Source organism: Panthera leo, chromosome B2, assembly GCF_018350215.1.
Source record: "Panthera leo isolate Ple1 chromosome B2, P.leo_Ple1_pat1.1, whole genome shotgun sequence".
NCBI classification, from domain to species: Eukaryota; Metazoa; Chordata; class Mammalia; order Carnivora; family Felidae; genus Panthera; species Panthera leo.
The window spans coordinates 119,149,686-119,279,302 of NC_056683.1; the positions used below are offsets into that span (position 1 = coordinate 119,149,686).

The 129,617-nt window shown below is 38.9% G+C and overlaps 3 protein-coding genes across 3 annotated transcripts; all 3 read right to left on the minus strand.

The window, feature by feature from the left end:
* Positions 1-14,968: 14,968 nt before the first annotated feature.
* TAAR1 (trace amine associated receptor 1) lies at positions 14,969-16,027 on the minus strand. Its single transcript, XM_042937414.1, has one exon. It carries the CDS (start codon positions 15,985-15,987, stop codon positions 14,983-14,985), a length of 1,005 nt encoding a protein of 334 aa, XP_042793348.1. The 5' UTR covers positions 15,988-16,027; the 3' UTR covers positions 14,969-14,982.
* Positions 16,028-40,403: 24,376 nt separating this feature from the next.
* On the minus strand, positions 40,404-100,269 carry LOC122220392 (pantetheinase). Its single transcript, XM_042939858.1, has 10 exons — positions 100,118-100,269; positions 79,332-79,475; positions 70,169-70,418; positions 68,719-68,849; positions 54,951-55,143; positions 53,983-54,274; positions 53,177-53,538; positions 45,292-45,462; positions 44,019-44,197; positions 40,404-41,342 (listed from the first exon to the last, which is right to left on the minus strand). Exons 3-10 carry the CDS (start codon positions 70,379-70,381, stop codon positions 41,327-41,329), a joined length of 1,557 nt encoding a protein of 518 aa, XP_042795792.1. The 5' UTR covers positions 70,382-70,418; positions 79,332-79,475; positions 100,118-100,269; the 3' UTR covers positions 40,404-41,326.
* Positions 100,270-100,280: 11 nt separating this feature from the next.
* LOC122220393 (vascular non-inflammatory molecule 3-like) lies at positions 100,281-111,405 on the minus strand. Its single transcript, XM_042939859.1, has 7 exons — positions 111,140-111,405; positions 110,895-111,025; positions 106,630-106,822; positions 105,127-105,418; positions 103,947-104,320; positions 102,511-102,684; positions 100,281-101,837 (listed from the first exon to the last, which is right to left on the minus strand). The coding sequence occupies exons 1-7, from the start codon at positions 111,350-111,352 to the stop codon at positions 101,709-101,711; spliced, it is 1,506 nt and encodes a 501-aa protein (XP_042795793.1). The 5' UTR covers positions 111,353-111,405; the 3' UTR covers positions 100,281-101,708.
* Positions 111,406-129,617: the final 18,212 nt, after the last annotated feature.

Below are 129,617 nucleotides of genomic sequence, written 5' to 3' on the forward strand. Positions count from 1 at the left end.
AGTCTGATAATGACTTCTCACTACTCTGAATTAGTAAAGCTCTCATTGCGGCAACTTGTCACTCACATGCTTTGTATTGAAAGTGTCAGTGTATATTGCACTGCTGTACTCTGTTTCCAGTTTATTCCTTATCCTTCCCCAACCCAAACATGTGCCAGCAAAGTAGATTTTAAACAAATAATTTTTTATACGACAAAAGAGAAAGGAATTAAAGGAAGGAAGAAAGGAAGGAAGGAAGGAAAGAAGGAAGGAGGAAGGAAGGAGGAAGGAAGGAAGGAAGGAAGGGAGGAAGGAAGGGAGGAAGGAAGGAAAGAAGGAAGGAAAGAAGGAGGAAGGAAGGGAGGAAGGAAGGAAAGAAGGAAGGAAAGAAGGAGGAAGGAAGGGAGGAAGGAAGGAAGGAAGGAGGAGGAAAAGAAATGAGAGAGGCATGAAAGGAGAAAGACACCCATGATACACTCATGCTCAAAACTCCCCAGCGGTTTCCTTTCTTAGAATAACATTCAAAGACCTAATTTTAGCTTAAAAGGTCAGCCATTCTGGCCATCTATTTGGTCTCATCTTCTGTAACTTTCCTTCTTAAAAAAAAAAGGATCAGATATTTGAGAAACAAATCCAACTATGAGCTGTTTTTGAAGAGATGCATTGAAAACATACGGATAGAGACATTTTGAAATTAAAACAAAAATTAGAAAAAAATATTCCAAACAAATATAAATCAAAATAAAACTTGTGTAAAACAGATGAACATAAGGGAAGGGAAACAAAAATAATATAAAAACAGGGAGGGGGACAAAACAAAAGAGACTTATAAACATGGAGAACAAACTGAGGGTTCCTGGAGGGCTTGTGGGATGGGGGATGGGCTAAATGGGTAAGCGGCATTAAGGAATCTACTGAAATCATTTCTTCACTATATACTAATTTGGATGTAAATTTTAAAAAATAAAAAATAAAGTTAAATCAAAAAAAAACTTGTGTAGTTATATTAATATGAGACAATATATATGTTAAGGGCAAAAGCATTACTAATGAAAAGGATACATAACAAAAAAGAGTTCCGTTTACCAAGATGATGTAATGCATGTAAATTCAATCAGTCTACAAATCCATAAAGAAAAAAAACTAACCAAACTACAAAGAAAAATAGACAAAATCCACAATCTTTGTGGGATCTTTTAACACATGTCTATCAATAAATGAAAGGATAAGTACCAGGAGCACCTGGCTGGCTCAGTTGGTCCAGCACGTGACTCTTGATCTCAGGGTCAGGAGTGTGAACCAAGCGTTGAGCATGGAGCCTACTTAGAAAAAGAAAAAGAAAAAAACATTGTAAGGAGAAAAAGGATAAATACAAATATCAGTAAGATTTTAAATAAGTAAATAAGTACAATACAACAAAACAACTGCAGAACACATGGTCTTCTCAGGCATACACAAAACATTTATAAAAATTGATAAAATACTGGGATATAACATGAAGTCTCAACTAATTTCAAGGGACTGACATTGTATGTGCCAAGTTGTCAAAACACAGAGCAATTAAGCCAGAAACAAGCAACTAAGGAAACCCCTTGTCTTAGGATATTAAAAACATACTTCTAAATCACACATTGACTAAAAAGGAATCAAACATTGAAATTGGAACTTATTTTGAGCTAATCAATGAAAACAATGTATTAAGGCTTGAAAGAGTCATCTAAAAATAAAACTGAATGGGATAAATTTTCCCTTAATTGCTAATATAAAAGAAGAGAGACTGAAAATTAGCTAAATAATCATCCATATTAAGAAGTTAGAAAAAGAGCAGCAGAGAGGCTCAGTTGGTTAAGCGTCTGCGTCTTGATTTGGGCTCAGGTCATGATCTCACGGTCTGTGAGTTCAAGCCCTGTGTTGGGCTCCGTGCTGTCAGCGTGGAGCCTGCTTGGGATTCTCTTTCTCTCTCTCTCTTTCTCCCCCTCTCTCTCTCTCTGTCCCTCCTTTGCTCATACTCTCTCTCTCAAAAGGAATAAATAAAAACTTAAAAAGAAAGAAAAAGAGCAGTGGAATACAGAGAGAAAAGGAAGGAAAACATAATAAAATAACAGCAGCAATTGATACAGGAAACCAACATACAATAATAGAAAGGCTAAATAAAGCCTAGCTATTTTTGAGAAAGAAAAAGAGAAAATAAATAATATCAGAAATAAAAGGCATATGAATATGTGTAACTATATATTCAGCAAATATTTAAAAAGGTCATAGGACATCATGAACAACTTTACACCAAAAATCTGAAAACCCTTGTGAAACAAACTCCTGGAAAAATATGGCTCATAAAAACTGACTCAAGGAGAAAAGGAAGACAGTCTGTTCTACAGTGTGTGTTTCCAGAATACACATGAGCTCATATCCGGCTGATCCATAGTAAGATGATGTCAGCATAATTCAGAATTATATTTTGATTCTTATGTGATCTTTCCCAACACATGAAAGTTTTGAAATAATTATGACAGGCTTCCTTGCAACTAGAAAAAAAAAGTCTTAGCAATATATAGAGGTCTTAGGGATCTTCCTGAAGCGAGAGGTAGCGGTTTTGGTGGTTTTGAAAACGGCTCTTAGCCACAGCTCTAATCCCTCTGGGGAAGCCGAGGGTACATATGAAAAGGCAGCAGTTATTTCCTCTGATGTTAACTTTTTTTTTTTTCTAATTAATGATCCATAGCATGCCCAAGGTTAGATTTTTAATTTTATTTTGTTATTAAACGGATCTCTATTGGAAACAAATGCGCTCACGGATCCAGAATTCAAAGGAGCGAGCAGAAGCCCCGTCAGAGAAGTTCACTGTGAAGCTGAGTGCAGATTCCAGTGGAAATTTACTCTACTGATGTTTTTGTTAGGATTATATTTGCTTTTGTTAGGGCCCCAGTTCCAGTGCTACATGGGACTTGGGTGGTCTGCCAGTAATCCTATTTTTCCCATTAGCTCTATTATTCACAGAGCACAATTTTAATAACATTGGTTTCTCAGGTACCCACACATTGCATTAAAACAGAAACATCTGTGACTAAACAGTCTGTGACCATTAAAATGAATAGTTGGAAATGTTCTCATAAAGAATGTTTCAGGTCCAGATGGTTTTAATAGCAAGCTCTACTGAACATTCAAGGACCCAATAATTCCTGTCTTACACAAACTATCTAGAATACAGAAAACAGTCAGTTTGCGAGTTGATTTTATGAGGTTAGCATAAACTTCATATGAGGGTGCCAAATCCTCACAAGGATATGCTGGATAGGAAAATCAAAGCTTATTCTTACTCGTAAACACAAATGTAACAGTCTATAGAGTTCTGAGTTATTTTTTTAAATTTTAATGTTTATTTATTTTTGAGAGAGAGAGAGAGCACAAGCAGGGGAGAGACAGACAGAGAGGGAGACACAGAATCTGAAGCAGGCTCCAGGCTCCGAGCTATCAGCACAGAGCCCAACGTGGGGCCTGATGCAGGGCTCGAATTCACAAACTGCAAGATCATGACCTGAGCCAAAATCGGACCATGTAAGCATGGTTTGACGTTTTGACATTAGACATGACTTGCAGTCATTCACTACCATGTCAGAATAAGAGTGGATGATCCTTTTGTTATCTTAATAGACACATGATAAAATTAAAATCTACTTATTATTTTAAAAAATAACTTGCAGCAGACCAGGCGGAAAAGTGATTTCCTTAACCCAATTAAGAATATCTCTGCAAAAAATGAAAAGTTTTCAAGAGACATCTTACTGATGAGACATGATTCTCTTGAGGATGAGGCAAACCTCCTGAAAACACTCCAAAATCATTTCATTTCCTTCTTTTGCTGAAGGCTTTGGCCATGCAGAAAAGCAGAGGAAAAACATATAAAGATTAGAAACAGGAAAAACTGTTATTATTGACAAATGATACAAATATCTCTGTAAAATATTCAAAATATATGTTTACATTTTTACAATCAATAAAAGAGGTTAACAAAGTTTGCTATATTTTTTAAAAAACCAGTGTACAGAAATATTGCATCAAAAAAGGAGTAAAAATCATAACTTTTTATAAGTTTACCTTTACAACATAATCAAAAAATATATATAAAATACCTTGAGAAATAGATGTGAAAGTTCTTTATGGAAAAAGTTTTCAATTTTATTTAAAGGCATAAATGAAGCCCTAAATAAATGAAGAACCATACCGTATTCTGGGATTAGAAGAATTATTGTAATAAAGGTACTAATTTTCCACAAAATGATCTATAGAGTTAATACATTCTCTATTAAAATCTCAGAGGGTGTGCAAGTGCGTGTGTGTGTGTGTATGCAACTTGACAAGTTGTCTCAATAATGTATAAGAAATTATGAAGGTCCTCATAAACCTAAAGTCTCCAGATGAAGAAAAAGAAAAAGCAAGAAGAGAAGGAGGAAAAAAATGGGATGAAGGGAATTTTCCTTTATCTCATTCAAAGACTTAATATAAAGTTATAGTAATTAAGACAATGTGGTGTTGGTATAGGTAAATGAAGGCTTCAAAGAGCCCAAAAACATATGGCTTCCTATATATATATATATATATATATATATATATATATATATATGGAAATGTGAGTTATGATACTGCTCACAACAGATTAATGGAGAATGGTTAGAGGTGCTAGGACAATTAGTTACACAGAAAAGATAAATGAGTGGTGCCTGGGTGGCTCAGTTTGTTGAGCCACTGACTTCGGCTCAGGTCATGATCTCACGGTTGGTGGGTTTGAGTCCTACATTTGGCTCTGTGCTGACAGCTCGGAGCCTGGAGTCTGCTTCCGATTCTGTGTCTTCCTCCCCCCACCGCCTTTCTCAAACATAAATAAACATTAAAAAAATTTTTTTTTAATTTCCCAGACTTTGAAAAAGAAAAGATGAATGAAATTGGGCCTTGTCTCAACCACACACAGCAATCAATTCCAGAATTAAGGTGAATTAAAAACCTAAGTATGAAAGACAAAGCTACAAAACTCTTAGAAGGCAGAGGGGCTCAGGTGTCTTAGTTGAGGGTCCAATTCTTGATTTCAGCTCAGGTAATGATCCCAGGGTCGTGGGGTAGAGCCCCACGGCAGACTCCATGCTGAATGTGGAGTCTGCTTAAGACTCTTTCTCTCTCCCTCTGCCCCCCTCCACCACCCATGCTCTCTCTCTCTCTCTCTCAAATTAAAAAAAAAAATGCTTAGAAGACATATAGGAAAATGTCTTTATGCTTTCATTGTATAAAAGGATTACCGCTGTCACCAAAAAAGGACAAAAAATAAATGCTTAATGAATCTGACTATATGAGGATAAAGAATTTGTTCAATACGTCATCAGAAAAAAAGCTGAAAAAATAAGCTAATAATTGGGGGAAGACATTTGTCACACGTGTACCTGGCAAAGAGTTAGCAACAAGAATATGCAAAAAACTACAAATCAATGGAATTTTTAAAAATAATGTTATTTTTCCTAAAGTGAGAATTAAGCTGTGTGCATGCTCTTAGTGATTTTTATGCCTAATATTTGTACCTTACATATACTGTGTCAAATATTCTGCGCAATATTGATTAAAAACTAATTTGCTTATACAGACAGATCATTACACTGCAATGCGTTACATGTCGTAATAGAACTATGCCTGAGTGTCTTTTGGAGATCAGAGAAGAAAGTAGCACCTGGGTCTGAGGTGTTATCAGTTGAGCTTTAGCAAAAAAGTTCTGCTGTGGGAAGGCCTTGAGAATGAGGACATAAACAATTTGATGAAGGGCATTCTGAATAGCAGAAATCGAGTGTTCAAAGCCTGGGTTTTGAAAAGACTGGTTCCAAAAAGACACAGAATTTTCAGGAAATGTAGGTAGCCTGGTGTGGCTGAAATATAATATGCTTATAAGAGGGGTAGGAAATACAGATAGAAAAGTAGGCGGGACAGACAACAGACGGTCTTTTATGTTAGCCAGGAACTTGGGCGTTGTGGGGCAAATAATATAAAAAGTACTACAAAACACTTAAAGATGTTCAACAGCAGAAAGACATTTCGACAAGGGGCCAAACATGGGTTTTAGAGGAATCGGTGGCTGCTGCGCTGAGAGGCTACTGGACTAGAGAGGTCAAGACTTGAGGAATGAAACCAGTTGTGGGATTTATCCAGAGTCCATGGAGAGAAAGTTGCGTCCGGAATTACAATGCGTGGCCCATACTTGACAGGAAGTGGGGTGTAAGGATGAGGAAGAGCCAAGGATTCCTCCCAGACTCTCAGCTTGAGCAATTGCAAGGATAGCGGGTGTCTTTCAATGGAGAACATAGGAGAAGATGGGATAATGGAACAACTTAGTTTAATTAGGCACATACAGGATTTTGGCACCTGCTGAAGGGGAGCTTCCCAATAGACAAAGACACCAGTGTGTTTTATGTAAGTTGGCCAGACAAGAACAGAAACGAGGAGGGGGCAGCGAGAGTATGATCACAATGACTTTGAGGATTTGTTATATCAGCTAAACAGAAAGAGATCTGAGCTCAAAATGGATAGTCGGGGATATATTTTTAAATTCTCTCTGCAGCATGGACGAGGCTGACAATGCCTAAGTGAATTGGAAATCATAATCATAATCATAATAACCAACTTGTTGACTGTGTGATATGAACCATGTACTGTACGTCGTGCCAATGTGTGATAAAATACAATCTCATTTCATTTCCAAAACCTGCATTTTATCTCCACAAAGATTCCAGAGGGACAGGGAACGTGTTGGCCTTGTTCCCGTCTGTACCCTTAGCAGGCAGCTAACACAATGGGCTCTAACAGGTGCTTAATAATTCATACTTGTTATATGAATGGATATATATAACAGGTGCTCAATAATTGGATATATATAAAACAGGAGCTCAATAATTCATACTGTTATATGAATGGATAAGAGATTTAAAATGAAAAAAATCTTCACAATACACTGAAAGTTACATACTACCCCTTTGTCAATAACAAAAATGAAATTTAAAGAGGTTTAGCAAATTGCTCTCTGCTGTTGAACATTGCTAAACAGTTGATAATCAACAGTATTTGAATATAAACTGAGGCTAATATGTTTCCAGTGACATCACAAACCATGATTCTGGTCTCTTTTGGTTATGGTTTTATTTGATGATGCAAACAGGAACCAGGAAGAAGAGTTTAGGGGACTCACCTACCCAGGTCATGACTACCATTTTTCACTTCATCTTTTTCTATAGAACTAACTTGTCACATTGCTGTCCATGATCAAATGTAGCCTTGTGGTAATTCCGTATCTAGTCTACTACCTGGTAGTAAAATAGGGGTGACTGCCCTGTTTTGTTTTGTTGTGTTTTATTTTATTATTCCTTGTAATATGAACCGTGGAAGGAAAACCAATGGATGTTTTATGGGCTTTTCCTTATTCCCCAAACTTTCATAGTTTTCCATGCTTAGGACAATATACAGACAAGATGAAACCCTAAACCATTTAAAAAATAAAGCTAACGTATTTCAAGCGTATGATATCACTGTTTGGAAACTCTTCTGTTTGTTCAAAGTCTTATGAGAATTGCTAATAATAGTAATTAAATGTGTTGATTGGATACTTACCAATGCCCACCGCAATTCATTTACAGTTTGACACTCTAAAGGTGCAATCTGAGTCCACAGTCCAAAGAGACAAGTATAAGCAGCATCTCTTTTACTTTGTTTTCCTTTGCCAAACTTCCAGGTAAATAGAGACCAGAGGGCATCATTAACACATCTGCTGTTCTGCCTTGGTCATGATGGGAAATAATTTCACACTGTAAGTCATTAGGGAAGCAGTTGTACTTAGTAGAGATAGGAAAACATTTATCAGAGAACTTCATTTGAGGAACCAAATGTTTGGGGAATTCTCAGACTATTAAGCAAAGGCAAAGTGTAAATCTGAGGAAGAAAACTTTAGTCGATGCAAGAAAGCAAAACAGTGACTTCTACCTTAGTCTATTTTCTTATTTGATGTAAATATGTTTACAGAGCTGGCGTAATGAGCAAAAAAAAAAAAAAAAAACCCAAAAAACAAAGAATCACCGTCTGGAAGATTTCACAAGTCTCAGGAAAACCATTCAACTAACATCACACCTCAGCCAACCAGAGCTGAGGTGGGGTTAGTAACCGGGCAGAATAGTGGGTTTGGAAATTTCATAAATAAAAAGTTTTAAAAACATGGGGGTAATTGTCAGGTTGTCAAATAGTCATTTTAAAAACCTCCATCTATTATTATCATATTTTCATAAAAGAAAAGAAACATCTTAATCCTGAACATTTAGCAAGGCCATGATCTTAGATGAAAGAAAATCTATTAAGTTGAATAAGCATTCCAAAATGAAAAACTCACTACCTTGTTATTTTCTTATTTCACAATGATCTGTAAAATGTTTGTCATATCCAGCACTAATCCACAGACTGAGAGGACTTGGGAAGTCCTGAGTCAGACTGCCAAGGCACCGTTACTTTGAGAAAATGACATTAAAATGCCTAAATTTGGGGGCACCTGGGTGGCTCAGTCGATTAAACGTCCGACTTCAGCTCAGGTCATGATCTCGCGGTCTGTACTGACAGCTCAGAGCCTGATACCTGCTTTGAATTCTGTCTTCCTCTCTCTCTCTGCCCCTCCTTTGCTCTTGCTCTGTCCCCCCCCCCCTCAAAAAATAAATAAACATTAAAAAATAATAAATAAATAAATAAAATAAAATTCCTAAATTTCAAAAGATAACTTGAGAAATAATCTTTCTTGCTGCTTTAAAAATGCCACATTCTAATCACTTATCTTTCTTCTCTCCTGTCCTTGAACAAACTTTCCTGGGGCAACCACCCTGTACCAAGGCCCTGTGGCAGGTGCTGGAGATGAACACACCAGGGTTTCTGAGCTCCTTTTAAAACATGGTATAGTATTTATTATCTCTCTAAGTTTTCACTGTACTATATGAACTGAAAAATTCAGAATACCTTTATCTTAAGGATCCAAGTCCATGGTTGTTAGAAGAAATGTAGCTCAAAGGACCTAGGTTGCTAGTTGAAACTAAAGATTTCTCAGTCTCAGTCCAAACATGCCCCAAAACTTCCAGGGTGGTTAGGGCTTCAAACATTGCCTTAGGTAGTAGCTGTAAGCTAAACGTAGTTAGTCTCAGAATACAAGTTTTAATAACTTAACTCTTCAAATCATTTCTATTCACAATGAATATGCATTTATTACCCAAATTAAACCCATCTAGGCACATCTGCTTAGAGTTGACTGGAGATAAAACTATGAGTCCTTGGGGGCTCCTGGGTGGCTCAGTCGGTTAAGCGTCTGGCTTTGGCTCAGGTCATGATCTTGCGGTCTGTGGGTTCGAGCCCCGCGTGGGGCTCTGTGCTGACACCTGAGAGCCTGTTTCGGATTCTCTGTCTCCCTCTCTCTCTGCCCCTCCCCTGTTCACGCTCTGTCTCTCTCTGTCTCAAAAATAAATAAAACATTAAAAAAAATTAAAAAAAATAAATAAATGTTAAAAAAAATTTTTTTTTTAAAAACTATGAGTCCTTATAGTTTCCCTATAGTTGGCTCCACTTTCTGAAATAGGTTTCCTGGAAGGTGGAGTTTGTAGCCAGACAGACTGGGGCTCAAATCTGTCTCTAACTTTTATAAGCTTGATCCCCTTGGATACCTAATCATCCCGTCTACATTTACTCCCTCTTAAAAACATGCATAGAGTGGCTTGTCTGTGCCAGGCACTGTGCTAAGCACAGGGTACAACGATGACTAAAACATACTCTCTTACTTCAGCAATTCAAAGTTCTCTGGGGCAAAGGACATCTTAACACAAGTAATAAGTGCACCAACAAGGAAGTGCGTAGGGTATTTGGGAGTTCAGGGAAAAACACTTACCTGATCTGGAAGGATTAAAGATGGCTTCCTGGAGAGGTTCCCCTCAAGAGGAGTCCTTTAAAATGAGTAAATGTCAGCCAGTAAAGGGAGGTGGAGTTAGGGAGGAGGCATTCCAGGCATCAGGGGCTGCAGAAGCAAAGGCACAAAGGAGAGAAAGCACAGGGACTACGAAGAGAGCTAGGATTTGAACCCAGGTTTGCCCGATTCCAGAGCCTGAAGACACCCCCATGTGTGGGGTGCTGTAGGACTCTGTTTTACGCCAATGTGCACCAGGGCTTACACAAAGTATCCATTCAAACTTATTAGATAGGCAGATAATAGTTATTTTGCAAATATCAGTATCATATATGTATATATAAATACATAGGTATGATACACACACACATTTTTATATAAATTATTTTCTAAAGAAATAAAAATCCCCATAGCCTCTCAAACATACTGTATGCCAAACATCGACACGCCACAGACCAGCAATCTAAAAATGTAAACACCAGGTTCAACTTCCTTCTGTGTATAGACCTGGAAATAAATCTTCTGCTATTCTGTGGCATAATTGTAATTTTGAAATTTATTAGGAACGAGGATGATGTAATTCTGCACTACCTTAAAAAAAAAAACCCACAAAACAACCTGCTATGGACTGTTTGCCTGTGTCAACTTCTCTGTGTACATTGCCTGAGCATATTCTGAGCGAGCATCACCGTAGCGTATGCCAATAAAATGACAAGGATAATACTAATAATGTATGTTTGCTGAGCATTTTCGTGAAAGGCCCCATGTTCACCCAGTAATCAACAGTCAGTGGGGTGGGTGCTATCACTGGCCTCCTTTTGTAGGTGAGTGAACTAAAGCTTAGAGTTTTTAAATAACTTTGTCCAAATAATAACTGATAAATAAGGCTCCAGAATATAAACCCACAGTGGTTGGCTTCTAAGCTTTCCCTTTCCACTGCAGATTGTTTTCTTGGCATAGGACCCGAGTATCCACACTACTTATTCTACATTATTGCTCCCTGAGCAGCAGCCAGGGTTGAGAGGCTCTACTTTTTAACACATCGCATAGTGAAGACATTGACCAATAAACAAATCTTAGAGTTTATCATCTATCTATCATTGTTTATCTGACTTGTATATTTAGGAAGAAGACAGTTTACCATTGATAAACCATTGTGAGTGGCTTCACTTCAAGCTTCAAAGTCACATAAGTTGATATATACGCTAAGAACTTTTAATTTGTATGAGTCAAGGATTTCTCTCTCCCAGGAAAAATCAAAGACAGAAACAAATTACATGCTGATATTTGTTATGACTTCACAGGAGAACCAGCCTCAACCAAGTTAAAATGTTGTATAAAATCACTGGGGGTGTAATGACTTGGGAAAGGGGTTTCAGGAGAAGGAGTGATGCAGAAAAGATGGTCGGGACCTGGCAAAGATAAATTTATGTCCTTTGAATACTTTTTACTGCTGACCATATACTCAATAACCTGTGTTGGAAAATGCACATATACCTTATCTTAAAAAAAAAAAAAACACTTCGATCTGATTCTTATGTCATCTAGATTATTTGAGTGCAGCATTCAAAATATCTCTTTGGAGAGTTATTTTATTAGTACACTTAATAGTCTGCTAAATTTAAAAACAAATCATTCTTCATACATCTTTACACACTGAAGTTAAAGTTCAAGTTCTTGTTGACAATGTTCAACTAAACAGAAACTATGACTCACCAGAATCTGCAATGGGTTAGAGTTCATATGGTTTGCCTTATGTTTTTGGCAAGTATTTATGACGCTCCAAAGACTGGATTATTGAGTTTAAGAATCAAGTTTAAATGGGAATGGGTCTTCTAGTCTATTGATCTCTTAAGATGGCTTTATTATTATCAATAATAAATAAGTTCCAACACACTTCCTTGCTAGTGTGTCTATTTTTATCTCTTCCTTCGTGGTACTTTATAAAAATTCTCCTCTTTGAGAGGAGAGTGGAAAAGGAGACTGTTTTGATTGGAAATTGGCTGGACTTGAAGAAAGGAATGTTATGCCATTGTAGTCATTTTCTTGGCCTTTACCATAACACAGTATATCAAGTTAAGGTTCTTTCCGTGGATGCAACCAAGAATTATTCTCAAAGAGGATTTATCAGAAGATTATCTGGGATTCATGGAATACACAAGAGACTGGAGAAGTTAATTTGGAAATGGACAGTGAGGCAGCTCCAGGGTCTGGTAAGCAAGAGCCCCAGCAAGACCAAGAGCAGTCTGATCATGATTTTACCATGTAGATGTCATGGAAATCCACATGTTTTCACTGTTTTCTACTAACGATTCTGCTAAAGATCACTGTCTTTCTCACTCTGGTAAAGGTCCAAATTCCAAAGAAAGGCTTTCTGAAAATCTTAGCTTGGTTTACCAACCTGTCTATTTAGCTAGGGGGAACAGCAGGGGTCTATCTTTTCCCTATAGTTCCCACAAACTATATCCAGAACTATAGATCCCCATAACAATGTCGGAATGCGACATTTCTCAAAAGCTAATTGAATGCCAGTTGGGAAATGGATTCTGGACAGCTAAAAGACAAAAATGCTTTCTTCATGACAGAGTGAAAGCTGGAATAAAGCTGGAAATATGGAAAGACAAAATGAGTCTTCTTGTTTCACTGAGAGGGTGGGTTATGGGCTATCTCTTATTATGAGTATTAAAAACATAGGCTATGAGGCCATAACGTTGAGTAAAAAAGGTAGAATTATCTGAGTCATGAACTTGTCCCAAGAAAAATGTGGAATCAATATTAAAACCTGAGTATTAATTTAAAATAGATGTAAGACAAGGATGACTCTTATTACCACTATCAGTATTTCTTCGGAAATTCTGACTAATAAAGTATAACAAAGAATATAAATAAAAATCATAACTATTGGACAGGAGATAAAATTTAGCATTGTTTGAGGATAATATGACTATAGTGTAGAAGCCCAAACAAATCAACAGAAAAGCTAAAATCAAATTTACTGCATGCCAGCAATATTGGGTACCAAAAAACATAGTGGCTTAAAAAAAGATTTATTCACAATAGGCAAAACACACATACACAAAAGTACAAAATGTCTAGGAATAATTTTAAGAGGATTGTGTGGGAGCAAATGGAGAACACCACAGAAACTTGCTATAATGTACAGAAAGCCATCTAAATGCTTTTGTTCCCTTTTTAGAATCTAACAGAATCGTCTCAGCTAAAAAAAAGTCAAGGTAATTTTTGACACTAGGAGTAAATAATGACAATTTGTCTTATCATACACTCAATGAAAAGGTAACTTGTGTTTTTTAAATGTACCAGAACAAAACTCTAGTGAGATCAATGAAACAGAACATGTAGTCTTGAAACAGACTGTGAGAGCTAGAAGGATTTAACATATCCTCGGAGATCATCAAGTTTGTGAACACACATTTGCATGCAAGAAGGTGTGTTTTAATTTCATTTAAAATTAGCTGCCTTACCCTAACGTACTCATGAGCATAAGTCACTTTTATTAAATAAATAAATCCGAATCCCTAAGGTTACTCCCCATGCAACAGACTACTTGAAGCCTGTATGAGAAACAGTTCAACTGGAAATCAGTGCTTATAATTTAGAATGGTTGCCCACTCCTGTTAGGGAATCTTATTTGAAACTATCATTTGTTCTTTTTTTCTCTTTTTTTCTCTTTTTCTTTTTTTTTTTTTTTAACATTTATTTATTTTTGAGACAGAGAGAGACAGAGCACGAACGGGGGAGGGGCAGAAAGAGAGGGAGACACAGAATCGGAAGCAGGCTCCAGCCTCTGAGCCATCAGCCCAGAGCCCGACGCGGGACTCGAACTCACAGACTGCGAGATCGTGACCTGAGCTGAAGTCGGACGCTCAACCGACTGAGCCACCCAGGCGCCCCTTTCTTTTTTTTTTTTTAATGTTTATTCCTGAGAGAGAAAGAGGCAGAGCATGAGTTGGGGAAGAGAGAGAGGGAAGAGAGAGAGAGGGAGACACAGAGCCCGACGCGGGGCTCAAACTCACAAGCTGTGAGATCATGACCTGAGCCGAAGCCGGAGGCTCAACCGACTGAGCCACCCAGGCGCCCCTGTTCCTTTTTTCCTTCGTGTGGATGCCATCTGTTTCTCTTTCGACGCAGCCTGGAACCCAACAAATGGATTTGTCTTACTTCCTAGAGCTTGTATTTTGAGTCCTGCCATACCAGGCACAACCTTGAAATACAGTGAAATCCTTTCAGACACTTTCCTAACTTTCAGTAGCAGGTGACAGACAGAAACTTGGTTTCATTTCCATTATTAAAAAACAAAACAAAAAAAAGAAACTGAAGTCTAAGCGGTCAACAGAGAAATGGTCTAAAAAAATCTTTGTGCATCCATACAATGTAACAGTATAGAGTTACCAAAAAATTATGTTGTCAAGAATTTTAAGTTTTTTCAGGAGGTGAACTATGAGTGATATCTTTATTTTCATTTTGTTTCTATACGATATTTTATTTTTATTTTTTCCTAATTTTCAAATTTCTGCAAGTATGAGAATCAAGAAAGCATATTATAAAAAGATGAAAATCAAAATATTTTAAAAGTGGAATATATATTAATAAGAATTCATGATAAATAGCAAATTATGTATAAAAAGTATTTAATATCATTTAATGTGTACTTTATTTGATTTCACAAAAAGACATATATATTCGAGCAAATGGATGACAAAGTAATTCTAATTTGCATATCCAATTGCGGCCCCATAATTTCCAGCATTGAACAATTGTCAATTCATGGCAGTTCAGCTAAGGACAAGAAAGGCTCTTAACGTAGGGCCTTAAATTCTGGACTTGCAAAGCTTCTATGTAATAGTAAGCATGGCAAGGATTACACCCACTGTGTCCCAAAAAGGAAGTGAAATAAAAGCATTATATGTCACTATCCATTCTCTGGCTCAAACATTTGATGAAAGACCCCGCAATTGGTGCATGTGGTTAATTATGTTGTGTTCAAAATTATGATCACCAGCTGTTTTGCAAAGCAGTAAACAGTAAATATAATAATTCTATGGATGTGACTCTAAAAATAGTTTATGCCTACAAGAGTCTTTTTGGAAAATTTTACCACATAGAATCATCTTCAGTGCTTTTCTGAACCAGGGGTAGAAAAATGCATAAACCATTGGATTGAAAGTAGAGTTCAGGTAGCCACACCAGACCAATGCATCATTTAAGGTGGGTGGAATAGCATAGTCCAGGAAAGGGTCCATGACCATGCAGACAAAGAAAGGACACCAGCATATTAGGAAAACTCCCACCACAATCCCTAAAGTCTTTGCAGCTTTCCTTTCTTTGTTTTGTGACATTCCATTTTTCTCTTCCAATCCAACTGCATCATTAATTGATCTGGCCTGTCCTTGAGCTATGAAGTATATTCTGGAATAGACACACAACATAATAGATCCAGGTATATAGAAAGAAGTCATAAAGGCCAGTACCCCAGATGTTTTGCTAAAGAAGACAGAGCAACCTCCTATGCAGTGAATGTACTTGTAATATACCTCTTCAGCTCCTTTGAAGTTGAGCTCCAGAAAGATCATTCCAAATGCAAAAAGAGCGGGGACACTCCAACTAATGAAGATCATCACAAAAATAACCAAGATACTGATCTTGGCTTTGTATCTCAGTGGGTCACACACGGCATAGTAGCGGTCAATGGAAATGAAGGACAAGTGGAAAATGGACGCCGAGCTCAGCATAATGTCAGTGCTGGTGTGAATTTTACAAAAGACTTCTCCAAAGTACCAGCCATGCTCAACAGATCTCACCATACTATAAGGCATGACCAGGCACCCCAGCAGAAAATCCGCGGTCGCCATGGAATGAATGAGCCAATTCGTTGGGGTATGAAGTTGCCTGAAGTGTGATATGGAAATAATGACTATCAGATTGCCAATGAGTGTGGTCAGAATTATGAGCACCATTAAGCTGTACAGGGAAGCACGGACATCATTTGACCAGCTGCTTTTCACACAAGAAATATTAATGACATTGTGGCAAAAGGACATCATTTCTGAGGGCTATCCACCAGCTTATTTCCTCCTTTGCATGTTGAGGAATCTTTCTTCAAAATCCATACTCAGGTTAGAGTTTCTTCTTTGCTTTCCGTAAACCTATTCCAGAAACCTGGGAGGGGAAAAAAAAAAAGAGAGAGCGAATCATTGGCAATTTGATTCTTTTAACTTCTAACACATTTACCTATTACTTCTTGCTAAAAAACTAATTCTTTTTTTAAAATTTGTTTATTGTTTATTATTTTTGAGAGAGACAGAGAGACAGAAAGCAAGCAGGGAAGGGGCAGAGAGAGAGGGAGACACAGAATCCGAAGCAGGCTCCAGGCTCTGAGCTCTCAGGACAGAGCCCAACGCAGGACTCGAACTCACAGACCGTGAGATCATGACCTGAGCTGTAGATGGCTGCCCAACCGACTGAACCACCCAGGTGCCCCCCCACCAAAATAGTTATTTTATTTATTTTTTTTAACGTTTATTTATTTTTGAGACAGAGAGAGACAGAGCATGAACAGGGGAGGGTCAGAGAGAGAGAGGGAGACACAGAATCTGAAATAGGCTCCAGGCTCCGAGCTGTCAGCACAGAGCCCGAAGCGGGGCTTGAACTCACGAACTGTGAGATCATGACCTGAGCCAAAGTCGGACGCTTAACCAACTGAGCCACCCAGGCGCCCCGCCAAAATAGTTATTTTAGAAAGAGGTTTCATTTCTAAGCTTAATTCAATGGTTCAGTTCAATAATTTTTTTTAAACATCTACTTGATGTCGGATACTGTGCTAGAAATGAAAAGTTGAATTATTAGGTTAAAGTATATGAAACGGCACCTTTTTGAGGCCAGAGAAGGTCAAATGATGAATTCTTTATATGCTTAATCTATGGAAATAGTCTTTGTTCAAAAGACAGTCTTGAGGGAGATTTTTATATTCTAAAGGGTAGATACAAGTTCCCAGAAATTTTAGAATTAAAATTTTAGAAATTTTAGAAGAAAAAGTGAAATATTTTACGTGTGCCTCTTGTACACAGGTAATATCCCCTAGTGCCTCCTTTTGCACTTGATAATATATAAGTTCTTTCTTTTTTTTTTAATGTTTTTTTTTTTTTTTAATTTTTGAGAGAGAGACAGAGCATGAATGGGGGAGGGGCACAGAGAGAGAGGGAGACACAGAATCTGAAGCAAGATCCAGGCTCTGAACTGTCAGCACAGAGCCCGATGCAGGGCTCGAACCCACCACCTGTGAGATCATGACCTGTGCTGAAGCTGGACGCTTAACCGACTGAGCCACCCAGGTGCCCCATATAAGTCATTTCAAATTACAGAATGAATTGCAATGGAAAGAAGCTTACATACCTTTACTTCCAGTTTGCAAAGCACTGAGATATAATATTCCAAGTGTTACTTCATTTAACATTTCACATCTACAGTGTAAACACTGTTCCTTATAAGGAGGACATGACACGTTTTGTAAGTGTAATTATACTGGCAAGAAATCGAGGCTTAGTTCACGAAACCATTAAAGCTGGAATATGATCTGAGGTCTCAATTACTTGTACAGTTTCATCGTTACCAATCCATATTTTCTTTCCACGGCAGAAAGCACCAACACAGATGAATTATTTTCAAGAATATTAAGCTTTTAGTTTTCATGTGAGGACATAGGCTGTCTTGAAAAGTGGTACCCGCCAGTGAAGTACTATACTGTGGTCCAAAGTATTAAGGATTTTAAGTATACGGACCAAAGTTATGGTAAGAAATGATGTGGCCCAGAGAAAAGACGGCTGAGGTGAGAAACCCAGGGAAACTGAGCTTCGGTGTGGGCTGTGGGCACAGCACTGGAGCCTGTTTTGGTTTTTTCTTTAAAGCTCTGAAACTGATTAAAACAAAATTTTTTTCATGCAATCCCAATTTATAAAACAAATAAAAGTAAAATCTTGTTAAAACAGAGATGGCACTTCCTTCTTCCTCATGCCTCATTAAAAACCCAAGTCTCCATGAGACCGAGTTTAAAAATGTCCCCTCTGTTTCTATATGATTCTGCAATTCTCAGCTAAATTCTGGAATTTTCAATATATTTTGAAAATATATGTATATATGTAGTATATATATACACAAATATGTGTGTGTGTGTGTATATGTATACACACACATACATATACACAGAGAGAGGGAGAGAGAGAGAGAGGGAGAAGAATGTGAATTTCTGCTGTCAATGAACAAACTGTCACTAGGTTGAAATGCTAGAAAACAGCAACAAGCCTTAGAATTCCAGGAGTCTGTCATCGTTTCCATCTCCTGCATTTCCCTCTGGGCTGACAGTTTAGATCAAGACTACATAGAAATCTAAATGCATCCAGGGGTGCCTGGGTGGCTCAGTTGGTTAAGCACCTGACTTTGGTTCGGTTCAGATCATGATCTCGCAGTTTGCAGGTTTGAGCCCTGTGCCAAGCTCTGTGCTGACAGCTCAGAGCCTGAAGCCTGTTTCAGATTCTGTGTCTCCCTCTCTCTCTGCCCCTCCTCTCCTTGTGCGCACTTTGTCTCTCTCTCTGTCTCTGTCTCTCTCTCTCTCTCAAAACGAAATAAAAAAACCTAAATGTATCCAGAACTAGAATTGGAGGAATAAAATATTTAGGTACTAAAATGCATATTTTAATAAATTTGAAACACCTCTCCCCAATTCCTTCCTGCTCTCTATTCCCGGAAAGAAACATATTTATGCCAAATGAATCTGTAAGATGCATTTCCACAGACACCCAGGCCTCTTCCATGACAGAACAAATAGCAAGTTACAACTAGTTAGGTTATTTGAACTCAGTAACATTTGAATTATAATTCAGATTTCACGAAAAGAATGGTGGGTTTTTTACTATGTAATTTAAATGTGCACCCAAATATACCCTATCACTTAAGTTATAAATCTTCTACATAGACTTTTTGTCTATTTCCCCCTTTTCCTTCCTTCTTTTACGTATGCTTTTGACATATTAAAGGAATCAAGCAACACACGCTAATCACTGTTTAGGAATGTTTGCTAATTAATTTCTGTCAGTCAAAATCACATCCTTACCTGGTATGCTAAATACGGATTCAGAGTCCAAAAAGAAGTAAGGGGAGGTGGGGGGGGGGCGCAGGGGGAACAAACTTGCTGTTCAGTTTTTGAATATGAAATTCATAGAGGATGGGAAAGTCATCTGACAACTCTGTATACTTTGTTCTTTGTGAATCAAAATATTCGGTTCCTAGATAAAAAACAAAGGACTCAGAGGCTTTCTTCTCATAGTTGTACATACTGGTTTCAGAGAAATAGTGTTAAGCACAATATCTTGGAAATTGTTGATAAATTAATGACACTTGAATAGAAAAATTTTCCTGTGGGGCGCCTGGGTGGCTCAGTCAACGGTTAGGCGTCTTACTCTTGGTTTGGGCACAGGTCAGGATCTCACAGTTCGTGAGTTCAGGCCCCACATCAGGCTTTGCGCTGACAGTACAGATTCTCTCTCTCCCTCTCTCTGCCCTTCACCCACTCGTGCTGTCTCTGTCTGTCTCCAAATAAATGAAAAATAAAAAAATAAAAGAGCTGTGCTGACAGTTCGGAGCCTGGAGCCTGCTTCAGATTCTGTGTCTCCCTCTCCCTCTGCCCCTCCCCCACTCGTGCCCCCTCTCTCTCTCTCACTCTCTCTCTCTCAAAAATAAATAAACATTGAAAAACACTTAAAACTTTTCCTGCTTATCTTAAAGAATATTACACATAATTTATAGCAAGTATTGATTAAAGTGTTATAATTTGCTTTTAAACAGATTTAATTGCTTAAATAAATGGCGTATGATGATACTATGCGTTAAATGCTTACCTAAGAACATGACATAATAGTCCTTTTGTTTCTTTTCTTCCAGCTCTGAGAATTTAGCTAACTAGAAATAATCATTACTTGTATATATAAATAATGCAAGATTGTAATATGGAAAGTTAATGAATCTCTTTGATCAGCTCGCTAAACAACCGATTCTGTACAAACGATCTGATCACCTAATGTTTGAAAATGGCATATGAATTAAAAATATACTGATAGGAGTTGTAGTTTAAAATAGATCTGTCTGACATGATAGGAACTCAGTGGTCGAGTGTTCCCACTTCCCGGTAAAAGACCATCAGCACTAATCTCACCATGCCCTTGGTCCCTGGTTCCACCTCTAACGGCTCAGTCTCTGTTCTGTACAACTCCCTAATCTGCACCTATCTGCCATTACTCGCAAAACCCTTCCAAGTGTGCCTTCTGGAGCTTGGGTCATCACCCTACTCCTCAAACTCCTCAAACTCCTCCCAAATATTTCCCTCACGTTGTTCTAACCAAAACCATCTCTCCCCTGAGTACACCTCATCACCTGGAGCCTTGTCAAAGGTGGCTGTTCTCTCTCCTGCATCCTTACTCCCCTTTGTACCATACAGCTTAGAGGAAAAGTAGATTCCCCTTGTATCGACTGCCACTGCAGATCGTTGTGCCGCCATCCTTCCTAACCAATACCCCTTGAAAGTTTGACGTTCTGTGTTCAAACTACACCTCCTTCATTTGTAGACATCTACAGACTCCCAAGTCATTTCTCTTTATTTCTTGCAAAGGTTAGCTCCTGACCTACCGCCACTCTCTCCAAGTTTACTCCTGCCAAAACTCTTGATAATTTTAATGTCACATAATGATCCAGGAATGAGCTTTCAGCCCCTTGACCCTTTGTCTTCCAATAAGTATGACCCCCATTCTATTTTATCTCAAACTCCCATGGCCATGCCCTGGAATTTGTCTTCATCAGTAATGCAGTCATTTCAAAATATTAACTTCAAGCTCCACACTTTGTCTTCCTAATCTATGCCACTAGTGCTCTTCTTTTAACACTTTTCAACCCCCTTGAAGCCCTTCATTCATTTATTTTATCATCTTTTCACTATTCCTCATTCCCTCAGGCTCATTTCGTTTTTTTTTTTTTTAATTTTGTTTTAACGTTTATTCATTTTTTGATAGAGAGAGACAGAACCTGAGTGCGGGAGGGGCAGAGAGAGAAGGAGACACAGAATCCGAAGCAGGGTCCAGGCTCTGAACTGACAGCACAGAGCCTGACGTGGGGCTCGAACTCACAGACCGTGGGATCGTGACCTGAGCTGAAGTCAGACGCTCAACCGACTGAGCCACCCAGGCACCCCTGTTTACCCAGTTAGATTCCAATAGTTTTTGACATTATCTTACAACTCCTCATTAACAAACTTTCCTAGCAAAACCTGAACCTTTGTCCAATCCAGTTCTCCTCTTGCTCTCCTCCTGCATTCATGCAGCTGAGTGTGGTGGAGAAAAACACACAAGGGGCCTCCTGTTAAATTCATGACAAGTATTGGCCACTAGAACTGCTCAAGGATCCTACCCCTCCTTCTATTACTTTTGTTCTCCTACTCTCTGAGATGACTGTTTCACACCTGCTCCCTCTTTCTATCTCAGATACCTTCTCTCTCATCTTCATTCTCTGATGGCCTTGATCCTGTTTCACTGAAAAAACACACCCGATCAGAAGAAAATGTCCACACTGTATCTCTTCACTTACCTCCCAGCCTACATCTGTTTGTATACTTAATCCTCTGTCTTATTAATGCAAATAACCAACCATGTCTCATTGCACATGCCCAGTAAATATCTCTTCATACCTGTTCAAGGACATAACCTACAATTCTCCTCTCTTCCCTGGCTCTTTAGTATTTCCCTTGTAAATAATTACCTGCAGTACCCAAATATGTAGTATTCTTCCATAAAAAGAATAAATTCCACAAAAAGCAATTATTTTTAAATTCACTTCGAAAAACAAAACTTCTTCAAAAGAGTAATTTTCACTCCCTGTCTTCCTTTCTTCTCCTACTAACCTGTTTTTATTATTATTTGAGAGAAAGCCGGGTGGGGAGAGGGGCAGAGGGAGAGACAGAGAATGTTAAGCAGGCTCCATACTCAGTGCAGAGCCCCTGACGCTGGGATCATGACCTGAGCCGAAAATCAAGAGTCTAAAACTCAAGTAAATGAACCACCCGGGTGCCCCTCTTACTAACCCTTTGAATACACTCCAAAGAGACTTTTATTGTCAGCACTTCATTAAAAGCTTTTTTTCTTCAGCTAAGACAGCAGAAGAGATGATTTATTTTACATGTGTTACATTCAGCCACAGATGAAAACAGAATGAGTCCTGGAAGTCAAGGCTCCTTGGCAAAGGATCAAAAGGGACTGTTTTGGTATGAGAAAGGTGGGTTTCTCAAAGGTGGTCATTATGATCAAATGATGATGGATGTCTAGATCCACTGGATCAAGTTCTAGAAAGGAGGCGTGCAGTCCAACAATTTGTACAAACATCCCTGACCTCTGGCTTTCTTTATTTCTGTTCCTGTGACTTCCGTGGGTGCACAAGCTGGCAGTTTACTTGGATCTCTGCCTCATCTTTCTTCTTTTTCGCTTCAGCCTGTTCATCCACTGCTTCTTCCACTTGGCTCTGTGGCGCAGAGGTTTCCCAGAAGATGGCACTGATGCTGAGAGTGCAAAACAATTTTTAATCATGTTGTCCTCTGTTCTAAACCCAGTGATAAATGCTCAGACTTCATCTACTCACCATGCTCCGTATCTCAAGGTACTTCTTGAAATGATTTCTTTTCTTGGCTCCCAGGTCACCACTCTTAAAGCTCTGATACCTCACTGGTTACTCTTTTCAGTCTTCGTTGCTAGTTCGTCCTTAAGTCACTTGCCCTAAGGCAAGTCTTTGATTCTCTTCTCTACTTAGAACAGCTCCCTACGTGATTTCTTAGTCTCCTGGCTTTAGGCTAATCTGTACGCTGATGGGTCTCAAATAAATACCTCCAGCCATGGCTTCCTGCTTGTACTCTGGACAAACATCTCCTGCTGCCTAGAGGATATAACCACTGACCATGTTTAAAGCCTCAAATCTTCACAACATGTGTCCAGCTCCTCTTCCTTCCTACACATCTAGAAAATGGCAACTCATTCTTGAAAATCCTCAGTCCTAGTCCTTGAAGTAATCATTGACTACTCTTTCTTACACTCAACAATATAGCCAACCCATCAGTAGATATTTTGACACTTCATTGAAAATATATCCATAATGGACCAGTTCTCATGGTCCGAGCCACCAAACACTGTCAAATTAGTAGCTCCTAGCTGGCTTCCCTGATTCTTTTCTTTTTTCCCTTCCTTTCTGTTTTACTTGAATACATAGCTTCTAAGCCAAGGAGTGGATTGGTTTCTTCCTCACCACTCTTTCGTAAAAGGTAAAGAATATAAGTGAATTATGTGAAAGGAATGGAAAGTATGTCTGACAGACAATGTTAAGCAGAAGAGAAATTCATTCTGTTTGCCATCAGTCGTAATAATTAGTTATAAAGTGAAAGGAAAGGAGGCCCACTGTGCCCCTTCAAAAGATAATCACGGAGAATAGAGTGGAAAAGTCATAGCTTTTAAAAATAAAACTGTTGGGGAGCCTGGGTGGCTCAGTTGGCTAAGGATCCAACTTCAGCTCAGGTCATGATCTCATGGTTCGTGGGTTTGAGCCCCACATTGGGCTCTGTGCTAATAGCTCAGAGCCTGGAGCCTGCTTCAGATTCTGTGTCTCCCTCTCTCTCTGCCCCTTCCCCACTTGCACTCTGTCTCTCTCTCAAAGATATATAACAAACGTTAAAAAAATTCTTTTAATAAAGCTGCAATCACTGGTGAACAGAACCAGGGAGAAGCAGAAGTTACACAAGCTTAGATAAGGAATTTCTCAGCACTCCCAAACACTACAGGAAAAAGTCACCTGATTCCAAGGCACATTTAGAGAGATATCAAGACCTTTTGCCCCAAGGGAACTGGCAGCTATTCAAGGAAACAATAGTAAAATGAATGGCCTGGAGTTACAACAGTGCAGAATCTTCTGGTATGTCCTTAGCAAAATGCACAAATGTAGAAATGTACAAAATGTAGAAATACAAAAGCAGTTTCCAAGGAGGAAATGTAGAGCAGTTAAATTACCAGGGAATTCAAGGCAAGGACTGCTTGATACCTTAAAGGAAACTAAGAATAAATAGCTGTCCTTGGCCTAGATAGAAGCCAGTCTCAATGCTTTGTTGGCTTCTTTGGATTCATTTAAGTGACTTCCCATTTCTTCTAGATGGTGACTTTGTAGTTAATACATAATGCAAAATTCGGAATAGAGATATAAAACCTTGTAACCCAGGATTTCATTTTTTGTTCTAGAACTATCCATGGCTATTTATAAGAGAAACTTTGAGGTATATAGTACTCTGACTAATGTGAGGGAGGGAATTTTTAAAAAGTAATACGGACCAGGGGCATCTGGGTGGATCAGTAGGTTAAGCATCCGACTCTTGATTTTGGCTCAGATCCTGATCTCATAGTTTGTGAGTTTGAGCCCCACGTTGGGCTGCATGCTGACAGTGCAGAGCCTGCTTGGGATCCTCTTTCTCCCTCTCTCTCTGTCCCTCTCACGCTTGCTCTCTCTCTCTCTCTCTCTCTTTCTCCATAAATAAATAAACATTTGAATTAAAAAAGAAAAGAAAAGAAAAAACTACTCTAGAGGCAGAAAAATGAGAGCTTTAAACAAAATTTAGCAAAAGCACCCAAGAAGATCAAATTAGAGCACGGAAAAAGGTTCTGAAAGCAAAAGAAATTATCTCGGGTATTTTTAAAATCCGTAAAGAAGTTATAAAAGAGAATAGTCACAACTGAAGACCAAATCACTGACCTTGTGAATCAAGTGGAAGAACATGACATACATTAAGCTAAAATACAAAGAAATAGAAATTCACACATCCTTTTTCATAAATATTGGGTAAATGCCTTCCCTCTGTCAGATACCAGGTACTAGGGTGAAAAGACATAACAAAACTTCCTGCCCTTCAGGAACTTACATTCAGGTGTGGGTTGGGGGACACTTCATGTTCTCAATAAACATGAAATTAGATTGCAATAGTTACTAAGGAGAAAAAAAATAAAGCAAAGAAGAGAGAACTGCAAGGTTTGGGGAGAGGATTGAGCTTCAGGATAAGGTAGCCATGGAAAACTTAAATAAAAAGCTGACTGAATAATATATATATATCTGAAGGAACCGAGAAGCTAACCACATGGATATGTAGGGGAAGCACAATCCAGGGAGGGGATATAGCAGACTCCAAAGTCTTGAGATGGGAACATGCTCAGTGTGTTTGCAAAATTAGCAGATGTCAATGGGGATAGCACAGAGCCAGCAACACAGAGAAAAAATAGATGGGGAAGCCACGGAAGCTGTACAGAGCTACACTGAATAGGGCCTTTCGGGTCACAGTAAGAACTTTAGCTTTGTTTGCCCTTGAGTGAAAAAAGGAAGTCACTGGAGGGTTTTGAACCCAGCAACATGAGTTGACAGGTTCTGACAGATCCACCCTGGCTACTGTGCTGAGAACAGAGGCAGAGGGTAAGGACAAAGATGAGATGATTAGGACGTTGTCACTATAACCTGATGAGGGAAGATGATGGTTTGGACATAGCAGGGGCAGTGAGTGTGGAGAGTAGTGGTCAAGTTTGGAAATGTTCTAAAGATACAGCAGGCAGAACTTGCACATCGACTGAGTGTGGGCTGGGAGGAAGTTATCAAGGGAAATAGCAAGGCTTTTGTTTTGAGCAGCTTGAAGGTGGAGGGTCCCGTTTAAGGAGATGAAAAAGATGGTGATTGGAGAAGGGCAAGAAACAGGAAGAAATCAGGAGTTGGGTTTTGAATTTATGAGGTTGGAGCTGTGTGCTGAAGAGTGTGGCCTTTCAAGTCCAGGCAGGTCTGACCATTCACCTATTCTGTGCCCTTGGACAGGCTACCCAAACTCTTGGGCCTATAGTTTTCTTATGCAATAAATAAATAAATAAATAAATAAATAAATAAAAAATCTATTTCTTGAGGTTTTATGAGGCTGGAATGAGTTAACATTTGTAAAGTGTTTACTTACAATAGTATCCTGTGCATAGTTTATCAAATAAGTAAACATCCAAGAAGAATGTTATAGACATGTTAAGGGAATATATAAAAAAGCGTCAGGAAACTCTTACAAGAATACACATATATTTAAATCAACATTAAAAAGGTACATTCTAAAAGGTCACTATAGGGGCGCCTGGGTGGCTCAGTCGGTTAAGCGGCCGACTTCAGCTCAGGTCACGATCTCACGGTCCGTGAGTTCGAGTCCCGCGTCAGGGTCTGGGCTGACAGCTCAGAGCCTGGAGCCTGCTTCAGATTCTGTGTCTCCCTCTCTCTCTGCTCCTCCCCTGTTCATGCTCTGTCTCTCTCTGTCTCAAAAATAAATAAAACGTTAAAAAAAAAATTTTAAAGGTCACTATAGGCAGAGGGAAAGCAATGAGAAAAGGGGGATGAACAGGGAAAAATCAAGATGAAATGAATCAGAGAAGGGAGTATGTCATAAGGGAATGGGCTGTTTTATTCATTGCTATAGCCCCAGGGCCTGGGAAATGTCTAGAACATTGAGCACAAAAATGAATAAAGGATTGAATGAATGAACAAATGAACTAAGGAGTTCATTAGTTCATTTCTATGCCCCCTGGGGCCATTATAAAGTAGGGCATGTACACTTAGCTTGGTTCTGATTTCAAAGATAAAGAAGAAAATCTTCTAGCCATCCAGTTAGAAATTCCTTCATTGTACATGTTAAATGTGTATGGTTCTTTGCATATCAATTATATCTCAACAATGCTGCTTAAACACACACACACACACACACACACACACATTTGTATAGGCATGGAAAATAGGTATGGAATGGTATACTCTAAATGCTTAATATCATTAACTCAGAGGTGGTGAGATTGAAACTCAAAAAAAAAAAAAAAATTAAACAACAGCAAATAAGAAAAATAATACCAAATTTTACCAACAAAATTTCCTGGGTGGTGAAAGAATAGGAAGGTTTACTTTCTTCTCTATGTTTTCTACATATTCCAAGTTTTCTACTATAAGAATGTTTTACTTTCATAACCAGAAAAAAGTATTTAATAAAATTAAATGTATTGTCTATGAATTGCTTCAAACAAAACTTTAACCATACTTTAAAAAAAAAACTTCTTGGTGAGTAATTATTAAGAAATTATACAATTTGTGCTTTTTGTGCTTATATAATTCTTTACATGAGTTATTTATCCACATTAGTCTTATATTAAAATTAAAGTTTTGCTAAATGCCCTAAAGTTTCTGAAATGCCCTCATATCCTGTTTTTGTTCTATACAGATTTAGAAATAAAACTAGAAATAAACTTGATAATAATTTTATTCTAAAAATAGGTTTGCAGCTCTCTAATTTATCCACTATTCTTTATTACAATACCAAAAGTGTTTTGTAAAACACTTATTTTATTTTTATTTTTTTCAATATATGAAGTTTATTGTCAAATTGGTTTCCATACAACACCCAGTGCTCATCCCAAAAGGTGCCCTCCTCAATACCTATCACCCACCCTCCCCTCCCTCCCACCCCCCATCAACCCTCAGTTTGTTCTCAGTTTTTAAGAGTCTCTTATGCTTTGGCTCTCTTCCACTCTAACCTCTTTTTTTTTTCCTTCCCCTCCCCCCATGGATTTCTGTTAAGTTTCTCAGGATCCACATAAGAGTGAAACCATATGGTATCTGTCTTTCTCTGTATGGCTTATTTCACTTAGCATCACACTCTCCAGTTCCATCCATGTTGCTACAAAGGGCCATATTTCATTCTTTCTCATTGCCACGTAGTACTCCATTGTGTATATAAACCACAATTTCTTTTTTTTTTTTTTAATTTTTACTGTTTATTTGTTTTTGACAGAGAGAGGCAGAGCATGAGCGGGGGAGGGGCAGAGAGAGAGGGAGACACAGAATCCGAAACAGGCTCCATTCTTTATCCATTCGTCAGTTGATGGACATTTAGGCTCTTTCCATAATTTGGTTATTGTTGAGAGTGCTGCTATAAACATTGGGGTACAAGTGCCCCTATGCATCAGTACTCCTGTATCCCTTGGGTAAATTCCTAGCAGTGCTATTGCTGGGTCGTAGGGTAGGTCTATTTTTAATTTTTTGAGGAACCTCCACACTTTTCCAGAGTGGCTGCACCAGTTTGCATTCCCACCAACAGTGTGAGAGGGTTCCCGTTTCTCCACATCCTCTCCAGCATCTATAGTCTCCTGATTTGTTCATTTTGGCCACTCTGACTGGTGTGAGGTGATATCTGAGTGTGGTTTTGATTTGTATTTCCCTGATGAGGAGTGACGTTGAGCATCTTTTCATGTGCCTGTTGGCCATCTGGATGTCTTCTTTAGAGAAATGTCTATTCATGTTTTCTGCCCATTTCTTCACTGGGTTATTTGTTTTTTGGGTGTGGAGTTTGGTGAGCTCTTTATATATTTTGGATACTAGCCCTTTGTCCGATATGTCATTTGCAAAGATCTTTTCCCATTCCGTTGGTTGCCTTTTAGTTTTGTTGGTTGTTTCCTTTGCTGTGCAGAAGCTTTTTATCTTAAGGTCCCAGTAGTTCATTTTTGCTTTTAATTCCCTTGCCTTTGGGGATGTGTCAAGTAAGAAATTGCTACAGCTGAGGTCAGAGAGGTCTTTTCCTGCTTTCTCCTCTAGGGTAAAACACTTATTTTAAAAAAGAGAAAGAAAGAAGGGGTAGGAGAAACAACTTTTTCAAATATTTAAGTCATGAGTCTTGAGAAGGTGATATCACTGGAAGCAATCTTTTCCATCTTAAAGAAACAGGAAGCATGGCAAATTCCATTCGTTTGCTTATCCATCAACCCATTCCAATTGAAAAGAGAAAAAAGAATCTTCAGCAATATTATGAGCAGGTAAATCAACTATACTGGAAAATTTTTCTGGTATGTAGACTTGCATAAGATGATATGTATCAAATTTAGGTCATCATAACTAAAAACTTCCTAATCTAATCAATCTAATATATGGCACGTAAACACACACACACACACACACACACGCGCGCGCTAAAGAGTGAAGTCATTTGGCAAAGGGCCAGGATTTTTCCCACCAAATAATACTTGTGCAAATAAGATTTTAGTTTTGTAATTGAGCAAATAGTAACAATAACATGCGATTTAATTTTAAAATGTATAAAAATCTCTGTGGGGATCGTTTTTATAATGCTAACACTAGCCAACATACACAGAAGGAATTTCCTTCATTTACGAGAAATGGAGATAAAAAATCATGTTTCAACTTTTCAGGTTTCCTAGGTCCTCATAGGTGAATTTTTAATAAACGTGAAACATTTTAAAAGCACAGGTAAAGCATGCTATTTAAAAATATGTCACTATTTTTTACCTTCTCTTACTAACTCAGGTTTTATGAAACTAAATTACAGAAACCTTGTTAACTTTTCTATTAAATAATCCTAAATTTTAATGTATTAGTAAGTACCAAACCATTGATAACTTTCCTGGCTGTCAGCATTTTCTCAGTGAAAGATTACCTAGGCCCTCAGGCTAGTCCCTATGAGCATTCAGACCTACCTTCTCAGGTAAGAGTGACCAGAGAGGGGACAAGCCGGCTGCAGAAACACTGCCTTTGGGGAGGAGGCCCCCTCCGCATGTGTCCCCTGGACAGCTACTGACTAGAGCCACTGCTGTGTTACCATAGGCCACAGTTCACCTAGACAGATGACGCAAATATTGAAATCTGGAAAAGATAAGCTGATAATAAATCTTTCTGAAGCAAGGTAACAGTATTATTATTGATACATATAACTGGGAAGTGCTTTTATTCTAAACCAGCATCAGGAAGCTGGCAATGAGCAAGCTAAATAGAGAAGGTAAATATTACCATTACTTTTAAAATAATCTCAAACATGGGCCACCAGTAACCACAGTCATGGGTGTTACCAGCATATATATAAAAACACGTGTCCATTAAAACGGCCTTAATTGTTGATTGATTTGAAAGAAAAGTACTCCTGTATTAGATATCTTTACAAAGGAAAAAACGAGCACTGAAAAAACGGTTCAATTTCAAAACAGATGACACGCCTGCCCAAGGACTATTTTGAAAAATTAGAATGTACTTAAACCCAATAACATCTTACAGATAGAAAATAAGTTAGAACAACGGCTTTCCCAAGCTTTGTTTTAACCACAATAGGAAGAAACGTATTTTGTATCATGACTCAGTACACATGTAAGTATGCCTCCATAACAGAAGCAAACGTTTTCATTAAACAAAATGCTTACTTCATTCAACCCACTCTGATATTTTCTATTTTATCTCTTTGTTTAATTAGTAGGATTTATCCCCCCAATAATGTTACTAATCGCAATTACAGAAACACCGGTTTTGAGGGTAGGTGGTCACATACGTTCGGTCCATCAATTTTTTAATTCCTCTGTATAAAACTCCCAAAATGGAGCCAGATCCTTCAGTAGAGCAAAATGACTATCTTAAGTACAATTTCTCATCCATTTCTGTTTGTTACTCAGCCATAGTAAATCATAGGATTATTGTGATAGGCTACTGTTGGTCCCAGTTCTCCACTCTCCTGGCATCTACACTTGTGTCTTTTCTTCTCTGAGAATGGAAGCTACTACCCTGTCCTTAGAACTTGAGCTTTGCTACTTTACTTGTTTTAGCCAAAAAAATATGGACAGAAATAAAAGTGTGCCAGTTCTAAGCCGTGTCATTAGGAGAACTCTATATTTATGAATGTCCTCCATGCTTTCCCATGAGAAGGCCAAGCCCCAGTGAAGCCCATTGGTCCAATGAGTTTCAGGGTGGTTTGCTATACAGAATTTTCATGGCAATAAATTACTGTGTTAATTGTTTTTCTGAAAGAAGCCACTGAGATCTATTACCCCATTCCCCCACCTTGCAGAAACACTGACACAGAGAAACACTGATACCACATGATGGGTCACTTGTGATCTAAATAGTCACTAACAAAAACTGTGATAGCAAAAACAGAAACAGCATAAAATGAAAATTATGTTTTACATAAGTGAAGTTGACATTTTACTAGGCGATTATAACTCCTGCTTCAGAAATTTCTAGATATTAAAGGATGGTTCAAGAAATAACATCCAAGTTCACGGCTTACAACAGTGAATAGAAAATATCATTCATCTTTCCAAACATGAGTTCAGAGTTTGCCTCAATAACACATACATCTGTCATTTTGTGAGTGAGTTTTCTTTGCAAGCAAGCACAATGCCTCATGTATGGGAGTTTATGATGCTCTAGGAAATCAGAGATCTTACCTGCTTTGTTCATTACTGTCTCCCCATCACCTAAAATAGTGCCTGCAAATCATTTGCTCAATAAATATTTGTTGGTTGAATGATGTTAAATTACTAATTGACTTCATTTTTCATTTTTAAAGGTTTTTAAATCAGAATATTGCATGAATATGGGATTCTCATAATTTCACTTGTGTTAATTATAAAACTGCACTGAAAAGCCTTCTTTCCATTTTATGTGTGTCACGTTCTTTCTTTTAACCTGAACATTTATTTAACTGACTGACAATCACTGCGTGGTAAGTGTGCAGGATAAAATATAATTATGATTCTTCTTTCCAGGAATATGTAGCTAATGGTGAGTTAGACATGCAAACAGATAAAGTACAATATAGAAAGTGCTAAAGAAAAACAGAAAGGTTAAGTTATGGGAGCACATAAGACAGATCTGGAACCCACACACGGTAGCTAGGAAAGGATTGCCTGCAGGTCGCATATAAACTGAAACAGAAAAGAAGGACTCAGAGCACTTCACAAACAGGCTAAATTTAGAATAGGGAAACATATGCAAAAACTTCATATTTAATCCTAAGAAAATAATTTCATAGCAGACAATTAAAATCTGTTAATCAGTAACAATCATGTTTTACATTTTTATTATCTTATTCCAGCACCTTTTTTTTTTTTATCAACAGAAGTGTTTTGACTGTGTACTGTAGGCATTCAAGTTAGTTTCTAATTCCTTCTTGTTACACACACACACACACACACACACACACACACTTAAAAAATAGAAATTAACAAATGTCTTCATTCTCACTATCAAAGCTCAATGAACTCCAAGTTAATGATTAGCTTTATCCCTCTTGTTTTATTTGCAAAGAACAAAACTAAGGTATCTTTGTTTGTATTGGGAATTACTTAGTATCATTTTTATAAATGGCATGTTTCTGTGGGTATGTTGATATTTTCAAAATATGTTTTTAAAGTTACTTCTATTATATGTAAATAAAACGCACTGAGCACTCATTATGAGTGGAATTATGCTAAGTGCTAAAGTAATATTTTCACTTAACCCTCACAGTAACCAAATGGAGTAGATCTCATTATTCCACTTTACAGGTTATGATGAGTCTGGGAGAACTTAAGTAGCTTTTCCAATGTCATATTACTAGCAAATGGCAAAGCCAGAAATCAAACTAATATTTCTTTTTTCATCAGGGAAGAATGTAGTTGGCGCAAATACTCTTTTCCAATATGATGGAAAAAGATGAGTACTAAGGCCAGCTAGCACCATAAATGAATCAAATTTTTAGAAAAGATGATAAGTCATGAAATGTATAGGCAAGGAGTAAAGTGTCTGCTTTTAGATTCATAGAGGTTTTCCTTACCATGTAGGTGAGGAATGAGCAAATTGTTTCTGTAAAAGGCTAGATAGTAAATGCTATACGATTTGAAGGCCATAGGTACGTGGCAACTATTCAATTCTGTCATTGTTAACATGAAAGTAGTCATAGATGATACATAAATGAATGGGTGTATCAGTGTCCAATAAAATTATATTTACAGGAAATAGTTTACTGACCCCTGATATGGACTATAGAAGAGATATTATGGGGGTTCATATCATCAATCAAAGCAAAATAATGGGAATTCAAATCCATTTTACTGGTAAGATCCTTTTCTCCATTCTGCTAAAAATACAGAAGATAACTAGGGTAGAGATATCACTTGCAATGGGGAAAAAATCAGTCTATGGAGGCAAAAATAAGGAAAAGGAAAGACTTTATAATTCCATTTGAGTTTTACATTTGGGGATGTTTTCTACTGACATAAAAAGAAAGCAAGGTTGTTACAGCAAGAAACTGTAATATAAGCCTCTTTATAAAGTTACCATAGGCATGATTGGTTATTACTTGGAAACTATTTCAGAATGGCTTAGACTTAAGGAGAAATCTCTGATATGCAGAGCCTTCCCCTTTCCTAAGCACCCCTAAATTTTTTACTGTAAATGTAGCAAAGATTTTTTTCTGATGGTTTCATTATTCTCAGATGCCCTCCCTCTTCTTTCCATTTTAGAACCCATCTTTCCAGTGAATGGTCATCAATGACCCCAACTTTTCAACAGCAAAACAAATATGGCTATGCCCAGAGATGCTTCCATTGAAAGAACTTAAACAAACCAGGTCTTCAATGCATAAAAGAATGTCTCAACTTATGGAATTTGGGGCAGATGGGACAAAGATCTTGGTATAAAGAATGTGGCTTCAAGCCCCTGAAATCACAGGATAGCCCTGGCATTGTCTAGGACGAAGCCTTTCCTTACATGGGACATGTATATGGTCAGGTAGGCAGTACTCCTTCTATTGTGAAAGAAAACTGACCCAGCAAACTATCATGGCCTCCTGAAAAATATTCCACATGAATATAAATGTCTTTTACTATAATTTTTAATTGATTTTTAGCAAGCAAACCTATATGTATTACAGTTGACTCTTGAACAATGCAGGTGTTACGGGTGCTGACCTCTCATACAGTTGAAAATCTGTGTATAACTTTTGAGTCTCCAGAAACTTAACTATTAATAGCCTATGGTGACTGGAAGCCTTATTGATAACACAATTAACATATATTTTGCATGTTACATGTATTACATATTGTGTTCTCAAAATAAGCCAGAGAAAAGAAAATCTTATTAAGAAAATTTTGGAGAATAGAAAATACATTTACAGTTCTGTACTGTATTTATTTAAAAAATATGAGTATAAGTGGACCCACACAGTTCAAACTTGTGTTGTTCAACGATCAATTGTATTTGGGTTTCCCAAGCAAGCTTTATATCATGAAAGATGCTGCTGTTCTGACATGAGTATCCAACTGGTTTGGTAAGACGCAGTCAATGATTTATGGAGTGCTTCCTGGATGCCAGACACGTACTGTCCTATTGCCTTTAAAAAGACTGATGCTCAAGGCAACTAAGGAATTTGGTCTCATAGCAGAAAGTGGTAAAGCCAGGAATCAAAGGAAGGTCTAACTCTGAAGTTCCATTTCTCTCTGCTGTCATTTTATTTCTCCCATTTTACAGACAACTAGACACACTCCGATTTATAAATTGTCTTTGGTGAGTTTAGTTAAAGTGGTTCAGTTTCCCAGAGGCTGATCATTTCTGGTGACACTGAGACTGAGTTTTAGAGCTTACAGTATAGAGAACAGACAGGGAATAGAACCGTCTCCCTTCCAAAAAAGGGCAACTTTGTACAATATCAATCTCTTGACTATATTTTCAGACAGTATATAAGTACAGGATATGACCATGATACCTTGTGAAAGCATGAGGCCATCCAAGGGCATGGAATCCAGTAGCTACTGAAGCAAGTGACTCTACAGAAAATTCCATGCAAATCTCTACATTAGGGCTGAATATTCTATCTGAGGCCACTTCTATCTAAATACCTTAGTGTATCTGCATCATTTATATATTTTTTTAATGTTTATTTTTGAGTGAGAGAGAGAAAGAGAAGGAGAGGATGTGAGTGGGGGAGGGGCAGAGAGAGAAAGGGAGACACACAATAGAAAGCAGGCTCCAGACTCTGAGCTGTCAGCACAGAGCCCCACGTGTGACTTGAACTCGTGAACCACTTGTGAACTGGGAGATCATGACCTGAGCCGAAGTCCCACATTTAACCTACTGAGCCACCCAGGTGCCCCTGAAGCATTTATATCTTAAGGGCCTAGTACAGCCTCTGGGGTCTAGAAACCCAGTAAGTAATAGTTCTGGAAACTAATAATAATAAGGAGGCTAAATAGCAAGTGATGCTTCAAAAACTGTGTTCAGTTCGGAGTCCTGAGGATAGACCAAATGCTAGCAAGTCTCATAAATCTCTTAAAACCGCTTTCAGAAAATAGGTTGACAGATAAATAAAATCATCCTGATGCCATAAACCCTGAATATTTTCATGAGTTTTAGAGGATTGTCTGTATATCTATTCTTTGGCCACTACAAAGAGAAGAATGGAATGTAAGGGGCATTCAGCTTATATATTTTAGGAAGGATATTTTCTCTTTTTGAACCTATCCTAAGACATGTCACCTTGAATGTTAGTTTCTTATTTATATATTTTAGGAAGGATATTTTCTCTTTTTGAACCTACCCTAAGACATGTCACCTTGAATGTTAGTTTCTTATTGAACTTGAATCTCTGAGCCAGATATTATATTCACTTGAACCTATAGAAGGCAGCCTTTGGGTTTTTATACCAGATCTCTACTCCTCAGGGCCCCAGAATGGAGAGACCCAGTATAAAGTAACTTCATCTCTTTCACCTTTTTTGTTTGTTTTCCTCATTGGAGGCGAGAGGAGGAATAAACCAGGGCAGCAATTTAAAATAGCGAATTCCCCCACAGTGTGCTGCTCAGAACCTTTTCTCACATTTTAGGATCTTGAAGACAGAACCTGAACATACTGCTCGTGTGGGCACAGCCAATGCTTGGTTCATGTCAATAGTAATAAAGAGAAATTATAAGGAGGATGAGAAGGGTAAAGAGCAGTGGTGAAGGAGGAAGAGAAAGAAGAGGAGGGAACATAGGAGGAGGAGGAAAAAAAGAGAAAGAGGAAGAGAAGAGAAAGGGAGGGGGAAAAACTTACTGAACTTAGACCAGTCACTGGGCAAAAGGCATTACATGAAATCTCTCTGGTTTATTCCCAATACCCTCCAAATAGCTGGATAGGGAAAACTGAGATAATTACTACCTTAATGAAAATTTCAGCTAACATCCATCTATGGATCGGTGGGTTGGGGAATCTTATTAATTACAAGCTAAGCAAGGTGAAGTTATAACAAACTAAATAGTAGTATCAGAACATTTTCAAAATAGTATTTGTAATTGTCTTAATAACATCATTGTAATATATTTTTATCAACAGTCTCTGAAGATAATGCTCACATCTTTATTTCAGTTAAAATTAAATTATATATGTACTTAAGGAATAATTTCAGTGTTTAGATTTTATTTTATTTTTTTGCCATAGTGCTTTCATAATCTACCTCTAGAACAACTACTTTCCTATAACTAGGTACACAGTGGCAGGCAGGCTTTTCAATCAATTTTTATTCATATTGCAACAGCAAATAAACCCTCAGTAATTGTCTTTGATAGAACAAGATGAAATTTTATCATAGACAGAAAGAAAAAAATCAGCTGGTTCACAATGAATTTCAGTTAAGTCAACATTGCAATCTGTTAAAAGAGTATTTTGTTTTACTAATATTTTCACAACTCAATTCAAAGTTTATCCAATAAACATGTCTACAAAGCACATTGCCCAAACATTAACTTTTTATTAGGTAATCTACCACCATACTGACAGGTGGGCCTTATTTGCCTTGGCAGGAGTTCAAAGTTTCTAGAAGGTATTGATAGCTGAATAGCTGCTAACACTGATAAGAGCTCTTGCCATATTTCTGTGGCTAGACCACCATATGCAACTAATTTCAAAATAGAAAGATTAAAAGAGCTCACTCTACTGTTAACACCTAGTCATTGATGCTTCTAAACTTACCTCTCAAGACTGAAAAATTCCCACTCTTCATTTTGATAATCTTCTCCTAATTTTTCAAGGCAAATTTTTACTCTCCATGCCACGTCAACAAATATGACCAACTAAGTTCAATCTTTGTTCCAGGAGATATATATGCTTTAATATTAATCGTGTACTTTCACCTTAGCTCTCATCCTGCATTCTGTCAAAGTCTGAGCTATTAAAGCTATGAGACTATGTAGAATGTGGCATATCTTTCCTGTAAAGGTAAGGATGCAATTAAAATCTGGCTTTAATAATCACTAAGCAAAGGGGTGCCTGGGTGGCTTAGTTGGTTAAGCTTCCAACTCTTGATTTTGACTCAGGTCATGATCTCACAATTCGTGAATTTGAACCCACATCAGGCTCTATGCTGACAGCATGGAACCTGCTTGGGATTCTCTCTCTCCCTCTCTCCTTGTCCCTCTCCTGCTCTCTCTCTCTCTCTCTCTCTCTCTCTCAAAAGTAAGTAAACATTAAAAAATTTAAAAAAATATTCTTAAAAATATAATAATAATCCTAAGCAAATAATCAGTGTCCAGCTCACTAAGCAAATAATCAGTATCCAGCATTTGAATCAACAAGATTAACACTGAGTCTTTCAGAAAGCCACAGTCTAGTGTGTAAGAAACCATTAGTAACCTGTAATACTAGAAAAAGCATTGGACATAAAATTAAAAGATTCCCCTTTGAGGATCTGATACACCTAAGTAAGAAGAGCAGAAAACAACACTTTGCTCTCTAAGGTAAAAAATGGAAGAAGAAAAAAAAGTACCTACTTTGTGAAATAATAGAAAATGTATCTGAAAATGTTTTGTAAACTATGAAACACTATATGTAAGACATTAGTGATGTCTTTGCATACTCTGGGTAAGAAGACACAGGCGAAGTTGCCTTCAGATTAATGGGAAGGGCAAGTAAAGTCTGAAGGAAGTGGTCATCTTGGTTTGCAACTGGCAGGCACATGGGGCTGTCAACAAAGTATGGGGTAGGAGGCAAGGATTATAGTCTCACTATACATTGGAAAATAAATGATAAATAGCAGTGCTGGTGACTCATGGCAGACATTTATTGGGTGGAAATAAATGGAAGTGGAAAAAGAACGTAAGATGCATGCCTTTGAAGACTTTCATTAAATGATAGATATTACTAGTGCTAACCAATATTTATGAATCCCTTCCCTTTCCTGGACACACGGGGAAATTATGCTTTCCGTGCATTTCAATTTGGCAAGTCCATAGGACTTGCTTTGGCCAAGAAAATGCAAATGGGAATGACAAGTATCACTAGATGAAAGCATTTTTTTTAAATGTTTATTCATTTTTGAGAGAGAGAAACAGCACACATAGCAGGGGAAGGGCAGGGTAGGGGGTACAGAAGATCTTAAGTGGGCTCCACACTGACAGCACAGAGCCCAATGTGGGGCTCAAACTCACAAAGCACAAGATCATGACCTGAGCTGGGGTCAGATGCCCAACCAACTGAGCCACCCGGTCGCTCCTAGATGAAAGCATTTAAAAGACAGTGTGCAATTTCTCCATATTCTTCTGTCATGCTCCAGAAATTATGGGAGCATTGGTAATAAGGAAACAACACATAATGAAAAAGCCTGAGGTTCTGAGCTTTGACACAGAGGCTAGCTGCCCTGGAGTAGCCTTTGAGTGAGAAATGAATTTTCATCTTATTTAGCCAGGAGATTTTTGGTTTTATTTGTTACTACGCCACAAGCTAGCCTATCCTGACTAATACACACGATAAAGAAAAAGTATAGCAGAGTGAAAGAAATTTGGTTTTGTAGTGTCTGTACTTAAAACACTAAACTTATCGATTATGGCAGCATGCTACAGTATTACTCGTGGATATAGGTATTTTCCCCATCCAAGACTCGGTGATTACAAAAGCAAAATTAAGGTAATGCATTTGGAATACACTCAAGACATCCAGAATAGAGAATTGGAAGAATGTGGGGAATGCAAGGTTAATTTTCGATGTAAGAGCCAAGTGATAGATTTCAGTGCAGCTTTTGACATTGATAATGACTTTCTAGTTGATTGTTGCCATATTCAGAACACTTCAATTGTTATTTTCCATTTGTTTTATATTTTTATAGATTAGTAGAAAAAAATCCTTGCTGATTCAAAAAAAAAAAAAAAACAGTTAATATGTTGATGTTCTTAAAGACCCTTTTTCCTAGTAGTGTCATTTCATGAATTAATGATTCTGGAACTTATGCTGTTTATTCTATATTACTTTTTTTTTTTAAGCTTTATTTTTGAGAGACAGAGAGAGAGACAGAGAGAGAAAGAGAGAGAGAGCATGAGTGAGGGAGGAGCAGAGAGAGGGAGACACAGAATCCGAAGCAGGCTCCAGGCTCTGAGCTGTCAGCACAGAGCCCAATTCGGGGCTCGAACTCATGAACCGCGTGATCATGACCTGAGCCGAAGTCGGACGCCCAACCGACTGAGCCACCCAGGCACCCCTATTCTATGTTACTTTTTAATGTGTATTCTTTTATAAAGTAGACTTCTAAGAAGTGAATGTAAAAGTCACAGGTGTGTATCAGGAGAAGATGATGTCACCACAAATGAGTTAATCCAACCAATTTAAATTTACCAAGAGCAGAAATCATTAAATTATTTAATCTTTAGCATAGAAAATAATTGTAGAAAGTGCTTTGGCACAATACTTTTCATATGTAAATATTGGGAGTATATTTTGAAAGACATATTACATATATAGCAAAAAGAAAAGGAAACGGTCCTATGTTTTAAAATTATATAGAAATACATATAAATATAAATACATACTTATCATAATAGCCAGCATCCCAATTGATCTGCAAAGATCCTTATCTCTTGATATTCTTACCTTTGTGTGATTCTCTCCCACATTGTACCACTGTTGGTCTGTGTGACAAATAGCGTATGGCAGAAGTGACGTCACTTCCAAAATTAGGCTATAAAAGACTGAAATATCCACACCCTTCTATATATAGATATAGATATAGATGATATAGATATCAATGATATAGATAGATATAGATATAGATGTAAATATAGATATAGATACAGATAGAGATAGATATATTTGTCTATCTCATCACTCACTCTTGGAGACGCCAGTTGCTTTTTTGTGAAAAATTTCAGGTAGCCCATGCATAAGGAAAAAGGCCACAGCCAGCTTCCAGCAAGGAGCTGAGGACCATCAACAACCATGTGAGTGATCTTAGCAGTGGAGTCTTCAGGCCCAGAGGAACTTAAGATGATTGTAACCCTGGGGACAGGTTTATTACAACGTTAAGGGAGACCTTAAGCCAGAAAACCCATTTAAGCCATTCCCAGATCCTGACTCCTAGAAACTGTGTCAGATAATAAATGTTTGCCGTTTTAAGCTGTTACATTACCAGTAATTTGCTGTGCTACAATGGATATGTGATATATTTGCCAAAATAGAATAGCAAAGAAGCCCTTAGGGTTTATTGAAGGCTTTAATATTTTAAACTTAACACTGTTACAACAATTTTCTTCTTTAAATTAAAATTGTATGAAGTATTGAGGCTTGCCATGATGATTGCAGTCCCTAAATACATAGGGGGTTATTTTCTAATGGGCCCTTTTTAAAAGGTAGTTAATATCACCCAAAAGTATAAGATGAATTTTACTCAAATATTATTGGATGAGATAGTATTTTTTTTAAAGTATCTACCACAAAAATGTTTATTTCAAAATGATATATTACTGGTATGGATCATGCTCTCCTTTGCAGAAGGGCATGCTTCGTATAGTGTGGGGCTGATCTCAGGGCTATGTGGATAGTCTACCGGTTGAGAGATGTTTTTGACTTAAACGATGTCCTTTGTTTCACTAAGTTGTATCAACAGATTCTTTTGTTACTAAAAAAGAATATTTAAGGACAGATCAATTACATGATTTCATCTGTGTGACTTTCTGCTTTCCCAGCATCCAGATGGTCTGATGGTTTCAGCATCAATTCATCAGCAATGCTTCTCTGAGAGTATCTAGTTGAGTCTCACGGAACCAGGCTAGCTGGATCTTCTTAACTAGGTAACCATTCTGTTTAAGCTTCAATTTATGGTAGAAATGGAGAGGAGAGGGGATTAGAATTTGTACCGGTTTTCTAGGGCTGCCATTATAAAGTACCACGGATTAGTTTAAACAACAGAAATTTATTTTCTCAAGATTCGGGAGGCCAGAAATCCAAATCAAACTGTCAACAGGGTTGATTTCTTCTGAGGGCCTTTCTCCTTGGCTTGTAGATGGCCATCTTCCTTTGTGTCTTCACATAGTTTCACATAGTTTCCATAGTGTCTATGTCCTAATCTTCTCTTCTTATAAGAATACCAGTCATATTGGATTAGGGCCCACCCTAATGTCATCATTTTACCTCTTAAAAGACTTTATCTTCAAATGCAATCACATTCTGAGGTATGGAATTCAGACTTCAATATGTGAATTTGAGGGGGGACATAATTCAACCTATAGGAGACCTGAAATAGATTGTTTTGATAAAAAAACTAAAAGACCAAATAAGTAAAATCAATAGAACACTTAAGCAGAGCTGAATAACAGATATGTTATAACACAAGTAAGAATGAATTCATATTTATTATAAGTGACAAGGCTCAGAAGCCATATAAAAATTAATATAAGAATCAGTAACAACAAAACAATTAATCGTGGAGAATTTCTCCATGGAGCCTGGGTGGGAATCACTGGGGACCAGCTTGGAAAAAGGCTACTACAGTGAGAGAGGAAGTGGTTACATCATCATCATGAAGTTGATAACAAATGATATTTTTAAATGAGGAAGTATCAAAAATTGCTCTCTGGACCATTCAGAGGAGATCGGGTGCGTTCAGGGTGGTATGGCCATAGACAGGACCATTCAAATTGATCCAGGTATAAAGAGATTAAGGAACATATATTTGAGCATTGGTCTTTTTTGGAATTGGGTTGTTTGTATTAAAAGAGTATTACAAATGTTTTACGCAGAAGAAAAAAAAATCACAGTTAAAAAGCACATCAAAACTATTGTAAAATACGTACGTATGTGTTAAAGAAATGCAGAGCGAAAAAGTAATCAGATCTGGGTATGGCTGTTGTAAATACCATTTTTAAAAAAGTAAATTCATTGCCTGTAATGTTTAATTTTAAGAAAAATCATTCTAAGACAAGCTGGTGGGTTTGCTGAAGTTAAAATACCAGATAGTGTATTCATATGAATAGTTCTTAGTTGATCTCCAGGAAAAATTTGAAAATAAAAACTAATGTGCTTTCTCCCAGGAATTTGAGAACATACCAAATCCATCAAAAGGCTTTGTGATGTGGTATCTTACAGTGAATGGATATCAACCATGTTTATAAAAATGATCTTATTTGGGGTATTAATCTACTTAGCACATTTGGCCATACGTTAATCAAGGTAATCTTTGCACATGTGTGTGTGTGATGGTATATAATACAAAGCAAATAAAGATATTCTATTTCTCTTTTTTATGAAAGACAGAGGCAATTTGCCCACTGAATTTCTTTAAAGGCTTTTAATACTAACATCTGTAGTTATTTAATACTTCAGAGCAGGAGTTAACAAACTTTTTGTGGAAAGGGCCAAGCAGTAAATATTTGCAGCTTTTCTGGCCATCACTGGCCATAACTGGCCATAACAGCTTTTCTGTGTCATAACTACCCAACTTTGTCACCATAGCATAAAAACAGTCATCAGCAGGGGCGCCTGGGTGGCTCAGTTGGTTAAGCGTCCGACTTCAGCTCAGGTCACGATCTCACGGTCCGTGAGTTCGAGCCCCGCGTCAGGCTCTGGGCTGATGGCTCAGAGCCTGGAGCCTGCTTTCGATTCTGTGTCTCCCTCTCTCTCTGCCCCTCCCCCCATTCATGCTCTGTCTCTCTCTGTCTCAAAAATAAATAAACGTTAAAAAAAAATTTTTTTTTTTAAATTAAAAACAGTCATCAGCAATACTGCCCCTCCCCCATTCATGCTCTGTCTCTCTCTGTCTCAAAAATAAATAAACGTTAAAAAAAAAATTTTTTTTTTAAATTAAAAACAGTCATCAGCAATACTTAAACAAACGTGGCTGTGTTCAATAAAACTTTAGGTATTAAGACTAAAATTTGAACTTCAGATCGTTTTCATGTATCACAAAATATTCTTCTTCTTGGGATTCTTCCTCTTTTTCAACCATTTAGAAACATAAAACCCTTTCTTAGCTAATGGGCTATGCAAAAATAGATCACAGGCCAGATTTGGTAAATGTCTTAGAGCCTCCTTATTACTATACTTATAAGCTGACAAGGTAGACAAAACACTAAAGAGACGCTGAAAACCACAAAAAACATGAAGGCCTTCTAACAAGTTCCTAGGTGGAAGCCCAGCTGCCTTCTAGAATACCTCATTGCTAGGTACGAAGCCAAAGCCAATTAGCTGATGTTGAATTCATTGAGAGACACGCTCTGAGAGACAGAGCATGAGTGGGGAAGGGGCAGAGAGAGAGAGGGAGACACAGAATCTGAAGCAGGCTCCAGGCTCTGAGCTGTCAGCACAGAGTGCAGTAACGGGGCTTGAACTCATGGACTTTGAGATCATGACCTGAGCTCAAGTCAGATGCTTAACCGACTAAGCCACCCAGGCACCCCGAATTCACTGATTTTCTAACTGAAATATGCAGGGTGACTGAACCATTGGAAAATGTTTGCACTTTAGACAATTAGAGTGATACAGTTTTAGCAGTCAATGTATCGTGCATGGTTTTCCTGTGACAGCCATTCACAGTTGTGATAGTTAGCACACGTGCAGTCCTTTCCATGATCCAGTAACTGGTCTAAGGACTTTAAGTGTATTTTTTTTTTCCTCACCAAAAATCCCTAAAATGTAGGTATAATTGTTATTTTCATTTTATGGATTTTTACCTTTCCAAATTATGTCACTGTGTATCTGGCTTCTATTATCTGGTGTCTCTGTGTGTGTGTGTGTGTGTGTGTGTGTGTGTGTGTATGCGTCTAAAAACAGAGAAATATATATGTATAAATAATTGTATTCACTTGTACAAAAGACCATGACCACTCTTATCAAAAGCCCACATCCATGCTTCTGTTGTCACCCATCATTTTTTAAATCATGCAAAATAAAAAGGGAAATAGAACTATTTTACCAACTGAATGAGCACACAGTCAGTGCTATAACTACGAGCATTACTCCCGGTGCTTGTGCCCTGAGGTCGGATGAAGCCTTTAATATCCAGTCCTTCTCATACAACCTCCCAAACAGAGTTACGGTCAAGACAGGTCCAGATGGCGGCTTCATGCTAAACAAGCGTCCATCACGTAACACCTAATGAAAGCACAGAGAAGTTAACCGGGTCTCCCTGGAAGTTCTACAACCCCACCACACACTTTTAAAATTCAGTGCAACTGGATGAAGAAACAGTAAAAACAATGGCTACCTTCTGTCAGAAATTTTGAAATGGTACAGATCACGGGAAAAATTGGAGGTGTGGAATTGGCATGGATTCATTTATTATTGAAATGGCTATAATCGATATCTTATAATTGACTTATCTGAGGAAGCATTCCATGAGGAAACAAGCATAAAGCAATGGGTTTGGGAAATCTAATGCTCTCAGACAAAATAGGCTCTTCCAAGTGGACAGAAGGGACTGACTGAGGGGGTTGAGCTGAGCCTCCGTCAACCCTGTCACTCGCTCACCACAGCCCCCCAACATGTTCATTGACCCAATGCCCCACAGTAGCTGTTCCTACAAGGAATACAGAGTAAGAGCAGAACCTGCAGGAAAGCCAGGGGAAGAATGTGGCTGGGCAGAGCTTATACAGTAAGGAACTATTTCCGGCCTTTAAAAAAAAAAAAAAAAAGTGTTTTGTGTCTTGACAATTTCAGCTACCATCAGATTCTCTCTCCTTAGCTTTTCCTTCCTTCTTTTTCCTCCTGTGATCACAGAAGTTCTTTACACAACAATGAAAGGAATTCCCTTTAATTTTGCTAGGCTATCACTGCTCTTGATGTGAAGGGGTTCCCTCTGGTGGGACTGGTCCTAAAACCCTTCTGGAGTCTTCTTCCTACTCAGGGGATCCGAAACAGCCAGCCTCCTCCCAGTAGTCTCCATAATATATATATGTATATATGTATACATAATATATATACATATATATATTATGTACATAATATATATATGTATATACATATATATATATATATATATACTATTCTCAAGGACACTAATTATTATAGTAAGAATTTCCAGACAAAAAATTCAACCTGCTCAGTGCGCTTCCTGATTCCTAAGAACAATTTTATCCTTTCCAAATGGAGATTTTTGTGATATTTGTAAACACTTGAGTCGGTTTCATACTCAAAAAGTGCTCCCTCTTACATGAAATGAATTGTCAATATTCAGCAAAGATTCTTACCTGAAATTCCCCAGGTGCAAGCTGACTGTCACTCAGCAACACCTCAGGGAAGACATATTGGGTTCCAAAAGTGCCACTGAGGGAAAACATTTCAAACCTGGTGGAAGCAGATTCAACCGCATCACCACAAGTGCGTAAGTCTGGTGTTTTACACTTCAGCAGAGTACAAATCTAGGAAAGTAAATGCAAACCAGTGAGTCCTAAGAAAGCCAACTGATGCACCCTTCTGACCTACAAATATTGCCTCTGCTATGCCTAGTCTCTTTTGTTTGATAAAATAATGTTATTTTTCCATTCGATTAATTCAATTCATTGATGGATAGCTAATTCAACTAGTAATAAAAATAAACGACTTCAGACCCTAATGCTTTCTGCCATTCACGGTCAAACAGATTAAATCTCATGAAGAAACAATCAGACCCTTGGTCTATAGCGATGAACAACTATACCCTCATTGTTCTCAAGCTGGCAATGCTTTTAATCATTGACTTCCATTTTTTTTTCAAAAGGTTAAATCTAGTTTCATCTCTGCATTTTTGCCTATTTCCCGCAATAAAAGAAATTTAAAGTTGTAATGAACCCCAGAGTTGATCTAGAGGCAATCCCTGTGAATGGGAAAAGTCACACACTTTATATCTGAGCAAGAACTGAAATAGTTCTCACTGTACTACACAGTTATATTCTACTCTACTCTACTACATAATAATGTAAATGTAATGTACATGTAAATGTAAATGTAAAATCTAAGTATAGGAATCATCTCACTATGCAGATGCAAAGTCCCCAAAAGGAAGATCCATATTCATTGAACCTGTACTGCATCTTCCAAACCTTATTTCAAGCCACCTTACCTCCTGCCTGACTAAAACAACAGCTTTAACTGGTCTCCCTGTTTCTACTTTTGAAGTCAGAGAGTAAGAGCTTTAGAGCAAGTATGTTAAGATGGGATACAAATAGCTTTCAGATAAAGGAACAATGAATACATGTGTCTGTTTTATTCCCTATATCTTACCTAAGCCAAACTTAGTTTGTTTAAGACATGAACCCATAAGGATAGGAAAACAGGAGGCTAGAGCATGGCTTAATGTTGGAAGTTGGGACGGTTGATGCAAAAGTAGTGGCTGATTTCCCAAGCCTAAGGAAAGCCAAGTCTTAATCTGGCAATAAGAGAGCCACAAATCAACCCTATCTACACGGCAGAATACTCAGAAGATTCCACCCCTGGGAGCACCAGGTACCTCAGGAACTGGTAAAGTTGTGCTGGCTAATGTAAGGAAAATTGGTAGGAATTTGTTAAGGATGCCTCAGATTCTGAGTCCCCCACCACGGATGGGCAACTCTCTTCCTCTATTCCAGTAAAAGATGGGGCATTTATTCCCAGAGAGGGTAAGGCAGACGATTTTTAGTAAAGGTTTGAAAAAACCTGGTTGAAGGGGATTACATGAATGAAATTTTGTTGAGATCATCCCCCTCCACCATGGATGCATCCAGCAAGGTCATTGCTCCCACCTGGTTCTCTAAACGCTGTCAGCAATGAATTTACTCTTCAGAAATAAAATTACCAGATAAATATAGGACAGGAGCCCAATTTAAATTTGAAGTTTAAATATACTAATAGTATCAAAAATGGTTTTTAGTGTGTAAGTATGTCTCAAATATTGAATGGGACAATCTTACATTTTTTAAATATTTGTTGTTTATCCAAACTTTGAATTTACTAGGGCACCCTGTATTTCAATTTGCTAAATTAGATAACATTATTCAGGAAGAGAATTAGAAGAATTTTAAAGACTGAGAAACCTGACCCATCCCAAGAGGAAGTCTCCAAATATACTTACTCAGGGTTTCCCCTAACAAAATGCCTGGTTAGATCACCCTACTTTGGAGTTTAAATGGGCAAATATCACTCATGCTCAGCCTTTCACTTAGTTTTTGGTAAGGTTAAAGGGTTGCTATATTTATGAGGAAAGCTTCTAACATGAAAGAGAGAGCAGAACAGGTAGATAAAAGAAACTTTAGGGAAAAAGAGACTATTTAAGGAGAAGAAGCTTCAAGAAAAAAATTTTCTGTGGGGCACCTGGGTGACTCAGTCAGTTAAGTCTCTAAATCTTGATTTTGACTCAAGTTGTGATCTCACAGCTCTGGAGATTGAGCCCCCTTTCAAACTCTGCACTGACAGTGCAGCGTCCGCTTGGAATTCTCTCTCTCCCGTCTCTCTGTGCCTCCCCCACTCATCCTTATTCTCTCTCTCTCTCTCTCTCTCAAAATAAATTAATAAACATTTAAAAGAAAGAAAAAAAGAAAAAAATTCCTTATTAGTCTCAGAGAGATAAAATACTGGATCCACAAAACAACATCAACAGAAAAAAATTCATAAAGCAAAAAAAAATAGTTCTTGAAAAATAAAAACATGTCAACAAAAATAAGTGACTCAATGTAAGGCTTGAAAGATCAAGAGGAGTAAATGAAAAAAGAGAGAAGGAAAAAAAAGAAAGAAAGAAAGAAAGAGAAAGCAAGAAAGAAAGAAAGAAAGAAAGAAAGAAAGAAAGAAAAGAAGAAAAGAAAGAAAGAAAGAAAGAAAGAAAGAAAGAAAGAAAGAAAGAAAACAAAGAAAAGATACAAAAATATTAGAGGACAAACCCAAAAAACACATGATTCCAAAAATAAGAGTTCCAAAAGAGGAAACCATGGAGGGGAGGAAATTCTATAAGGTTTCTGAGCAAACAGTAGGAAGAGGGATACACATACAAAGCAGAAGGAATCAAAATAACTCAAGAATTCTCAGTAGCAATACAATGACCTTGAATTTTATACCTAGGGAAATCCTCCAACAAATATGAAAGGAAAGGCATTTTCAGACTTTATATATATATAAGAAATATATATATATGTGTATGTATATATATATATATATATATATATATATATATATATGTATGTATATATATATGAAATATATATTTGGTCTTTTTCTAGTGCCTGGCAAGAAGAGCTCTAAAATTCTTGGAATTTCCTTAGTGATGAGAGGTGAAATGTGAAAAGAGGGGCTTTTGTTACTAATAACAAGCCTCTTTCAACCACGACTGAGTTCATGTTAATGAGGAGATTTTTGGAGAGCCTTAAATAACCACAGGATGGAAACTGGTGACCAGGGAAACCAACCACCTGGTTAGAGAGTTGGAATTTTCAGCGTCGCCATCCCCACCCCTATATCTGCGGAGGGAAGAGGAGCTGGAGGCTAAATTAAGCACCAATGGTCAATAACTTGAATCAACCATGTCCATGAAATTAAGCCTCCATGAAAATCCCTAAAGTATGGAGTTCAGAGAGAATCCAGGTTGGTGAACAAGAATGCCGTATCTACATGATGGGAAGGTGGCATACCGCAAACTCCATGGGACAGAAACTCCTATGCTTGGGATACTCCCAGACCTTGCCATATGTGTCTCTTCATCTGGCTGTTCATTTGTATTCTGTGAAATGTCCTCTGTAATAAATTGTTAGTAGTACATAAAGCACTTTCCTAGGTTCTATGAGCCATTCCAGAAAATTAGCAAACCCAAGGCAGAGATCGCGGGAGCCCCTGATTTACTGTCAGTCAGGTCAGAAGCATGGGTGACAACCTGGACTTGTGATTGGAGTCTCAAATGGGGAGGGGACCAGTCTTGTGGGACTGAGCCCTGAGTCTGTGGACTCCGCATTAGCTCCTGGTAGATGATGTCAGACGAGTAAATTTCAGAAGAAACAGTTAAAAGATTCAAAAGTGTTTGCCTTCAGAAAGAAGGACAGGATGGATTAGGGAAGAAACCAGTGTTTCACAAGATTTTAGTGCTGTCTTCTTAGGTGTGCCCATGCATTACTTTTATTAAAATGAAGAAAGACGTGATAGAGGCAATCCAGGTGGTAGGAAGGGAGAGAACATCTGGCATATGACAAGGACTCAAGAAACAATGGAGTTGACTCAGGAGCTGCTTGCAATGCAGCCAGTGTTCACGTGAGCAAACCTGGTCGTATAGGTCTGACAGTTAAAAGAAAAGTTTATGTTACTTTTTTTAGCAGCAGCAACAACAACAATAAAAGTTAACATTCATTGAGGACTTTTTATGTGTAGGCACGGTGCTGAATTCTTTACATTTATTTGTTAGTTTATATATTTACTTATTTTTAATGTTTATTTCTTTACTTTGATCGGGGGGGGGGGGCAGGGAGAGAGAGAGATTGAGCACGAGCAGGGGAGAGGTAGAGAGAAAGGAAGGCAGTGCGGAGCCAGACGTGGGGCTCAAATTCACAAACTATGAAAACATGACCTGAGCCAAAATGAAGAGTTAGACGCTTAACTGACTGAGCCACCCGGGTGTCCCTGTTTACATTTATTTATGAAATCAATGTTCCCCCAAATGCCATAAATAATAATAATAGCTATTATTATTATTATTGTCATCATTCTTCTCTCCTAGGATTAAGTTAGGTCCTCCAGTTGTATGGTTTAATTGTCCGTGGTACTTTCCTTTGGTAACATTTGTCCCAGCTAAAATCAACTAGTGATTTCCTTAGTTTTCTCTTCAATGCCTGTGTCCCCACCAGCATTAAGCTCTATGAAGACAGTGACAGTATCTGTCTTGCTCATCTTAATATCCTCAGGCTGTACCAAGTGCTTGCACACAGAAAGCATTACATAAATATTTGGTGAATGAAAATGAATCCACATGTTACAGATGAGGAACGAGGGATTTAAAGAGGTTGGCTCAGGGCCAGGTGGCCACTATACAGTTAAGAAGCGATTTACCCAGAATTTCTGACTCCAGAATCTATGTTCTCACCATGTCATATCCCTAATTTCTTACCCTGTTGGGAAATAGTTTTACATTCTAGAAGAGACAGGCTGGTGATTTGGATGACTCTTACCTTGGTGGGAGGAAATGGAGAGGACAAAGGGTACAGAAAATAATCTCAAGAGGAAGATCTCCCAGGTTACATGGGGTAAAGGGAATGAACTTTTGTTTAGTTTATTCCTTCTTTATTAATTGATTTACTCAATGATTCTTTAAAATATGTAGGCTGCTTCTCCCACTCTCCTATAACCACTGCTATAAATTTTTACCCAATCTTTTACCATCCTCTACTCTAGAAAATGCTACAAGCACCTTCTTTCCCTATGTCCTTAAAATTCACTATAGAACATTTGGAAAATCTCCGTGGCAAGATGCAGAGTTATTGTACCCTTATTTCCTTTTTTTTTTTTTTTTGTCTTCTCAGTTAAGAACTAGATGTTGGTGTTATAGAGATTTTTCTGGCATTAATTATCGTCACAGACTATGAAAGATTATGAATATAATCCAATTCCCAAATCCCTCATTCTTAATTCCAAGGCCAAACTTCTCTGAAAATAAAGGATTTTGTAGCACATTGGACATTGAAACCTAACTTGAACTAACATAAAGCTATCCTGTTTTTATTTAAGTTATTTAGGGTGCATAATCCCACGTTTTCCAGCAGACACATGAACACGTTTTATCTGGGGTGCTGCTCCAGACTCTGCTGGTGATGTCAGGTACCAGGGCTCCAGCTGAATGTCCCATAAATACTTTGAAACCAGAATATCCAAAGCTGAACTGAGCATCTCTCCACTGCCAGCCTGCTCCCCTCCTAACATCCTGAAACATACATTCACCCAGCTACTCTTGTCGGAAACCTGGCATTCTAGCCCCTTCATTCTGCTTTCCTGTTCTGTATCCAATTAGCTACTAAGTTTAGTCTTCTACATATTGCCAGGCTCCACACCCTGCTCTTACTCCTACTGACATAATCTTGATACAGGTTTTAATAGGACTATTTTTAAAATCTAACCAGTCTTTGTGCCCTCGCTCCCCCCTCCACAGTGCTGCCACAGCGATCTAACTCAACAGCAGATCTGATCACGTCATTCCCTGGCTGAACACCTTCCCACGGAAGACTGGCACCCAGAGAATAAAGCCCAAACCTTAGGAATGACGGGTAAGATCCTGCCAAACGTGATCCTGCCTCTAAGCCCATCTTCCACCAATCCTTGCTTCTTACGTTATGCCTTAGTGACACTGACCCGTATACCCTACTTCTTGACATGTCCTCACCCTTGCTCACACTCTCCACTCCACCTAGAATTTCCTCCCACTCTTTTTCATCTGGAGAATAGCATAAGCATTAGCTCATACATCATGTCTCCAGAAACCTCCCTGAATCCCCAAATCAGGCTAGGTATAGCTCCTTAGTATTTCCTACAACAAAACGTGCACTCTATGTTCTATCACATGCCGATTTGTACTGACATTACCTGGTCCTATGTCTTTCCCCCCTGCTAAATTCTTCAAGAGGAGGGGCTTGGCTTATTCGTCTTCATATAATTAGCACTGAATATATACACCTACTATGCAGTAGGCACTCAACAAGTGTCCAGGTAAAGATGCATTAAGACGGTGCTTATCACACAGCAAACAACATTTTGCACATTGGGTACAGTTCCAGCACTTATGCACAAGTATGTGCATCATTTCACATAATATGTCCTTAATAAAGCTGAGCGTAGGATGCCTGAGGTACCTAGCTCGGGTGGGGAGGTGGGCTTGGTGCTACAGGAAGTGTCAGGGCAGCCCTCGGGGTGAAGATAACACCCGAAAAGCACCATGAATGGTGAGGAGGTGGGGCCATCATAGATAAAGGAGACAACCTGTGCAAACATCCAGAGGTTCTGCAGATGCCGGCACATTGGGGATGAAGAAATGCCTCAACATGAGAGGAGCCCAGGGCACATGTGGGTAGAAGTGAGAGAAGAGAACAGAGAGTAGGAAGAGGTACATGTCAAGCATTTCTGAGTAGCTTTTTGGTGAGGAAGTTGATTTGCCAATGAGAAGACAGTGAGGCCTTTTAAGCAAGGCAGGGAAATAATCAGAAATGGCTTTTAGTAATTGGTATAATTAGAGTATGGGAAGTGGATGGGATGGAGCTGAAACTGTCAACAGGAAGCCCTGTTCAGATGTTGCACAGTGTGGGTGACATAGGATAGGAGCCAGATCAAGGAAGAGGAGAGCAGAATGAGAGGAACATGAAAGTTGCTTGTTGCAACTCACCATAGCTCTTCCTCTGATGTTGAGGGCTGCGAGATACCAAGTCTCTGCACCAGTAAACTACTCTACTGCATGTCTCAGAGGTCAACCCTAGATGTCTCCAGGACATACTTAGTGTCAAGTTCTTAAGTAAAAAAAAAAAGAGGGGGGGCAGGGGGCTGGGTGGCTCAGTCAGTTGAGCGTCCGACTTCGGCTCGGGTCATGATCTCGCACTTTGTGAGTTTGAGCCCCGTGTTGGGCTCTGTGCTGACAGCCTAGAGCTTGGAGCCTGCTTCAGATTCTGTGTGTCTCTCTCTCCCTCTCTCTCTCTCTGCCCCTCCCCACTCACGCTCTGTCTCTCATGCTCTCGAAAATAAATATTGAAAAAAATTAAAAATAAAAATAAAAAGCTTTAGTGAACATATCAAGAAAATGGGTATGTTTGTTCAGGGAAGAACTATCACAGGTTAATCATCCTTTAAAATCATCTGTAATTTGATTACTGTATCATTTTAAATGCGGGTACTGTAAATAAATCTTCTGCCTTTTTCCAGCCAGTTTAAAATTGGACATCTAGGATTGCAAGTTTTGGCAAATAAGAATTCAGGATGCCCAACTAAGTTTGAATTTCAGGTAAATAACAAAATTTTTAGCGTGCATATATCCTCAAAAGTGGGACCCATTTTTTTTTCTTGAAGTGGGACACACTTACAATGAAACAATTCATTGTTTATCTGAGAGTCAAATTCAACTGGGTGTCTTATATTTTGCCTGGTTAATGCCCCTGCCAGCAAAACAAGCATTACCTGTAGATAATAACTCCCTTCGACAATATGTAGTCCATCAAATGCCCCTAGGGCATAAACTTCATCTGGTTTCTTCTCAGACATCTTGTAGCTTAGATGGCAGCAGAGTTCTTTCTGACAAACTGTGTAATTTCCTGTGACTCTTGTGAGCTCCAAGAAGGTGAATTCATCAAAAAACACAGTACTTTTAAATTCCTGATTTCCTGTGGAGAATGCTTTTATACTACTGGCATAAGAAGCCCAATTTACCACTCCAGGGTCGTATGAAGAAGAATTCAGTCGTGAGATGAGGAGTTTTCCCTCCTTTGTCTTCATGTCATAATGAAATGCTCTTGGAGAGTCAGGTGCATAGATGCCGCTTCCTGAAAGTGATGTTGGAAATGGCATTTGAAATAGAGAAGTGAAAAGGGATTGCATGATTGCTACTGCTATTTTAAAGTCACATTAACATTTAGTCTGGCTAAGCTAACTATTTCAGTAATTTCAGTAAAATATACTGACAAGGAAACAGGTGAGAGGAAATCCAACAGGGTTTGCTACTGAGAAGCCAATAAGAGAAACTTTCGGGTCAGAAGTGGTCAATCTTGAGGGGGGAAAAAAAGTGTGCCTGTAAGTTGAATAGAACTAAATAAATCTACAAAACAATTTAGATTGAGATGGCTTCTACGGTATGTCACCAGCCAGAGGTGCAAAAAATAAGAGTTGGAAAACATTATATTAAGGAGTACACGTTAGCTAGAAGAAATCATTATTTTGCTTTTTTGGTTACGGCATAAAGTTTGTACATCTTAGAGATTACACATTACCTGTCATCCTCTTGTGGGGGTGGTGTATGTTGGCTGCAAGGAAGTTAACCCCCATGCCCACTGCCCACGCCGAGTGGAATTCAATAGCTGATAAATGTGGCAAGACGTTCATCCACGCTGTTGGGAAAACTATGGTATCCACATGGAAATCTTTCACCAGAGTAACAGCGGGATCATGGAAAAGTATATCGAAGCATGTGAAAATGCCAAATCTTCCAAAGATGGTGTCGAAAGTCACAACCTCAGGCTTCTTTGGTACATTGAATTGATTCTCACCCATGAAAAGGTTGTACTGCAATAAACAGAAGATGAAGTGGGTAAAAGTCTCTTTTCAGAAGTTGGCCTGGGTGTCAATGTGTCTGAAAAAGTGCAAGCCAACATCTCTTAGTGCCAATTTCATCCATAACCACCGTCCTCACAGGGAAAAAGTGTTAGAGAATCAGAGATTACTATGGCTGATAGGAGCCTTTGGTTCAATCTCTACATTTTAGAGATCTGTAGAAGGGAATCCTTATGTATTAAGACCCTACTGAATCTTACAAGACCTAAGAGTGAAATAGGTAACTTCTATTTGCCAAGAACACCTAAATATTTTCTGTAGACAAAATTGCTCCTTTCTCTTCAAAACCAAGTCTATCTGGTAGGTAGTTTTTTTGTTCTAGTCTTGACCCATTGCCAGGGCATGTCCTTAAAAAGACAAAGTCTAAAAGGCAACATTATATTTCAGTGCAGGTACCTCCTGCTGATTCTCACATACTTCCAAAGATACATTCCTGTGCTCCTAAATGCATAGAAAACCTCTTGAGCCTCTTTATAGGAGCTTACCACGCCTAATCATCGTTTTCTATGCTTTGTCTCTACTCTGCTTCTAAAGTATGCTTCTTATAAACATTAATGTTTTTTCCCCTTTTTTCCCACTTTATTTTGTAAAACATTCAGTATCTGAACTGTGTGCAAATTAATTTTACCTTATGGTAGCGTGCCACCAGTTTTCCCTGAGAATCAAACACCACATCAGTGTTGTACTGGTAACGGCCATCGGGGGGACACTGAGGGTCACTGGCATTGCATGGCTTCTTGTCCCCAATATTTGCCACAACGTAGATAGAGTTGTGCTTGGCCAGGCAGCTGAGTCTTTCTTGCACTGGGGTGTGGCCAAACCTAATATGTGTTCATTGGAAGAGGAAAACAAAAATCAAGCTTACCTCTTAATAAAATTTAGCGTTATATTGCCTGAAGCTATTATGTGACATACACAAAACTAAATTCTAAATAACATAATAGAAGGGAAGGATTAAAACAAGAATAGACTGGAGGAAGTACACACTTGTGGGAATTTGGTTGTAGAAAACTGTTCTAGGATAAGATTCTAGGTCATGTATCTTTTTTCTTCACAGCATTTATCATCATCTATAATCAGTATTCCTTATGTATTTATCTTATGATCCGTGTCATATCTCATAGATATTTTGGGCAAAGATATACATCTTCTGTTCATTAACCCTGGCAGAAAAGAAGCATTAAAAAAAATATTTCAATTGAAATAAGAACAACTTGGAATTAAGAGAATTTGGGGAAGATGGCTGAGTACAAAGCACCAGGAATCCATCCTTCCACGTAAATGATATTTGTGTTGGCAGAATCTAACTGAAATTTTGGAGTCTATTCCAAGGGTTGTGAGTTCCAGGGGAAGGCTTGGAAGGTGCATAGATGCCGCTTCCTGAAAGTGATGTTGGAAATGGCATTTGAAATAGAGAAGTGAAAAGGGATTGCATGATTGCTATTGCTATTTTAAACTCACATTAACATTTAGTCTGTCTAAGCTAACTATTTCAGTAATTTCACTAAATTTCACTAAATTTCAGTTAGTTTCAGTCAATTTCAGCTCTTATCTCAGTAGTGGCTACCCATGCTCTACCCCACCCCAAGCCCCACGGCAGGCAGCCATGCAAGTGTTCCTGCAATACTGTGTAGGTAGTTTATGGGATCAGGTTAGACAATAGAAACCCTGTCCTCTAAATATCAGGAAACTATATTCTGATCACTGATAACTGCTTCTTATCCTGGAGGTGCAGACACAGGGACAGGTAGCCATTGTTGCATCTCCACCACTATAATGTTGTCAGTCCTTCCCCCACTAACTGAAGTAATTTCTAGAGGATTTAAAAAGCCAGAGTCTTCTTCTCTCCCCCTTCCTTAATTTTGCTTTTTTTTTTTCTTTCTTTTGGGAACCAGACATTGAAGGACTAGGATATACAAAAGCAATCATATATATAGGAGATTTTAAAAAGTCGCCACATATGCTCAGGGTAAAATAAAGGCTAAGACAAGGCTTCAAAAGATTTTATACCTCAAGCTTATGCCTAGCACAGAAACACCTACAGCAATCAAAACAGATAAACAAACAAAAGGCAGTAAACCCTGGGGAAGGGGGAAAATTTGATTTCCAAAATTATCACATTTTAAGATTCAAATACCAACTTGTCAACAAAAAAATCATAAGGTATACAAATAAAGAGGAAAGTGTGTCCCCATTCCAAGGAAAATAAGAATAAACCTACAGAAACTATCCTTGAGTACGACCAGATGGCAAACTTCCTGGACAAAGACAAAAACAACGGTTTTAAAAATGCTCAAAGAACTAAAAGCAAATGCAGAGGAAGTCAAGAAAATGATGTATGAACAAAAAGGAAATATCAATAAAAAAGATGGAAAACCTAAAATAAACCAAAAAGAAATTCTGGAGCTGAAAATTACAATGTTTAAAATAAGAAAATTTACTAAAGGGATTCAGAGATGGATTTGAGTTGGCAGAAGAAAGAATCAATAAACTTAAAGGTAATGCAATTGAAATGATCGAGTTGAAAGAATGAAAAGAGAAAAAGACTGATGTGAACAAGGCCTAAGGGAGCTGTAGGACACCACCAAGTGGACGAATATACACATTCTAGGAGTTCAAGAAGAGTGAGATAAAGGAACAGAGAGATTATTTGAAGAAATAATGTCCAAAAACTTTCCAAATTTGAATAAAGACATGACTATAAAGATCCAAGAAGTTAAATGATCTCCAAGAAGGATGAACTCAAAGACACCCATATCAACACACATTCTAATCAAATTATCAAAAGCCAAAGACAAAATAAGAATGTTGAAGGCCACAAGAGATAAGTGATTGATAACATACAACCAATCCTCAGTAAGATTATCACAGTTTTTAATCAGATACTTTAGAGGCCAGAAAGCAGGGGGCCAATATATTTAAAGCACTGAAAGAAAAAAACTTTCAACTAAAAATCCTATATTCAGCAACACTGTCCTTCAAATGTGAGGGGGAAATTAAGATATTCTATGCTAATATCTGACATAATTGACTTTAAATTAAAAAAAAGATTATAAGAGACAGAGAAGAGCATTGTATATTAATATTCACAATACAACAGAGAACTCTTAAAATTCAACAACAAAAACCCTGATTTAAAAATGGGCAAAAGACTGGAATAGACTTTTCTCAAAAAAAAAAAAAAAAAAAAAAAAAAAAGGCCATACAAATGGCCAATATTACTGGTAGGTCAGTTCTTTTTTTGATAAAAACCCTCAAGAAAGTAGGGATAGAAGGACCATACCTCAAGATCTTAAAACCATATATGAAAGACCCACAGCTAGTATCATCTTCAATGAGGAAAAATTGAGAGCTTTCCCCTTAACATCCGGAACACGACAGGGATGTCCACTCTCACTACTGTTATTCAACGTAGTGTTGGAAGTCCTGGCCTCAGCAATCAGACAACACAAAGGAATAAAAGGCATCCAAATCGGCAAAGAGGAAGTCAGACTTTTACTCTTTGCAGCTAACATGATACTCTACCTGAAAAACCCAAAAGATTCCACCAAAAAACTGCTAGAACTGATCCATGAATTCAGCAAAGTCACAGGACATAAAATCAATGCACAGAAATCAGTTGCATTCCTATAAACCAATAATGAAGCAACAGAAAGAGAAATCAAGGATTCGATCCCATTTACAATTGCACCAAAACCATAAAATACCTAGGAATAAACCTAACCAAAGAGGTGAAAAATCTATACACTGAGAACTATAGAAACTTTATGAAAGAAATTGAAGAAGACACACACAAAAAAAGGAAAAATATTCCGTGCTCATGGATTGGAAGAACAAATATTGTTAAAGTGTTGATACTACGCAAAGCAATGTATATATTCAATGCAATCCCTATCAAAATAACACCAGCATTCTTCACAGAGCTAGAACAAACAATCTTAAAATTTGTATGGAACCAGAAAAGACCCTGTATAGCCAAAGCAATCCTGAAAAAGAAAACGAAAGATGGAGGCATCACAATCCTGGACTTCAAGCTGTATTCCAAAGCTGTAATCATCAAGACAGTATGGTACTGGAACAAAAACAGATACATAGATCAATGGAACATAATAGAGAACCCAGAAATGGACCCACAAACGTATGGCCATCTAATCTTTGACAAAGCAGGAAACAACAGTCAATGGAATATAGACAGTCTCTTCAGTAAATGTTACTGGGAAAACTGGATAGAGACATGCAGAAGAATGAACCTGGGCCACTTTCTTACACCATATACAAAAATAAACTCAAAATGGATGAAAGACCTAAACTTGAGACAGGAAGCCATCAAAATCCTAGAGGAGAAAGCAGGCAAAAACCTCTGACCTCGACCGCAGCAACTTCTTACACAACATGTCTCCAGAGGCAAGAGAAACAAAAGAAAACATGAACTATTGGGACCTCATCAAGATAAAAAGCTTCTGCACCTTGAAGGAAACAATCAACAAAACTAAAAGGCAACCAATGGAATGGGAGAAGATATTTGCAAATGACATATCAGATAAAGCATTAGTATCCAAAATCTATAAAGAACTTATCAAACTCAACACCCAAAAACAAATAGTCCAATGAAGAAATGGGCAAAAGATGTGAATAGACACTTTTCCAAAGAAGGCATCCAGATAGCTAACAGACACATGAAAATATGCTCAACATCATTCATCATTAGGGAAATACAAATTAAAACCTCACATCTGTCAGAATGACTAAAATTAACAACGCAGGCAACTACAATGTTGGTGAGGATGTGGAGAAAGAGGATCTCTTTTGCACTGCTGATGGTGCAGCCACTCTCAAAAACAGTGTGGAGGTTCCTCAAAAAATTAAAACTAGAACTACCCTACGATCCAGCAATTGCACTACTAGGTATTTATCCAAGGGATACAGGTGTGTGTTTCGAAGGGGCACATGCACCCCAATGTTTATAGCAACACTATCGACAATAGCTGAATTATGGAAAGTGCCCAAATGTCCATTGACTGACGAATGGATAAAGAAGATGTGGTATATACAATGGAGTATTACTTGGCAATCAAAAAGAATGAAATCTTGCCATTTGCAACTACATGGATGGAACCAGAGGGTTTTATGCTAAGCGAAATTAGAGAAAGACAAATATCATATGAGTTCACTCAGATGTGGAGTTTAAGAAACAAAACAGATGAACATAAGAGAAGGGAAGCAAAAATAATATAACAACAGAGAGGGAGACAAACCATAAGAGACTCTTAGAGAACAAACTGACGGTTGCTGGCAGGGTGTTGGGTAGGGGGTTAAATGGGCCAAATGGGTAAGGGACATTAAGGAAGACCCTTGGGATGGGCACTGGGTGTTACACATAGAGGGTGGATCACTGGAATCTACTCCTGAAATCATTATTGCACTATATTCTAACTAACTTGGATGTAAATTAAACAATCAATCAATCAATAAAAAAATTTTTAAAGGAATAAAAAAAGGATGTTATATTTCGTCAAAAGCTTTTTTCCGCATCTATTGAGAGGATAATGTGGTTCTTATCCTTTCTTTTATTAATGTGATGTATCACATTGATTGATTTGCAGATATTGAACCAGCCCTGCATCCCATAAATAAATCCCACCAGATCGTGGTGAATAATTCTTTTAGTGTATTGTTTGATTTGGTTTGCTAGGACCTTATTGAGAATTTTTGCATACGTGTTCATGCAAAAATGTTGGTGGGGTCTTTGTCTGGTTTTGGAATCAAGGTAATGCTGGCCTTGTAGAAACAGTTTGGAAGTTTTCCTTCTGTTTCTATTTTTTGGGACAGCTTCAAAAGAATAGGTGTTAACTCTTTAGATGTTTGATAGAATTCCCCTGGAAAGCCTTCCGGCTCTGGACTCTTGTTTCTTGGGAGATTTTTGATTACCAATTCACTTTCTTTACTGGTTAAGGATCTGTTCAAATTTTCTATTTTTCCCTGTTTCAGTTTGTCAGTTTATGTTTCTAGGAATTTGTACATTTCTTCCAGATTGTCCAATTTGTTGGCATATAATTGTTCATGACATTCTATTATTGTTTGCATTTCTGTGGTGTTGGTTGTGATCTCTCCTCTTTCATTCATGATTTTTAAAAAACTTTTAATGTTTATTTACTTTTGAGAGAGAGAGACAGAGCACAAGCAGGGAAGAGGCAGAGAGAGAGGGAGACACAGAATCTGAAGCAGGCTCCAGGCTCTGGGCTGTCAGCACGGAGCCCGATGCGAGGCTTGAACTCACAAGCCGTGAGATCATAACCTGAGCTGAAGTTGGACGCTTAACTGAGTGAGACACCCAGGCACCCACATTCGTGATTTTATGAATTTGGGTCCTTTCCTTTTTCTTTTTGATCAATCTGGCTAGGGGGTTATCAATTTATTAATTCTTTCTAATAATCAGCTCCTGGTTTCATTGATCTGTTCTACTGTTGTTGCTTTTCCTCGATATCATTGATGTCTGCTCTATGCTTTACTATTTCCCTTCTACTGCTGGTTTTGGGCTTAATTTGCTCTTCTTTTTCCAAATGTTCTAGGTGTAAGGTTAGGTTGTGTATTTGAGACCTTTCTTCCTTCTTTAGAAAGGCCTCGGTTGCTATATACTTCCCTCTTATAACCATCTTTGCTGCATTCCAGAGGTTTTGGACTGTCATGTTTTCATTTTCATTGGCTTCCATGTACTTTTTAATTTCCTCTTTAATTTCTTGGTTAACTCATTCATTCTTTAGTAGGATGTTCTTTAATCTCCAAGTATTCAGGGTCTTTCCAAATTTTTTCTTGTGGTTGATTTCAAGTTTCATAGTGTTGTGGTTTGAAAATATGCAAGGTATGATCCCAGTTTTTTTATACTTGTTGAGGGCTGATTTGTGTCCCAGTAAGTGATCTATACTGGAGAATGTTCCATGTGCACTTGAGATGAATGTGTATTCTTCTGCTTTAGGATGAAATGTTCCAAATATATCTGTTAAGTCCATCTGGTTGAGTGTGTCATTCAAAGCCATTGTTTCCTTGTTGATTTTCTGTCTATATGGTCTGTCCATTGCTGTAAGTGAGGTGTTGAAGTCCCCTACCATTATGGTATTATTATCAATGAGTTTCTTTATGTTTGTGATTAACTGATTTATATATTTGGGTGGCTGCATATTGGAGGCATAAATATTTACAATCATTATATCTTATTGGTGGATAGACCCCTTAATTATAATATAATGCCCTTCTTTATCTCTTGTTACAGTCTTTATTTTAAAATCTAGTTTGTCTGATATAAGTATGGCTACCCCAGCTTTCTTTTGATGACCATTAGCATGATAGATGGTTCTCCATCCCCTTACTTCCACTCTGCAGGTGTCTTTAGGTCTATAATGAGTCTTTTGTAGGCAACATATAGATGGGTCTTGTTTTCTTATGCATTCTGATACCCTATGTCTTTTGATTGGAGAATTTAGTCCATTGACATTTACAGCGAGTACTGCAAGATGTGAATTTAGTGCCATTGTGTTCCCTGTAGCATTGGTGTTTCTGGTAATGTTCTCTGGTCCTTTCTAGTCTTTGTTGCTTTTGGTAATTTTTGTTTTGTTTGGTCTTTTCTCCACTTACAGAGTCCCCCTTAAAATTTCTTGCAAGGCTGGTTTAGTGGTAAAAAAACTCCTTTAGTTTTTGTTTGTCTGGGAAACTCTTTATCTCTCCTATTTTGAATGACAGCCTTGCTGGATAAAGAATTCTTGGCTGCGTATATCCTGCAACACATTGAATATATCCTGTCACTCCTTTCTGGACTGCCAAGTTTCTGTGGATAGGTCTGCTGTGCACCTGATCTGTCTTCCTTTATAGGTTAAGGACGTTTTTTTCCCTGGCCACTTTCATAATTCTTTCCTTGTCTATGTATTTTGTGAATTTGACTGTGATAGGTCTTGGTGATGGTTGGTTTTTGTTGAATCTAATGGGAGTTCTCTGTGCTTCTTGGATTTTGATGTCTGTGAACTTCCTCAGATTAAGGAAAGTTTTCCACTATAATTTGCTCACATAAATCTTCTGCTTCTTTTTCTCTCTATTCATCTTCTGGGACTCCTATGATTTGGATGCTATTCCTTGTTGACAAGTCACTGAGTTCTCTAATTGTATCATGATCTTTTGTCTTTGTTTCCCTCCTTTTTTTCTGCTTCATTATCCTCCATAATTTTATCTTCTCTACCATGGATTTGCTGCTCTGCTCTGCCCATCCTTGCCATCGTGGCATCATTCAAGATTGCATCTTGGTTATAGCATTTTTAATCTCATCCCGACTAGATTTTATTTTTTATCTCCACAGAGAGGGACTCTATGCTTTCTTTAAAAGCAGCTAATATTCCTATTATTGTGGCTATAAATCCTAGTTCAGACATCTTTCTTATATCTGTATTGACTAAGCCCCTGGCTGTCATTTCCTCCTGTTCTTTATTTTGGGGTAAATTCCTTCATTTTTTCATTTTGGAGGAAGAAAAAAATTAATAAGATTAAAAATTAAAATTAAAAAATTAAACACAAAACAAAAAATCAAATAAAGGAAGCTAGATCCTAGCTGTTTTGTGTGTTTTAGTCTGCTTGTTGAAAGAAGCTTGATATAATAGAGTAAAAAAAGGAAAGAAAAAAAAGGTAAGAAAAAATTTTAAATAAAATATTTTATATAATAAAATAAAATGAAATAGAATAAAAATTTTTTAAATAAAAAATAATGTAAAAAAGAAATAAAAATAAATGTTTCTCTTTCTGTATCCAAGAAAGAGGATGGAAAGAAAGAAAAAAGAAAACAATTTAAGCAAAAACAGATGGAAAGAAAAGGAACAAACAAATGAATCAGCAGAGTGAACTCTGGATGAAGTTACATCCAGTTTCCTCTAGAACTGAAACTATGAAGCCTTCTATAGTCCATACACTAAACAGGTGGAGTGGTTTGTGCTGGTCTTCTAGGGGATGTGCTTGGAGGGTGCAGTTGGGCAGGGCTTGGTGTAATAGTTCCATTCGTCACTAGGTGGTGCTGCTTAGCTTACTGGGGTGGATCAGTGTGGCATGCATGTGCATGTGCACTTGCATGTGTGTGGGAAAGTGGAAATGGCTTCACCCAGCTCCCTAATCTCTAAAACAGGAACTCTGTGCTCTTACCGACTTACAATCAAGCACCACTCCTTTGTCTGAGGCCTCTGTCCACTCCCCACCTCTACCTTGTCTGTGTCCAAGCTGTCCACCTGCCAGGTGACATCTCTTTCCAGAGTTTTATCTCAGATGGGGTTGTGTTTCAAAATCCCACACTTCAGAGACCCCCGTGGGTTGGACCCATCTGACTCTCTGGGGAAGGGTCTCGCTGAGCAATGGCCAGGTGTTGGCTTGCCCCAGAAAACATTTGTGCAATCGTTCAATAGCACAGATTCAGAGATTATGGCAAATTACAACACACAGCCAGTGCCAGATTTCACTGCACTCTGGAGTCTTTGTCCCAATACCAGCAAACATGGCCACTCTCCAGCGTCTGCTGGGACCTTTGTCTATGGGGAGAATGTATGGCCTTTACCAAATGCTTTCCAAGCAAGGGAACTGCTTCCTCTGTGTGGCACATGGACCCCTCAGACCCCACTGCCTGCTCCTGGGAATTCACACTACTTCCTCACCAGAGTACCACCAGGCATTGAGCTCAGAAACTTCACACTCTGCACTCCAGTGTTTATAGAATCCTGGTGGTAATCCTCTCCTTTCTTCCCATCAACGGTTTTGGGGAACAGATTTCTTGATCAGGCCCCTGCAAGTATTTTCACTCTTTCCCTCTCTTTCTCTCCAGCTATTTTTGGGGGAGTACTTTTCTTGCACAATCTGATGTGCTGCACTCTCCCCCTTTCTCTTTGTCCTCTCTCTGCAAAAACAGCTCCCTAGCCTCTGTGGCTTTTCTCTCCCCCTGTTCACCTTTCCATGCCATGTACCTGCTGAGTTTTGTGGCTCAAGTTATGCAGATTGTTGTGTTAATCCTCAGATCAGTTTCTTCGGTGTTCAAAATGGTTTGGAGCTGATCTACCTGTGTTTCAGAAGTGAAACAAGCTCAGGGTCTCGATGCTGCTCCTGTGATTTGATTTCCTCTCTTTCTTTCTTTTTTTTAAGTTTATTTATTTTTGAGACAGAGAGAGACAGAGCGTGAACGGGGGAGGGTCAGAGAGAGATGGAGACACAGAATCCAAAGCAGGCTCCAGGCTCTGAGCTGTCAGCACAGAGCCCGACGTGGGGCTCGAACTCACGGACTGTGAGATCATGACCTGAGCCAAAGTCGGATGCTTAACCGACTGAGCCACCCAGGTGCCCCTCCTGTGATTTGATTTTCATCAGAGGTGCTTGGCCAGATTATTATTTCCCTTTGTATTTCAGAGACTTGTTACAAGATGCAGAGCTTCTACTTGTTTCAAGGATGAGAACCTAGTTATGGCCAACAGGACCTGTCCTTTTATGGGCCTGCCTGGTCTTCACTGAGCTTTTTCTCTCAGGAAGTTTCTGCCCCTGGCAATACCAATTTCAAGGAGATTATCCCCCCTGTTTTCTTCTAGGATTTTTATTGTTTAGGTCTTATATTTAAGTCTTTAACCCCTTTTGAGTTAATTTTTGTGAATGGTGTAAGATAAAGGTTCAATTTTACTCTTTTGCATGTGAATATACAGTTTTCCCAACACCATTTATTGAACAGACTGTCCTCTCCCCATTGAGTATTCCTGGCTCTTTAGTCAAATGTTCATTGACCATATACACATGGTTTATTTCTGGGCTCTCGAGTCTGTTCAACTGGTCTATGTGTTTCTTTTTCTTGCCTAATTGCTCTAGCTAAGACTTCCAGTACTAATTAAATAGAGTACTGATACTGTCTTTTCTTGATCTTAGAGAGAAAATCTTCAAATTTCATCACTGAATATGATGTTAGCTGTGGGCTTGCTATTTATGGCCTTCATTATGTTGAGGTATGTTCCTTTTATACCCATTTTGTTGAAAGTTTCTAAAATGAAAGGATGTTGAATTTCGTCAAATGATTTTTCTGTATCTATTGAAATGATATGATTTTTATATTTCATTCTATTAATGTGGTGTATCATATGCTTCGATTACATGCGTTGAAACATTCTTGCATCCCAGGGACAAACTCCACTTAACCATGGTCTATGATCCTTTTAATATGCTGTTGAATTTGGTTTGCTAGTATTTTGGTAAGAATTTTTACATCTATATTCATCAGAGATATTGGGCTGTAGTTTTATTTTATTGTGGTATCCTTACCTAACTCTGGCATTAAGGTAATGTTGGCCTCATAAAATAAGTTTGGGACTATTCTCTCCTCTTAAATTTTTTGGATGAGTTTGAGATGAACTGGAATTAATTATTCTTTAAAAGTTTGATAGAATTTATCTGTGAACCACCTGGTTCTGGGCTTTCCTTTGTTGAGAGTTTTTTGATTACTGATCCAATATCCTTACTCATTATCGGTGTGTTCAGATTTTCTATTTCTTCATGATTTGGTCTTGGTAGGTTGCCTGTTTCTAGAAATCTATGAATTTCTTCTAAGTTGTCCAATTTGTCGGCATATAATTGTTCAGAGTAGTGTCTTATGATCTGTAGTACTTCTGTGATATCATGTAAACATAATGTCTCCTCTTTCATTTCTAAAAATATGGCGTGCTTCAGGAATTTGCATGTTATCCTTGTGCAAGGGCCACAAGGTTTTGGGTTTTGCTAGATAAAAAAGAGTTCTGGAGGTGGATGAGAGTGATGGTCGAACAACAACATAAACAGACTTAATACTACTGACTGCACATTTAAAAAGGGTTAAGATGGTAAATTTTATGTTATGTGTATTTTACCCCAGTAAAGAATATTAGAAAAAAGTAACCTTTTGTAGGCTAAGAAAAGGGAAATCTTGTTCAGGGAACTAGTCAATCTGGCTGGTGCAGAGGCATCCTTAAGGAAGAAAAGGGAAGAGGAAATTTAAAAAGATGCATTTGGGGGTCATAAAAGATAGAGCTCAGCACAAGAAGCTAAAAAGCTTATTTTAAATTTAATAGATAGAAAAGTACCATTAAAGGTTTTAAAGACAGAAGTAACATGATCTCAATTATTTTTCAGATAATAGGGCATTAGGGTATAGAATGTACTAGAATGGTGAGAGACTAAACGTAGGGAATTGTTGGGAAACTGTTGGAATAGTTCAAGTTAAAAGCAACAAGGGTTGGGCTAGGGCGATGCCAGACAGTATGGAAAACTGGAAATATTGGAACATTTGTTAATGTTTGATTTCTTTATTCTTTATCATGTTACCAAGTTGTCCCAGTAAATCAACTAAAATACAATCTTCAGAAGTGAGACCTCAGAATATATAACATATAGCCATATGTACTCTACTGGCACAATCCTTAAATATTAAATGGTTAATACTAGGTTATTGAAGAATAGCTGAGAAGGGTAAAATTACTGTTGAATGAATGGGATATTGATGCCATCTGCTGGAGCTTTCTTTGAGTATCAAATCTATACCATTAGATCTACAAATCGGTAAAATTAACATAAGCAATTATCTACAAAACATATCCTTGAAAAAGACCGATGAGGATGATAAACCACATGTAAAAATTATTATTTTAATGCATTTATATAAAGAACAACTATTTGATAGTTGTTCTCCCTGTTTTCTTCAATTAATTCCTGAACGACATAGATGTAAACACAACACATTGAACCACTTGAAACATATTTAGCCCAAGTCTTTTCAGATCTCCACAAATGGTAGAATAGTATATTGAGATAGAAGCCTGGTGTTTGGGATTTCTTAAACAGTCCCGATTACATATTTCCCTCCTGTCTATTAATCTTGAAAGTACATCAGATATTCTAATATATTTACATTTAAACCACATTTTTCAGACTGTTTACTCTATCCAGGAAAGGCTCCAAAATGCTTTGTTAGAAAATACACCCATATTACCTACTCACTCACTTCTTCCAAGTCTCTGTTTAGATGTTACCATGGAGTCGACTGATGACCAAAAATTTAAGCCCCATGCTTTCCGCCATATTCACCGGTCCTGCTTTTGTTTTTCTCTGTAACATTTACCTTTGCTACATGGCATAGAGCAGTAGATAGATAACAGATAGCTAAATAGATATTATCTTTTTTTCATTGACTATCTCCCCACAGTAGAATATAAGCTCCAGGAAGACAGAGATTTTTAATCTATTTTGTCTACTCTACTGTCCAAAATAGTGAGTGCCTGAACATAATAAGTACACACACAAAAAAAATGTTGAATAAATGAGTGAAGGCAAGGAATGGAGATGTCATTAGTTGATGGAAAGAAAGAAGGGCAACCAGATTTCTTGAAATGAGATGTATGGAAGGGTCTGGTGGGGATTTCCAGGAGACCCTTGGAAATGTGGTTCTGGGAAAAGGTCATTCAGAAGCAAGTGACGTCAATACCTAATGGAAGTGAACACAGAGTGTTGCCCTTTAACAACCGAAAATCTGGCATGAGAGGTGGTCAAATAAAAAATAATTATGATACAATGAAATATGAAGATAGTAGACGATTAAGATAAATAATACTGAACTGTGTCAAAATCAAGGTGCCTCCATAAGCAGTTACAGTGGTTAGTTTGCATGGTTTTGAGAGCATTTCCAAAACGGGAGTTCCTAATGATGTTAGCAATAGCACGTTTGGAAAGAAGTGAGTTAACAGAGATAATTCTCTTAAATCTGTAAGGTATTGCTTTGCTTACGTTAAAAAAAAATAGTGCTGCTTTCATCATACATTGTTTTTCTTTAGTTTACGCCAGACTTAAACCACTCACACAGTTCTAGGACACCAATAATTACCTTAAGCTCTCAGGATTTCATTCACATTAACCTCATTTAGCTATCTTATTGATGTAAAAGGGAAATTTTTAATCTCAAACTAACATATGACTCTATTTTGTCATTTTCTCACAGTTTTCAGATTACAGTGCCCGCATGGGGAAACAATTTTTTGTTCACTGGTAAGAAGTCAGAGACTAGAGTTTGATTCTGGTTCTCCCACTAACCAACTACCCCCGTAAACCATAAGCAAGTTACGCTATTGTCTTCCAGATTCATTCTCTCAATGAAAATATATTCACAATTTGGTGGTTTCTATGAGACCTTCCAACACTGATCTCTGTGATTTCACAGTTCGTATTTGCTTCCCTAATAAATGTACCCATAGGAGGTGAAAAATAATAAAATCATCTTGAGCTTCGAGTTGATAGTGAATCTTATGCACTGATCTTCTACAAAGTTCTCCCAGGTACAGTAAGTTCATGTTCATGATTGAATTGTCCACCATCTGTTTCTTTACCTGTTGGGATAATTACAAGGGATCCAGTTCACTCGAGGGTCTGGGATATCCTCCAAGTATGGATAGATAGTTTCTCTGTTAAAATTCCAGCCATAGATACCATCTTCTGGAGTCACAATAATATGTGCACCCTGTGAAAAATGTAGCTTAATTGAAATATTTCTCAATTGAGGAAACGATCCAAGAAGGGTTTATAAGAGGACCTGAGCAACTGAGTGGATGAGAAACAACCATCCAGGCTTTCTTTTTTTTTCCCCCTTTCAATCCTAATCCTTTGTTTTCACTATTTTTAGAATTTATTTTCTTGGCCCAGCCATTTTTATTGTCCTATCCCACCGTCGCCATTTCTATACAACTTTTTCATTCTTCCATAAACATCAATAGCCTTACATGTTTTCCATCCACTGCAGTTAACTGTAAACCCTGGTCTTCTCAAAATCACTTCCCTTTTCTGGACTTCAGTCAGATGTTGTGTCTGAGTGTCACTGGGTTGATTTATACTCAAAGTCTTGGTTTTACTTCCTCCTCCATTCCAGCCTTCCCTGCTCCGTATCCTGCAAAAGTGACTCTGGCTTCTCAGAAGGAGGGCACTCAGACCCTGGTTCCCTGAAGTGTGCCAAGCCCAGAGGTACACCCCACGCTAACCAGGGCACCTTCAGACAGGGGAATCACCCTGAAAGCTACTGTAGCCTTTGAGAAAATGGCTGGACTAAGGGTGAAAAAGAACCTCAGAATTCCTGTAGCCTTTAAAATGTTCGCAAGTATGTATAAGAACGTGTGCTGATGAAGTGTGAGATGTGATGTGTACGTTATACGTATGTATTCACGACTCATCACACTTTACATATCCCTCCTCTACACCTGATCTACAAATGCCTTATTTAAACCATACCCATTCAGACCACGCACTTAAACTTAACCCTTCATTGAACTCAAGGACTTACTATGCATCAACATATACTTTTATCCTGTAATTAGAATGAAGTAGGAAGTACATAATGCATATTAATTTGCAACTTACTAACTTTATTTTGGTGTTATGAACTAATCTGAAAACCTGCACCCACTTAAGAGCACAAAAGTATACCAAGGCTGCTAACACTCTAAAGCACAGCACCTGGTCCTGACCCATTTATCTTCCACCCTTTATGTGCAGCAAAAGGACGGGAGCAAAGTTGTGGAATTCACAGCAAGTTCCTCAAAGGCCTGCTGAGCCTTAATGATGAGGAAGCCATTCTTTTCCTCACTTGGTCTCACTCAGGGAGGCATAATAGTGTCCTTGCTGTAATAATTTTGAGAAGGAGGTAGGACTCTGATTGTACAGCAAAAGTTGTTGGCTACCCTGACACTTACGTCATCCAAAAGTATAACTGAACTTTCCAGTGACCCTGTCTCCTAAGACCCCCAACTCTTCCTCTATATGGAATCTAGCACACTCGAGAGATGGTACCTGTTTTGCTGCCGAAGTGATCGCTCCCTCCAAAAGATCCAGATTTCGGTTCATTAACGCCAATGCCTCTTCACGGGACACTGGTATTAGGGTGGTATTAGGCAATATCACGGCGTGTTCATAAACAGCTGCAATGAAGGTATCCAGGGAGCTGACTTTTAAGATACAGGAAACTGAAATTGCCACATAAGCCAGCAACTGGGGAGTAATCATGCTGAAGTCCAATGACTGCTGATAAACAGAGCAAGTCCTGATATGTACAGAGAGAAAACACAATAAATCATGTGATTCCCAGGACTTAGTACCTTACAAGTAAATTAAAATCTACTATAAGCAAGGCGTGTGGTTTTACATCATAGAGATGCGAACAAATCTTACATAACAAAGGACTCTTATTGTAGGGATTTGTGAGGATCCGATGAGGAAAGGTATGTTTCAGTTTGCCAAGCTTGTCATAATAAAGGACCAGAAACTGGGGAGTTTAAGCAACAGAAGCTTATTTTCTCACAGCTCTGGAGGCAAGAGGTTTCAGAGGAAAACAGATCTGGTTCCTCTTGAGGGCTACAAGGGAAGGCAAGGCCTCTCTCTGTGTAGACGGCTATCTTCTCCCTGTGTCTACACATGATATTCTCCCTGTGTCTACTCATGGATTTCTCCTGTGCGCACGTCTGAATCAAAACTTCCCTTTTTGACGAAGACAGGAGCATTAGATTTAGTGCCCACCTTACTCCCTAATGACCTCATCTTAACTTATATCTGAAACAATCTTATTCCCAAATGAGGTCACATTCTAAGGTACAGGTGGTTGGAGCCAGAATTGGTATGATCACATTAACTGTCATTGACTAATTGCCAGATGCTCCGGCAAATAACCAAGGCAGGCAGTTTTCCTACTTTTTAGACAATGAGACAATAAACCTGTGAGAAACTGACAGGACAAAGAACGCTTCGGGAGCTTCAATTAGTAAGGGCTTCCAGAATCTGGGCTAGAGTTGTAAATTAAACAAAAAGTAACAAGGGCTGTTCATACAGTCTTTTTGGCTCTAAATTTCCTATCTTTGGTAATGAGGATCTCTCTACCTCCTGGTACAGAGAGGTTACCTTTCACAAGGGAGATGTATTTCTTGTTTTATGGAGGTGAAGATGGGGGGTGCCAGAGCTGGTTTTGTTTTTTGTTTTGTTTTGTTTTGCCTTGGTTGTTTCTTAAGTCACTTTTGTTTAAAATAATCAACATGGGGCGCCTGGGTGGCGCAGTCGGTTAAGTGTCCGATTCAGCTCAGGTCACGATCTCGCGGTCCGTGAGTTCGAGCCCCACGTCAGGCTCTGGGCTGATGGCTCAGAGCCTGGAGCCTGCTTCAGATTCTGTGTCTCCTTCTCTCTCTGCCCCTCCCCCCTTCATGCTCTGTCTCTCTCTGTCTCAAAAATAAATAAAAACGTCAAAAAAAAATTTTTTTTTTTTAAATAAAAAATAAAATAAAATAAAATAAAATAATCAACATGCCGGGGAAAATGAGTGATGGGTGTTGAGAAGTGCACTTGTTCGGATAAGTGCTGGGTGTTGGATGTAAGCAATGAACTACGGGAATCTACCCCCAAAATCAAGAGCACACTTTACACACTGGATGTTAGCCAATTTGACGATAAATTATATTTTAAAAAAATAAATAAATAATAAAAATTGGAAAAGGATAGCAAAGAAAATAAAAATAAATAGATAAAATAATCAATATGCCAAAGTGGTCACGTTTTGGGGTGGCCTGTCCTTGGTCCCTATAGTTTCCTCCTCAGAAACTTCCCTGGAAGTTTCGCACATTCAAAGTTGAGCTGGCAGATTGTTTTATGTCACTAAACAGTATTTTAGTTGTAACAATGGGTTAGTGTAAATTAAATGAACTTTAGAAGGCTGTGCTGCTTGTGTATTTTCAGAGTGAAGCCGATGGTTCAAATAATCATATAGTAGATACGAGGCATTTTTATGGAAACAAATAAAAAAACACAATGGTTAAGATTAGATACATTATAAAACTGGTTTTGAGTTCTGAGGGTAGCCAGTTAAAAAGATTTCTAGTTAACTGAGCCACCCAGGCACCCCATGGATCTAGTCTCATTTATAATGAACTGTTTTAGAATCTAATATCTATAAAGATGTGTTACTGAAACATAATTTTCTTTTTATAAGCACCCTCATTTTACCAAAGGTAGTCAAATTAAGACTGATTTATTTATAAAATAAACGTAGTTTGAAAATATTGCCCTGATTCTTTATAAAAGTTCAGCAAGAATAGCATTTGATCATACAGACTCTTTTAAATCTGCTTTGCTGGAATTTTTTATAAAGAACCTCTAGACTCAACTTTTAACAGGCTCGGAAGGCTAGAAGCCAAGTCAAATCCTTGCCATCAGACTCTGCCTTTAATATTTATAGATTTAGGTTAATTCTTCTCTTCTTGAAGTCCTCAAAACATCCTGGGGTTCCTGCACCTGCCAAGAAGTGACCTTCTTTACCTGTAAGGTTGCTAGCAACCCCATAAGCAAGGTATTGGGCTGTTTCCCCAAGGAGCTTTATTGGCTCCCTGTCATTAATACTAGTTCCTTAAAGCTGTCTGGTAATATCTAAGTTTTTGCAGGTCTCCCTCAAATATAACATTCCAGTCAAAGCCTCAGTAGTACAGTCAATGTTTCCAATTATGTTCTGTTACAGGAACCGGTTCTTACTGAACTTATGCAAGTGGATACATTGCCATGAAAATATAAGAATATTCACTGAAAATTCTGAAGGGATCAGATAGAAGAAAAAGGTATATGTTTTAATTTGTTGAAAAGTTTTATTTTGTCAAATTGCTATAGGTCATAGTTAGCTTAAGAGAAAGTTAGTTAAATCTGGAAAAGCAAGACCTTAAAAGATCAGCAAAGTTTCAAACAAAAAAAGTCATAAAAAGTATAATCATCCTCAGTTCATTTAGTCTCAGGATATTAATTTGTGTTCTGCTTGAATCCATTTTCCCCACTAAACCAAGTTTAGTTTTAACGTCTTAGGGTTGTTAAAACAACCTGGTGGTGCCTGGGTGGCTCAGTCAATGAAATATCTGACTTCGGCTCAGGTTCTGATCTCATGGTCCATGAGTTTGAGCCCTGCATCGGGTTCTGGGCTGACAGCTCAGAGCCTGGAGCCTGCTTAGGATTCTGTGTCTCCCTCTATTTGCCCCTCCCCCAGTCTATCTCTCTCTCAAAAAGAAACAAACATTAAAAAAATTAAACAAAAAGCTTTAAAAACAATAAACCTATACTCAGAGTTCTTTCCATGAGTCTCACCGGAAATAAAACACATGTGCAGGAAACTGTTGTAAAAGCATCTGAGAAAAAGTATAACGGTCTGTAAATGATAAAGGACCTTAAAAATCCATGATTAAAGATGTGATTAGAAATCATTACAATGTAATTGGTAAGGAAATTTGGTTATTTTTCTGGTACATAACATTTTAAGATAATAACATACCAGGACATATCAGATTTCTAGGCGTTTCATACAATTTCCAGAGTACTGACTTTAGTAACATATATCTACACAAATACAAGACAGTTTAGTATTACTTATTCGATAATACTTCCTATGTAATTTAACATACCAAGAACGCCTAAGTAGTTTAATATCTCTCTTTTATGATGAGAAATAGAATCATCGAACTATTCCAGGGGCCCTCTGGAACATTTCAATTAGCTTGTAGTCAAAACACTATTTTACAGCTCAATTTTGGCGGGTGCCTGGCTGGTTCAGTTGGAAGAGTGTGTGACTCTTGATCTCAGGGTAGTGAGTTCAAGCCCCATGTTGGGTGTAGAGATAACTTAAAAATAAAGTCTTAAAAAAAATTTGATTTTGGGAAGGTCATCAAAAAATATCAAAAGTTTCAAACATTTAATTAAAGAATGATCATAGATCATTATAAAACTACTTATCAGTTTAAACAAAGTGACAATAAAAGATTTTTAAATTTTTTTTAATGTTTATTTATTCTTTGAGAGAGAAAGAGAGAGAGCATGAGAGGGGGAGGGGCAGGGAGAGAGGGAGACACAGAATCCAAAACAGGCTCCAGGCTATCAGCACAGAGCCCGACTTGGGGCTGAAACTCATGAACCGCAAGACCATGACCTGAGCCAAAGTCAAATGCCTAACCAACTGAGCCACCCAGGCACCCTCTGACAACAGAAAATTTTAAAGGCACATATAGAGGATTACGTAGTTATAAACAAATCTTAGCTCTTTTAATATTAAGAAGACTCGGTTCTTGAATGATCAAAGATTTGATTAAAACAAAACACAAAATCTTTTTCTAGGCAGATTACATTAGAGGTAAAGAAATTTTTTATTACAATTTCTAATAAAAAGCAAACAAATCACCTAAGAAAGCTTTTTTCTTTTAACAGAGGAAAAAACCAAATTCTAATTTTCTTTCCATGAGTGTACTTGTGATACGAAAACTTATTCTTAAATAAATGTATTCTAATCTTAGCCATTTACAATTTTTTTTAAGTTTATTTATTTGAGAGAGAGAGAGAAAGAGAGAGTAGGGGAGGCACAGAGAAAGAGGGAAAGAGAGAATCCCAAGCAGGCTCTACACTGTCAATGCCAAGCTGGATACCTGGTTTGATCTCACAGTTCGTGAGATCATGACCTCAGCCGAAATCAGGAGTCTGACACTTAACCAACTGAGCCACCCCAGTGCCCTAATTTTTAACAGCTTTAATCACATGCATTAATCACAACTTTTAACCCTTAGAAACTAATTTCTAGTGAAAACTAAGTGGTAAAAAATGTGAATTGTCTGTTTCTCCAGCATTTTTTAGATTGGCAATTTTCTGAATATATTTCATAGCTTCTAGAAACATGTCTTTCTTCATAGTGCAATCTTTTAATAAAGCACAAAACATGGTTGCTAACAGATCCAAATTTATTTTTAGTTTCTCTATAATAAGGAAATTATAAGCAGATAAACCTATGCTTAGTATTTAATGTTTATTATTTTATCTTATTTGGAAATGACCCAGATAGTCAATGAATTCAACCTAACTTATCACTTAGCAAAACGTCAAGGTTTCAACTTACCAAAAAGATTTGGGAACGCTACTCAAAAAAAATTTTTGAATGTTTATTATTTATTTTTGAGAGAGAGACAAAGTGTGAGTAGGGAGGGGCAGAGAGAGAGGGAGACACAGAATCCAAAGTAGTCTCCAGGCTCTGAGCTGTCAGCACAGAGCCCAACATAGGGCTCAAACTCATGGACCATGAGATCATGACCCCAGCCAAAGTTGGTTGCTTAAGTGACAGAGCCACCCAGGTGTCCCTGGAGAAACTACTTTAAAAGTTTACCTAAAAACCTTTTAAAAGTTATATCTCTTCAATTTACTTGTTCTTAACAGTCATGCGTAGGTTACCAATAAAAACTACATGAGACACTAAAATCTTCCCAAGCTAATTATATTTTTAAAACATTTTACAACAGAGGTAGTATCCACTTATTTGACTTGAACTAAACTGAGGCAGAATAAAAGTTTTAGTTTTAACGGTGATAATTTTAAAACATGTCTATTTTAATTAAACCAACCACCTTAAATTACCTTTAACACTGAATATTTTCCCAGATCATATGAACTTGAAAATAAGCGCTTGCCTTTAAACCAACTAAATAGGGCTCTTTTACAAATTAATTTTAGTAATACCATCCAGATGTAGGGAAAAAATCTCACACTTACAACATATGTGTTGTTAAAAGGAAAACCACAGGCCTAAAATGGAATTACTTAGGTTAAGGCTCCAAGTCTGTAAGCCACGACTAAATACCTGAACTAACTGCAATTTCAATTCCCCAGGAATGCAACCTTTAACCAGTCAACATGGAATTTCCTGGTCAGCACAAGAAGTTTATTGATACCCCCACGTCAGGCTCTGGGCTGATGGCTCGGAGCCTGGAGCCTGTTTCCGATTCTGTGTCTCCCTCTCTCTCTGCCCCTCCCCGGTTCATGCTCTGTCTCTCTCTGTCCCAAAAATAAATAAAAAAAAAAAAAAAAAAAAAAAAAAAAAAAAAACGTTGAAAAAAAAGAAGTTTATTGATAGACCTCTTCCATTTCCCTTAGGAGGGCAACCAAGCCTACAACAATGGATGCTTTGCTAGAAACTTTTTCCACTCCACCTCTGCTTTCAAAAACAGTTCCTTTTCTGTAGCACTCTGGAGTTCCTTTCTAATTGTTAGATGGGACGCTCCCAATTCATGAATTGATTAATAAAGCCGATTAGATCTTTAAAATTTACTCTGTTGGATTTTCGTTGATTTAACAGTATGGACATACATACAAACATACTTACAGATGTAAACAAAGATCGTTTTTGTTTTGTGGAGAGAACATCATGGGTCTGATTTTGACATACCTTTTCTCTCTCTCTCTGTCTTCCTTCTGATGAGAAACTTTTTTTTTTAGAGTTTGTATTTCAAAGGATGGCTTTTCGGTAGAAAATTGATATCACAAAGACATAGAGAAAGCATCCAAGTTTTCTCCAACGTGGACTTTTGGGGACATATTGTCCTCTTATCAGAGATGTTAGAGCCTGGGCACAAGAGCCATTTTAGTAGTTTGTATTTTTAAAAGACCTTTTCTCTTCTCTGCCTTTTTCCTTCAGTCTCAGGCAATTGTGGGCTGTGTTTACGTTTCAAAGGTATGATAAAAATTTATAATTTTAAGGGACAGAGAAAGAATGCAAGTTTGTTTTGTTTTGTTTTGTTTTTTAAAGAAATGTGGGCTAATTGCTATTTAAAATTTATTTCTGTTCTTAGGACAATTTTGCTCCAATATCCTGATCTTTTATAATATCTATAAGCATTTTGAGAGGAATAGGAAAGATTGTGAGATTTGAGATTAGTAAAGATCGGTGGGTGTGACTTGCTTTTAGAGTTTTGTAGAGATTTATAAGATAAAGACACTTGTTTTTAATTCCCCCAAAGATTTGGATTGCACCCTGAATATCAAGGGATTGACCTGCCTCTTTTTTTTTTTTTTTTTTTTTTTTTTTTTTTGAGAGATTGAGTGAGAGAGAGACAGCACAAATGAGTGAGGGGCAGAAAGAGAGAGAGAGAGAGGGAGAATCCCACGATGGGCAGAGAAAGAAGGAGAAGAGAGAGGGGGGAGAGAAAGAAGCAGGACTCAAACTCATGAACTGTGAGATCACACCCTGAGCTGAAGTTAGATGCTTAACCAACTGAGCCACCCAGACGCCCATCCTGCCTTTTTAGCTAAACATTATATATTTATACCAGGGAGATGATTAACGAAAATAGGAATCAAAACCTTTATGCCTGTGTAAACTCTATATAAAGCACTCTAATAAAAGCCTTTTTCCCCCCCTAAGTACAAAATTTAACCTTGAGCTTTTATTATATTAAGCCTTGAGAATCAGCCTTCCACTGATTAATTGAAGGAGGGCCTAGGAGAAATTTTGGTCTTCTGCTTCCTCTGTGAAGGGGGGCAGAGTTCCAGGGGGCCTTCTGTCATGCCTAATAACCATATATATAATCATGAGCTGAAAGAAACTTCCCTTAGCAACCAGTCAAGTTCTCTGTGAGTGAAGCTGTGACTAGCCATTAAGCCAATTCCTCTACATTTGGTAGGATCTTTTCTTTGAAATATTAGTAGGTTTCATGCCCAGGGTGGAGCCCCATGCAGGGTTTGAACTCATGACCATGAGATCAAGACCTGAGCTGAGATCAAGAGTTGGATGCTTAGCCGACTTAATCCAAGCTGGTAGGGTCTTTTGAAAGTGGAGGAAAAGGGGCATTATAACTTAAAAGATCTGCTGCTGTTCAAAGTACATGAATTCTCTATGGTTGTTGGGGGTAAGGTCATTGCATAGAAATGCCTAAAGGTGGCAGAGCCTGATTAGAGCAAAGCAAGCCCTACTGCCTGTCTCAGGTGCTTCTGCTAAATTTACTTTTTGGCTTTCAGCATTTATGAGTAATTTGTATACTTTGAACTTGAGATTAAGCTGGAATGCTGTCTACAAATCTTGTACGGAGTGGAAAGTTTAATTTCTGTTCTTTGTCTTGTTAAGCGAGTCCCTAAGGCTAGCCTTATACTAATAAGACAACTCAGAGCTCTCTATAAAGATTTTTTTTTAATATAGCTAATTTAAAAGATTCATCTTCTGGTCATTGATGAGTAAGATCTTACTATTAATAGTGACTCAAACCAGTAAGTCTTTTCATGGCTTAACCAAAGATACAAAAGGCATCCCTAGAGAGGGCATAGTTGATGAAGTTCCCATGATCCAAAAGTCTACTCTCAAGTATAGCCTAAGAAAGCAAAGGCCTTGGGGGACAGTAGGGAAGAATGACGTGGTATATCCTGTGTCTCCAGCCTCCCACAAAAGGTGCAAAGCTTCCTGACCCACTAATTTGTGTCAGCAGGCAGGTGCTGCCAGAATGGGATTTTTCTAGCACTTAACAAGCAATGAAAGTTGAGAGGACAAAGGTCCTTATGGTCTAGACATAAGACATTTTCTTATGACAAATTCCCCTGAGAGCTGGCACAGCTGGAGAAAGAGAGGGCTCCTCATCCGTGGGTGTCTCAGATCCCCACTGTATTCAACTGGCCACTGAAGTGCACCCCAGTAAATGCACCCTCCGAATGCCAGAGAGAATGTTCTCACTGATCACAAAGCCAAGCTCTTACCACATAGAACAACATGAAAGGAAAACCCTCATCCGGTTATGACACAGGGGATTCACAGCAAAGTACGTCCGAACTGACACTGTCTGATGAGAAACTGTGAACTCATCACTCAGTGGGATCAGCTTGCACAGCAGGCTGGTAGGGTCTATGCTTGAGTTCTTCTCTACAATAATCCCTTTTAAGGAAAAATAACACAAAAGACACAGACCAAGGGGGAAAAAAAAAGACCACCTCTGGGAGGAAAGGGATCACTAACCAAACAGTACTCTACCAAATTTTTACCGAGAGTCACTAAGCCAAAGAAACTAGTTCCAGAAATATTTTCTCTTACTAATCCAATCTGAGAGAGAGAAAGAGAGAGAGACAGAGAGAGAGAGAAACGCTGTCATCACTCTCACTCCACCAGACCTCACAGATTCCAGGAGGCTGGCATGGTAAGAAATCTTACCTTCTGCCGGCTGTACGTCAGATCTCCCAAGACCTCAAAGCTGCAGAATCTTCGGAGCAAATATCCAGCGGAAGTTGATCCAGCTGGCCACGCCAACCATAGGGGAGGAACAACTTCCTCTGCTTTCAAAGATTTCCAGCTGGTCTAAGAATTAAATGAACATGAGACAGATTAACGGGGAGGGGTGGAGGGGGGGGAGCCAAAGCTTTAATACGTGCACACAGAGTCCCAATAATGAAATTGAGTCCTAAAGAAATTACCAAGGCAGACAGTTTCTCAACTTTTTAGACAAAGGGGAAGTAAATCTGTGGTGAGGAATTGACAGGACAAAGAAACATAACTTTGGAAACTTCAATGAGTCAGGAATTCTAAACAGAATTTAGGGACTACGGTAGTAAATTAAATAAAAAGTAATAGCCTTTTTGGTTCTAAATGTCCTATCTCTGGTGATAAGAATCTATTTACCTCCAGGCACAGAGAGACTACCTTTTTACACAAGAGATTTGCCCTACTTGTTTTCTCACGACAAGGAGGAGTCAGACTGTTCTTTTTGCATTGGCTGTTTCTTAAGTAATTTTTATTTAAAATAATATGCCAAAGTGGCACACTTTGGAGTGGCCTGCCCTTGGTCTGAACAAAACTTATTTTTTTAAGTTTATTTATTTAAAAAAAATTTTTTTAATTTTTATCTACTTTTGAGAGAGACAGAGACAGAATGTGAGTGGGTTAGGGGCAGAGAGAGAGGGAGACACAGATCTGAAGCAGGATCCAGGCTCTGAGCTGTCAGCACAGAGCCCGATGCGGGGCTCAAACTTACAGGCTGTGAGATCATGACTTGAGCTGAAGTCGGCCGCTCAACTGACTGAGCCACCCAGGCGCCCCTAAGTTTATTTATTTATTTTGAGAGAGAGAGAGAGAGAGAGAGGAGAGAATGAGCATGAGCAGGGGAGGGACAGAGAATCCTGAGCAGACTCCATAGGGACCAGGGGCTTGAACTCACAAATCGTTAGATCATGACTTGAGTCCACATCAAGAGTTGGACGCTTAACTGACTGAGCCACCCAGGCACCACTTTCCTCCCCAACCCCAACAAATCTTTTAGGTAGAGAGAAATCTTAATTAATACCACCAGACATCCAACCAAACCTGCAAGGATAGAGATGATTACCCGCTGAGAGGGAATATGTAACATCCCACTGCCTGGTGTTGGAATAAGACCTCCAGCATCTGGGGTTTCCCTGACAGCAACCCAGGTAGCAAACCCCAAAAGGAACTCAGCAGCACATCTTGCCCAGCCCAAGTGGAAAGAACCAGAAACAGGAGAAAGGAGAGGAGAACAAAGACCGAATGGGGTGGGTACTGCCTGTTGCATTTCTCTATGTACCCAATACCCAGCACAATACCTGGTACACAAAAGACCTAACAAATGTGCCATTTAAGGGATCACCCCAGGACTGCCACCAGCTTTCGATAGAACTTTGGATAATTTACTTCCCTCATTGGTTATCTGTTCAGTTGTTGCAGCTAATCCAGTTGTTCCGGATGATCTAAGGGAGGTCAATGCAAGAGAACCATGATTTAACCATGAGTGCCTATGTAATGAAGGGGTTTGGAGAGCTTTGGGGTTGACGAACACATGGAAGTATGGGGAGAGCAGCACGCTTGGAGAGGGCATGGAAACTCTGTGCCCCTTCCCCATACCTTGCCCTGTGCATCCTTTCCATGTATCCTTTTTAATGAAACTAATATTAAAAAGAAAGCCACAGGCCCCAAAATGGCATCACTTAGGGCCCCAAGTCAGTAAACCAAGACTTAATACCTAACCTGTATATAATTGCAACACCCCAAGGATGTGACCATTCACCAGCCAACACGGAATTTCCTGGTCAATTCTAGAAAATTTACTGATAGGCCCCTACCACTACCCTTAGGAAGACAACCTTGCCTAAACAATGCATTCCTTGGTAATAAATTCCTTTTTTCTTTCTTTTTTTTTTTATGCTTTCTCTCTCCCTTCAAAAACTGTTACCTGCAAGACCCCCAAGACCTGACCCTCACTCCCCACTTGCTTGTACTCACCAACCTTTGTCCCACATCTTTCCGTAAGCTCTTCTTTCCAGCTTATCTCCTAACTCAGACAAATAAAAACCAAAAGCACTCCTCAGGCCCTGACAAGACCTCCAGCCAGCCCAGACCAACAAGACCAGTTTGAGCTTAACTTCTGACTTGCACCTGCACAGGAGGACCATAGAGTGACCTCCAGAATGACCAAAAACTACCTTTACCTCATTATAATACTAAAATCTCTGCCCAAGGAAGAGCACAGACCTCATTGACATAACACACAATGCACGTATAGGCATGTTTCTCTAAGGCATGTGCATGACCTTATGACTACCTCTACATACAAAGGGGAGGCTTCCTAATCTAAATATTCACCCTGAATCTAAGTAAAGAGAATCCATTCACCCTTGCTTGGAGAGTCACTGCATTGGAAGCCATTCCCTGTAATGTCCTTATTTGCTGCAAATAAATCTTTCTTTGTGTGCCAACTCAACCCAGTTCAATTTCTGACTCACCAAGGAGCAAACTTAACATTGGTTCAGTTACAAAACCTGCCTCTTGTTTAGCTCAAGGGAGCTCCCGTCTATTTGCTAGATGGAATGCTGCCTGATTCATGAATCATTTAATAAAGCTAGTTAGATCTTCAAATATACTCAGCTGAATTGTTTTGTTTTGTTTTGTTTTGTTTTAACAGATTTGGGGGCACTGTCAGGATCTGAAGCACAATTCTGACTGTATTTGGGAGCAATGAGAAACACAGGTATAATGCTCTGTGAACACTTCTGAGTTCACTGTCTTGCTTCTTCTGAGGGCCATTGGTAAGTCCCTCTCAGTTAAGCTCTGCTGTTTTTGCATTCGAGCTCCTGACCTAATTGGCTTTCCAGTCCATGGTCAACAGGTCGGTCTAGACAGATAGGAAGCTTTAATGGAGTGCCAGTCCTAAGCCCTTTGGTCAGTCTGCAATTCCACATTGGGATTCCTTCTTAACTTCCACACTGAAGTCCCCATTTACTGGGGTTTCCCGGTTTAGTCCTTTCCCCAGTTCCCGTCTGCAGTCTCCATAATGAATTCTGCTGGCTTAGTCCACAGTGGGAATTGCTAGTGGTGGGCACAGCCTTCCCTTGGCCAGTCCACAGTGACAACTTTTGTTTACCGCTGGTGCATTAAGGTGCCCATGTTTGTTTGTCTTGTGTCCTGTGAACAAACACTTAGCTAATGGGATTCTTAAAATCAGAAGAGTCAAGCATGTCACCTTCTGGAACACCCGCTTATTTTATGTCTAAAAACTATGGTGCTGGGGGCTGTGATTATCTACAGAAATGGTAAAACTTTAATCAAAACAACATAGAATTATGATGGCCATGATGCAGAACGTTTCAATTAGGTAAGGCCATCTAAGGAGTACACTTGAAAGTAAAGGTTCCCAAAGTAAACAGAATGGGATACCTGTTTTAATTGGCAAGCAGACGCCTGCAAAAAGTTTCAAAATTTCAAAATAGTTTCATTGGAAGATCCACTGCAAAAGGATAATGAAAAATTAAATTTAGATGAGCTACCTGCCGGGGCCAAGGGCAGGCTGCCCCAAGATGGGCCACTTTGGCATGAACATTATTTTGAGTTAAAAGCAAAAGACCCAACAGATTCAGGAAAACTCTTTATCTCCTCCTCCACTGCCTGCATCAGGAAAACAGGTATTAACAGAGATTTCTCTCTACCTAATAAATCTATCAGCACAATAGGCAAGCATTGTTTTCCAAACATGTCCTCAGCTTCCTGCTGATGATCTTTCTTCCCTTTGTATCTTTAGGAATTTCATGCCTGTGTGGATTCCCTGTATGTATGAAATTAAATTTGATTTTCTCCTGTCATTCGTCTCATATCCATTTGATTCTTAGTCCAGCTAGAAGGACCTTGAATAGCAGAGGAAATTCTTCCTCCTCAACACATCTTTGTAAGTACAGTAAAATCTTGGTTTCTGAGCATAATTCATTCAGGGAATACGCTTGTAATCCAACGCGTGAGTATATCAAAGCGAATTTCCCCATAAGAAGTAATGGAAACTCAGATGATTTTTTCCACAACCCAAAAATATTCATATAAAAATAATTACAATTCTGTAATATAATACAAAATAATAAAATACAAAATATAAAGAAAAATAAACAAATTAACCTGCACTTACCTTTGAAAACCCTAGTGACTGGTGTGAGGGAGACAAGAGAGAAGAGGGTTATTGTATAGGATGATTTTCACTTTCACTGGATGTTGACTACAGTACAGTGTCATATACTGTATTTAATGTAACTGGCAATAAGGCAGCAGAGGAAAGGGTCTATATCTGCAAGCAGCCTGACCTAGAATGAAGCAAAGCGTTCCTAAGCTTACTCTTGTATGGAAAAGTAGAGGACTGCCCATAGTTGCTATGAAGTGATAAAAAACACACTAGTGCCAGTTATGGGCACTTTCTAATGTTCTGAAAAACCACTGATTTCTGCCAAACACCGTGGCCTGAGACTGAGCATCCAAGCATGGGAGACCATCACCCACAATCGCACAGTGAGAGAGAGAGAGAGAGAGAGAGAGAGAGAAGAACCATTGGCTCACTTATGATCATGTGGCATTCAGCATCATGTGCTACTCATATTGTAAGACATTTCTCTTTTATCAAGTTAAAATGTAAGATAAAAAGATAATGTAAATGTAAAAATGTAAAAAAAATGTAAAAAAAAGATAAGCAAATATTATCTTGCGGAGCACTCACGAGCAAGTTACTCGCAACACGACGTTTTACTGTATTGGATTTTAATACTGCTTCTTATAAACTGGACCAGATTCTGATTTCTTCTAGTGTTCTCCAATGCCTGGTTATGACTCTCCAAACTAACATTTTTTTTCTCTCACCTTTCTGACTTGAAATCGTTTAAAAACTAAAACCGCCTTTATTTCTGAAGCTCTACAAATAATATAAACAACTTGGTATAAATTTTAGAGAAATCACCACCATAGCTCATGTATAAACAATCTTCAGGCCTCTTGCTCTGTGGACCGCTCAAAAAGATAGCCTGACGGGCTCCTGGGTGGCTCAGTTGGTTAAGCATCTGACTTTGACTCAGGTCACGATCACGCTCACACGTTGTCTCTGCCTCTCTCAAAAATAAGTAAACATTAAAAAAATTTAAAAAAAAAAAGATAGCCTGACATATAAAAATCTTCTTGATTGGCTACCCTCAAAACTCAGAAATTGCTCTATAATTTGATACAAACCTTAACCATTGTTTTCTTTTGTTTCCATAAAAATGTCTCTTATTTAATATCTGGTTGTTTATACCAAAGGCCAAACTTTGAGAATATACCTTTATCATGACCTCCTGAAATGAGTTTAACTAAATTGACCTGTTGTCAGGACTAAGAGACTGGTTTGAAAATATGAAATCATCTACCAACTCAATTTATTAATGTGTGAAACTTCAGGGAAGTTTCAGACAAAGGGACTGTAGGGCAAAAGGGAGGCTGTCCCAAGAAGGGCCATTTTGGCATGAAGGTTACTTTGAGCTAAAGACACATCCAAATTGAAAGTGAGATGATACAGCACCACCTATCATGCTAATGGACATCAACAGAAAGCTGGAGTAGCCATACCATACTTATATCAGACAAACTATATTTTAAACAGAACTGTAGCAAGAGATAAAGTCACTATATCATAATAAATGGGTCTATCCAACAAGATCTAACAATTGTAAATATATGTGCCCCCCATGTGGTGACACCCAAATATATAAATCACCTAATCACAAACATAAAGAAATTCATTGATAACGATACAATAATAGTAAGAGACTTTAACACCCCACTTACAACAAAGGACAGATCATCTTAAAAGAAAATCAACAAGGGAACAATGGCTTTGAATGCCACATTGAATCAGATGGACTTATAATTATATTCAAAACATTTCACCCTCAAGCAGCAGAATACACATCCTTTTTGAGTGAACATGGAGCATTCTCCAGAATAGATCACATACAGACTCACAAATCAGGCCTCAGCAAGTACAAAAAGATTGAAGTCATACCATGCATATTTTCAGACCACAATGCTATGAAACATGAAATCAAACACAAGAAAAAATTTGGAAAGACCACAAATACATGGAGGTTAAAGAACATCTTACCAAATAATGAATGGGTTAACCAGAAAATTGAAGAAAAAATAAAAAAAAAAACAACACATAGAAGCAAATGAAAATGAAAATATGACAGTTCAGAACCTTTCAGATGCAGCAAAGGAGGTCACAAAAGAGAACTATATAGCAAATGCTAACTGAAATAAGTCAGTCAGAGGAAGACAAATAGTATGTCATTTCGTCATGTGGAATTTAAGAAACAAAACAAACCAACAAAGAAAAAAAAAGAGACAAAAAAAAAAAAGACTCATAAATACAGAGAACAAACTTATGGTTACCAGAGGGGAGATCTGTGGGGAGATGGGTGAAAAAGATAAAGGGGATTGAGAGTACACTTATCACGATGAGCACTGAGTAATGTATATACAATTGTTGAATCACTATACTCTACACATGGAACAAATATAACACTGTATGCTAATTATACTGGGATTAAAAAAACAACAAAGCTATGTATCCAGAGGGAAAGAAAAAAAAAAAAAAAGAGGATAATGTAGTAGGATAGATGGATTAACCTATAAAGTCATTTAATTTATAACCCAGTTCTTTGAGGAATTAAAAACAACGTTCTTATAAATCTTTTACAAAACAAAAGTCAGTCTACAGGCTATTCAAATTCGCCTATTCTTTTACCAATCCCAAAACTTCTCTTCTTTACCTGAAAAACCCTGTAAATCATTGGCCTTAGAAAACCAAAGTCCTTCTTGGGAGAACTCCCTTTTTTTCTCTTCCCCTTAAAGTTACACATCTTATCATGTCTTTGCAATGTAAATATAGCCCCAAACTACCTGAGACTGAAGGGGAAAAAAAGAAAGAAAAAGAGTCTTTTTTAAAATAAACTGCCAGGGCCCCCGGGTGGCTCAGTTGGTTAAGCGTCCGACCCTTGATTTCGACTCAGGTCATGACCTCACGGTTTGTGAATTGGAGCCCCGTGTCAGAATACGACATGTGTATGTCTCACAGAATGTGGGAATGTGTGGCCTGCTTGGGATTCTTTCTCTCTCCCTCTCAAAAAATAAATAAATAAATAAATAAATAAATAAATAAAAGTAACTGCTAAAAGGGCTCTTGTGCCCAGACCCCAGGACAACTTTCTTAAGATTAATTTAGGAACAAATACAAATGTTAAAAATCTCCACAAATATTTGTAGCAAAATTAATTTTCAAAAGAGCTCTATTTAGTTGGTTTGAAGACCAGTGCTAATAAGGACTGACCATTCTAAACCTCCGAAAAAGATGGAAACTAACCCAAGTGTTTTTTTTTCAAGTTCATGTGATCCAGGAAAATATTCGATATGAAAGCTGGTTTAAGGTTGTTGGTTTGATTAAAATAAACATGTCTTCAGAGCTATCAGCAAAATAAAATTAAAACTTTTATTCTGCCTGGGTTTACTTAAAGTCCTATAAATCAGTATTATCTCTGTTACAGAATATTAAAAAAAAAAAAAATAGCTTGGAGGAGCGCCTGGGTGGCTCAGTTGGGTGGGCATCAGACTCTTGGTTTCAGCTTAGGTCACGATCCCAGGGTCATGGAATCAAGCCCCGTGTCAGGCTCCATGTTGAGGATGCAGCCTACTTAAGATTATCTCTCTCACTCTCCCTCCGCCCTTCTCCCCGATTGTGCTCTCTCTCTCTCTCAAAGAATAAAAAATAAAATAAAATAATTAACAAAAAAGAAAAATAACTTGGAAGACAGACTTTGATGTATCACAAAGTTTTTATGAGTAACCTAAGCATAAATTGTTGAGAACAAGTAAATTGAATAAGCATAACTAAAATAAAAAAAATAAATAAACTAAACTTTTAAATAATTTTCCTAAATCTTACTGGTCACCTAGAACCTTGAAAAGTTGCTGAGTTAGGTTAAACGATGAGTTCAGTTAAATTTGTTAAATATCGGGGCGCCTGGGTAGCTCAGTCCAAAAAGTGTCTGACTCTTGATCTCACCTCAGGTCTTGATCTCGGGGTCACGAGTTCAAGCTCCGCACTGAGCTCCATGCTGGGTATGGAGAATACATACATACATACATACATACATAAATTCATTAAATATCTAGATCACTTCCAAATAAAACAAGATACTAAAACATTAATTACTAAATGTAGGTTTATGTATTTTTGACTTCTAGTTACAGAGAAACTAAAAGATGTCCTGATCTGTTCATGCTCCACTGGAAAATTTAAAAAGGTATATGCTTCTAAAAATTATGAAATATATTCATAAATGTGCAAATCTGAAGAATTGTGCTAAGACAAACAGTTCACAATCACTACTTAATGTTCACTAGAAATGAAGGTTTCTAAGACTTCAAAATTCTAATGAATGTAATGTATTAGACCACCGGAAATAATAAGGGAAAAAGCTTTGTATGTAAAGAAAATAAGATGGATGTTTTCAGTGAAAAAAAATTGTGAGATACAGAGATGCATTCTTGTTGAGGGAAAATAAAGTAATTTTGTCCTAAAGTGAGGCTGGTTATTTAAAGAGGGAAAACCTAGGACAAATCTGAGTTAAAGAAAGAAAATTATAGAAGGTTTATAGAAAAAAAAAGGAATTTGGAAAGAACTTTCAATATGTGATCAAGTTGGCTTCCGTGACAAGGCTGCAGCAACAGAATCTATAATGATTATAGCACAGCTGGATGAGGTCCATTCTGCTTCTGCAAAAATGGTTTCTCATTGCCAGGCTGTTGTCATCCTGATATCCGTATAACATGGCAACAGTCTGCCCCTGAATCAGAGAAATTGAGGTGGGTAGACAATGGCTGTAAATTAAATGGCTGTAAATAGTTGGGGCCATCGGAAACCCAAGATGGTTGCTTTGTTTTTGCCAGGTCCTTGACAAACCCCGTTTTTTGATTTTTGTGTTCCTTCGACCACTGTAGTGCATTTAAGATGACTCAAATTATACATAGACATTAGTGGGAAAGCCTCTCTAAAATTGCAAAAACAGTCTACCAAAATGTCTAACGTGTCAGACCCATAATCCTGAAAAAAACTGATTTTTGTCTACAGTGTCCTCAGACCATCTCCTTGTAGACTCTTTGAACCCCTACCTACAGCTAGACTTCATTCAATGGCCACTTAGTAGGGGTTACCAATATGTCCTTGTTATTGTATGCATGTTTCCCAGATGAGTCGAAGCTCTCATGGGATGGGGGTGGGATGCTGCTGAAAACTGTGTTTCCCACTTTGAGTATACTTTCTTTAATCTCCAGTGATCAAGGCACCCCCTTCACTGGGTGAAGCATCTGAGCCTTAATGAAAACCTTGCAAACTTCTTGAATTCTATCAATATATAACCTTTTGCTGATTCCTTGCTGTCTCATGCTATTATGGCCACTACTACTGTAAGTCTCTAATGCCTTATGCTCAAGCCTGTCATCAACAGGGTAAAGAAGCCTTCCTGGGTCCCAATTCAAAGGATCCCGTTGGTCCCAGTTTAGAGCCCCGTGATTGGGTATTCTGAATATGTCATCAGAGCAAGACCTCCGGCCCCGTTAGAAAGAAGCTTACCAGGTGTTCCTGACCACTGACACGGCTACAAAACTAGATGGTGTAGAGCCTTAGGTACATATTGCACAGGTGAAGAAGACTCAATCTGACCCCTGGTCCTGGAGACACTAGAGAGCTCTGAATCAAAGTGACAGGGAAGAGAAGTAGCTGAGGGAGACTGTTTCCACCCAAGATGCCAGATAGACTTCCTCCTTTAATTGAACATGAAACCCCTTGTCCTTCTTCACTCTTCTTCACTTCTTCCCCTTCCTTCCCTCTGGAATTGGCTGGGAAAAATAACCCCCTCATCTTTATCTCCCAGGCCATTTCTGAGATGGGTGACCTCTGGAATTGAGAACAACAACCTTTTATTTCAGGCTAGGAAGCTGAAATCTAAATGACCCCCTACATCTCGTTGGTTGACTCCCCTGAATTTATATCATCAAGTTAGAAAAGGCCTACCAGGAGGCTCTCGTGATTCGGGACTCACTCCTTTGGCAGGTTCCGACTTCTCTGGCAAGGGATAAATATAAATGAGGTTGTGATCAGCAGCTCCTCTTTAATTCTTGAAATTGTTGCAGAATCCACTGCGAAAGCAATAGCTTCCCAACAAAGATCCTTAGACGGTCTGGCTAAAGTTGTTCTTGATAACAGGATAGCCCTTGATCATCTGTTGGCTGAGCAAGGAGGTGTCTGCTGTAACCAATTTCTCCTGCTATACCTGGATTAACACTTCTGCAGAAGTTAAAACTCCGTTACATAAGGTCACAAAGCGATCCATTTGGATTAAAAAGGTGACTCCTTCTGTGAGGTCTTTTTATTTGGTTTTGATTAGATTGGGCCTAGGGGACTGATGAGGAACACAAAGGCAAGAGAAATGTAGATAAAGTTAAATTTCCTTACAACCTGCAGCCCACTGATAAATACTTGAGACCTGCAGAGTGTGACATTCCTTAAGGAACTCACAAACTGCCTTAATGTTAATGCTTTGCTAGAGACGAAAAGCAACCTTAGCTTGACAATAGCCAGATCTCCAGGATCCTAGAAGGTTTCTTTAACATCCAGAAATACTTTTAGAGACTTCCATTATCTCTACCACCCCAACTCCAAAATATATAATCAGTCATGCCTCACAACCCCAGTGCAGCTCTTTCAATACCCACAGGTCCTGTCCCTGCGCTTTAACGAAAGCACCTTTTTATGCCAGATATTTATCCAGATATTTGATGCCCTCTCTTCATTCCTATTCTTATACAAAGCTGTCTTTCTTGGGCACAGGACAGTCACCTAAGTCACTAAGATGGTTGCCAATCTTAAGACTCCAATATCAGTTTTCCTCCTCATTGGTCACTGCAATCCCCTCCACATCTCTAGTCTAGTCACTTCTGGCCAAAAGACCTCTGCTTAGAGCCAGCTGAAACCAGTACGCAACTGAATTTAAAACCGTTGCAACCAGGGAGTGTTACGTGGGGAAGTCAGTTTTAAAGACTACATGTGTCGGAATGTCGCTTAGACCGTGATGGATTTCCACTTTATTATTCCTCATCAATGTCCCCTACTGAGTACTTAAGTTGTAATATTAGGTACTTCTGCTCTTGCAAATTCTTAGCATCTCCATGGGTTAAAATGGCAGTCTGCCTTTGGTCCATCTACTGGCACCTATTGTGTCCCGGAAAAAAAAAAATAGGGAAGCAAAGAGACGTCAACATCACTTCAGTAAACAAGCTGGTGTTCGAAACAGCTTTTCGAGGGATGCCTCTGGTTGCTTTGAACACCAGGAACCCTCGACATTATTCTGAATGGGATGCAACCCAGGAACCAGGGGAGGGGAGGCAATTATGGTAACGAACTTATGCACTTTTATAGGAACATAAGATTTCCCTCTTTTTTTTTTTCTTTTAAGGTTTACTCTTGACATATTGGATAATGATTGTGTAAATAGGCCCCCTCCTCCTAACAAACCTGGGCTACTGGAGGAATCACCGGCCAGTTCAAACAAGGAGAACATTGGCTCTGTTATTATCCCTCCTCCTTACAAACCCTAAAGACTCTCCTGCTCCCAGCCTGGCTGGACATAACAGGAGCAGAATCCCCCATCTTCCAGGAGCTTCTCCTACATCTGGACTATATCCCCTTAGGGACGTTGTTCATGGAGAAATGGGCACTATTAGAACCCGCATCCCATTCTTCATGGAAGACTTGACTCATACAAAACAATTAGTATGATATTCTGAAAACTCTTCTCAATTTATTGAGGGTTTTCAACAAGTTTCTATTATGTTTCACTTGACCTGGCAAGATTGACATATATATATCAATATATAATGTGATATATATATATCACATTAACTCATGGCTGCACCCCTCAGGAAAAGAACCTTCTGGGCAAGGGCTCAAGAATTTGCTGATGAGCTAGCACCCAGAGATAAAGATCATTATGTAGTAGGGTAATGCTGGCCCAAATACCAAACCACATTGGAATTACCAGGAGGGTAGGATGAGAAGGAAAACATGAGACCATATGATCACTTGTTCAATAGTAGGAATGAAAAAAGGATTCTCTAAACCTGTAAACTTTGCTAAAATTCAGAAAATTACTCCAGGAGCTGATGAAAATCCAGCTCTATTTCGGGGTCATTTGGAGAAGCCATACTTAAATATATAAATCTGGACCCAACCTCACCTGAGTGAACAACTACATTAAACGTACATTTTATAAAAAATCAGTTGGCACCTGACATCTGTCAAAAATTGACTAAAGTGGCTTTAGGGCCTCAAACCCCCACCCAGTGTCTACTAGAGGTACCTCCTGGAGTTTTTTGTTTTAATTTTGTTTGTTTGTTCGTTTTGCTTTCGTTTTTTTGTTTGTTTGTTTTAGTTTTCCGGGGGGGGAAGGGTAAATTTTATTTTTTTATTTTTTTCTCCAATTTTTTAAAAAAAATCTACTTAGTTAACATGTAGTGTGATATTGGTTTCAGGAGTAGAATTTAGTGATTCATCACTTACATATAACACCCAGTGCTCAACAAGACAAGCGCCTTCCTTAATGCCCATCCCGCTTTAGCCCATCCCCCACCCACATCCCTCCAACCACCCTCAGTTTGTTCTCTATTCTAAGAGTCTCTTTTGGTTTGTTTCCCTGATGGACTTATTTCCCTTAGCATAATACACTCTAGCTGCATCCACATTACAGCAAATGGCAAGATTTCCTTCTTTTTGATAGCTGAGTAATATTGCATTATATATGTATATACCACATCTTCTTTATTAATTCATCACTCAATGGACATTTGGGTTCTTTCCATAGTTTGGTTATTCTTGATAATGCTGCTATAAAAATCCGCGTGCATGTACCCCTTCAAATCTGTATTTTTGTACCCTTTGGATAAATACTTAGTAGTGCAATTGCTGGATGGTAAAGTAGTTCTATTTTTACTTTCTTGAGGGACATCCTACTGTTTTCCAGAGTGGCTGCCCCAGTTTGCACTCCCACCAACAGTGCAAGAGAGTTCCCCTTTCTCTGCATCCTCGCTAACACCTGTTGTTTCTTGGGTTGTTAAGTTTAGCCATTCTGACAGGTGTGAGGTGGTATCTCATCAGGGTGGTTTTGATTTGCATTTCCCTGATGATAAGTGGCGTTGAGCATCTTTTTATGTGCCTGTTAGCCATCTGGATGTCTTCTTTGGAAAAGTGTCTATTCATGTCTTCTTCCCATTTCTTAATTGGATTATTTGGTTTTTGGCTATTGAGTTTGATAAGTCCTTTATAGATTTTGGATACAAACCCTTTATCGGATATGTCATTTGCAAATATCTTCTCCCATTCCATAGGCTGCCTTTCAGTTTTGTTGATTGTCTCCTTCACTCTGCAGAGGCTTTTTATCTTGATGAAGTCCCAGTAGTTCACGCCTGCTTTTGTTTCCCTTTGTCTCTGGAGACATGTCTAGTAAGAAGTTGCTATGGCCAAGGTCAAAGAGGTTGCTGCCTATGTTCTCCTCTAGGATTTTGATGGTTTCCTGTCTCACATTTAGGTCTTTCATCCATTTTAAACTTATTTTTGTGTATAGTGTAAGAAAATGGCCCAGTTTCATTCTTCTGCATGTTGCTATCTAGTTTTCCCAACACCACTTGTTGAAGAGACTGTCATTCTTCCATTGGATATTCCTGTTTTGTCAAAGATTAGTTGACCATATAGCTGTAGGTCCATTTCTGGGTTTTGTATTCTGTTCCATTGATCTATGTGTCTGTTTTTGTGCCAGTACCATACTATCTTGATGATTACAGCTTTGTTATATAGCTTGAAGTCCAGAATCATGATGCCTCCAACTTTGCTTTGTCTGGTTTTGGAATCAAATAAAGTTGGCCTCTTATAATGAGGTTGGAACAAAGGTTTTCCTTCCATTTCTATTTTTTGGAACAGTTTAAGAAAAATTAACTCTTCTTAAAATGTCCGGTAGAATTCTCCTAGGAAACCATCTGGCCTTGAACTTTTGTTTCTTGGGAGATTTTTGATTACTCATTCACTTTCATTTCTGGTAACGGATCTGTTCTATTTAGAATAAATAGAATAAATAGAATAAACTTTCTATTTATTCCTGTTTGGGAAATTTGTATGTTTCTTGGAATTTATCCATTTCTTCCAGATTGCTCAATTTGTTGGCACATAACTTTTCATAATATTTTGTTATAATTGTGTGTATTTCTGTGGTGTTGGTTGTGATCTCTCCTCTTTCATTCATGATTTTACTTATTTGGGTCCTTCCTCTTTTCTTTTTGATAGTCTGGCTAGGGGGTTATCAATTTTGTTAACTCTTTCAAAGAACCAGTTCCTAGTTTTGCTGATTTGTTCTACTGGGCTTTTTGTTGTTGTTTTTGTTTCTATATCATTTATTTCCACTCTAATCTTTATTAGTTCCTTTCTGCTGAGTTTCTTCAGCATTCCTTTTTGCTGTTCCTTTTCTAGCTCCTAGGTGTAAGGTTAAGCTGTGTATATGAGAATTTTCTTGCTTCTTGAGGTAGGACTACTGGAATTTTTAATAATAGCAGTATGGTTTTAAGACAAGGAAAGGACTGAAGAGCTAAATTGCAGGGACAAATACAGGCTCAAATATTGGCTGCCACTATCACAGATTCGCCACAATGCCAGACTAACCAGGAGCCAAAGAAAAAGCAGGTATCAGACAAAGGACAAGGTAAGATCCCATGCTAAAGGTGTGGCCATCAGATACTGGAGCAAGGTAGAGAAAGCTAATCATACTTCAGTTTTTAAAAATATTTATTTATTTATTTTTATTTTTATTTTTATTTTTTAAGAGAGAGAAAGAGAGCGCATGAGCAGGGGTGGTGCAGAATGAAAGAGGTTGAGAGAGAGAATCCCAAGCAGGCTCCATGCTGTCAGTGCAGAGCTGATAGGGAGCTCGATCTTGCAAACCTTGAGACATGACCGGAGGCGAAATCAAGAGTCAGATGCTCAACCAACAAAGCCCCTCAGGTGCCCCAAGCTAATCATACCTGAAAACAACACTTTACTAAACTTAGTCTGGAGATCCAAGAAAATTGGGTTACTTTCTTACCAATAGGACATCTCAGAATGAGGACTGCTCCAAAACAACTTATAGGACTAAGCTGTTTTGAGTTATTATATGGAAAACCATTTTACAGTGGACCTGTTATTAGATAAAGATTATAATACTTTATTAAATTATTCACTTGAAGCCAGGTTAATTCATAAATTACTTCATATACCGAACGTATGCTCCAAATCTAATTTAACTATAACTGAAAGCTTACCCCATGCAAGCCCTGGAGGCATGGCTTATTTAAAATATTGGAAGTCAAGGAGTACTGATGCATAGGGGCACTTGTACCCCCATGTTTATAGCAGCACTCTCAACAATAGCCAAATTATGGAAAGAGCCTAAATGTCCATCAGCTGATGAATGGATAAAGAAATTGTGGTTTATATACACAATGGAATACTACGTGGCAATGAGAAAGAATGAAATATGGCCTTTTGTAGCAACGTGGATGGAACTGGAGAGTGTGATGCTAAGTGAAATAAGCCATACAGAGAAAGACAGATACCATATGGTTTCACTCTTATGTGGATCCTGAGAAACTTAACAGAAACCCATGGGGGAGGGGAAGAAAAAAAAAAAAAGAGGTTAGAGTGGGAGAGAGCCAAAGCATAAGAGACTCTTAAAAACTGAGAACAAACTGAGGGTTGATGGGGGGTGGGAGGGACGGGGGGTGGGTGATGGGTATTGAGGAGGGCACCTTTTGGGATGAGCACTGGGTGTTGTATGGAAACCAATTTGACAATAAAATTCATATATTAAAAAAAAAAAGAAGAAAAAAAATAAATAAAATATTGGAAGTCAAATATAGTGGAGGGCTTAAACCCCAAGTCCATATCAGGCCATATTATGTACTCCCACTGCAATAAAATTAAAGGGACACTCTTCCTGGACTCATATATCTAGAATAAAACCGGTAACTCCTTCATAGGAAACAATGAACAAACTAATGTGACTTCTTACTCTTGTGGACCTGTAGAAGATGTCAAATGACGATGTAGGTTGTATAATTTCTTTTCATTCTCTGTGCACCCATTTTAATAGACAATTCCTTTCTACAATGGACACAACATTATACTGGACTTCAGAATCAAATAGATTGTTGGATATGTGGAGTTTTGCCCATGTCACGTATGTCTGGGTTACCCTGATGTGTTTCTCCTTTACAAGGCACTGCTTAGTACTGCTTATGCACTTATGTTTTAGATATAATACATAATCCTAACACTAGCATGTATTGTGATAATTCTATCATTAGACATAATGTTTCTTCTTGGCCCATGATCAGTATGACTTGGAACTTTCCAGGTCATAACCAGCCTTTTTCATACCCTCCAACTACTAAGGTTTTAATTGAATTCACAAGCCCACTAGTTAATGCCCATCAAGGAGTGCCTAGATCATAAAACTCTACTTATCAATTTACCCAGGACAATATATATACCAAATTTGGGATTGATATTTATGGCTCATACCCCTTCATTGGACAACTCAGTCAAAAGGCATTTTTATACTGGAAACAAAGAAACCATATATATGATACCTGGACAAACAGCACACGACATTTGGGCTGGCTATCTCTAGAAATCTGTTCTCAAACCATTGTATTCCGGGCTACTGATTGGTTTGCTTCTGATTGGTTTGCTACTGATTGGACAGGGTAGCCCAGAATTGGATGGGTAGCTCCAAATGGGATCCAATGGTTATGTGGATCTAACCTATGGCCCTGGCTTCCTCCAGGATGGATAATAGGTCATTGCCCCTTGAGTCTTGCTTGGACTTATGGGTGTATTATGAAAACCATGACAACCCTGGCTAATCTTCCAGATTTAAAACAACAACGGACACGATCAATACTTCACCGATATGATCACTTAATGTCCATCTTTGTTCCATCAATGGGACTAGAGAATGTCATTTGGCATATGGAAGCCCTTAATCAATAAACTGTAAAAGCACTAAATGACTCACAAAGCAGTATTTCCTTACTCAGTGCTGACATTAAGCAGATATGTAAAGCAGTTCTACAAAATTAAATGACCTTACCTGCTTTAACAGCTGCACAAGTAGTTACCTGTGCCATTATCAAAACGGAATGTAGTGTATATATTCCAGAATATTTAAAAGATATATTCCAGATTATCACAGACACATAACAAGATTGCTAAAAGATATGAATCCCCAAATTGGCACTTTACATCATCCTTCTCTCTCCCTTAATGATTGGTTAAGCTCCTGGACGGAAGGAAAATTTCAGTCCAACTACCACAGGTCTCTTTATTAGGCTTCTTTTTCTCATAATAATATTGATCTTAATTTGTGGTCTCTTCCAGTGTCTCCCTGCCTGGTGCCTTAGCTCCTTCACTTCCATGACTTCAAGCTGACAGATGAAAGAGATTCATGTATGTTGTCTGTCTTGGACTTGACTGCCTCTGCCTTTCGTAACTCCTTTATATAAATTCCCCAACTGACCAATGTTGACCCATAGGTAGGGACATCTCTACATAGGAAAAGGTTACAGAAGACAAGACCTTCCACCTCAGCAATCTCAAAGATTTAAGGGTCAAAATTGTTGGGGGGGGGGGGGGGTGTGGAGAGTCGGGGTGGGAAGAGACTAATGAAGAGACCAAAGGCAAAAAAATGCAAATAAAATTTCCTTACAACCTGCAGCCCATTGATAAATACTTGAGACCTGCAGAGTGTGACATTCCTTAAGGAACTCACAAACTGCCTTAATGTTAATGCTTTGCTAGAGACGAAAAGCAACCTTAGCTTGACAATAGCCAGACCTCTGGGATCCTAGAAGTCTTCTTTAACATACAGAAATCCCTGCGTGTTAAACTCCAAAATATATAATCAGTCACACCTCACCATCACAAGTGCAGCTTTTTCTGCCCCTGGGTCCTGTCCCTGGTTTTAATAAAAGCACCTTTTTTGCACCTTTTTCAAGGTTTCTTTTCTTGACTGTTGTGCTCAACGACCCGACAGCAGGGACCATGACTTCAAAGTATACTCCAAACGTCGGGAATTATCCCACTTATAGTAATCATAACAGCCTTCCTGGTACCTGATATTCTTTCAAAATTTTTAAATGCATCAGCAAAGGAACCAAGGATGACTGACTTACAGGGTGCAAACCTAAACTCATAATCCGCAGATATCACAGAGGTAAAGAAAAAAGTCATGACCTGTGAACGCCACACAAAGAATCAACAAAAGCTTCAAGAACTTCAGAGCAGTGGCATTACTGCCTTAAATTTTGATCACATCTCTCAGGTAAGTTGAAAGTCTGATCAAAAGGAGGGGATTGTTAAAAAGAAAATCACAGACCCAAAATGGCATCACTTAGGTTAAGGCCCCAAGTCAAGTAGGATGAGGGAGCCTGGGGCAAGCTGAGGGCAAAGTACAGGCTAACAGAACCCCCTGCCATCACTAGGTGGGATATGCGTGATATTTCTCAGACACCCCTGGCTGCCCAAGAACAGGGGAAAGGAAAGAAAGCAAATGGTTGACTGATAGAGATCACAGTCATGCAGGACAGGAGTCACCTTCAGTTTACAGATAACTTAGTAAAATGCAAAAAAAAATGCAATCTTATCCGTAGCTTAATCTCCAGAAACCTATAGACTCTGTTTCTTGGAGCCCTACTATCACCCTCATCAAGATGGAACGGGGTTTAAGTACTTGCCATGATGATGTGGGAAACAAAGGCAAATGAAAAAGTAAATCCCCTTACTGCCTATGGCCCATCGACAAGTCCTTGAAACAGACAGAGTGACCTCCCTCTAGGAGCTCAGCTGCCTCAAGGTCCTGAAAACCTTGCTTCCAAAATACCTTAGAGACTTACTCTATCCCTGACCCCCTCCCAACCTGATGGTATATAATCAGTTACCCGTCACAACCCCAGTGCAGCTCTTTCTGCCCACGGGCCCTGTCCCCGTGCTTTCATAAAATCACCTTTTTGCACCAAAGACGTCTTCAAGAATTTTTCCTTGGCCATTGGCTCTGGACCAACCCATCATCACCCCAAAACCCCATCAAGTAAACCAAGACTTACTACCTAACCTACTGCAATTGCAACACCCCAAATGTTACCCCATGTAACCTGTAACCAGTCAACATCAAATTTCCTGGTCAATTCTAGACCACTTAGAAGGGCAACTTGGCCTAAACAATGCATTCCTTGCTAATAAATTCCTTTCTTCTCCTTCTCCTTCTTCTTCTTTTTTATTTATTTCATTTCATTTCATTTTATTTTATTTTATTTTATTTTATTTTACTTTATTTTTCTACCTATTTCTTTTTATGCCCTTTCTCTGCCTTTAAATACCTTTTTCTTATTTAGCTCCGGGGAGCTCCCCTCCACTTGCAGTGGGAGGCTGCCTGCCTGACTCATGAATCATTTCCAAAGACAATTAGATCTTCAAATTTACTCGGTTGAATTTTGTTTTTTTTACACTAGTAATCCAGTAAGTAAAATGTTTCTGAGTTCTAGTGAGCCACTAGGGCAAATTAACCAAACCGAAGGAGGGGGTCCTTGGACCCTCCTTTGTATAACCAGTCAGTCAGAAGCACAGGTGACAATCTGGGCTTGACGTCTAAAGTGGGGAGAGGGCAGTTTTGTGGGGCTAAGCCCCTCAACTGTGGGACCCAGCACTGTCTCTAGGTATATAGTATCAGAATTGAGTTGAATTGTAGGACCTCCAGCTGGTGTCAGACAATTGCTTAATGGTGTGGGACCCTCCTCCCCCACCTCAGAATTGGGTGTCAGAATTGTAGGTGGTGATCAGAAGTGGGATCAGAGTCAGAGTTAGAGTATGTTATGTATGATAAAAGATAAGAAATCTGCCTCTGTGTTGCTACTAAATATATATGTCTAGATATTAATATTGTTAAAAAGAAGACAGCAGTTCCAAAATGGAGTCACTTATTCTAAACCCCACCAAGACTTAATACCTAACCTAACTGGCAGCTTCAGCTTCTCCCAGAAATGTGAACTTTAACCAGACAACCTGAAATTTCCTGGGCTGTACTAGAACTTAATCCTTAAGCTCCCCGTAGGAGAGCCACCTTGAATAAAATAATGCATTGTTTGATAATAATTTTTCTTTTTCCACTCCCTCTCTGCCTTTAAAAACCTTCCTTTTTCTAAACCTCAATGGAGTTTTGTTTTTGTTTTTTTTTCCCCCCTAGATGAAATGCTGCTGGACTCATAAATCACTGAATGAAGCCAATTTGGTCTTTAAATCTACTCAGTTGAATTCTTGTTATTTAATACTTACTGACTAGAACACTTTCAACTTTCTACAGACGTGAATCTGATTGGTACAGTTATTTACATTGTAAGAATGTATATATTTTTGCCACAGAACTTAATAAAACATTTATTTTTTTAACTATCAGTCCTAACCATTGTTCTGTGGCCAAACTGGCTCCCATAAAAAGAAAAAAAACATTTTTGCTCACCTGTAGATTATACTCTGCTGACTCAGGAATACTAGCTGAAGCCAAAAGAAGGATTTCACTCTCCAAAGAAAGAATTTAGATGAGGAAGTCGCTGCTCTGAGGAGTGAGTCTATCAGAGCTCCTCATTTATAAGTCATGGTAAATAAAGTGGGGGGGGGGGGGGGGGGAGATAGGAGAGAGACTAAAGAGGTCAAAGAAATAAAAATCATGTGGTATTAAAAGATAAGGATCAAAACAACTTCCAGAGAGACAGCTTGTTTGTTGAGTCATCGTGAGTAGGAGTGGAGAAACTCACAGGATCTGGTGATTCTGTAGTCTCCTCATGCTAGAGAAAGGGGGCAGAGGTCGCTTACATAACATGCATGGGGTGAAGGGTGGTGAGGAGGCTGGGGCCACCAGGTACTAATGCTGTCACCAGACAAATGTCTAGGAAAGAGAGGGAAGAATTCTAGAAAAAGCCAGCACAAGACCATCAGGACAGAAGATGCCCATGTCCCGCATGGAAGAGTCCGGGGCACTGGTACAATCTTGGGATCTGAATGTCATAGACCCTGGAGAGGAAATCCAGACCTGACGGGAGCAGAGATCAAGGGGATCGTCTGCTGCTCAGAACATCTCCGGCCTCCTGGAACTGGGTTGAACTAAATGGAATGGAAATAAGCATCTGGGAGAAGCCTAGGAGAGCAACTGTCATCGTCTGTGTGAAAAAGATGTCCCCAGCCCAGAGTGATCCCCACCCACTCCCGCATGAACCAGAGAGCTCCCTGCTCTCCTGTGTGTCTCTTCCCAGTGTTAATCAGTGACCACCTGGAAAAAAAAGAGCTCAGGGGTAACAGGGCTGAGAGACCAATGGTAACTGGGGGAAAGGTGACAGGGTGGCCCTTTCTAAGGAAGCTCCCAGTGTAACACAGACTGCAACAAATCTGAGGATCCAGGGGGCTTAATCAGGATTGGATAAATTTTAGGATAGAATATTTCCAGAAGGAGACAGGGTGTGGTCTGAGGGAGATCATTTTTCCTTTTTTGTTTCCGTCCTAAGGATCTGATTTCCATACAATTGGAACTTAAGAGTATAATAAACAGATAATAGAAGAATTTTAATCAGTTAACAAGTTGCTCAAAATTTTTTGAAAAGTTACTCATAATTACTTTAGGAGATGCCTTTGTTTTTTTACTTCCTATATCGTAATCAACGAGGATCCAAAGCCCTCTGCATACTTAAGGTGCCCCCTGTGTATTTACAAATGATAGAAAAACATTCACATATATCAGAGTAGTTAACACAAAAGGAGTTTTCTAAGTCCCCCTCCATTTAACTGCATGTTCTGCTACACACACATATACTCACATATACTTACATTGCACCTACACGGATCCCACATGCAGCTCCCATAAATGAGTTGGTGCTATATATCAAATACGAAAAACGTAAAACATATAAAACCCATCCACTGCTTTTCACGTTTTAAGTTTGTTGCTCCGGCCAATTTGTGACATCTCTTCTAAACAGACATGAAGCTTTTTTTTTTTTTTTTTTTTCCTCTCCCTTTCTTTGCCAGGGTAATCCTGAAAGTGTGCCGGCGGAAAGGGATCATTCTAATCTCCGGGGTCCTTGCCCCAAGCGCGGAGGGTCTTTGTCAAACACTCTTCCGTACAGGGCCAAAACTAAGACAGGCAGAGGGGTTCTGCTTCGGCTCCTCAGACGTCCGTCTCTCAAGACCTGATCAAAGAGAGCAAAGGATTAACTCCAATGCAGAGCTTTGGTTTCCAGCCCAGAGGCCTTCTCAGACAGCATCATTCTAAAATAGTAACAGACAGGCACACGGGACTTGGTGTCAGAAGACCTGTGTGTCAGATCTAAAGGTCGAAGGGTAGAGAGATTTGGGTGAAAGTGCAGCAAATAAACTACCACACAGGTGGTTAAAAAAGATGACGTATAAAAAAAATTCTTTTAACTCATGAAGCACCGCCATTATTACTCTCATTATTGCTATCATTATAACAACTTCTCAAAATAACATACCCATGAAATAAGCTGTAGGTGCATTGCTTAATGTGTTTAACTTGGGCCTTCCACACCATTAAGAAAAAATTTATTTACTTATGCAAATAAAGAGAACATTAGCTGCCGTCGTCCATAACCCTACTGTTTGTTGCCTTGGATCTCAGCATCGCATTTATGTAGAAAAAGTGAACCCCAAATTCTCTGTCACAGCCTAAAGACATCTAGAACCACAATTTCTCTTCCATATTAAAGCTTCCTGTGTCTTTAAAGCTCTGCCTGTATAATGTGAACCACAGCACTGCAACACTGTGTCACAATCTCAAAGATTTCCATGGTGCTAGTTTACCCCATCTGTTCAAAGAAATTGACCATCCTGAATTCCTCCTACCTCATAATACCTTTCAGGAGCAAGCTGACTTCCACTGAGAATGATCTGTGGGAAAACATAACGTGTTGCAAATGTGCCGCTGAGGGAGAATTCTTCCAACTTGGTGAAAGCTGACCCCACGGGCTCCCCACAAGTTCGCAGGTCACTGATTTGACACTTCAGTAATGTGCATATCTGTGTAGGCGAAGGAGAGAGAAGTAGTCAGAGATCTTGGAAATAGTTTCTCCATGAAAGACACAATCTCAAGGAATAGAGGAAGATTTGTTAGGTCGCATCTGTCAGGGAGGAAGAATTTCCTGTCCCCGTCAAGGTCCTTCTGGCCAGACTAAGAATTGAATGGACACGAGACAGATTAACAGGAGAACGTCAAATTGAATTTTGTACATTTGGGAATCCACACAGACATGGCAATTCCCAAGACAGGCAAAATGAGGTGCGCATATCGTTCTGGAATAAGGAGGAGGGCGTAGGGGTCTGGGACTTCAAAGGGAAGGAATGCAATTTACAGTAAGATGAGAAAGAATAAACATTTGGTACACAAATATTTGCCGGGCCTCTTAGAAACGTTGGAATGTGGAGGCCTTTGATCCAACAGGCCTTGTGAGGCTCCTCCCTGTTTGCCACACCTGGTTCCTGTCCTCACATCCTTACTTACCCTGATAGCTCCCTTTCTGAAGCAGATCCTCTACCTAAATTCTTGTAGGCAGTTGTGGGGGAGGTAAAGAGCTTTTTCTGAATCTTCTGGCTTTTAATTGCTTTTTTAATTCACAATAATCTTCATGCCCAAATGGCTCCTCTTGGGATGGCCTGCCTTTATCCCCTACACCTCTTAAGCAGTCTTTTCAAACTGGAGGTCAGAGGCTATTAGTGAATCCGAAATTCAGTTCAACAGGTCAGGACTAACTCCCTCCCTCTCTCTCTCCCTCTCTCTCTCTCTCTCTGTCTCTTTTAAATAAAGTGAAATGCAATAAATTGGATTTTAAAAGTCAGACTGCTATTGCTCATAATTATGGCTACTTCTAATTCTAATTGAAGTAATAAATAAAATATTTGTTTCAATTACCATCACGCATCTTGACCGCACAGCATCGTAACATGAAACGGACTTCTGATTCTGGACTCCTGTTGAAGACAGTTCGAAAAGCACTGTTCTAAAGTAACCTGACACAAAACGAGAAGGCGTGGAGGTTGCAGCCTTTCAACTTGAATCCAGCTGGCTGAGAGCTCATCAACTCGCTTTATGTTTTACCTTGCAGCCAAGAGAAGACATTCTGTTCTTGCTAAGACTAAACAAAGTGTTCTGGGGGAAAACTTCAGTGATGACTGTAACGGGCTACCAAGTAACTGAATCCAGCACGATTTTTAAAGAAATGCAGCGATGATCCAGAAGAAAAACTAATAAACAATCCATTCTAACTTACGTCACTATTGTTTACCTGTAGGTAATATTGACCTTCTACTGTGTGCAGTCCATCAAAAGCACCTAGTGCGTAAACCTCGTCTGTTCGTTTCTCCGACATCTTGTAAGTTAAGTGACAGCACAGGTCTTTCTGGCAAACTGTGTAATTTCCTGTGTTTCTCTTAAGCTCAATGAAGGTGAGCTCATCAAAATAAATCATCCCCGGAAAATTCGACTGTTCAGACGAGAATGGCTTGACACTTCTGGCATAAGCACTCCAGTCAACAGCTGCAGGATAGGTGGGTTCACTTCGCGGCCGGGACTTCAGTTCGGACAGCATCAGCTGGCCACTCTCTGTTTCCATGTCATAGTGATACACTTTGACCGCTTCCGGTGCGTAGATTCCACTCCCTATGGCGACACAAGGCAACGCAAATATTGGTTCCAAATTTTGCATGGTTACAAACTCATAAAATCATCCCCCAGAGAAATTCGATATGGCTTTATGAAAGCATAAGCACTTTCAGGATAGTTAAGGAGATAGCTTGTTAGCCTGGCATCGTTCCCATTTGCCTCTGTGTCCTCCATTAGGTTCTGCTTACACTGAAATTATCAATTGACTTGGGTCAATTGACTTTTTTACTTAAACTACCTCTTTTTTTAACCAACTTAACAAACAACTAGAAAATTCCCCAACACGAAGAATAATTTTAGCTCTCTGCTGACCTGTCTAATTTATTTGTGTTTAAGTTTCTTCATCTGGATCAATGAATAACCCAAGCAGTCAAGAGGGGAGCTTGTATTACCTTGAACATGGATGCAATGAAGGATAAACTCTGGTTAAGTCTAAAATCATTTTATCACCTTAACCACAAAGATTTATTTCACTATTACTGATGGATGCGGGCAGCGAAGTTCTTTAGATCTGGCTTTGTTTTTCTTTTTTTGCTTGTTTTTGTTTGTTTGTTTGTTCATGCGACTTGACTTCTCTTTAACTCCAATGTTCCCTCATGTGAAATTGAGATAATAGCGTTTACCTCCTTCCGTACTCATAGGGATAATGGTCCTTAAAACATATGGGCACTGAAGCCAGGCTATTATTAATTTTGTGACATTAGAATTAATAAAGGAATTATTAAAGACAAGTGTGGCTTGGAAATCAATGAATACTGTCTAAGGCTATCATGGCCAGTCGGTGCAGGACACGTGTGAGTTACCTGTCATGTGCATGCTGGTGTTGTGGGTATTCGCAGCAAGCAAGTTGACTCTCATGGCTCTGGCCCACGCAGAGTGGAAGGGAACAGCCGACAGAAGGGGCAGTGTGTTGTACCACGCCACCGGGTAGAGAACGCTGTCCACTTGAAACTCATCCACCACCACCACAGCTGGGGTGTGAGAAAAAATGTCAAAGCAAGTGAAAATGCCAAACTTCCCAAAAGGAGTCTCAAAAGTCACAGATTCTGAATCCTTGGGGAAATCAAATTGAATTTCAGGCGCAAAAAGATTGTACTGTTAACAAAAAGCAAAGAAGGGGGAAATTCATGAGAAAACTACCAAAGAGAGGTGTTTCATACCCATCAAATTTTTTTCCCAGCCATGTTGACATGCATATTTAAAACTATTGCACATACATTTGCAGAAATCAAACCCAGTATACCACTGTCTAGGAGTTTTATTACGACGGTGCTGGCCAGAAAACTCCACCTTTCCACAACTAACGAACGAAATCATATCTAAAAACGATATTTGAAAGGTGACTATTTCTCTTAACATCACAGGTTGAAAATCTGAATCTTATAAACTTCAGATTTTTTGTCACTGTATTCTTTAAATACCAACAACACTGCCAGTGTGAAACCTAGCATGTAGTAATAAAATTAACTTTGTCATATCTCCCTTCGATACGGCTAGGTTTATAGAAGTGAAGTACATTTAAAGTTAGGCAAGGTAATAGCTCACACTTGTTAATCAGTGAGCCATTGGTAATTTTTTTCCAGCTTGATTATTGCTCCCCAATTCCACTTTGCCCCGGGTCAAGAATACTTGCTCAGATACTATGTACCATGAGGCTTGATGTGTACATATTTGTGCTCTGACAACACCCCCTCCCCTTCAGTGAGGGTCACTTGCTCCTCTACCCTACACGCAGGTGGAAGCTTGTCCTTCATCCCGCAGGGATCGGCTCAAGGAAGGCACGTAGCCTAACTGGAGTCAAGGCGTGATGACGAGGTCTACAAGGCAGGACAAAAATACACTCTTCCTCTGGATTTTGCTCCTACAGAATGTGAGCTTTATGTTGAGCACCATGGGGTCTCTAAAAGCACAGCTCGAGTAAAAGCTGTAACACAAGTTAAGAGAGCTAGAGGAATAGCTGACGTCTTTTGAGCCTCTGAGGGACAGACTACATCTGATAAAGCTTAGTCATGCTATGAGTGTCAATGAATTGAGCCAAAACACTAACCAGGGTATAACAGCATTTCTCCTTCTTTCTCAGAGACTATTAACATCTTTGTGAGACTATGATCACATTCAATATTCTGCCAAATTCTACTCCATGCTTAATTCAAACTCAGAACCCTTATATGAGACCAGAGTAAATGAAACCCCCTTTTCAACTAAAGCGTAATAATCAAGAGACGCGTTCGTAACAGTTCTTTCGGCCATGTTCAAGAAATGAATGTACATATATACCACAAACAAACACAAGAAGATATTCTTACCTTATGGTAGCGTGCCACCAGCCTACCCTCAGAATCAAACACCACATCAGTGTTGTACTGGTAACGGCCATCGGGGGGACACTGAGGGTCGCTGGCATTGCATGGCTTCTTGTCCCCAATATTTGCCACAACGTAGATGGAGTTGTCTTTGGCCAGGCAGCTGAGCCTTTGTTGCACTGGGGTGTAGCCAAACCTGATTTAATAGATATGGCCTTAAACTTACTGTACTTGAGTGATTTCTAATCTTCCAGAACATACTTTATTTGCCTGTTACTTAGAACACAAGCTCTAGGTTAAGAATCAAATCAGAAAAGATCTAAAATTCCACATGCAATATAGTCTTCATATTTACGAAAGCTAACCTAGTTTACCTTGTTTATTTTTTATTGACGTATAGTTGACACATTGTTACATTAGTTCTAGGTGTACAGCCTAATGATTCGACAGTCCTTGATGTCGTGCTATGCTCACTACCAGTGTAGCTATCATCTGTCACCACACAACACTATGACAATACCATGGACTACATTTGCTATACTGTGCCTTTTAGTCCATGACTAATTCATTCCATAACGGGAATCCTGTATCTCCCACTCCCCTTTGCCCATCTTGCCCATCCCCCCGCCTCCCCTGAAGGCTAACCTATTTTAATGTGCCAGACTCTCAGTTGCAGTGTGAGACGGAAACACTGGAAAGATGGTGGAGGAAGAGGAGAAAGAAGAGAAGGAAAGCTTTCTCTTATAAAGTGCTTCTAGGCAGGCAAAGGAAGGGCTTGAAATTTAACACACTCTTTTAATGGGGAGGACCTTTTCTATAATTCTAGCCATACTCTTACTAGGAAGCAGTAAATAGTTGCTCCTATGTCAATCGTCTTCTATAGAGAACAAATGCATCATTATGTGCTTGAAATGTTTCAGGAAGGAAGGGAGGGAAGGAGGGAGGAAGGGAGGGAGGGAGGAAGAAAGGGAGGGAGGAAGGAGAAAGAAAAGAAAGGAAGAGAGAAAGAAAAGGAAAAAGGAGAGAAAGAAAAAGAAAGAGAGAGAAAGAAAGAAACAAAGAAGAAAGAAAGAAAGAAAGAAAGAAAGAAAGAAAGAAAGAAAGAAAGAAAGGTGGGAGGGAGGGAGGGAGGAAGGAAGGGACTTCACTGTGTTGGCTCAGTTTCCTTATCTGTCAGTACAACATAATTGCTTTCTGCCTGCCTGCAAGGGTGTTCACGAGAAACCCTGAGATAAATACAGACTATGAAATTGCTTCTCAAAGTATTGCCAAATCCATCTACATTGGGGACATTAACCAAGAAATAAGAAGAGATTGAGGTGACAAAATAGGTGGAATGATAGGTGGCTTCAAATATTTGAAAGGCTCTAATCTGAAGGAGGTGAGTCATATATATACAATGATAATATATAAAGTAATAAAGGCAGTACAAAGACTAACGTTATAGAGAGACAGATATGCAGAGGAGAAAAAAATTTGCAACCAGAACATTCTGTCAAAGGAGTGGATTCACTGGTCACTGGTGATTTCAAATACAATATGGTGCATCCAGGTGCTCCAAGTCTACCAGTTATCAGGGCTCAGATGGAAGTGGCTGGCTTTGATTTCCTGCCATGTTAATTACCAATATGAGACCGTAAGCCTCCTTTTTTCCCTGATATGAAAAATAGAAATAGTTGTACCTGTCACATAAAGTGAATGAGACAATATGTCTAGTGTACCAGGTACAATTCCTGGAACCACGTAGATGCTCCATGAAGAAATAATGGCCATTATGGACTTTGTAACTACAGGGGGACAACCCAGGAAACTGATGGATTTACTGCTTCTAGAAGCCATTTGGTTTCTCTCCATCATCTCTCAGCCTCTCTACAGTTGATGTGGACTTAATCTTTGAAGAGAAAGGGCAAATTTATGACAGTGATTGATTTATGATTTATGATTTATGACTACTGTTTCAGATCATTTCTTTTTTTTTTTTTTTTTTTTTTTTTTTGCCCTCAGGAAAAACACAGCAACATTGTTAACATTGATATTCTTTAAAACTTTCAATAAAACTATCACCTATTTTCTTTTTTCTTTCTTTCTTTCTTTCTTTCTTTCTTTCTTTCTTTCTTTTTCTTTCTTTCTCTCTCTCTCTCTCTTTCTTTCTCTTTCTTTCTTTCTTTCTTTCTTTCTGCTAAATAATTAGGGCATTTTAATATCTTCTATTACTCCTCATGGGTAATGCTCAAGGAAGCATGGGACAGGTCAGTATTGTCAATGATAGTATTTAAATACACAAGGATAACCAGGTGGCCCTCTATTATCCCCTTTAAGTATAAATATTACTAGGGAAGAAATGGTGGCCTTTTTTAAAACCAATATTACCGTCTTATTAAATATCGGATTTCTGTTTTTGTAAGTCAGGCTGAAAGCTTACCATTTGAGTAAATGTCTGCAACCCTCAATAATGTTGAAGTTTCATCAGTCATCTACCTTCCCAACTTAAAATAATTCATCTGTGATTAATTATCAGGATTCAGGACCTCTTTCCCCTAGGAAAGTCAGTATTATCAGCCCAGGCAAATAAAGTGAATTTTAGAATCAGCCTCTTGGATTATTGCAGATAATGAGTCCTTCCTGCTCTGGGGGAAAAAAAAACAAACCTCATGATCAAGTAAACATTGAGTTATAGTTAATGCGGTTACTGTAAACATAGACGATGCAACACTTAGATTATTTTTTCAAAGGTGAAACTCCTGGGCGAAACTGACCCACACAGTAGAACTCCCATGTTGCAACGTTGGACTTGACCCCCCCCCCCAGTCAATTTCAAATGTTAAAATTATTGAAGACATTCTTTTTCTTGTACAATAGATATAGTTCGGAACAGATGCCTGCAAGTTTAAAATTAGCAAATTAAATTTTTTTTTAATGCATAGATTTTGCCTTTTAAAGGAATTACATATAAACTATTTTAAAAAGTAAATACATCTAAAATAATTTCATAAATCTGTCTTATGTTTTATACAGATGTTCCCTAAGAAAGTTATGCTTAAACGAAGTGCCTGGGTGGCTTAGTTGGTTGAGTGTCCAACTTTAGCTCAGGTCACGATCTTGCAGTTTGTGAGGTCAAGCCCCGCATCAGGCTCTGTGCTGACAGCTGGGAGCCTGGAGCCTGGAGCCTGCTTTGGATTCTGTGTCTCCCTCTCTCTCTGCCCCGCCCCCCCCCCCATGCTCTGTCTCTCTGTCTCTCAAAAATAAAATAAACATTGAAAAGTTATGCTTAAACTACAGCTATTAATAATTGCTTACATTTCTCAAAGACAAGAAAACAAAGAAGTTCAGATCCAATTATCCTTTATTTTTATTTTTTTTTAATCGTTATTTATTTTTGAGAGAGAGAGAGAGAGAGAGACAGAGTGCGAGTGGGGGAGGAACCGAGAGAGGGAGACAGAATCCGAAGCAGGTTCCAGGCTCTGAGCTGTCAGCACAGAGCCGGATGTGGAGCTGGAACTCACAAACCGTGAGATCATGACCTGAGCCGAAGCGGGACCTTAACCGACTGAGCCCCCAGGCGCCCCCAGATCCAATTATTTTTGTGAAAAAAAAAAAAAAAAAAAAAGGAATCGTGACAGCTAACGTTGGAGGCAGCACAACTGTGTTTAGATTCTACATGTATCACTTCAGTTGACACTCTTGTCTACTCTGTAAAGGAAGTAGGACAGGAAATTTTATTATCGCTGTTTCGTGGATAAAGAAACGGAGATGTGAAGTATTTAGGTGATCTGCCGCCCATCACAGAGCTAGGAGGTGGTATTGTCTTGGAAATGATGTTTCCTTTTTCAAGTCCTGTGCAGTTTCCACCTGCCATACTCATCACAAGGCAAATGAGAGTGATATCAGAGCTCTTTGGAAACATAAGTTCATTTATCTTTTCACCATTCCTGCAAAGGAGGCAGGTATTCATGGGTGAGCTTACTTTATTTGGGGACAGAAGTCCCAACTAGTACAACTTTTTCACTTTGTTGAAACCCCATGGAGTATATTTCTTATAAAAACTATGTACACACAGGCCGTTCATTAAAGAAAGCCACAATAAATAACCAACCAAGAATCATCATCTCAAGCCATGCCAGACGGCACACAGTATGAAGAGGCTCGTGGGTCCAGAGCCATAAATCGATTGCCAGAAAAGAGAACGAGTCAAGTTTAATGGATTTGTTATTTGTATTTTTGCAATATCACAATTTTTTTGTTCAAAAATCAAAGGGTAATGACATTACCTCTGGGGATCTGTACATGGAATCCAGTTCACCTCTGGGTCTGGGATATCTTCCAGATAGGGGTAAATGGTCTCTCTTGTGAAAACCCAGCCATAAATTCCATCTTCTGGGGTAACAATGATATGTGCACCCTGCTCAAAACAAGTATGAGCAAAACAGTCTTTCACAAATTCCAAATACCCACGCTCTTTCCAAGTTTCAAATTTCCTCTACAATATCCCAGCCAGCGTAAGAAAGGACAATACCTGCCTGGCTGCCAGCTTAACTGCGTTCTCCAAAACATCTATGTTCTTGTTCATCAGGAGCAAAGCTTCTTCTTTGGAAACTGGTGTCTCTGTTCTGTTTGGTAATATGACAGCGTGTTCATACACTGCAGCAATGAAAGTGTCCAGTGCACCGACACATAGGACACAGATGGCAAATAGTGCCACATATTTTGGAAAATATGATGTAATCATAGCTAGAAGTTGGTGATCTTCGGTAAACTCAGATTCTCATATTTGGTATCACTGGAGAAAGTTTTAGGGTAAAACCCGCTCGCTTCCGGGTATTTATATTTTCACAGAAATAACATTACACAACACATTAAGAAAGAATGTTGCGCAAGAAAACTGACAGCCAGAAGTACAAAATGACTTTGACTCAAGTGGGCAATGTTCTTGTTGACAGTGGTTCAAGGGTTATTCACCTCTAGAAGTGAAATTAGTGAGTGAATCAGATGAGTTCAAGCCAAAAACCACTGGCTGTTGAACTCCTTTTTTAAAGTTTATTTATTAATTCTGGGATACAGAGAGCACATGCATGAGTGGGGGGAGGGAGAGAGACAGAGAGAGAGAGAGTCAGCACAGAGCCCAATGCAGGGCTTGAGCTCATGAGCCGTGAGATCATGACCTGAGTAGAAGTCTGATGCTTGGCCAACTGAGCCGCCCAGGCACCCCTGTTGAACTCTTTTTTAAAATAAAATATATTTTCCTGGTAGCTCAATGGTTCCATTAATAAGGCCAATACTGAACTCTCTTCTAGAAGGCACCCAGCATAACAACGTGCTAAGAACTTATACATGTGGCTGTAGCAGACACAGAACAGAGCGTAAGACAAGCTCCAGTTTCAACAGAGCTCATAAAATGCCAAAGGAGAATAGATATACCTGCTTATGATTGGGTTCATAACCAGTGGCCCTCAATTTTTGCATTATAAAAGGATTTCAGCAGGAACCACAGTTGCTGGCTTCCCTCCGAAAGACTGTAAAATAGTCTGAAATGTAGGAAGTTTCTCTGACCACTTTGCAAAACACAGATTATAACCTGGTCAATAAGTTAATGAGTGCCCACTGAGTTGAGTCTCTGGGCGTCTCCAGAATCTGGCTACTGCTGTAGAGCTCATGTGTTGAAAACCAAGAAGTTAGGCTTCAGATCATACAATTTCTTCATCTTTATAGAATTGGCCCATTTAAAACAAAATTTTTTAATGTTTATTTATTTTTGAGAGAGACAGAGTGTGAGTGGGGGAGGGTCAGAGAGAGAGGGAGACACATATTCGAAGCAGGCTCCCGGCTCTGAGCTATCAGCGCAGAGCCCGACATGGGGCTTGAACTCATGAACCGCGAGATCATGACTTGAGCCGAAGTCAGACGCCCGACTGACTGAGGCGCCCAGGCGCCCCAAATCTGCCCATTTTTTTAAGTGAAGTCCTCTTCCCTAAATACTTGTACTATTACATCATCCAAAATCTCATTTTCAGGAAATGATTTCCTTGTGCCTCTAAAGAGCTGAACATCTTTAAAATATTAGATATAGGTGTCATCCATTTAACTGGACTCTCAGACATTTTCCTCTCCCGTTGCTCCCACATCTAATTCATTGTAAAGTTTCTTTTAAACATCTCTTCCTGCCCTGGGGCACCTGAGTGACCCAGTCAGTTGAGAATCCAACTTCGGCTCAGGTCATGATCTCATGGTCAGTGAGTTTGAGCCCCTCGTGCACGCTGTGCTGACAGCTCAGAGCCTGGAGCCTGCTTCAGATTCTGTGTCTCCCTCTCTCTCTGCCCGCCCCTCCCACACTCATGCTCTCTCTCTCTCAAATATAAACATTAAATAAATAAATAAATAAATAAATAAATAAATAAATAAATATATCTCTTCCTGTCCTGATTGTTTATGCTAAAGCAGGTCCTGCTTTTTAATTGATCTTCCTACCGCCCACAATGGCCAAAGTTGTTCATTCGACACATAGCCACCAGATGAATTTTCTCCGAAATCCAGCTCCTGTTATGTCACTTAAATTCCATTATCTAAAGCGTGATTTGCCATTATTTAAAACGTTAATTCTCCAAACGTGGTCCATGCTCCGTGAGGGGAAAGCAGGTTGATTTTGCAAGATATACAGATAAATACTTTTAATAGTTACAGATTAACTATCATGTTTATTAGATAATTTAAGACTCTTAAACCCATGGACAGTAGAGTTTAGGATGAGGCAACACAAAAGATGTCCATCCGTCTTAAAAGATTACCAAGTAAGTAAAATGGTATATGGTTAGTATGAAAATCATAAAGATAATGGCATAATGACATGATTTCCTGAAATGTGGGAAAAGCTGACATTGTTCAAGTTCTCCTACAACCTGGATTTATCTCTACAACTGCCTTTATGAACACTTTATTCAGTGAAGTTGAATCATTCCCTGATCTCTGAACACGCCATGCACTACTCCACCTAGATGATTCTCTGCCCAATTCTCCCTGAAATGTCCTGCCTCGCTGTCTAAGCTCTAACTCCATGTACAGTTCTCTCAAACCTACCCCTACTCCTAAGCAATATTTCTGAGCCATCAGAGCACATTTTTCTTGTCCTGGTGAATGCCACTCACCGCTTGCTGTTGTCTTGACCTTCAATTTAAATCCGATTCCGATATTTTGTTCTGAATATGTATGTCTTGTCTTCTTAAAAGATATTAAAAAAGAATCTTGTTGTATCTTTCCAGAACATCCATAATTATCTATAGATGATGCGTCCCAAGGTTGTGACTCCTGGAGGATAAGAAAGCGTCTTGCTGACTGATGAACCTCATCACTCCAGCCCACATGTGTAATAGGTGAGGAAGCCCGATACATGAATGATTGTTGAATGAAATCCGCTACCTGAAACTTCAGTCTGTTTCATGTTTGAACACTGCAAATTTTTAGAACACCCTTTCTTGCACTGAGATGCAATTTACACCATGTATCTTCTACAGTTTAGAACAATAAATCCAATCCTGCTTCTTGCTTCCTACTTCCAGACTATTAGATGATTCCAAGAGAGTTCTAAATTGTCTCTTAATTCTCTTATTTTTCTGATGCATTATCCTTATAAATTCCTTAAGAATGGGGCCACATTTTGATTCTCTCTGCTGCTTTTGTGGAGGTTTGTACTGTGCTAAGCTCTGTAAATGTTTTCAGATTTGTTAAACTCAATTTCCTGTCCTAGTTTTGGAATGAATCCCCTTTTTTGAAAGTGAGTTCATGTAAAGGAATTTTTTTTTAAGATTTACATCTCTGATTCTAGAATCATTAATACTGGTACTTGCTCTCTCTCTCCAGGATTCTTTCTAATCATCTGACATAGAGAAACCAATAGATTTTGGAGATTAATGCCTCTCATTTGTTTGGTTGGTTGGTTCTAGAGTTCAAAATCTTTCCATTCCAGTAACCGTTTTCCATTATCTGAATACTCCTTTCTTCTCCCAGTTTCCCCAGTGAGTTTCCATGTGTCCTTATATGCTAAAATGATGTTCATTAGATGCAAATTTTCATTTTGGCAAAAAAAAAAAAATTGAAAGTGACATAGAAATTCTGTAAAACTAATGGATTGCTTTGTAATGAGAAAAAGGAAACTATTTTCATATTTCAAATTGAAATTCTATTGTCTTGGTTCACCTGACTGTGCAAATAGAACCAAAAGAAAACATATGAGAATTTCCCTTTACTCTCCAGTACCCAATTCCAGGAAATGTACCAACTTTTATTATATTGAAATCAACAGAAACCCGGATTAAATGTTATCAAATGTGGTTAGCAATGGCTTTGCCTCATATGTGTATAAAGAATAGGGATTGTGGGTGTAAGTTATTTAAACAAGGTGTTTCTATGTAACCTGAATGACAGTTTGAAATTCTTGCAGGATTAGGGAGAGTTTTGTATTAAAATAAATATAATTCTGCTTTAAAATATGTAAAGCACAAATTTTAAAGGGGAAAAGCACCCTAGAACAAAATCTCTAAGAATTTGTTTGCCCTCCCCAAGTCTTTATTTCTAATATCCATTGTTAATCTTCCTCCCCATTCCCATTATCAGAGTCCTAACTCTGTGGCCAAGCATTCCTCATACTTACAGGGTTGATCCCACCCCTGATACGTTAATCTTCAATCAGTATTGCAAACCATTTAAGTTCCCTTAACCATTGCTCCCACTAACTAAAATTCTTCCTATATGTATAGCAAATCAAGGCAGACAACCAGAACTTTCTCCCACTTGGTGCCATTTTCTCTCTCCTGTTCTTAGCTCAGACCACTCTTCTTATTATCCTTTTTAATACACTCGCTACTGCTCTGATCCTGGAATGATGTCTCGCTAAACCCTGCCCCTTTGACTCAAGTCTTGTCATTCTTTGTTGCTCATTTCTTCTCTGAACTTTTAATGTGCTTATGGTCAGAAGCCACATTTTGTTAGTTGGTGTTTTCATGCCATATTCGACTGTCTCTTCCCCATAGCAGATCTTTTCTATTGCATAGCTTCGACTACCTGTTATGCTGTCTCTACCTTTAGCTCAAACTTTTCTCCTGAACTCCAGGCCTGTTTATCCAACAAGACAGAGACTTCCCTAAGTTCCCAGCAAGCATCAGCCCACTTGCCAGCATCTTAGCCTATCAACTCTGCCTCTCCTCCTGTCACTGTAAATGACTGCCCACGCCCCTTTCCGTCCTTGTGCAGCGGATCCCAAAGATATACCTTTAGGAATCCTTCTCGCTTACTCAGCATCAATTTCTGCCTATTGGGTGGTTATAATCAGCATGCAAATACCCCATTATATCACCTATCTTAAAAAGGAACTCTCCTGATCTGACATTCCCTTACGGTTCCTGCCCCATTTCCCCGCTCCATTTTACAACGAAACTCCTTTACGGGCTTGTGCCCATTCTGTTTTAATTCCTTTCCTCCCACCGAGATTTTGCCCCCATGATTCCACCATCTCACCAAGCTCATCATTGATCATCACGTGACTAAATCCATCGGTCAGTTTTCGGTCCCATCTGACTTGACTTATTAGCACACTTGCCATTACCTCATTCTCAATCTGCTTTCTCTCCCCAGGCTCTTCTGGGTTTCCTTTTCCTTCCTCCTTCTCAGTTTCTGCGCTTGTTTACTTTGGATGTTTTTGTGGATCTATTTGTCGTTTTCTAGTTGCTTCTTACCGCCTCAGACCTCTTAACATTAGTGCGTCCCGATCCCAATTTTTGGAAGTCTTCTGTTCCTATCTGCACTCGCTGCCTGGGTGATTACCTTCATTTCATGGCTTTCAACACCATAAATATATTTCAGTGATTCACGGATTTATAACTTTTCGCTCAGACTTCTCCCCTGGACTCCAGATGCCCATGGCCCACAATGTCTGCTCAAAACCTGCATTTGGCTGCATAGACACATCAAATCAACACAAACAAAATTGAGCTTTTAGCCTTCCCCTCCTGCCGCTCCTACAATCTTTCGGATCTCAGTTAATGGCTTTTCGTCCTCTAGTTTTTCAGGCCAAAGCCTTTGGGGTTCTCCTTACTTCTCTCTTGGTCTCTCACTCTACACATGTTGCATCAGGAGACCTTTTGCTATTGCAACCCCGGCCCGAGCCGCCATCATCTCTGGCCTGGATTACCCCAATAACTTCCTACCTGGTTTTGGTGTCTCTGCTTCTACTTCTGCTCGATAGCAATCCTATTAAAATGTAAAAACAACTGTGTCGGTCCTCTGCTCAAAATCCTTCAATGGCATCTCACTTCGTTCAGAGCAAAAAGCCAAGTTCTTGCCATGCTTACAAGCCCCACTATGATCCGGGCTCCTGTTACTCCTAACATCAACTCCTACTAACTTCCCCCAGGTTCCTGTGGCTCCAATTGTATTGGTCCCCTTGCTGCTCCTCAAGCATGTCGCGATGGGCTATTCTGCCGCCACTACCCTGAGAATTGTCTCCTACACGGCCACGCTGCATTTAGAATTTCTCTCTACTCCTTTCTACTCCATCCTGCAAACCGCTATCAATGATTTAAAGACTCTCTAGCTCACCATAATATTAGACTCTAAAATCTTTCAATGGGTTTTCTCTTAGCCTCAGGATACAGTCTACATTTTATTTGTGCTTCAGTGATCTGGTCCTTGGCTCATGTTCTTATTGTTTCCCCTTCCTCTTCCTCCTTTACCTGCCCACCCCACCCCTCCAAATCTATTGGACTCTTTTTGCAACATGCTATTCTCCCATGTCTTTGTATGCATGGCTAAGTCTACCTGAATGCCGTTACTGACTTGCCCAGCTGGTCTCAGTCACCTTTCTTGTCTTCCAAGGTAAAATGGACTCCTTCCTGGCCCTGATATTGGTCACAGCATTATCATATTCTATGGCTTTTATTATAGCATTAAACGAGATGCTTGAAAATGCTTTAGCCCAGTGTGAAGCATTTTCTAAGTGTTCAAATTTGATTATGACTCTGCTAAAGAAAGACAGTGATGATAGTGATGTTCTGTTTCCTCTTCCCGACTGTGATCCTTAAGAAAAGAACTTTTGTTCTATCATCACCATCCAGCACAAGGCCTCCCTGACAGATAGTAAGCATCCAAAAAGCTCTTTGGCTTAAGATCAAAGAGACACATACAAGGACGTTCAGAGAAACTACTTAAAATAGGAATTAATAGTGGTAATAACTGTAATAAATAAATAAAAAAAATTCGAAAACCGAAGCATCTGTTGAACAAGCTAAACCACAGAAACAAGTTCAGGGACAAAGACTATTGAAAAATGATGACTCAGAGTGAGCTAAGGTTGCTTCTTGGTTCAGCTTGTTACTAAGAAATCACATAATCACTTGCTTGCATGTGGCCGCAAAGCCTGTGTTCTCACAGATGTGCACCCAAAGTTCATGGCTCCCACAGACCTTGTGAAGTAAAGAACACAGCAGATCAGAGGAAGCCAGACAATGGGCCTGTTGCTTTTTTACTGGTGGCTGGGGGAGCGGTCCTGACAGCATGCGTGGAACCACCACTGCCCCACTTCTGCACATTTTGTTTGTTGCTACATCATGGAGTTTACCCAAGATGTTAGTGCAGTCAGCCGGGCCGTGCTTGCCCTATTTATCAATAAGAGAAAGGACACATGAAGATTGTTTCCATCCAGGCACCAGACAAGGTGCAACCAGGGAAACAGAATCCACACCAGTTATTTTCAGAGAACATAAGGATTCGGTTAAAGAGGTATTTGATGATTGAAGCACATGAAAGGAACACCTAGGTAACAAAGCAACTGCAAAAAGCAGCTACCACTCCTAGTGTTGGGGGGACAGAGGGAAGACAAGGTGTTAGGGGTGAGAAGCTTTCCAGAGGAGCCTGTGTTGCCGAGGCTCCAACCCCTGAGAAGGGTGTTCTCTCCAGCTGGAGCAGAGGAACAGATCCTGAGAGGACTGTCCCCAGGGAGCTAGAACTCACCTCTCTTGAGGGGACAAGGGCTGGTGCTGGTAGTTTGGAAGAAAGGCAATGACACTGGTTCTGAAAGAATGGGAACGAATTGAAAACTGGAAGCACCTGCTATCGGAACAAACTACTGGTCTGCTGCCAGGCAGATGGGACAACACTGACTGGTGAGCAAACAGAAGGAGGTCCTGTCGGCCCTCCTCCAACCTTCTGTATTCCTTTAGCTCCCCCTCTGGGCAGAATCTAATAGAGAGCCAAGCGGCCAAGGAGAAACATACTTGCCTAGTCCTAGCCCAGCATCACAAAGAAGAATACTGAAGGGTAGGTTTAGAGCTGAAAGACAATAGCTCAATAACGAACACATTCACGTAACTGTACACCATACAGCAGTGAAAATGGGTGAAATTAGACTGATGCTTATTTACATGGATTAAGCTCGCAGTTTCTTATATAGAAATCAGAAATATGCAATACATTTGCATGCAATAAATCTGCATATATACAAAGTTCAAAAAGATGCAAAAAGTACCAAGTAGGAATAAGTACGTGTGTAATAAACAACCAGGATGTCCTGGGAATGATCTAGAAAAATCTTAAGGTAGTTATGTCCCAAGAAAGGACCAGAATGTGATTGGAAGGGAATATAAGGGGTGCCTTCTTCGTGACACAAACTGAACAGCAGATCCACAGGTGATTGCTATGCAACCCTTTATACACCTCTGTGTGTCACATTGTCGTGGTTCTTAAATAACTTGCAATATGCGTTTGTTTTTTTTTAATAAGTGAATGTGTCCAGGGGCGCCTGGGTGGCTCAGGTCATGGTCTCACGGTTTGTGAGTTCGAGCCCCACGTCGGGCTCTGTGCTGACAGCTCAGAGCCTGGAGCCTGCTCAGATTCTGTGTCTCCCTCTCTCTCTGACCCTCCCCTGCTAGCGCGCATGCTCTCTCTCTCTCTCTCTCCCAAGAATAAATAAACATTAAAAAATTAAAAAAAAAAATCTATGGCTTCCAAAAGGAAGATCTTTCCCAACTCTGCTCCCATATCATAATGGTAAACTTTAGGAGAGGATGGTGCATAGATACCACCGACTGTGAATAGAAATCTTCTAAAAACAGGGGCGCCTGGGTGGCTCAGTCGGTTGAGCCTCCGACTTCGGTTCAGGTCACGATCTTGCGTGAGTTCGAGCCCCGCGTCGGGCTCTGGGCTGACGGCTCAGAGCCTGGAGCCTGCTTCCGATTCTGTGTCTCCCTCTCTCTCTGACCCTCCCCTGTTCATGCTGTGTCTCTCTCTGTCTCAAAAATAAATAAACTTAAAAAAATAAAAAAATTAAAAAAAAAAAAAGAAATCTTCTAAAAACAAAAATGAAACCAATGCTGCCAGATTCCCCATCAGAACTGAGCATGTGATCATGTCACCATATTAGTTACATTGAGATAGCACACAGGCTTCTAGTTACGCTGAATACTCAAGCACTTTCCCTATGCTCTACTGGAGAAAATTACAAAGGTCTCATTTCAAGGGAACTTTGAATATAATGGAATTATTTGTTACCATTGTGAATAATTAAACCAAATATAAAAATCTTTGTATTTGGTAGTTTCTGGAAGGTAGGCTGACATGACTTGTGTTGGTCACAAGAAAATGAATCCCCATTCCCACAGCCTAAGCCACATGGAATTCAATAGCTGTCCAATGGGACAAGACATTCATCCAAACTATGGGAAACAGTATGGTATCCACATGAAAATCTTCCACCAGGGTCACAGCAGAATCATGGAAAACTATATTAAAGCATATGAAAATACCACCCTTCAAAGATGGTGTCGAAAGTCACTATCTCTGACATTTTAGGGGCATCTAACAGGCTCAGAATAGAGGTGGTACTGTTACAAAGCTAAAGGACAAAGTCAGAAAAACCTTGTTTCTTGAAGGCATAATTCACAGAAACCCTCCAAAGTTAGTAATAAGTTTGGCTATAGTCAATGGTAGGCACCCTATAGGAAGTGTATGAATCTGGTGATTGGAAGTAGATTTCCAAGGAAAACAGGGGAAAATGCAGTTTCTCTCTTTCTGTCTCTGTTTCTGTCCCATGCCCCCCACCTTATCCTTACTCCTTCCTCCCAGTTAGGAGCCAAACACCCTCCTATGAATCCTGAAGATTATGAGCTTCTTGAAACCTGAAGAACCTTTTTTATGTTTCCAGGTATCAGGGATTCAAAGAAGAATAGTGCATGTTATTGTCCTGAACAGTAAGTATCTGCTAATCAGATGAGGGATAACACCTCCCTCTTTACCATATGTTCCATCCAAAGTAATTTTAGAGACTCTTATCCAGCTTTCAAAATTGCTCTTGAAACTAAACATTTTATTCAACTCTCTTTTATTCCTTCCAGGTAAACTTCAAAAACTAACCTAGTTTAACACAGTAGTCAGGGTCAACAGTTTAATAAAATGGTCTGCAACATAGGGAATGCCAAAGGTTAGGAATGAGACTATTAAAATGTCTCCCTACATTTATTGTCTATATAAAAAAATATAAAAAGAAAGTGAAATTTACTAGCATTTTAAGAATTGATGGACAAAGGTACTCTTAATAGGTCCATGTGTCAGAGGTCATGGGTCACAAATGGTCTCCAAGGTACCCTGAGGGGAGAACGATCCTTAATTTACACAGGATGACTGCAGACTCCTCACTAGCTCGTCCACATTCACTGCACTGTGCCATCCTGCAGTTTACATGGGCCCGGTTAAGTGGCTTAACCAACTAGGCTACCATTTTAACTAAATCAACATTTACAGAATAGAAGAATAGCTTAAAATGATTCTTGCAAAGAAAGTGCGTTAAAAAATGATACTAATGCGAACAGTCTCAAAAAAAAAAAAAAAAAAGAACAGCTGACATTTCTATTCCTGGTATGAGACACATTTTTGAGGAGAATATGAAAGTTTACTTGTATATGAAAAGAAATTGTCAAAACCCACAAAGCTATGAGGAAAGGTTTTGGAAGTTTTGTATTTTACTTATAAATGCAAAAATAAATAAATATATACATACCGAGGACTCATTAAAAAATTTTCTTTTTCCAGTAGGGATATATGATCAAAACATTTGAAAATCATTGGTTCAATATCATTCCTTTTGGCTGATATCTACATTTTAACTGGAACTTCCAGGAGACAATTTCTCTACTCAAAAGATTCCGAGGCTACAATTTAAGATGCTTAGAAAAAATATAGGGAGGAAGAAGGCCGTTCACACTGATATGTACATCACATCGCCATTGAAGTATAAAATGTAGTATACTTCCCTACCCCCATTTAGTATAAAATTATGCCATAGGGTTATTTTAGTCTTGAAACTCAGACTTTAACGTAGAAATTTTAGGATTTGACCTTAAACCTGTAAAAGGGTAATTAAATGAACTGGTATAGAAAATAAACAGAAAGATGATTTTTGTGATTTGAAAGATAATAAGGAATTTAACTTCTATGAAACTGATTCATACAGTTTGGAAACATCTTTGTATCCTTTTGATATTAAGTTGTATCCAGATTATAGTCAACTTACTGTCTTTTGTATCAATATTAAAATGATTTGTTTTCTTATATGCCAAAAAAATCTCAATCCTGGAATATTACACCTTTCTAATAGATCTTTGCCTACATTTTGTTCCCGAGTACTTTTTTTCTAAAATGCCATTTTCTTTAATTGCTCACTTAAAAAAAAAAATCTCTAGCATTGTCGTATTATAGAGGTAATGAAGATCAAACTTTTTTTAATGTTTATTTATTTTTGAGAGGGAGATTGAGAATGAGCAGGGGAGGGGCAGAGAGAGAGGGAGACATAGAATCCAAAGCGGGCTCCAGGCTCTGAGCTGTCAGCACAACGCCCGATGCAGGGTTCGAACTCAAGAACCGCGAGATCATGACCTGAGTCGAAGTCAGATGCTTAACCGACTGAGCCACCCAGGTGCCCCAAGATCAAGCTCAAACACAGCATTGACCACTCTCACAGCAGGGCTCCATTTTACATATCCCCTCCCTATTACTTATGGTAATGTGCCACCAAGTCCCCCCTCAGGAGGACATGTGGAGTCATGGGGACTACATGACTTTTTGTTCCCAATATTTGCCAAGACATAGAATTGTTCTTGGCCAGGTCGATGAGTCTTGCTTGTACTGGTGTGTGACCAAATCTAAATGAAATTTTAATTGAAACATTTCAATAAGTTAGACAGAGACAGATAAATACTGTATGATAGCACTTATATGTGGAATCTAGCAAAGCTGAACTCATAAAAGAAGAAGAAGAATGGTGATCACCGGGGGCTTGGGGGAAGGAGGAATTGGGGATACCATTTAGGGGTGCAGAGTTGCAGCTAGCAGATAAATATGTCCTGGAGATTCAACGCACTGCATAGTGATTAGAGTTAACAACATAACCTAAAAGAGTATTTTTTTCAGTTCATCCAGAAACAAACAGTAGTGAGAATCGAAGTGCGAGTCAATTTACAAGCCAATATAAAAACGATTCATGAAAAAGATCATCATTAAAAGCCATAAGTTAAACTTCATGATTTTTTTTTTTTTACATCGGAGCTACTGCTCTGGCAATTCCTTATTCACTCTCCTGGGTCATTGGCTGTCTCCTCTCTACTGGATCATTCCACTGGCATGCAAATGTGCTCTAGTACTTAAAAAAAAATAAGAATAATTAAAAACCTCTCCTGAATCCACATGTCCCTCTAAATACTGCTCCATTGCTCAGCTCCCTCTTCTAGCAAAGCTCATAGAAAGAGTTGTCCGTCTGGCTGTTTCCAGCTTGTTCTCTCTCATTCTTTCTTGAGGCATTCAAATCAGCTTCCGTTTCTATCATCCCACCTGACAACTCTTACCGATGCCAACGATGACCTCCACATCTTACCTGATGTCATCCTACTTGTCTGCAACACTTGACACAGTTAATGACACCCTCTTCCCAGAAACACTTCACCCTGCTGATTGGACCCCGCTCTCTCCTTCTCCTGCTCAATGGCTGCTCTTCTCACACTCCTTTGCTGGTTCTTCCTCACCCCTTCTGAGTCTAAACATCGGAGTTTCCTAGATCTCAAGCCTTAGGTCTCTCCCCTTCTGTAACTCACTCCATAGGTGAACCATCATGGTGCTAAAAATCATCTGTGTGCTGACCCTGGGTTTTCTATCTCAGTCCTGACTTTGTCCTTCCATGCCAGACTTGTATATGCAACTGGCAGGCTTACATCTCCGCCTGGATGTTGAAAGGGCAGCTTACACGTAAGGTGCACAAAATTGGCTTCCTAATTGGCATCCCAGACTTGCTGTTCCTTCAGTGCTCTGTATATCTGTAAATGGCAATTCCGTGTCTCCGTTTGCTCAGGCCGAAAATGGGAGTCACTCCTGACGCTTGCCTTTCTCTCATACCCCCACAACAAATCCGGCAACAAATCCTGGCACCTTGACATCTAAAATATATCTATTCTGATCACCACACAACATTCTAAATAATAATGAGTCTGTTTACCTCTACCTTCTCTCGCTAAATATTCATAAGTCATGGGGGTGGGGGGCATAACCTTCATTTACTAAGCGCTGTATCTCCTAGTTCTAGAATAATATCTGGCACATCATAGATGCTCGATAAATAATGGCTGAATGAGTGAAAATTAAGTGAATTCAATGTGACTATCCTGGATGACGATGCAAACCCATTTTCTGTCAAAATGCATTCCTTCTACTGTAGGGCTGTGACAGAGCTCTTTACCAACCATACGTAACATCCTTTCCCCCAAACGTCACTAGTTTCCATAGCTATTGTGATCTTTGAGTAGTCCATAACTTTACAACATGTGTTGTTGTTTTTAATTTTTTTTATGTTTATTTATTTTTGAGAGGGAGAGAGACAGAGCACAAGCAGGGGAGGGGCAGAGAGAGTATGAGCTGTCAGCGCAGAGCCCTATGCGGGGCTCGAACTCACACACCACGAGTTCGTGACCAGAGCTGAAGTCAGACGCTTAACCGACTGAGCCATCCAGATGCCCCCAATAACATGTAGTTGTTGTTGTTGTTGTTGTTGTTGTTGTTGTTTTCAATTTTTTTTTAACGCTTATTTATTCTTGAGAGACAGAGAGAGACAAAGCACGAGTGGGGGAGGGGCAGAGAGAGAGGGAGACGAAGAATCTGAAGCAGGATCAAAGCTCTGAGCTGTCAGCATGTAGCAGGATACTCCCAGGGAGCCGTGACATGCAACACGGAGGCTTTTCTTTCCAGGAAGCAACTTTATTCCCCCTCGGCATGACTCAGTGGGGTTCCCACGGAGGAACTGAGCCCAGAATGGCACATGGCATAGTTTTCTATATATTTTTTGCTACTCTGTCTCCCATATATGGTAACACACAAAAGTGCAGTTTGATCAGGTCTTGTTACAAGGTTGTGAGGAATGTTATGTATGAGGATAGCCAGGTTGCCTTGAGTTTTTTTTTTTTTTCCTTTCCTTAGGGAGGGGACCCTACCACAAGCACAGAGCCCCATATGGGGCTTGAACCCAGGAACCATGAAAACATGACCTGAGCCGAAGTGGGATGCTTTAACCAATGAACCACCCAGGCACCCCCAACGTATGTTGTTATTAACAGGAAACCCAGAGCTTAACCCTATTGTGAGTTGAAAAACAAAGGAGTTGTCCCAATTTTCAAAACTTCTATGCAGAAAGACTGTCTAGCTATTGACCTCTTTTCTGGAACAAAAGAAAATTTACAAACACCACAGACAGCATCAACTCAGGACAAGAAGGATGGAGAGATTAACTGTCTTTAATCATGTCACCCAATATTTTCTTCTTTGTGTCTCTTTAGAGCTAAGAAAAGCTGTTTTCTGGTAACCCTTATATAAATGTCAGAAGAGCCAGGCATCCTAAAAAAAAGTATGGTATTCATAATCCTCTAGTAAAACCAAAAAAAATGGCGGATAAATGTTTAATAAACTTAATCTGAGGTAAAAGAGGGAGAAAAAGTATGAGAGAGTAAGAGAGAGGATTTGACAGGAGAGAGAGAGTGCCAAAATAGAAATGTGTGACCTGTACCTCAGTAATTTAATTTTCAAGCCTTATTAGACAGTAAGATTCATACATTAAGTATGCACTTATATATATTAAATATTTTATATTAGAAAGTCTCTAGATTATTTTTCCTCAAGAAAATTAGCTTTATGAGCCTAGGAAAACACTAAGTTTCAAAGCATAAGGTCTTATGATTCACGAGAATGTACATAGTAAGCTCTTTCTGCCTCAGAAGTAGATTCTGGAACAGAAAGACTCCATAAGACTGAAGTTTCATAATTCCTTTTTTAATGTTTATTCATTTTTTGAGAGAGAGAGAGAGAGAGGCAGAGAGAGGGAGACACAGAAACTGAAGCAGCCTCCAGGATCTGAACTCTCAGCACCGAGCTCAATGCGGGGCCCGAACTCAAACCATGAGATCATGACCTGAGCCGAAGTGGGACGCTTAACCAACTGAGCCACCCAGATGCCCCCGAAGTATGGTACTTTCAATGGAGACCTTGGGCTACTTCCCAAATACAACCCACTGTCTACTTCAGAAATTAATTTATTACTTGACTCCATGAGATTCTCTTCCCCTTAGCTTCTAATCCTAGCAATAAATATCTTGTTTACATATTTTCTCCAAATTTAATAAAACTATTCATTTATAAATGATTATTAAATGGTATCTAAGCACAAATTTTTTAAGCAAATGCCAAGATAAAAATAACAATATCGTATGCCACATCTGTGATAATTCAGGATTTATCATGTCGCTGTGGTGAACATGCGCATTTTAGAGAATTGCAGCATTTTTTGCACAAACAATGAGGATATTTAAAATATCTTCCTGGGCACCTCGGTGGCTCAGTTGGTTAAGCGTCCAACTCTCGATCTTGACTCAGGTCATGATCTCACAGTGGGTGGGATTAAGTGCTGCGGTGGGCTTTGTGCTGACAGCATGGAACCTGCTTGGGATTCCCTCTCCCTCTCTCTCTGCCCCTCCGCTGTTCCCGTGCATACGTGCTCATGCTCTCTCTAAATAAATAAATAAATAAATAAATAAATAAACTTTTTTTTAAGTTTAATAAATATATACCTCTGGGTGTTTTGACATGTAATCCAATTCACCTGAGGGGCCGGGATATCCTTCAGATAAAGAGAAATGGTTTCCCTGGAAAATTTCCATCCATAAAGCACATCTTCTGGAGTCACAGTCATTTGAGCATTCCGCTTAAAGTAAGCGAAATCAAAATTATTTCTTCATATGTCACATAGTTCAACACTCCATTCTTCTACTCGCTCTCCTTACCTGCTTAGCTGAGTGCTTAATTGCTCTGTCTAGAAACCTATATTCTCGTTCATAAGGAACAGGGCATTGTCCTGGGAAACAAGCGTTTCTGTCTTATTTGGCAATATAACAGCGTGTTCATATACCGCGACTGGAAAAGCATCCAAGGCACTGATGTGCAGGATGATTAGGGCAAAAATTGCCACGGAGATTTGAAGAGAAGTGATCGTAGCCAACATCTAGTGAGCTCTGAAAGTGAAAGCAACATTCATTCAGTACTTCTAGAGAGGGAAGCATTTATATCACATAAAACTAACTTCCAGCTAACAGACTTTTCTTTTATAATCTTAGGAATATTATACCTAGCTACTTTTGTGGAAAAAAAAAACACATTTCAGTTCAATGAATACAATCAGAAACTATTACAAGGATTGCACAATATGTACTATTGATAAGATTTGATATCGAATTTAAAAAAAACACAAAATTCAAATATAAGCCCACTGTACCCTTTTATTGATAGAAAATAAATTAACTCTCGTGAAAAATCATAATACGATAAACATTTCATTTATTAAATTACAAAACCTTTTTTTTCTGCTCTATTAAATGATTTACATCATGTATATTTTTAGAAGAGGAGAACAATTTTAAAATATTTGCTACTAGGAAAATGCACTACGGTACAACATCGGGAAGAAAATTCACCCAAATTGACACTCTGGCTTACTTATTAAAGACTAAGAATGTGTGCTCCATAAAAGCATGATTTTGTGTCTATTTTATTCACTGCCAAATCCTCAGTGCCCAAAGCGTGAATTGTGTAGGTGAGGTTCTCTGGTGTTAGGCCAGAGGAGAAATCAAGGTCACTGCTTAGCTGGACCCAGCCCTAGGAGAACTAAACTTACTTCTTCCTTGCCTCCCTCTCTCTTTCCATTCTGCCCTCCCTCCCTTCTGTCCCCCCTTCCTATTTCCTTCCTTCCTCCCTCTCTCCTTCCTTTCCTCCCTCCCTTCCGCCCTCCCCAACCTTCCTTCCTTCACCTCCTTCCTCGCTCCTTTCCTCTTTCCCTCCCTCCCTCCCTCCCTTCCTTCCCTCCTTCCAAAGTACATACAAGGGAAGAAGTATCTCAGGCCAGTCATCATAAAGATAATCTCTGTTATAACTCAGAGAAGACATAACTTTCATTTTCTCAAAGATAAATTAATCACATAATAGAATTTTAAGAATATGCTTTTCCTAAGACATCCATATTCTCACTCCCCTGCTCCCAATTCTACCATGCAAGAGGTTTTTCCAGTTGTTTTAGGGTTTGTTGTTGTTGTTGTTGTTTTAAAAAATCTGGGCCTCTTAGTAAAAGCCATTCAAATATTTTTGTAGAGTAGCAACAAATAAATTATTCTGTGCTTTCCCTCATACGGAGATAAAATTCTTGGTAAAGGAAAGGCCTAAGGGCTATAAACAAGTCTGCTCATATTTTCTGCTTTGAATAGAATTTTCTATTTAAGAAATAACTTCTTAAATAGAACAATACAAATAATTTTGAGAAAAATGGTCAAGCCCTTTAGTGGACAATGTGAAGGGAGAGATATGTTTGTGAATTTTTAGCAGATTGTACAATAGATTACTAGTATGTGATTGTACTGTATATATAGTTTGTCCACAGTTATTATATTAATATAGGTAATTGGTATATACTCTATATCTATACAGTAGATTTTGAGTGCCTTTAGAGTTTAGAGAGCATATAAACCAAATGCCCACACTTTATAGGACAGGAATCTGAGGCACAGAGAAGCAGAGTAACTTAGAGACGGGTGTGCAACTTCTCATTCCTGATTCCAGAATCTTCTCCTTATATCCAAGAGATCATGCGTGGGACTGTGCTCTGATTTAATGTCTGCATCCCAGGGTCTGAGCCCCGGAGCCTTTTAAAGAACTCAATTCAAAGTGATCCTTAAGGAAATCTCACATGAATCTGCTAAGTGCTAGATGGGCACTTGTGGTCAATGCCTAGTGAAGACCCTTAAGCTTTTCCATCTCTCCAAGAACTATAGGGATCATGACCTACCTTCATGTGACTGAACTCACTAATAATATTTCATTGTCTCCTTTGCTTAGAAGTAGTCAGGTAAGCTGGCAAAGATGAGCTACAACCTTTTCTTTTTGAGGCTAGGAGCAGAAAGCCATATCCGTCTTTCACATCTTAGCATCCCCCAGTTTCCTGGACGATGTTCTTCTTTGTGGCTATGCGAGAGAGAAATGGTGTTAAATAGGGTTTTCAGCTGCAGGGGGAAAGGGGCAACGGCTTCTGATGTGAAGCCGAGAGGATGACCGAGTTGCCTCTTTTCTCTGCAGCCTTTCAAAATTGTCTCATTACAATTGAGGTGTAACAAAAGCAAAGGCATGGAAAACAGCAATTAAAACATAGACAGATCCTTGAGATAGAAAGGAAAAGTGAATCATCTTTACAAACATTTGCTATCGAGACAGTTGCTATTGCTTGAAATCTTCAGAAGTAAAAGATTCAAGACATAGAACTTCCAGAGTTCCCATTTTCATGTTCATTAAAGTGATTGATCAAATAAAGCTTAACTTCTTTAGTTTAGCTCAGTTATAAAATAACGTTACCTGTCACAGGAGCACGGATGAATCATAATTTACTGCTAAGA

Coding starts and splice junctions, on each gene's coding strand:
- TAAR1 (XM_042937414.1), bottom strand. CDS start 15,987: ATGATGTCCTTTTGCCACAATGTCATTAATATTTCTTGTGTGAAAAGC.
- LOC122220392 (XM_042939858.1), bottom strand. CDS start 70,381: ATGATTACTCCCCAGTTGCTGGCTTATGTGGCAATTTCAGTTTCCTGT. Junction 45,463..53,176: donor AAGGGAGTTATTATCTACAG/GTAATGCTTGTT, acceptor TTACTTTCCTAG/ATTTGTACTCTGCTGAAGTG. Junction 44,198..45,291: donor TTGCACCTGGGGAATTTCAG/GTAAGAATCTTT, acceptor TGCTTTCATTAG/GTGTTACGTGATGGACGCTT.
- LOC122220393 (XM_042939859.1), bottom strand. CDS start 111,352: ATGATTACATCATATTTTCCAAAATATGTGGCACTATTTGCCATCTGT. Junction 105,419..106,629: donor TGGTGGCACGCTACCATAAG/GTAAGAATATCT, acceptor TTTTGTTAACAG/TACAATCTTTTTGCGCCTGA. Junction 101,838..102,510: donor CTCCTGAAAGGTATTATGAG/GTAGGAGGAATT, acceptor CTCTTTGATCAG/GTCTTGAGAGACGGACGTCT.